This window comes from Melospiza georgiana, chromosome 16 (genome assembly GCF_028018845.1).
Source record: "Melospiza georgiana isolate bMelGeo1 chromosome 16, bMelGeo1.pri, whole genome shotgun sequence".
Classification (NCBI taxonomy): domain Eukaryota; kingdom Metazoa; phylum Chordata; class Aves; order Passeriformes; family Passerellidae; genus Melospiza; species Melospiza georgiana.
Genome location: NC_080445.1, coordinates 13506326 through 13624126, shown reverse-complemented (window position 1 = coordinate 13624126; position 117801 = coordinate 13506326). Strand labels below are relative to the sequence as shown.

The 117801-nt window shown below is 50.3% G+C and overlaps 7 protein-coding genes across 11 annotated transcripts; 1 reads left to right on the top strand and 6 right to left on the bottom strand.

Moving 5' to 3' along the window:
- Positions 1-11784: 11784 nt before the first annotated feature.
- Positions 11785-17652, bottom strand: MRPL28 (mitochondrial ribosomal protein L28). The gene is made up of 5 exons (XM_058035498.1): positions 17331-17652; positions 17091-17243; positions 14199-14333; positions 12700-12786; positions 11785-12163 (listed from the first exon to the last, which is right to left on the bottom strand). Exons 1-5 carry the CDS (start codon positions 17616-17618, stop codon positions 12080-12082), a joined length of 747 nt encoding a protein of 248 aa, XP_057891481.1. The 5' UTR covers positions 17619-17652; the 3' UTR covers positions 11785-12079.
- Positions 17653-18380: 728 nt separating this feature from the next.
- Positions 18381-36266, bottom strand: PGAP6 (post-GPI attachment to proteins 6). Its single transcript, XM_058035386.1, has 14 exons — positions 36176-36266; positions 32048-32225; positions 30401-30608; positions 30189-30322; positions 29564-29829; positions 27676-27998; positions 26909-27002; positions 26205-26328; positions 25426-25562; positions 23458-23636; positions 22093-22239; positions 21589-21705; positions 18838-20797; positions 18381-18777 (listed from the first exon to the last, which is right to left on the bottom strand). The coding sequence occupies exons 1-13, from the start codon at positions 36264-36266 to the stop codon at positions 20501-20503; spliced, it is 2295 nt and encodes a 764-aa protein (XP_057891369.1). The 3' UTR covers positions 18381-18777; positions 18838-20500.
- An 8111-nt stretch (positions 36267-44377) lies between these two features.
- LOC131090516 (hemoglobin subunit alpha-A) lies at positions 44378-45175 on the bottom strand. The gene is made up of 3 exons (XM_058035944.1): positions 45045-45175; positions 44705-44909; positions 44378-44603 (listed from the first exon to the last, which is right to left on the bottom strand). Exons 1-3 carry the CDS (start codon positions 45137-45139, stop codon positions 44475-44477), a joined length of 429 nt encoding a protein of 142 aa, XP_057891927.1. The 5' UTR covers positions 45140-45175; the 3' UTR covers positions 44378-44474.
- Positions 45176-47383: 2208 nt separating this feature from the next.
- Positions 47384-48336, bottom strand: LOC131090115 (hemoglobin subunit alpha-D). Its single transcript, XM_058035254.1, has 3 exons — positions 48216-48336; positions 47898-48102; positions 47384-47563 (listed from the first exon to the last, which is right to left on the bottom strand). The coding sequence occupies exons 1-3, from the start codon at positions 48305-48307 to the stop codon at positions 47435-47437; spliced, it is 426 nt and encodes a 141-aa protein (XP_057891237.1). The 5' UTR covers positions 48308-48336; the 3' UTR covers positions 47384-47434.
- A 2676-nt stretch (positions 48337-51012) lies between these two features.
- LOC131090085 (hemoglobin subunit pi) lies at positions 51013-52939 on the bottom strand. Its single transcript, XM_058035202.1, has 3 exons — positions 52845-52939; positions 51711-51915; positions 51013-51141 (listed from the first exon to the last, which is right to left on the bottom strand). Exons 1-3 carry the CDS (start codon positions 52937-52939, stop codon positions 51013-51015), a joined length of 429 nt encoding a protein of 142 aa, XP_057891185.1.
- Positions 52940-59380: 6441 nt separating this feature from the next.
- NPRL3 (NPR3 like, GATOR1 complex subunit) lies at positions 59381-101757 on the top strand. 3 transcript variants are annotated; one of them, XM_058035893.1, is made up of 13 exons: positions 59381-59445; positions 60941-61010; positions 69232-69361; positions 72506-72580; positions 74606-74759; positions 76055-76136; positions 82296-82433; positions 83838-83994; positions 85856-85962; positions 87130-87259; positions 94773-94962; positions 96165-96357; positions 101100-101757. In XM_058035893.1, exons 3-13 carry the CDS (start codon positions 69278-69280, stop codon positions 101263-101265), a joined length of 1476 nt encoding a protein of 491 aa, XP_057891876.1. In that variant the 5' UTR covers positions 59381-59445; positions 60941-61010; positions 69232-69277; the 3' UTR covers positions 101266-101757. The 3 variants fall into 3 exon arrangements, with proteins under 3 accessions (XP_057891876.1, XP_057891875.1, XP_057891877.1); XM_058035892.1 differs by having other exon boundaries at positions 59397-59527; XM_058035894.1 differs by lacking the exons at positions 59381-59445; positions 60941-61010 and adding an exon at positions 66157-66250.
- A 1995-nt stretch (positions 101758-103752) lies between these two features.
- On the bottom strand, positions 103753-117135 carry MPG (N-methylpurine DNA glycosylase). Of its 3 annotated transcripts, none has more exons than XM_058035910.1 (5): positions 117056-117135; positions 113076-113222; positions 112263-112488; positions 109036-109240; positions 103753-104269 (listed from the first exon to the last, which is right to left on the bottom strand). In XM_058035910.1, exons 3-5 carry the CDS (start codon positions 112482-112484, stop codon positions 103875-103877), a joined length of 822 nt encoding a protein of 273 aa, XP_057891893.1. In that variant the 5' UTR covers positions 112485-112488; positions 113076-113222; positions 117056-117135; the 3' UTR covers positions 103753-103874. The 3 variants fall into 3 exon arrangements, with proteins under 3 accessions (XP_057891893.1, XP_057891895.1, XP_057891894.1); XM_058035912.1 differs by lacking the exon at positions 117056-117135 and adding an exon at positions 116618-116724 and having other exon boundaries at positions 113076-113225; XM_058035911.1 differs by lacking the exon at positions 117056-117135 and adding an exon at positions 116618-116724.
- Positions 117136-117801: the final 666 nt, after the last annotated feature.

The following is a 117801-nucleotide window of genomic DNA, read 5'->3' as shown; positions in this document are numbered from 1 at the left end:
GATCAGAGCAGCTGTCTGGGTTGGGCAGCGAGGCTCAGTGAGCCCCCACTGCACTTCAGCCTTCTACAGAGCCTCTGCTTCAGGATGGACCCACATCCCTGACTCCTGTCCCTTGGACCCCTTGGTGGATCTCAGGATGGGCTGTCCAGGGCTGGTGACTCACAGCTTTCTCAGCTTAATCACTGCTTGTGCATCCATTCCCTGCAGGAGCTTCTGGCACTGGCCATTTTAACCCTGCTGGAGGAGATCTGGAGGATTCCCAGTGTCTGTGAGTGCAGTAAGAGCAGAGCAGTTTGACCTGGAGCTCGCAGTAACAGCCAAATCCCTGTGAGGCTGTTTCCTCCCTGGGTCACTTGTGTCAGTGCCTTGTAAGCACTGTCCCAGTGGATGAATGCCTGTGCCCACCTCAGAGAGCATCTGGGGGTGCAGGGAGCCCCCCACCCTCTGGAGAGGGACTGCTGTCCCTTGTCATGAGGACAAAACCCTGGGCAAGGGTTTTGAAATGAGTCCTTTTGGTTTCTGAATTGCTGTTTCCTTTCCGTGTTCTTACTGAAGATCCTCATGGCTACACCTGAGCCACAGGCCTTGGGTGGCACTGAGCTGCCCACAGCAGCAATAAGGACATTTTGGACTCAGTGGCACCCTGGGAGGGCCATGGGCTCCTGAGTGAGGTCACACCCACATGAGACCCCAGTTCCTCGCTGTGCAGAGTTCCCTGCTGGCTCAGCCCCATCCCATGGCCACCAGTGCCTGTCCAGCCAGGCAGCTCAGAGCTGTTTTCAACCACTGTGGACCAGGAGGGGACCCTCACCCAGAGCTGCCCCAGGGGGTTCCATTGCTCAGCACAGGCCATGCCCAGTGCCTGGAGGGGCGGGTGGCCGGGGTGCCCTGCTCACCTCCAGCACCCGCAGCTGCCACCTCAGCCCCTCTCAGCTCATTCCCACCAGCTCCCCCCTCCTCCTGCCCCAACACCCCCATCAGCCGGGCTGTGGTCCCCACTCGTGTCCCACCTGCCCTTTGTGGCTGGTTTTGTTTCCTTTCCAGGTTCCTCGGCTGTGGTCTCTGCTGTGTCGTGTTGGGAAGTCAAGGTGAGTCCAGGTGTGATCTCCAGTTCTTCACGCTGGCTCTTCACGGCATGGACACTCCTATTCCCGCATCAGTTGCATCCCATGTCCTTAGAGGAAGGTGATTCCCCCATCCCAGGGCAACAGCACCATCCCAGGGTAAATGCCAGGCCATGGCTGATTTAAGGGGAGCCACCCCAGCTGCCAGCTCCCCATGGGAACCACCACCCCAAAACCAGGCCCGGAACCAACCTGGCCTTGCAGCCCTCTGTGCCACCGCTGCCTGGGGAAGGCACTGAGGGGCGAGGGTCCCGCTGAGGTCCTGGCAGGATCCCGGTGAGGTTTCAGGGCTGGCCGGAGCTGGGAACATCCCTGCCCTCTTTGTGCTCCCCTGGTAAGCAGCGCAGCGCAAATATCAGCCGCGTTCTTTGAAATGAAAATAAAACTGATGAAAGTCGGGCAAATCCTCCTGCTGGCCCCTGCTGCTGGCCCGAGCAGTGGCTCTTTCTGCCGCCGAGCCGGCTCCCGCAGTTATCAATACATTATGTATGCCGGTGTCCGTTGGCCAGAGCCTTTTGTTGATGCTGAATATGTCCTGGCCAACAAAAGTGGACTGGATTAGCCACAGTGGATTAAAAGATTTTCTTCTTGGAGTTTACCTAATAATATAACAATTGACATTGAAGGTCTCTTTGAACCCTACACGACTCTCTTATTTTACCATCTGTGAGTTTGCTCTCGGTGCCGCTGATGGGGCTGCCGGTGGTGCCGGTGGTGGGAACGCCGCCCGCAGCCAAATTTATCACTGAGCAGAAGAAAGCAGCCCGTGTTTGAAGGGAAGCAGCGGGAAGGGAAAGTGGCACAACTTCTGTCCTCCTGCCTTTGTCCTCGGCCCTTCTGCTGGTGGCTCACCAGGCTGGTGATGCTGCGGTGTGAGGAGAGACGAGAGCCAAGGAGTGGGCTCCAGCGGTGGGGAAGCCACCCGCTCATCTGCAATTCGAGGTGTCTGGAGAGGTCCCGGACAGAATAAGCTCCTTTATTAACCATGAATTTTGGGAGAGTTGTCGAACTGTGAGCCAATGGAGTTCGCTCGTCTCGGTTCCAGCTGTTGGGATCTGGCCACTGTCCCTGGTCTCCATTGCAAGATGGGTCAGGCAGCAGCGGCAGCGACACCGGGAAACATGGAGGGCAGTGGCAGCAGGGGAGGAAGGCTCCCCCCAGCATCCTGCGGCGCCGCTGGCCCTCGCCCCCTCCTCCGGCACACCCTGGCGTCCCAGCCTCGGGCTTTGATCTCATCCGGGGGGGCTCCATTCACAAGTCTTTCATTGCAGCCTTTGGAAATATCCGTCCTCAGAAGTCGCCAGTAATGAGATGGGGAGACGATGAGCAATTTAGGCGCCGTTCTTTCTCGCTTGCGTTTTTTTTCTCCATATCCCCCCCCCTTTTTTTTTCCCTCCTTTTTTTCTTTTTTTTTTTTTTTTTTTTTGCAAAGACACTTCTGGAGCGGTGCCGACTTTGTATGGGATCACCGCACCACCCCAGACCTGCCGGGGGGGGCAGGAATATGGGGGCTCGTGCCTCTCAGCCGGGGGCCTTTGATGAAGCTGCTTTGCGAAATTTGATTTGAAAGGCCTACGATGGCAATTTGGGGAGAATGGTGGAGCCTTTCTCCACCCGCCTCTCTTTGTCTCCCACCCGAAGGGGGGTTCCATTGTGGGTGCCGGGGCGCGGGGGTCGGGGCGGCGGCGTGGGTGGGGTGGGGCGGCGCGGGGAGCGCGGCGCGGGAGAACAATGAGCGGGAGATGGGGAGAGTTGGATTCTCACCTGCCCGGGCGTTCGCAGTCCGCCATGACGGGAGCAGCCGCCCTGCCTGCCTCGCGCCGGCCGCAGCACTTTTTCTCCCCAGACTCTTGAACCTATTTCCCTTTCTTGGCAAGTGCGTGGCTGGAAGATGGGAATCTTTACTTTATATTGCAGCTTGGGCTTCCCAGCCTGATTGGCTGCAGCCAGGACCAAATGCTGGTCCTTCCATCCCATCGTCACTATGGCAACCGGCCCCGTTAGGCACCACCGATTTACTTATAATTGCTGGGTAAATAGTCAAGACAGGCCGCTTTCATCCCGCACCCAGAGATTGCTCTTCCTCATCTCCTTTTTTCCCTACTTTTTTTTTTCCCCTTGGAGGAGGAAGCCCTGAAGAGCAGCAACACTTAAGGAAACTCTTTGAAGGCTGTTGCAGGAAGCGGTGCCTCCCTTGGGCAGCCTTTCCCATCGCTCCTGCTGCACAATGCCTCGGTGCCAAGGCTTCCCTGAACCTTCATGGCTCATCACCGTCAACCCTCATCATCCTCCTCCTCAAGGAGCTCGCTGGCTGCAGACACACGACACCCTACCAGCCATTTCTTCTGTTTACCGTGTGGATTCCACACTGGTTCATCCCAAGAGCGAGGATGGGGCCAAACCATCCTCCATGACCTCTTCCCCCTTCCCCACTGCTGCCATTGTGATTCCTGCTCACAGCAGGGGTGTCTCCTGGCAGGGAACTGGCACTGCCTGCATCAGCCATCCCTTTTCCTGGCCTCGTGGTGCTGGCTGGAATGAGGAAGCGCTGCCTTTGGCCGTGCTCATTCCTGGATGCTTCCTGCTGAGCTGCTCCGAGCCAGGTCTGTGAGGCCCAGAGCCTCCCACTCCTCTGGAAGGTGTTAACCATGATGGACAGAGCACAGGGCTGGACACCAGTCCTGTGATGTGGGCATGGGCTCATGCTCATGGCTGAGTGGGTCCTGCAGGCAGGAATGGGCTCCTGGCTCCACCCTCATGGTCCAGGGAGGGATGTGGCAGCCAGAGAACAGCAAACAGCCCAGCCCAGCCCTGCCCTGCTGGCTGGAACACCAGCGTGGGACGTGCAATGTGCTTCTGTTCCCATGGCCATTTCTGGCACCAAACAGCAGTTCCAGGAAAGTGGAGGGAAAAGGGGTCTTAGGGAGAATTTAAAGGCTGAATAGATCTGGAGAAAATGGACAGTAAGGCAAGAGATGAAAACGTGGGCTTGAGGGAAAGGAAGCTGAGGTCATCTTCTCTTTTCCTCTTCAAATCAATCCAGAGAGTGGAATCCTTCAGGGCAGCTGCAGGAGGAGCACTGGGAGACTCTGCCCAAGCTCATTATTTTGTTGGGAGAACTGGGGGATTCCCACCCTGGGGAGCAGAGAGGAGACAAACGTGACCACAGATGTCAACACAAACCCAGCTGAGAAGAGAGCAGAAAGGAGCTGTGGAGAAGCACGTGTGTCAGGGCTTCTGAAGGAACTGGGAGAGAACAGCTGATCCTCAGCCAGATCCTACCTACCCGCTGCCAGAAAGGGTTGTCTGGAGCCTGGCAGATGTGATAATAAATTTATTTTTCCAACATCACAGGGAAAGCCTGGAAAGGCCAGGTCACTGACCCCCACAGCAGTACCAATGAGTTGGCAGAAACCCTCCTGGAAATGGGGTTTGTGGGCACCAGGATAAACACCCTCCATCTGGGAAACTGGGGGGATTGCAAAGGGCAGCCTGTCCCTGGAGCAGCAGCAGTGAATGATGGCCACAGTAAAGCTCCCATGCAAAGGGCTGGGGACAATGTGGTCACCAAAGGCTTCCAGAGAACTGGAGAAGGGGCTGGCTGATGCCTGGAGCAGCTGCTGCTGACAGTGCTGGTCCCAGTGCTGGGCAGAGAGCCCACCTGGGGCCAGGGCAAGCAAAGGGTGGGCTCTCCCTGCCCACACTCATCAGCAGCCGGCTCAGGGTGGCCGGGAAGGCTCAGCTCAAACATTGCAGCCGAGCACTGCATGCCCGAGCACTGCGCTGTTGCTGCGCTGCATCCACACTGTGTGTGGCCCCAGGGCAGCGAGTGGGGCCCCACCAAGGACGGTGTCACAGCCCCAGCCGTGCTCTGGGCCAGGGATGGCTGCTCCGGGCCCTGCTGGCCACGGGGGGCAGGTTTGGGGCTCGGCGATGGGACTCGACACAGCTCGGGGGCCGTTCCCGGTCCTGCCTGGGGCTGCTCTCCCGCTCGTGCTTTCCCTGTCTGCTAGGGGCAGCGTCTCTCTGAAGCGCTCCGGGTTTATCCGGGCGGGGGTCGCTCCCTGTGCCCTGAGCACGAGTTGGGACTCCCGGGTAGCTGCAGGTGCCCAGCGGGGGCAGCTCCCAGCGGCGCTCGGGCCGTGGCGCCGAGCCCGCGCTGCCCTGCGAGCATCCTCCGAGCATCCTCCGAGCATCCTCCGAGCATCCTCCGAGCATCCTCCGGCCGCTCCCGTTCCCATGGCAACTCCCGGCTCGCACTCGGAGCCGCGGTTTTGGCCACGGCCATCACGGCTGCAGCCACTGCCGGCTCCCTTTAGCAGGGTCCTCTCGCCCTCCAGCTTCTCCTGCCCCGGGCCCTGCTGCTCCCCCCGCAGAGGAGCCACTGCCCTGCTCCCCACTGCACAGGGGCTCCACAAGCCCCTCCTGTTGGGGAAGCTGGAACAGGAAAGCCTAATAAATATGATTGTCTGGCAAAAGATTTTGAGAATATGGAAGCTATAAGTGAGATTGAAATGAAAGCAAGCTTTGAGATACCTCAGTTACTGAACAACTGGAAAACAATGGTGTGGCTGGCTGAAGGTGATCCCCTTTTGATGGAACAACACCCTCTGCTTGCAGACAGGCCCAAGGGTCAGAGCAGACCCTACAGCTTGGCAGAAGGGGCCCAAAGAGGAGTTTATAGGGCTTAAAATGTAAGACAGTATGGTGATGTAATGATTCTTATAGGCTGTATGGAAATGCTATAGGGTTTGTATATTGTACTAGATTGGTTAGTGAGAAATACAATATTCAGCACAGAAGAAGATTTATTGTATTGGTACGGGAACCTCGCTCTCTTACCCTTTTACTCTCTCACCCTCTCACCCTCTCACCCTCTCTGCCCCTCTCTTCTCTCAGCCTGCTCTGAGCTGTGTTTGGCAGCTCCCAGCAGGGCCCTGCCCCCAGGCCCTTTGCAATAAACCCCAAGTTCCTGACCTGGCTGCAGAGATCTCTTGTCTGTGTCCATCCCCACCGTGCTACCCCCCGATGCTCCTACACCTTCAACTAAGTATCTTTTCCAGAGCCCTACAAAGACCTTAATTCACCTTGCTCTTCAGCATATCATGCAGAAAACAGGGGAAAAAAAAACCCCAATAAAAGGTGACACAGCATTCAAAGTAGAGAAGGGAGCTCAGCAGGACAAGTGGGTCTGGGTATGAGTGATTTTCACAGTACTTTCAACTCTGCACATGCCAGGACCGAGGAGATTTCAACTCTGCACACCCTCTGCATCCAAGATTTCCCTCCATTTTTGGTGCTGGCACACAGGTTCCACACTTTAAAACACTGCTGGAGAACTGCTGTGAAAAGAAAGAATCACAGCTAATGACTTCTGGAGGAAAAGCCTTGCAGCAAGGCTTGAAGCTCAATAGAATGAGAGGATAAAGTGTGAGAAAGAGGAGAAAATCCCATGAATGGCAAAGTCCTGCACTGGGAGCAGAGTATGACAAGGCTCCATTCCCAGAGGTGGAGCAAGGCAGCTTAAAGTTAGGAGTAAAGACTTTCCACCCCTTGAAACCTTCCAAACCCATACATGACTTTTAGGGGGAAGGATTTAACAAGCTCAGGTCCTCCAGGAGCCTCAAAAGTCAAGGGACAGAATTGTAAGGAATAAAATGAGCAGCCATAGACAGTTATGGGGGCAGAGTCACCTCACATCCAGCTGGGCAGGTGAGACTCACCTGGGGAAGTCCACCAAAGACATGCAGGAGGGGGCTGACAAGGAATCTAAAGGGCTGTCAAGGAAATTAAAACACCTTGGAATGTCTGAGCAATCTCCATGGGAATAAATACCTGGCTGAAGCACAAAAATCCCAGCCCCATCCATGCCTGGAGCACTGGCAGAGAAATCCCCTTCCCACTGCTCCCTTTTCCCTATCATGTCCCATCCTGTTTGCTCCCTCCCCCTCGTCCCACCTCTGCCTGGGGGACACATCCCTGGGGGCACCAGGGCACAAGGACCTGCTCAGGGCAGCCCCATCCCTGGGTTCCCAGAGGCCCTGTGAGCAGAGCCCACCTCAGAAATGCCATTTTCTGTGTCTGAGTGCTCTGGCTGGCCTGAGCCAGCACCATTTCCATGTTACCATGGCAATGGCTGCCTGCAAATGTGTGCAAGGGATGCTCAGAGCAGCAGAGTCCAGCCAGGGAAAGGCCCCTGTGGCCAGCCTGGAGCTGCCATGGCCACCCCCCTCAGCTCCTCCTCCTGCAGCCAAGGAGCCCAAACTGAGCCCATGGGGTGAGGCAGGGGAGGGGAATGGAGGGAGCTGCCCCTGTTCTGTGTGCCCAGTGTGCCCACTCCAGCTCAGCCCACAGCTGCAGGAGAGATGGTGGCAGGAACATGGCAGGGAGCTTTTGGCAATTCATTTGCATGTGGAGATTTTATTAGCTTTTTGTTTCTTTGTTTGTTTGTATTTTTATTGGTTTTTTTTCTTTCTTATGACTCCTTACTGTAACAACTGAGCCCCCATGCCCCTGTCCCCCTCTCTGCTCAGGCTCAATCAGACCCTGCCTGGCTGCAGGCTGGTGTCAGCCCAGGGAGAGTCCTCCCACCACCAGGCCACCGCCCTGCCCTGACACACTGGCCATGCCTTGTCCCCTGGCCAGGACAAACAGCGTGTCAGGAGCCAGCAGGGCTGGAAAAGGCAGTGGTCCCTCCTGGAGAGCCACCAGGACCTTGTGCTGGCCACAGGCAGCAGCAGCAGCCGAGGCTGGCAGCCCCAGGGATGCTCACACTGAGCCAGGCTGGTTCTGCTCTGCTTCCCTGGGCTCCAGGTGATCCAGCACGTGGCCAGTGACTCCGTGCTGCCATCCCTGGCTCCTGGAGGGGATGGTTTGGCACTCCAGGCAGTTCCTTGGGAGGTTGGGAGAAGACAGAGCACAGCACGTGGCAGCAGGAGGAGCTCAGGCAGGAGGGTGCCTGTCCATAGCCCAGAGGAGGGAGGGAGCAGCTACTGGATTGCCTCCCCTCCAGCCAGCGCCTGGAGCTGCTCTTCCTCACACTCATCCTCTCCTCTCGGGCTGCGCTGCAGGGAGGAGCTGCAGCACAGAACAGTGAGCTTGGGAGGACCTCTGGAGGTCTCAGCCCAGGCTCCTGCTCTGAGCAGGGCTCCAGGGCCTCACCCTGTCCTGAAAACCTCCACCTCTCCAGAGCCTGTCCCAGGACTGCACCACCCTCCTGTGGAAGATTTTTCTCAAGTCCAGCCAGTGTGTCTCACTACCCATGGGCTCCTGTTCTTCCCCCTGCAATGAGAGCCAGGTTGGTTCATCAAGATGGAGCCAAGTCCAGCTCCATCTTGATGCCCAAAATCCAGAATGGTTTGTCACTCACGTGGTAAAAATCCACCAGGATATTTGCTGCCATTTCCTGATCCCCAGAGCAAATTCCAGGGAGAGAGCAAAGCTGTGGGGGGTAAGCACAGCCCGTACTTCCACCTCCAACAGCCTGAGCATCCCAGACCAGCTGTCTGGAAGGAATTGAGTCCTGTGGATCTGAAAACAAACACTGCAGTGATACTTGAAAGGGTTTGCTGGAATTGTCCAAGCCAGTTTCTAAATCTCATGTCTCCTTGATTAATGCCATAGGATGGGGGATGATTTCAGGCTACATTTTGACCTCTGCTGATACCAAGTTTGGGCTGATTCACACCCCTTTGCAACAGTGATTCCAAACCAAGAGCCTCCAAGCCAGGAGGGAAAGGCAGGCTCAGCTCTGAGACCAGCAGGAAAGGACATGCTGCTTGTGCTGTTGCTCCCAAATATCCCTTTTGTTTGAATACAAAGGGGTTTGTTGGGAATTTACAAGGAAAATCTGTTTAATTCATGAAGGTAAACAGGTAAGAAAATGTTTGTTGATAAGCAGAGCCTTAATCTCAAGCTGGTTTTTGGATCAGTGACTGCGACTTGCTGGGAATAACAAGTGAGACAGGAAAAATCCAAACATTGCTTCAAGATACCAGCAAACACCAGAATTCAGAACCACAAAGTCCCAAAGAACAGGATTAGTCCAGCCATCCCACCCAAGACCTTTCCTGCTTGGATGCTTTTTCCCACTTAACCTTTTTCTCTGCTTTATTACTTTGCAGTGTTGGGTTTGGGGGTGATTGTTCCTTCACAACTGGAACATGGTGGGCCCAAATTTCATATTTCAAGGAGCAGTTTCATATTTGTGGCTTGCTGGGACTATTAAAGAGAGTGGCATGTTTTTAATACCTGAGGAGTAAATTAAACAGATGGATTGATGTCCCACTTCCCAGTGCTGGTGGCTGACACAGCACACGTGCCTCTCCCAGCCTCTCATCCATCATCCTTTCCCTGCTGTCTAGATGAGATCATTTTTCACCGCTCCCCTTTCCAAGCACTGCTATTCCAGCCTGATCCAAGGTGACCCTGGCAGGGCTCTCAGGCAGTGTGCTGGGGCTGTCACATCCTTGCCAGCCTGGTGCTGGATCCTCCCCATGCTCCACGTGCCTGTGCCTGGCTCTGGGCCAGCAGCAGAGCCTGGTGCCCTTTGCAGAAGGCTGAGGCAGTGCTGGGCTCTGAGCAGGGCTGGGCAGCCAGGCCCTTTTCCTGTCCAGGGCTGGATTTTGAATTTCAAGCTGACAGCACCCTATTGCACCCTGGGTTTGTGGCATCTGTGGATTCCTGGGAACTGGAAAACCACCAGCTCCTCTAATCCCCCTGTCAGGGCAGCAAAGGAACCATTATCTGCCAGACTGAGCCCACCCAAACAGGGAAAACCAACCCTCAAGCAGCACCAAACTCTCCACTGCAAAATCAGGACAGGACTAACACCGAGCCCTGAGCTGTTCCTCCACCTCCTCAAGGCCACCTGGCTGGGGGGTTTGTAGCCCAAACTGCCCCAAATGCTGCACAGGGGACATGCCCCACCTTGAGACATCTGCTGCTGTGCCCAGCAGCCCTGTGTGCTCCAACGCTGCTTCCCCTGAGGCTGCAGCTTCCCTCAGGGCAGCAGAGTAATCCATGAGTACATCTCTGGGCCTCATCCAACATGGGTGCAAGGAAAGGAGCAAGGGGAAGGTTTCTTCACAAAGGCAGGATGACAGAAAATCAGAATTCACCACATTCCAAATAGACTCCCCCAGAGAACCTCCTGCAGCTCCAGCTGTGCTCATGCAGTGCCCCCCTTGAACCTCACCCCCAGCAGGACAGGAGCTCTCCCCAAAAGCTCCTGCTGCCCCTGGTCACCCACCCAGCTCTCCTGAGGCAGCAGATCCTGCAGGTGCCCAGTGAGAGCTCTGCAGCTCAGTCAGGGTGCAGCCCTGGGAGGGCACACAAGCTCCACAGAGCCAGAACCTGCCACCCCTGGGACAGAGCAGCAGCTCCTCAGCGCCCAGGAGCTCTGGGGCACCCGGGCACGTTCCAGAGCAGGGCCAGGACAGAGCCATGGGCTGGAGTTTTGCTGGGAGCTGCATTAAAATGCATGAGCTGAGCTGGCCCTAATGATGAGCAGAGCTGTCAAACAAGGAGCTTGTCCCAGCTAATTATCTCTAACGAGGGCAGAGTGTCAGGGTCCCCAAGGAGCTGGGCAGCAGCTTCCCACTCAGCTCAGTTGCAGCAGAGAGAGAAGATAACCAAATGTCATTGTGCTGGCCTAGCTGCACTGTCATTAATTAGGCAAATATGACCTTCTGTGCCAGTTTGCTCTTGAGAACCTGGACTTGCTGGGGATGGAACACACAGGCAGGCTGGAGACATCCCAGCTCCTGCCACCCAGCCTGTTCCCCCTGTGCCCCTGCAAAAACAGCATAGCCCTGCCTGGCAGCCCCAGCCAGCCCTGCCAGCCTGTGCCAGGCTCCTCTGCAGGCTCAAATACCCCTTATGGGGACTCCAGCCCCTTCTCTGTCCTGGTTTTCATGAAATGTTGTTGTTCAGATCCCATTCAAGTCCAGCACCTCCTCACCCAAGCCCCAGCACTGCCCTGTGAGGCTCTGTGCTCACCCAGTGGCTGCTTCTGCACCACCCCCAAGCCGTGCAGGCACTGCCAATCCCCACTGCCCTGGGGTCCTGCTCCATTCCAGCACAGAGGGCAGAGCCACACTCTGCTCTACAAGCCCAGTTTCTCTCTTATCAGTCCTTATCACAAACCAAGGCAGTGCACTTGCACTGATGTGCCAGACAGGGGGAAGGCAAAGTCTCTTCCACAGAAATGAGGCACACAAGGTTCAGCCTGCAGGCTCTGTGCTTGCCCCTCACCTCAGAGCTGAGGGGAAAAGGGCAGAGGCTGATTTTAATCCACCCAGAAACTCACTGCACCACCACAAAGCTTCCAGACAGCACCAGGGACTCCCAGTGCTGCTCATCAGTCTGTCATTATGGCAAGTGCTTTGCAGTCCCTTGTTGCCAGACAGCAGCAAAGACTTCAACACCCACTTCAACCACATCTTTACAAAATAAGATTTAAAAGTCACCAACTTGCAACAGAAACAGGGCTGTAACCCAGGGGTTAGTGAGCTGTGCTGGGGAGCTCAGCAAAGGGGTTCGAGGTCACACTTTTGGGGCACAACCACCTCAGGAGGATGAAGCTGGGGATTGATCTAAGTTACATTGTGTCTCACGGCCCCTGCTACAACACACGAATAAAACAAGTATCAGAGAGAAGTTTACTGATACCAAAATTTGTATTTTGTATCACAGGTGGGCTCTCAACAGCAGCCAACTGGTTGTACAGGCACGAGATTCACACTGAGTCAGTCTGACAAGAACTCTCAGAGCCACAGCACAGAAACTCTTTCCTCAGCCCAGAGGAGCAGGTCCTCACTGAATTTAGGCTCTCATGGCACTTCAGCAACGTGGTTTTCATGTGGCCCCTTCCCCAGTAGCCTGGATGAGGCAGCAGAGCCCCTGAACCCACTGCTTTCTCTGCAGCAGAGTTTTGCTGCCAAGGTTTCTTCCTTCTACTGCTTCTGCACTGCCTGCTGCTGCTCCCTCAGCTGGCTGACGAGCTCCTCAGCATACACCTTGAAGAGGGGAACAGGGTCCTGCAACAAAGCAGAGAATAAATCATGTGAAAGGAGTGAACCTGAGCAGCAGCAGGGGGAAGTGCAACGGGGAGCCCAGGAGTGCTGGCAGCTAAAACCAGAGGAAGATGTGACTGGGCTTTATTCAGGGGCTGCACAAGGCAATCTGCTGTGCCACAGCATCAGCTCAGCTCTGCAGCCCTCCCTCAGAGAGGGCAGGCACTGTGTGGGACACTCAGGAGCTTCCCCAGTTCTGAGAGCAGATGAGGAGCATCACTAGCTCCCAAGGATATCTCTCCCTTCCCTTCCCTTCCCTTCCCTTCCCTTCCCTTCCCTTCCCTTCCCTTCCCTTCCCTTCCCTTCCCTTCCCTTCCCTTCCCTTCCCTTCCCTTCCCTTCCCTTCCCTTCCCTTCCCTTCCCTTCCCTTCCCTTCCCTTCCCTTCCCTTCCCTTCCCTTCCCTTCCCTCTCACACTGCCATCAGTGTCTCCTGGAGCCCATGGAGAAGCTGCACTGCAGCCGCAACACCTCAGTGCTGAGCACTGCCTCAGGAAATCACCTTTTTTTCCAGGAGCCTCTGTTTTTCTATGGCTTCTTCCAAACTCAAGCCAACCCATTCAGCTTCTTCCTCTGGGATCACAAATTCCTGTGATAAAAGGAGAAGGTAGCACAGTCTTTGCAGGTGAGCAATATACAAATCCTCTCTCTGCCCACTGTTGGAACCCTGGCTGCTGAGAATTTCAGACTTTCTGTACTCACAGGCACTGACCCCCAAGAGAATACTGCATTTGACCTGAGGCCGTGGAGAAAACTTCCAAAATTTAATGACAGAACCAAAATTATAAGTGTGTAGTTTAAATAGAAGTGTATAATATCACATAGTACAAAACTTAGAGTTTAAAGTTTTAGATTATAGTAATATACATAAAACAAGATAGAAGTTTTAGAACATAAGTTAGTCCTTCTCCTTCATAGGTTTAGGTGGTATTGTATAATATATATATTATATTTTATAAACAATGTTATTATAAATACTATTATAATTATTATTATTATAATTATTAAGTGTTTTTTTATCAGTTTTTGTTACATTATATTGTAAATGCTTTAAAGTAAATTATTTAAAATTACTCTTTGTGGGTATTATAATGTATTTTTCATAGTTTTATTTTGCTAAAGAATTTAGAAATTTAGTATATTTTTATTTGTAAGGCTATCTTTTGAAACTTGTTTTTAGTTCTATTTCTCTTAACAATGTTTCTTATTCTATGGTATTTTTAAGCTCATGTCTCTTTATCTTGTCACCATGATATTTTCTGAAAAATCCCTTCACCAGGATTTCTTCTCCTGGGAAGATGAGAAGCCTCAGCCTCTCCATGTTTTGCTCCTCTGGAATGTGGTCTGGAGATTGTTTATCCAAACATGAGAATTGTTTTTAATTAACGACCAATCACAGCCAGCTGTGTCGGGCTCTGAGGAGTCTGTCACTCGGTTTTTTTATTAGTTCTTGTTAAATCTTCTGACGTATTCTTTCTCTTTCTTTAGTATAGTTTTAGTATATAGCATTCTATATATTATTATACTTATATATTATTATTCTATATATTATTCTATATTATATCTATTCTATTAGTATAATATAATATGATATAATATAGTATAATATGATATGATATGATATGATATGATATAATATAATATAATATAATATAATATAATATAATATAATATAATATAATATAATATAATATAATATAATATAATATAATATAATATAATATAATATAATATAATATAATATAATATAATATAATATAATATAATATGATATATCAGCCTTCTGAGAACATGGAGTCAAATTCTCATCTCTCACCTCGTCCTGGGGACCTCACACCACCACACTTATCTTAAGGTCTATATATAGATATATATTATGTGAGCTTTGTGTTAGGCCTTGAGAATTTTTAAAAATTTATTTTTTACAGATTTATTTTTGGATTTCCCCCTGTCTCTTGAGCAGAAGCACGTGAGGAATGGCTGGCCAGGAGCTGAGCCCACCTTGTACTTGTCGTAGACGGCCTCTCTGCGGGCTGGGTCGTCGGGGTGCAGCGCGGGGTCGCGCCGGGCCAGGCGCAGCAGCATCGTCCTCTTCAGGTCCATGCCCAGCTTGGAGCACATGTCAGCCCTGGGGGTCTGCAAAGGTGTTACACAGGTGTCTGACCCTCTGCCTGGGGGGAATCCCTCTTGGAACAGTTTGGTGTGAGGAAAGAGAGATCCACAGGAACTTCTTTGGTCTTCGGCTTGTTGCTTATTGTTATCTCATCTAAAGCTTTGGCACACTGTCTGTACCAGACTCAGCACACAGGTACATCTTATAACCACTGCAAAGTGGTTATAAGATGTACAGCTTCAAGGTCTTTTAAAGCTGTTTCATCTAATTAACTCTTAAAACATACGTTAGTTTTACTTTTCTACTAATAACTCATCTCTCGTCTCGTTGCATTGTGGTTTTCCTCCTCACTGTGAAAAATGTGGATTTTATGATTGGCTTTTTGCAAATATTAAAATTAATATTATATGTGTTGTGTTAGAAAGTAATGCTGTAATAATTTCCTTAAGTAATGTGTTAAATCTAGTTTTAGGTTATAACAATGTTAAAATAGAAACTGTGCTATGTAAGATACTTTTTTAAAAGAAAGGACTCGCAGTGAGATAGCAGCCACAGGACGCCTGAATCTTTCAGAGAAAGAGAATTTATTGCTCTCTTATCAGAAGAAATGAACTCCTTCCTGCCTTGCTCAGCCCTGAAGACACTGTCAGGATTCAGAGGAAGAAGCTGACACTGACCAGACAGAATCCTGTGTTTGAATGGAATTTATGCATCATGTATGAGGTGTATGAATATGCAACAGGCTGTTGTTTTTAAGGGTTAATCCTCTGTTAATGTGTGTCCTTTTCCAGGCTTCTTTTGCTTCTTTTCTGCCCAGAAAAAGGTACCTAGCCTGTCTATAACTCTAGCCTGTCTATTACTGTTTTTATTGTCTCATATTGTCCTAATCCAAATTGTCCAAATTTTTATTACTTTAATTATATTATTACTTTTACAACCATTTTATTACTATTAATCTTTTAAAATTTTAAAAACAAGTGATTGGCGTTTTTCACACTCACATAATTATTTTTGTGCTACTAACACTGTGGAACACGGAGTAGATGAAGAAGAAGAAGACAGAGACAATGCCCAAGATCTTCCATTTTGCTTTGGTCTACATCTATACTAAAAATGTCAAAACCTGAATTTCTCACTCAGTGACAAACCACACTACTGTCTATTGTTTATTTCACACTTTGGCAGACTCCACTCTATCTCAAAGCCTTGCAAGCCCTCTCTCTCCATGGGCAAAGGTTAAAGGCAGTGTTTCTCTGGGGGTCAGAACCCCTCAGAGCAGACAGAGAAATATTCCCTGTTGTGGAAACCCAGGGCACTGAGAATATTTCCCTGTCTGCTCTGGGGTGCCCTGACCCCCAGGGGAGCACTGACTTTGAGCCTCATTCATGGAGAAAGTTTCCTAAACTCCAGAACAGAACAGAACAGAATCCACTAAGGTGTGAAGTAGATTATAGAGAGTAGTGTAGGTGTATTATTTAGGTGGGAAATTGAGGTTTTGGGATTTTTAGTATGTTGTGGATGGAAGCAAGATGGAGGGCACAGGGTGTCATCCTGGGCTTCTTCTTCATGCTTCTTCTTCCTTCTTCTCCATGGGTTTGGGTGGCATTTTGTAATTGGGTGGAAAAGTCCTCATTGCAGCTCTTTGGGATCAGTTCTTGGGTTAAAAGGGAAATAATCTAGGTGTCAGCTCTTGATTTGATAATCTAGCTTGAAAAGACCTTGTCACAAGAGATTGTTGGCCATTTTTGTGGTGCTTCTCCAGTGCACTGAGCCTGGTGTGGACAGTGTGCAAAACTCTAGATAAGATAGATAAAATAACTCTAGATAAGATAACAAGAAACAAGAACCTGAAGACCAAAAAAATCCAGTGTGTTTCTTTTCTGACACAACACTGCTCCAAGAGGGTCTCCCAAAACAGGGGAGCCCCCAGCCAGAGTCCCAGAAGTTGGGAAATAGGCAACAAGAACCCCAACACGCTGTGCCCTGAGCTCCCACAGGGTTAGGGAGCAGCCAGGGGGCACAGCCGTGCCCAGCACAGGCTCTCAGGGTCAGGGAGCAGCTGCCAGGGGGCACAGCAGTGCCCAGCACACTGCCAGCTCACCCACAGCCAGCACAGGCTCTCAGGACACACGTGGGGAAAGATCTGTTGGATTTGTTCTGAAAATCTGATCACAGCTCTGAGTTTCTGTATCAAGGGCTGCAGTCAAGAGGGAATTAAAGGCTGGGAGCATTAGAGCTGTGCTAAAGCATTGACAGCAGCAGTTGTTCAGCCTGGAGGAGAGAACACTGAGGGCAGAGCTCAGGGGGGGCTGCAGCTCCTCCTGAGGGGCAGCTCTGATCTCTGGGACACGGAATGGCTGGAGCTGGGCAGGGCAGGGCCAGGCTGGATTTTGGGAAAGGTTCTTCCCCCAGAGGGTGCTGGCACTGCCCAGGCTCCCCAGGGAATGGGCACAGCCCCGGGGCTGCCACAGCTCCAGGAGAGCTTGGACAGTGCTCAGGCACAGGGTGGGAGTGCTGGGGTCTGTGCAGGGCCAGGGGTGGGACTGGATGATCCCTGGGGGTCTATTCCAAGCTGGGACTGTCTGTGCCCGATTCCAGGACTTGGTGCCTGCCAGCTGAGGCTGAGGGCACTGCGGGCACAGCCCGGGAGGATGCAGAAATCGGTACCTTGAGGATATAGAAATTGGTACCGCGAGGATGTACAGTCGGTACCCTGAGGATATAGAAATCGGTACCTCGAGGATGTACAGTCGGTACCTTGAGGATACAGAAATCGGTACCTTGAGGATGTAGAAGTCGAAGCCGAAGGCGGCGTCGATGAGGTCGAGCGTGCGCATGGTGACGGTGATGGTCAGCGTGGCGTCCAGGATCTCGCTGTAGAACTGCCGCTTGAACAGCTGCGGCTTCCACGTCTTGGGCAGCCTGGTGGAGAGCTGGGCACGGCGCGGCCGTCAGGGGCTGTCCCGGGGGAGCCCCGGTGGCACCGGCCCGGCCCGGCCCGGGAAGGGCGCAGCGCTCACCTTGTCGTCGCGCGCGTAGCGGAAGCCGCGCACCCATCCCTCGCCGCCCCAGAGCCCCTCGTTGGCGGCGGGCGGGAAGTACACGGGCACCGGCACGTCCTGCACGCGCTCGCGCTGCCCGGTGCGCGGGTTCCGCCGGTAGCGCAGCCCGTGCGGCTCCCAGTGCACCGGCGTGGGCGGCGTGTCGTCCTGCAGCGAGGCCAGGTAGTGCTGCGGCAGGCGGGCGCAGATGCCCTCCCGCATCCGCATGGCGGCCCAGAGCCGCGGCGGGAAGCGGTGCAGCGGCATCGCCCCGGCCCCGCAACCCTGGGCCTGCGTGCCCGGCCGCGCCGCCGATTCCGCTTCCGCCGCTCCTTGGCCGGGGCCGACGGAGCGCGACGGCGGCCGGGAGGGGCCGCGCCGCGCCCGCGTTTCGCCCCGGCCAGCGCTGAGGGCCGTCCCGGCTCCTCCCGGCGGGGCCCGAACAGGGACGGAACCGCTGGAATTCCATCCCAATGGAGTCGGGGGCACGGCTGGAGCCGCGCCAGGGCAGGGTTAGGTTGGATATCAGGGAAAGGTTCTTCCCCCAGAGGTGCTGGCACTGCCCAGGCTCCCCAGGGAATGGGCACAGCCCCGAGGCTGCCACAGCTCCAGGAGAGCTTGGACAGTGCCCAGGCACAGGGTGGGGGTGTTGGGGGGTCTGTGCAGGGCTGGGGGCTGCCCTGGGTGATCCTTTAGGGTTCCTTCCCACTCAGGATATCCCGTTATCCCGTGAGGAAGAACCCACGGAGGGAGCAGAGCCCTGGAGCAGCCGAGCAGGGCAGCCCTGGGCCAGCCCACAGCCCTCCTGGACACGGCCTGGGGGCTCCAGGTGACCCTGCCTGGGCAAGGGGTTGCAGGAGATGCACCCCTTCTTCTTCTTCTTCCACCCCTTCTTCTTCTTCTTCCACCCCTTCTTCTTCTTCTTCCACCCCTTCTTCTTCTTCTTCCACCTCTTCTTCTTCTTCCACCCCTTCTTCTTCTTCCAGCCCTGTGGTCGTGTGATTGCAGCCACCACCATCTGCCCGCAAATACCGTCACCTTTATTAAATTATAAAACTGTAAGCTTTAAAATTTACTGTATAAAATAATCACAGGTATTAACAGCAAAGGAAAAAAATAACATTTTTTTCTTTTTTTTTTTTTTTTCCCAGATGCAGGAATTTGCTCAGATTTTACCCAAAATAATTAACCCTCCCTCCTGCAGGCACCAAGGCCAGGTCAGCAGGGAGGGGGCAAAGCAAAAATGGATGATACACAAAATAAAAATAAAATAAACAATCATGTCAGCGAGATTTCTTGCCTCAAAGCTTCTCCTGCTTCCAGCACAGAAATCCCTGAAGGGAAAGGCCCGATGAGGAATTATTGCTTTCTATGATAACCGGCAATACCTGGCCATGTCAGTGGCATCAGGTCACACTGGTGGCACCTGGGTCACACTGGTGGCATCCAGGTCACATTGGCAGCAGTCAAGTCACACTGGTGGCACCTGGGCAGCACCTGAGTCACACCAACAGCACCTGGGTCACACTGGCAGTACCCAGGCCAGTCTGGTGGCACCGAGGTCCCACTGGTGGCCCCCAGGTCCCACTGGTGGCCTGGCATGGACGGCACGGCTGTGAAGGAGCAGTGATCCCCTGCCACAGTGCTGGGGCCTCAGCACCGCTGTGCAAACCCAGACAGGGGACAAAAAAAGTGCCTAAAAGTGGTAAAAGTTGGAGGAAGCCCTGAGGGCCCCGTGTCCCCCTTCCCAGCGTGCTGCCCTGCATGGCAGCAGCACAAGGACAGGCAGGGGACATGGGTGGCGGGGGAATGACATTGCTGGGTGTGGACAAGTGTCCCTCACTTGTCCTGAGCCTGCTTAAAAAGGGGGACTTAGCAGAGGAAGGGGAGGCAGAGGGATAAAGTGCACAGCTGAGCTGGGTGCTCTTCAAAGCAGAGAAAGAACCCCGAGGAGGCAAATCCTTCATTAACAGCTCTCTCCTCCCCAAAGCCACCTGAGGAGGGGCTCCAGCAGCACACACCAGGCTGACACAGCTGCAAGGATGGAGTTGAGCCCTTATCTGTAGAAGAAGGGTGGGCAAAGACAGCTTCCCTGGTTGCCAAGTTCTGCCCTTGCTTTCTGCATGCCCTGGAGTAAGGCTAAGGTGAGACACGCTGCAAAGGAGACCATGGCCACCCAGGGAGCCCCTGGTGATGCTCCTGGCTGGGCTGGGGCTGCTGAGGCCTCAGAGCCTGCAGCACACCCAGGCTCTGGGGCTCAGCAGGCTGGAGGAGCAGCTCAGGCACCACCCCAAACCACCTGTGCTGCCCCAGAGAGGCCCTGCCCACGCCAAACCTCCCAAAAAAGGAACACAGTGAATCCCTGAACACCATCAGCCTGGCTCCTTCCAGAGCTGAAGTTAAACTCAGACTAAACCCTGCACTGCTGTGGGTGTCACATGCTGCTGCTGCTGTCTCCTGCATGTCCCCACGTGGGGTTTTTCACATTCCTGACAGGTCTGATCCTGAATCCAGGGCCCAAGTCCCAGCCTCATCCTTCCCCCACAGAATCAGGACCAGGTAAGAGCAGCAGCACCTGTTTGAGAGGGAGAGAGGCCCCAGACCCCCAGGGAGATGGCAGCCAAGGGCCCAGCACGTGCTGGGATCAGCTCCCTCTCTCCCTCCCCATCAGCACCAAGGGCCCTCGGCAGCATTTGCTCCCCAGAGCAGAAGAAACTTCTGTTCTTCTCTTGGGTTCAAGTGCTGGCTGCAGGATGGCAGGGGTGTCCCCCATCCTCTGCCAGGACTGGGTGCAGAGAAGAGCCCAGCAGCCAAAGCCTTGGCTCCAGCTCAGTGTGGGCTAAGCCCAAGCCTCGTGGATGCAGCAGCAGGGGAAGAAGGGTTGGCCATCTCCCCCAGGGCTATGGGGAGGTGGGGGACAAGCTATTCCTTGATCTGGAACCACAAAGAGCCAGCCCCACCCCAGCAGAAAAGCAGAGGTGGCCTCAAACTTGCCTCCACAAGACCAGCCCAGACCATCTTCACCTTTAACCCCAGTCCACGCTGCGCCCTCCTGCCCAGGGGATGAGCCCATGAGAGGAGTGACAACGTGCCAGGGGCAGGAGCAGCCTCCCCATCCCTGCAGCCAGGCCAGGCCAGGCCAGGCCAGGTCAGGTCACAGCATAGAGCTCCTCACGGTCGTTCTGGCAGATCTGATAGCGACACGTGAGCTTCTGGGGCCAGGCCCAGGGCTTCTTATGCTTGTCCCGAGGAGGGAGCAGGAAAGCCACGCTGCAGGCCACCAGCACGTGCCAGATGCTGTGGGTGTAGTAGTAGTTCTCATTGGTTTCCATGAAGGCGTACACGGAGATGGCAATGAAAGCCAAGGTGATCCCTGGGAGGAGGTAGAAAACCCAGCGCTTCCACGACGAGGGGTAGCAGTGCCTGCGCTTTGCTCCGTGGTGAACCTGGGGGGTCAGAATACAATCTGGGGGTTCAGCAGCCCAGCAGAGGTGGGGAAGGGGGGGAAACAGACCCCAGAGCATCTGCCAGCCTCCCAGGGTGTGGTGTTATATTTTATTTTTATGATATGCTCTCTCTCACCCCTGGAAAATGTAGGGTTTATTCCAAGCCTTGAAATACCATATATCTGCAATCCCATTGGCCCAAATCTTATTCTGCACCTGCTTTGAATCTCCCTGTTAGGCTGTGGGGGCCCTTTTCTCCCTAGGCTCTTCCTCTCTCCCCTTCTCCCTCAGGAACCATGCTGCTCCCAGGGGTGGGACCCCAATAAACCCTCACCTAATCAGTGCCCTCAGAAGCTGTGTGGAGTCTCCTTGCCTGCCTGCTGCTACCAGTGAACACACAGCTTGGGGGCCCCCAGGGACCCCCCCTGAATGAACTGCTACACCAGGGTGCTTGTTATCCCTGAGGAATTTGCCCCCCCTGCTGCCTGGGCCCATCTCTCTCTGAAAAAGCCCCCCAAGAACCCACCAGAGCCCAGCACAGCTCCTGCCCAGGGCCAAGCCACAGCCAGTGTTTTGGGACAGCACTGCAGCTCCAGGTGTGAGACCCAGAACCAGGGGTTTCTCAGCTACTGCAGGGCTGGAGGGTGAATCCCTTGCTCTGCTCCCTCCACCTGGGTGTTTCAGGGTTCCAAGCCATGCCTCGATGGGCTGGAGCCTTGGGTCTGCTCCACCACCACCATTCCCCGCGGGGAGCAAAGGGCAGCAGGTCCTGCCTGGCTGCCCTCACTTACCCAGGCTGTAACCATGATGAGGAGGGCGAAGAGGCAGGGACCCATCATGTTCCACACCCCTCTGCGGTCCAGCTGCAGGGACATGGCAATTAACAGGGTCCCCAGGACGAAAAGGACCTGGAAAAGAGACACCACCACTACTGGCAGGAGCTCCTCTGTTGAGAGAGCACAGCCAGCTGTGCCAGAGGCAAGGAGAACCTCTTCTTCTGGCTTCCAAGCTCTGCATCCACACAAGAGTCAGGAAAAACACCTTCAAGAAGGAGAAACCACAGAAGCCACAAACCTTTACCCCAAATCTCAGGGGAAACTTTCAGGCCCAGCCCCTGCAAGCACGCAGGCTCACAAGCCAAAGTGCTGGGACAAAACAAGCCGGGGTGGCAGTGGGTGACAAACAGGCTTCGTCACCCAGCTGTGTCATTAAAAACAGAGGTGAGAGGGCTCCGTGTGGTCACTTGTGGCTTGGCTGGGGTCTGGCAGGGCCGTGTGGGGACGCCTGGCACTCACGTATTTCAGGATCTTCTTGAGGCGGGCCATGCAGAGGATGGTGACCCAGATGGACACCACGGAGCCCAGGAAGTCGCAGTACTGCAGGGTGTCATAGTCCATGATGCACAGCACGGCCACGCCCGGCTGGTCGCACGCGTGGTAGAACTGCGCCCAAAGGGGACAAAAGCAAAGGTGAGCACGGAGCCAGCAGCACCACAGGGTCTCTGGGAAGGGGAGGCAGGAGAGGGCTCAGCCCACAGGCAGGATCCCTCCTGCAGTGGCTCCTGGAAGCTCCACCAAACCACTGTGGCATTGGGGAAAGAGGGTGAGAGCAGGCACCCTGCAGCTCTGACAGGCAGGACACAGAGCTGGGGCAGGGCCAGAGGGGGGATGTCACAGACATCTTTTATGAAAAATCCTTTCCTTAGGATTTTTTCTCCTGAGAAGCTGTGAGGCCTCAGGAACAAAATGTAAACAATGATTATCTGCTGCTGTGGAATGCAACAGGTGGATCTTTGATTGGTCTCATGTGGTTGTTCCTAATTAACACCAATCACAGTCAGCTGGCTTGGACTCTCTGTCTGAGACACAAGCTTTTGTTATCATTCTTTCTTTTTCTATTCTTAGCCAGCCTTCTGATTAAATCCTTTCTTCTATTCTTTTAGTATAGTTTTAATGTAATATATATCATAAAATAATAAATCAAGCCTTCTGAAACATGGAGTCAGATCCTCATCTCTCCCCTCATCCTCAGACCCCTGTGAACACTGTCACAGAGGGACAGCTGACAAGGGGACTGAAGCACCTCCTCTGAGAAGACAGGCTGAGAGAACTGGGGCTGTTCAGCCTGGAGAGGAGAAGGTTGCATGGAGAACTCACAGCATCTGAAGGGGGCTACAGGGAAGCTGGAGAGGGATTCTTCTCAGGAACTGGAGTGATGGGACAAGGACTAAAAAAATTGAAAGAGGGGAAATTTAGGTTGGATTTAGGGAGAAATTTTTTATTGTGAGCATGGTGAGACACTGAAAAAGGTTTCCCAGGGAGGTTTTTGATGCTCCTGGAAGTATTCAAAGCCAGATTGAATAAGGCCATGGATAACCAAGTCTAGTGGGAGTGTCCCTGTCCATGGAACCAGGTGATTTTTAAGGTCCATTCCAACCCCTTAATATTCTTGGATACTACAAGAATATTAAGGGTTGGAATGGACTTTAACATTAACATTTAACATTCTTAGATACTGCAATGTGCCCATGGAGGTGCTTGTCCAATGATCCCAGGACCTCTCCGTGGAGCTCAGGGATGGGCTGCTCCACCAAGGACTCCATTCTGGCACAGCATTCCCAGAGCTCAGGGGGAGGTGAGGGGACTCAGGGCAGTCCCTACCGTGGAGAAGAACATGGTGTAGGTGTAGACAGAGGCCTCCACCAGGTAGAAGCGATAGACAGCGACCGCAATGGCGGGCAGGAACATGAGGTTGCTCAGGGTGAGCAGCAGCGTGGCCAGGTTCTGTGTGCCCACGGTCTGGGCCTTGCTGTCGTCTGTGCAGCTCCAGCCGCCCCAGCCTGCGGACAGAGAGGCTGCTGTGGATCTCCAAGGCCCTGCCTTGTCCTCCCACAGCAACCAGCACGAGCTGGGGTGCCTGAGAAGCAGCAATCCCACACCCAGACATCCGTGAGCCACTTCTGCATCAGCCTCTCGTGCTCCTGCTCTCAGGGTGTCTCATTACTCTGCTGTGGGGAGCTGGGGAAGCCCAGCAGAGCCCTGTGGCCGCCCTGAGGACATTCCCCAGGTGGTCCCCATGTAGCAGAGGCCATCCTACATCCACACTGGTGCTTTCCATCCCTGCAGTAACTCAACACACGTGCTGCTTGCTGGTGGAGCATCAAGCACTCAAGGTTCAGATGCTTCATGTGATGGTATAAGTTGGGTGCAAGATCCCTGAGGAAGCCACTGGGCTCCTCTCCTACCAGCTGTCATAGCAGGGCAGACCCAAAGCCAGGTCAAGGTGCTCTGGACCTTCCCCAGCTGATTTTTGAAGATCTCCAAGGATGGAGACCTGGAACCTGTGCAAAAACAAACAGCTCTGAAGGGGAGAAAAATGTGTCTTCTTCAATTTAGGTGACAATTTCCTGCTGCAGCCAATGTCTGTGGCCTCTTGCCCTTTCCCTGTGCTCACCCTGCTGGCTCCAGGGTCCCTGTAACCTCTGGGCAGCACAAAGTGTGACTGGTCCCACTGCAGCTCCTCTTCCACTGGCTGAACAAACTCACTGCCTCAGCCCATGGTGACATCCAGGGCTGCACAGGAGTGAAAATTTCCTAAAGGACAGTGCCTGACACAACACAAAACTCTCACCCCTGACTGGATATCAAGGACCGAACTGAGGCAATCTCTAAGAACACAAATCTGCCTCTTCTTTTTTAAAATTATTAAAATTATTTTAATTAAATATTGGATGTCCATGCTCTCCTTTTGAAGAAAGGAGGTCAGCCACAGGGCAGCTGGGGTATGTGCAGGCACTCCATGGTCAAGAAGCAGAGTTAACAGTGGCATCCATCCCATTCCAGAGTGATTGGAAGCCACAGCAGCAGCTCTGCCCCGAGTGCTGGCTCTGGGCCAGGCAGAGCCCAGGGAACCTACTCTCTCTGCTTTATTTCTGGGTCACCAATGTGCAGATGGGGCACTTTGCTCGGGGTGATTCAGCAGAAAGCTGTCCTCAGCCTGATCCTCCAGTTCCCTTAGGGCGCTCTGTGCTTCCCAGAACCTGGCAGCCCTCGGGGAGATCGGGATGCTGCTCTCCATCTCCCTGCTCACCCATCAGCAGCACTGCAGCAGGGAGGTCCTGGCTCAGGCCCAGAGCAGCAGGGAACCACATTCTGCCTTGTCCTTCTGCTGAGAACAGGTGCACAGACCCACCCAAGCACAGCAGAGCTCTCCTTCCCTCCACCACAGACTTCCCAGGCCATTAAGATAATGAGGAGCTGACACAGATATTCCTCCTCCAGGGGCACCTCTGAGTCTCGGGCTCTTGGCAGGAGACACAGGGACTGCATCTCATCACATCTCGTACCAGGAGCCCACACAGCAAACCCTGACGGGCACAGGCACTGGCACAGGCATTTCAGACATCCTGATCTCTCTGGAGATGCTCACCAGCACTGCTCCAAGCCCTGGGGAGCTCCAAGCTGTCCTCATCCCATTCCCCATCACCCCTGGGCCAGACCCTTCCTTCCCCGGGCACCGTGACACTGCCACCCAGAGCAGACCCCAGGCTCCCCCGCCCCAACCCCAGGCCCTGAGCTGTGCTGTGCCCGCGGGGAGGGTGGCAGAGCTTCCCAGGAGCGGGCACTCACCGGCCTTGCAGCTGCAGCCGGCGTAGAGGAAGCCGTGCCTGCGCAGGAGGCTGCACTGCCCGTAGGGGCCGCAGTCGTTGAAGCAGGGGGTGAGGTAGGCGAACACCGACACTCTGCCTTCAGCACCGGCACAGCCCCTGCAAGGACAGCACGGCCCCTTGCTGCCACAGCCCTGGGGACAGCCCCCTCCCTGCTCCCCACGGCCAGGCCGTGCTCCTGCCTGCAGCTCCCTGGTATTCCGGGATCTGCTCCATCCCTGAGAGAGCCAGGAGCAGAGCCTGCCCCTCGCCCCCTGGGCTGCCAAATGATGTCCGGGGGGGTGGCAGCTGTCCCCAGACCCCATGGCAGTGCCCATGACTGTCCTCAGGACCAGTGTCACCAGTGCTGTTTAGCATGGTGCGCTTGGCATGGTTTCCTTACACAGGAAACCAGCCCCTTACACAGGAGACCGGCAGGAAGGCAAACTGCAGGAATTCTGCGCCTTAGGGACCTCCCAGGAGGGCAACAGCAGCGATTATTTCCCAATTTATCACCTCTGAATGCACCTGGGGAAGGAGAAGCTCCCCTAGGCAGGCTCTGCCATCTGCAGTCCGTGTGAGCTGTGCCAGCTCAGCATCAAACGAGCTGCAGGGTGCTCACAAGGGAGCAGGGCCACCAACTCCCTGCCCTCTGCAGCCACAGGGCAATGCCAGCAGCTGAGAGGAGCCCACAGCCCGGTCAGGGGGTCAGGTTTGCTCACACAAGGGCAGTGGGAGGTATGAGGTGACATCCAGACTCACCCCTGTGCCCTGGGGCAGAGGAGCTGCAGGGACAGGAACCAGTCATCGGTCTGTGGGTACAGGACAATCAGCGTGGCTTCTGCAGAGGACGTGCTCACACTCAGAGGGTAGCCCTGGGAGAAAGCTGAGAAAAGGAGGGTGCTGTGATGTGCCAGGGCTTGGGGAGAAGGGCCCACAGCAATCCCAGGCTGACTGACCACACAGGAGCCAGCTGCCTCGTGTGGCTCTTTGCTCCCATGCTCAGGAGGCACCAGGGGCATGGAGAGCACTCCTGCTCTCAAGACTCTTTTTCTTGAGATCTCAGTTTTTTATCTCATCTCATCCCAGTTCCTGGAACATATCTGGGCAGCACAGGGCACCTGGGACAGCCTGTTGTCTTGGCTGGTCCTCCATGCACAGCTTAGCTTCTTTGCACACCAGCAATACCTTCACCATCCCCAAACCTCCTGCCAACAAGGCTGGAAGAGCCCCAGCTGGTAACCAGACCCTCTTTTGGTGGAGGCTATCTCATGGTGCCAATTCTACCACCTGCACCCCAGCACCCTGGGAATGTGCCAGCACAAAGACCCCATGAGGATTTGTGCAAAAATTGGATTCTTTGGGACACACCATGCAGTCCTGAGTCAGTTAACAGCCTGCCAGGTCGAAAAGCAGAGCCTGGGATGACACAGCTGAGCTGGTGGCAGTGCCAGCATGTCTCCTACCTGTGCTGCAGTTCTGTGTGGCGTTGAGGGACAGCACTGGAGAAGCAGCACTCACACAGGCTGCCACGGTGGCATTGGCCAGGCTCACAGATGTCTGCAAACAGAACAGTGCCCACGTCAGAGTGCCCCAGTGCCATCCCCCTGCAGCATCCCTTTCCCACAGTGCCCAGGGACAATAAATCCTTCAGGCCAAGTCACCCATCAATCCAGAAGGTTTCTGTTTCACTGGACCTTGTGCTGCCACTGTGTTGTGTCATGGCTGAGAGGCCAGAGACCCTCGTGGGGACCCTGCCCCAAAGCTGGGACACCCACTCATCATTTCAGCACCAGCACAGGGGAGACACAAGTCAGAGTCTGCAGAACACCAGGGCTGAGCCCTGGGCCAGCCCTCAAGAAATTTAATGGAATTTCAGGGGCCTGATTTTGGTGGTGGTGGTGTGGTGTCACTGAAGGAGCCTGGGGATCAGTGACTTGGACAGGAACATGCCTGGGTTCCCCTGCCCAGCCTCCTTTCCTGGTGGCAAGGTGCCAGGCTCCCATGGAGAGGATGGCACTGCAGCTGCTTTCCATTTTGTCTCCTCTGCATCACTGCCACCACACACCAGAGGCTGTGCCATTGGAATCGGAGCTGGCAGGTGGGACACGCTGCCAGCAGCTAAAAAAGGCTGGGAGTACTTTGTAACAACAACAAGAGAAACAGTCCCACCGTGCCTACAAGCCCTGGAGCCCTGCCAAGGGGACACAATGCCCTTTGTCCCCCCGCTCACCTTGTTGAGCAGCAGACTGACCACGAGGGATCCCCCGCTGTCCATGCCCGTGTTGAGGTTGAGCAGGAGCAGGGTGGGGGCCAGGGAGCTCACGGGCACGCTGGGGCCGTTCAGCAGCCGGTAGCGCACGGACACCACGTCCAGGTCCTCCCTGACCACGGGCTGGCTCTGCAGGCACGAGCTGCTGCGCTGCCCCGACGCGTTCTGGGGAGCCCCTGCTGCAGCCACGGCAGAGCTGCCTGCTGCTCCCGGCCTGGCACCAGCCTGGCTCTGGTTCAGGCTGATGAAGTTAAGGAAGGAGCTGCTGCTTCCTGGTCTGCAAGCTAGAGAGAAAAAGGAGGGGGATCAGCACAGCCAGGTCTAGCACCTCACCCAGCAGATCCAGTGCTCCAAGGGGCAGCACAAACCACGGGTTTTCAGGTGGCTCATGCCCTGCACAAACTGCAGGTTTCAGGAGGTTCATGCCCTACACAAGCTGCAGATTTCAGGTGGCTCATGCCCTGCACAAACTGCAGGTTTCAGGTGGCTCATGCCCTTCACAAACTGCAGGTTTCAGGTGGTTCATGCCCTGCACAAGCTGCAGATTTCAGGTGGTTCATGCCCTGCACAAACTGCGGATTTCAGGTGGTTCATGCCCTGCACAAGCTGCAGATTTCAGGTTGTTCATGCCCTGCACAAACCAGACGGTTTCAGAAGGTTCATACCCTGCACAAACTGCAGATTTCAGGAGGTTCATGCCCTACACAAGCTGCAGATTTCAGGTGATTCATGCCCTGCACAAACTGCAGATTTCAAGAGGTTCATGCCCTGCACAAACTGCGGATTTCAGGAGGTTCATGCCCTGCACAAACTGCAGGTTTCAGGAGGTTCATGCCCTGCATGAACTGTCCCTGAGGTGCCTGAACCTGTCCCTGAGGTGCCATCTTTGCAGGAGGAGCACCCACAAGCTGGGACACTGCAGTGGTACAGTGGGTGGAAGCACTCTGGAGCTGCAGGGAAAGGGGAACAGAAGAAGGGATAACAGAGCACCATGAAGGCGCCCAGGGAGTGCTCACTCACCACAGCAGAGCTCAGCACTCAGCTGTCCCACAGGCTGCACAAAACTCTCTCCCAGCTCCCCATTTGTGAGCAAACAAAGCTGAGCAGGAGGAAGAAGCCAGCCCAGTGGAGCTATGGGCACACTGTGGCAGATGGAGCTGCATGGGACACTTGGAGTTCCACTGCTGGAGACTGTCCATTGCTCCCACAGACTCCAGTGCTACCCTCTGATAACACCTCTGCTGCCAGTGCCAGGTCTTCCAGCACACAGGATGAGGCTCTGCTTTGAAGAGGAGGTGGCAGAAGCCCCAGCAGAAGAAAACTTCAAAAATGTACCTAATTGGTGAGCTTCCAGCAGTCAAACAGGGATTATGGTCATGTAATAGCTGCAAACGTGCCTATGACAGCCACAAGGACCTTGTGACCACCTGAGCCACATGGTGTCACTGGAAATGGTGACACCCCCTTACAACAGCTCCAGATACTTCCCCAAGTCAACCCCAAGGTGGTTTCCTGCCTGCAGCCTGCTCTTGGCCAATTTGCAGTCAATACAGCCTTAGTCTGGTGTACCACAGAAAAATATTTTCCCCACCAAATTTTAAGCCAGCCACTGCTTTCCAAACAACCTTTAGGACAATAACACTGAACTTTTCAGGTGTTTCCAAACAGGCAGCTCTAGCAAATGCCTCTCTGGGGTGAACACCAGAGTTTTCAATTTTATCCCCAAAGCAAAAACTATGCTGTCCAAGAGGAGGCAACGAGCATGATGGGGAGCATTGGCCACCACAGCCAGGCACCCGAACACCCAAGGGGGACACAGCACTTATGCCTAAAGAACATGGAATCCCACCTGTGAAAGTAGCCAGCATCTCCACCGACACGCTGGCGTTGGCAGTGCCCAGACTCTCCACCATGATCTGCAGCCACTTCTCCCAGGGGGGCGACTCCAGGGCCAGGCTGCAGTTGGTGCTCCCCGTGCAGGTGAGGCTCCTCTGGAAGGACTGGGGCAGGGTGATGGAGCCCAGCAGCACCCTCACAGTGCAGGCTCTCTGCTCGCTGGTGACGCAGCTGCTCAGCTGGAACCGCATCGCCGCCGCGTGCTTGGGAACGAAGACCCTGCAGGGGAGGGAGCAGCAGTTTGCAGGGCTTGCACTCAACACAAGCCAGGTCCCCAGGGCTTTGTGACAACAGCTAGACTGCCCTGCTTGGTGCTGTGAAAATCCTTCCCAAGGCAAACATCTGGAAGAACTAAAACTCCTGCAGTAGAATCTGTGACCACCTGGGAGGAGCTGGAGAAAGGTGCTCGTGTGCTCCCCGTGCAGACCCTAGCACTGCTGCAGGGAGCTCAGCAACAGGCTCACAGACCCCCCCAGCTCCAGCCCCACGTGGGAACAACTCTGCCTTCCCCTCAGCAGCTCGTGTGGGGAATCCCACCCTGCCATGCCCTCAGTTGCCCACCCGCTGCTCCCACTCACTTGACATGCAGTGGCTTAGCAGGCGAGACAACGGTGTGAGGCATGGGCACACCAGGCTCCAGGACAGGCATATCAGTGAGTCTGAGCACAAACATATCTGCCTGGAACATATAGGGGCATGGAGTGGAGAAGCCCTGCAGGAGGGGAGAGCACAGGGGTCAGCTGTGGTTGTGATGAGACACGAGGGGCAGGGCACTGGGCAGGAGCCTCACCTTGACCTCGATCCTGCCCGCGGCCTGGGGCAGGTGGGCGGCGATGAACCAGTCCCCAGCAGCAGGGGTGGTGACATTGACAAAGGTGGTGTTCTGCACAGCACTGCTCAGGGTGATGCTGATGTTGTAGGAGGGACGGACGGTGGCGTTGGCAGGGAAGCGGGTGCCCAAAGGGTTAATGACGGGAGGGGCTCCGTGCCTAAAGTGCCTGAGAGAGAAACGGGGCAAGATCAACTGGCCTGGGACTGGAAAGGGTGCAGGCTGGAAAACCCCACATTTTCAAGTGGAGTCATCATTTTCATCTGGGGAGGATTGGCTGCTATTAGCTTATCTGGGATTTATTTAGAGATTGGTTTAACTTGGCAGCTTATTAAGATTTACACGGTTCCGTCAAGCCTGGGAGCAAATTTCCAACACTTGCTAAGGCTAAGCCCCACCTACAGAATTCTGCTTTAAAACCATCAGCAAATTCCCCATATAGGGAAAATCATCTACAAAGAACTTTAATTTTCTTGCTAAGATCTGCATCTTGCCATTTCCTCTTTTAAGGAAGGCAAACACAGACTAAAAACACACTTTCCAAGGAAGGCCCCTATTACAGACTTCAGTTCAGCAGCACTTCTGCTTTCTAGATAAGCCCAGCATTTGAAGTAGCAGGAACACACACGGCTGAGGAACGTGGGAGATATTTACCCAGTCAATTTGGCATTTAATTTGATTGCTTTTGGACTGCACTGCAACAGGTCCAGCAAGCAGACATGACAGGTGATATGTTATTACTCCTTGGAGCTTATCTGGGTTAGCCATCGTTTCTTGGATTATTGTTTAGCTGCTGCCTTGTCCCTCACGTCCCCAGGCTGCTGGAAACCTTTCTGGGCAGCAGAAAGCAGGCAGATCATCTGTGCCAGGCTGCTCAGGAGCAACTAAGAGTGCCAGTCTCCCCAGGACAGACCAGGGAGGCACAAGCCAAGCAGCTCCAGTCACTCCCAGATCTCTGTGCAATGGGTGCCACAGACCCGTGTGACTCCATGGGCACAGCTTGCTGAGGAAGCTCGGTGTCCTCCAAAGATAAAGCTCAAAATCTGCCAAGTTTTGGACCTCAAATCTTTCAACAAGTCAAGCACTGTTTTAAAAGCAGCATTTCTCTCACTGACATTGAGTTTGCAATCTCCTCATGCTCCTGTATCACACGACACCACATTCCTCTCCTATCTCTGCTCCACGCTCGGCCGCGCCCCTCACAAAGGGCCCCCAAATCTCCTCAGTGCTTCTGCACTGGGCAGTTTGCCCATCTCCAGCCACTCTGGGTCTGCTCAAGTCCCTTGTAGCCCTGCCACATTGTTTGGCACCATGTGCAGGGTCTGCCAGGCCAGGAACAGCTCTGAGCAGCACACCTGCCTCATTGTGCAGCTCTCTAATGTCCTAAGGGCTCTCTTGGACAGCACAGCTGACAGGCAGCCCCAGAGCCACTGGCAACATGAACACCACACTCCTACAGGTTTAAACACAGACTCACTGCTGCTGCATGAAGAAACCACACAAGGAACTGCCCAGCCTCCACAACCAGCCCCACCACGAGTGACCAGGACGAAGGGACAAAGAAGCCCACAGGACAAGCCCTGGCACAGGGACACAGGACATACATACACAGTGATCTCCATGCTGGTGCACTCAGGGCCCTTTCCCCGGGATGCCTGCAGGAGCCAGCGCAGCAGCACGGTGTCCTCGGGCACGTGGAAGTGGAAGAGCTTGGCGTTGCCATACCAGCTGTAGAAGGAGAGCTTCTGTGCACTCTGAGAGAAGTACTCGGACACATACAGGGAGTCTGCGAGGGAGAGAGCACAGCAGCTGGTGGGGGAGCTGCTGGGGGCAGCCTGCAGGGCTTTACCCACCCACAGAAGCTCACAGGAGGTTTAATGTTTCTTGGAACAGTGCACTCTGTGTCCCTGATTTCTCATTCCAGTCCCATTAGATACGTGGTGATCCGTGCACCTCCAGCCAGAACCACCCACGTGCCTACTATGAAACCATCACCCTGAACCAGAGAGCACTAACAGATGCCTAAACTTCACTCTGAGAAACGTGCCCTGAAGATAAGAGATCACCAGAGACACCAAGGGGGAGGAATAGGTCAGGAGGAAAGGCTGATGGCAGGAGGAAAGGTGATGGAACAGGCAGCAGGAGCCCTGGGCACAGCACAGAGCAGATGGGTGCAGGCAGCACGGGGTGCCCTCTGCCCCAGCAGCAGCTCATGGTGCCAAGAGCTGTGCCCTTGTCTCCTGCTGGCACATGGGCAGAGAGTGAAAGGATGGGGGATGATTTTAAACTAAAGGAGGGGAGATTTAGATTGGATGATAGGAGGGAATTCTTCCCTGTGAGGGTGAGGAGGCACAGGTTGCCCAGAAAAGCTGTGGCTGCCCCATCCATGGAAGTGTCCAAGGCCAGGTTGGATGGAGCTCAGAGCAGCCTGGTCTGGTGGAAGGTGTGTCCCTGCCCATGTAAATGTCCCTTCCACCCCAAAGGATTCTGTGGTTATCCATTAACCCGGCTCAGGACACAAGGTGCTGCCTTCCTGTGACACACAACACCATGCAAATCCATGTGCTGCAAGTGTAACTCTTTCAGACATACCTTCTAAAGCCTGGTGATTTTCCTAGCTAGAGGAAAGGCTGCTGGGACAGTGAGAGCAGCCCCAGGGCAGGATGAAAGGGGACAACAAGAGGACAACAGCTACTCAGCCCAAGTGCCACCAGGATGAACCAGATCCTCCATCCCTCTGCCCAGCCACACACCTACAGATCACCCCCAGAGAAATCCACATTACCAAACCAGCCAGACTGCAGCTCAGGGCTGGGAAAGAAGCATCACATCAGCTGAGAAAGGCATAAACTGCACAGAGACAGCGGGGCCAAGGCCATCCAAAACCAAGGTTTGTAACACTCAGCAAGAGGGCAGAAGGTTATGTCTTCATGTGTCTGTGGAGATGATGGAGCATCTTCTTGATGCTTCTTTCCTACTTTGGAATCCCCAGAGTGGGGAGAAGCTGTGGCACCTTTCAGAGGCAGATTCCACATTTATATCATAGAATAGCAGTGAGGGTGAGTTAACTTGGCCTTCCCTCAGAGCTGCACAGGGTCGTGCTACAAACACAGAGCTGTGTTATACACAACTGTAGAAGAAAGACAGCAAAGAAAGAGGAAAACAATCCTTGGGCAGGAGCAGATCCTTGGGACGCAGTTCCTGCCGGGAGGAATCCAATCCCAGCAGGAATTACAATTCATTCATGCCCCAAAGGAGGACGCTGCACCCACGGCGGGGCCGGGAGACAGGAACGGTAATCATGGCTTAAACTCCTTGGCAACTTCCCAAGGCAGAGCCTGCGGGCATCCTGCGAGCCCGGCAGGGAAAGGAGGAGACAGGAAAGCCAGAAATTCCAGCCACACGAGGCAGCGGGAGGATCTGCTCCGGGAGGAAGAGCGTGGCTCTGACCTTGCCGCAGGGGCTGCCCCGGGGGACAGAGCTGGCAGCACCTCCATGCACAGAGCCAGGAAAGGCCACAGGGAAAAGTGAGCCTTGAGCAGGGCAGCCAAGAGAGCACAGCCCCTGGGCAGAGCTGGGGTCACACTGCTCTCCAGCCAGCAAGGAGCAGACACCACAAAAGGGGCTTTTCAAACCAAATCTGCCTGGCTGAAACGCCAGCACAGTGCGTGGGTACTGTGGACAAGAGCTGGCTGTGATCCCTGCGAGCCCAGGGACATTTCCCTCACTGGGGCTATGGAAAGGAGCAGGCTTTCATCAGTGTGTCTGTACCCTCAGCACACTCCACACACTCTTGGCACTCTTGTTTCTGGCAGCCCATGGGGACATTTGGGCACAGGGGGAAGGAAGGCAGGGGCACAAAGTGTGATTAGAGCTGGGAGAGCCTCAATCCTTCTCCACACAAAAGGTTGTCCCATCAGACAACCTCCTACCTGCCCCAAGCCCACCAGCTGTCAGCCACGGCCACCACCCATCCTGCACGTCCTCACCAAGCCAAAGCTGCCTTTGTGTGGGTTTGGGGGAGGACAGGGCAGGCCAACTGCAAAATTAAAACCTCCAGCAATCAGCAGTGCTCTTTATTAAGGACTGGTCGATTACGTGGAGCGAGCTCAGGAGCATTACCAGGTCAGAGCAGGCAGCCCTGCCCTGCCCACGCACTGCCTGTCACCAGGTGAGCACCAGCTGGGGCTGTGGGCAAAGTCCACTGACAAACAGCTGCTTGTGGTGACAAGGGCTGAGCCCCTGCTCACAGCCTGTGCTGGGCACCCGGAGCCTGGTATGTGCCTTCCTCCACCCAGGGTGACAAGGAAATACCACAGATAAGCGGGACATCAGCACAGGAAAGCCTGAAAGACAGGTCTCTGCAGCCCAGTGTGTGCTCTGGCAGCCCAGTGTGTGCTCTGGCAGCCCATTTGCATCAAGAGAGAGTTCTCTGGCATATGCTGTGCTCCCTTTGTGTCCATCCCTGTCTATTCAGTCTGCTGGATGCCAGCGTGGCAACACCTGGAAAGTCCCACTTGACAGTTCCATGATGTGAAACAAGCTTTAAACTGAGCGAGAGACCCTTCCAGTGGATGCTGTTTTCCATCCTCTTCCATACAGATCTCACATAAGCAGATTTCAAAGGTATTGTGCAAAAACCAGAGGTGTTTTAAGACAAGGAACAGAACGTGGTAGAATCCCCAATGCACAGAGGAGACACATTATTTCAATTTCAGAGTAAAGAGTCACCTGCCACAGCTTGCGTTTGTTTGTCTAAAGATGATCTCATGGTAGTTTTAGGACATAATGCCTTGGCTGTGGGTTTCACAGGCGTCCCATCAAAGGGATGGAGCCCTCATTTCAAAGCAGACACCGTCTACAGCTACAGAGTTGATGAGCCTGACTCCAGAAAGACTGGGCTACGTTGCAGGATGCTTTCCCATTTACAATGTAACAGCAATCCCGTTCCTTTATCCCGGCTCTAAAATCCACCTGCAAACGTTGCAGAGCAAGAACCCCCTCGCTCCCCGGGGAAGCAGATGATCTCTGCCAGCTCCCAGCCGAATCCCCACGGAGCTTTTCCCTACAGAGCCATTCCCACAGGCGGCGGGACGGCGCCGGGACAGAGCCGGCCCCACACCTGAGGCGCAGGGAGCTCTCCAGGCTGGAACCCAGCGAGCAGGATGCCAGAGCAGGGTGGGCCTGGGGCACGGGGCCACGTCCCCGCGGCTGCCGGAGCCTCACGCTCTGCGGACCGTGAGGAAGCGATAAGCACCATCACAGGACAGCCGCGGGCACAGCGAGCCCACCTCCGAGCAGGTGAACAACCTCAGCTCCCCGAACATCTCCGCCCCACAGCAGCTCAATCCCCGCGTTACCCCCAGACCCACCGCTGTCCCCAAAGCCCCGCTCCCATCCATCCGTCCGCATGCACTGCAAGTAAAGTAACCTGAAAACAAGGCAACCCCAAGGAGAACAAGCGCTGCGAACACAGCAGAGCCCCCTGCGAGTGGCCTGACCTGCCGCTGCTCCGCAGGGCCGGCACAGGCGCTGCTCCCCGGGGATGCTCCGGAGCCCCCGGCTCCCTTGGGAGAGCACGAACCGCCCCAAAGCCACCGCACATCCCCCCCGGCAGCAGCTGCGACACCCGGGGCAGCTCCCGGGGCTCCCCGCGACATCACCCTCCGCTGTCCCAGCGCCGCTCTGCCCCCCGAGACCCCGCGGATCGCCGCTCTCCGCCCCGCCGGGACTCACCGGGGCCGGCGCGGCCGGCGGGCAGCGCCAGGAGCTGCAGCAGCAGCAGCGGCAGCAGCGGCGGCAGGGGCGGCCCGGCTGCCCCGGCCATGGCCGCCCGCCCGCCCGCCGCTGCCCCGGCCCCGCCGCCCCCCCCGCAGCGCCGCCGCCGCCGCCGCCGCTTCCGCCGCCCGCCCCGGCCCGCCCCGGGCCCGCCCCCCGCCGCACCGGAGCGACGGAGCGGGGCTGGGCTGGGCTGAGCTGGGCTGAGCTGGGCTGGGCTGCCCGCGGGGCCGCCGCTGCTGCCGGGGCCGGCCGCCCCGCTCCGCACCGCCCCGCACCGCCCCGGGCCCGCCCCGCACCGCCCCGCACCGCCCCGCACCGCCCCGCACCGCTCCGCACCGCCCCGCACCGCCCCGCACCGCCCCGCACCGCTCCGCACCGCCCCGCACCGCCCCGCACAGCCCTGCCCCGCACCGCTCCGCACCGCCCCGCTCCGTTCCATCCTGCGAGCCCCGGGATGCGCCCGGCCGGTCGCAGCGTCCCGGGCACGGCGCCGGTGCGGCTCCCGGCTGTGCTGCTCAGCGCCGGGAAGGCCGGGGAAGGCGGTAGGTGGGCACTTGGAGATCAGTCGGAGCTGGAATCACAAACATGCACATGGCTCGGTCATAACCGGACAGCCCCCACCGTGCCCCCGCTCAGACGGGAATCACGGAGGAGGCTCAGCCCTGCAGCTGATGGGTGATTTAATGTTCGTTCCGGCAAAGTCCATTGCCTTCTCTGCTCTCACGGATCTGCCATGTTCACAGGACTCATGGGAGATGTGGCTTTCATAGGCACGATCAAGCCATTCTCTGATTTTCCAGCTGATTTCAAAAGAGACAAGGATTTTCCTTTACCTGTGTTTTCCTTGGGATACCTCTGATGTATTCCCAGCAGAAATAATGCAGCCTGGGACAGTCTCTGAGTCCTTGCTCAGGCAAAAATCCCACCACTCCCTTACGAGTCAAGTCCTCCTTAGCTGAGGACTTCAGACCTGATTCCAGTCAACCACAAGCTCCCTGGAGGTGGAGTTTCTACTTCTGGACCTCAAAGTCTTTGCTGCTTGCCATCACAAGACTTTACTCTTTGTAATAAATTCTTGGGATGTGGGCAGGAAGTCCCCTGGGGAAGTGCCTGTCATTTTCCAGGAGCTCTGACATCACCAAAATCCCAGTCAGAGCAGGCTGTGTGCTCAAAGCTGGCAATGTCCTCTCCTGATTTAGTAGAAGACTTCTCTGAAGTCAGCCCACAAGCTGAGCACATACAGCTCAAGGGATGGGAAAAGACGATTCTGCTAATTTCCAGCTTCAATTTGCTCACTGCTTGTTCATTTCCCCTTGCCCCTGTGTGACACTATCCTTAAATTTTCAGATCTCTCCTTCTAACTGGAAAACAAATAAACCCTTCTGTCCCCATTCTACATTAATTTAGCCTTCAACTCCACTTTTAAAGATATCAGCTCATCTCCAATCAACCCTTATGAATTACTTTCTTGAAATGCCATTTCTAGTTATTTTCCTCTTAAAAGAGAAAAAAAAAAAAGTCAAAGACCTGAGCATAAATTAAGCTTATCTAACACAATGCAGAGCCAGATCCAGAATGTGTTACAATATCCATTTTTTTTCACAGCTTGGGTCCCTTGGAGTTGCTTGTTCCCAAGAGAAACATTCCAGTGTTGCCTGTAACTGTGTGGATGGATGCTGGGATGGATGCCACCTCCAGAGTGACAGCTGCTCCAAACACATGGGGACATGCAAATGTTGTCATTGGCTCAGGGACTGTCTGGGCTGCTCCTTTTCCCTTTGCAGCCTTGCAGCCTCAAAGGGGTGAGTTTGGGCCAGGGAGGGTCTCCTCTGGCTGCAGGGCTGGAGCTGAAGCTGGAGCTGGAGAAGCCGAAGCTTCCTCCACCTGCCCACTCAGTGCATCACAAAGACCTGCAGCCAGGCAGGAGGTACAGCTGCAGTGGCATCTGCCCCATCCTGTGTGGCACCAGGATTCAGAAAATCACTCAGGGAGTTCTGTCAGTGCTGTAGCCTCAGGGACCGTGGCTGTGCTGGGGCCAGGGCCTCTGTCTGAGTCAGTGACACTCTGGAAGTGGTGTCGGTGTCCCTGTGATGGTCAGGGCTCTCCACTTCTGCTTCCTGCTCTGTGGTCCATGAGTCCTGAACACAGAGCCCTTCACATCAGGAACTCAGACAAAAGAGGAAGGCTCTGTTCTGGAGAGTGTGTTTCCTACAGTGTTTCAAACAGGCCTGTGGAGAAGTCTGGATTAGATACTGGAAGTATCCCTCTTTGAGGCAACAACCTGGGAAAATAAATAATGGTGGCCTGTGCAAATTGGATTTATGGAGCTTTAACAGTGCTGACCATGAATTTTGATAAATACATTTCTACTATTAATAAAGGCACTGAGCTGCTCAGCTATTGAGGGATGTCTAAAAGCTTTCTGGATGAGCAGCTGCAATGCACATTTTGCTGTATTGCTTTCCATAAATCCATAGCTGGGATCCTCCTGGCCATGTGCAAAGGTCTCTGGAGAGCACAGAGCTGGCACAGTCTGCTCCCCTCTCTCTGTTTGATCCTAGTGCAAGGAATAAAAAATGTGTCACTGACTGGAAAACTCTGTTTTAAGTATTTTCAGCTAGATCTTCATTGAATTGTGTCCACCCAACAGCTTGACTTGAAGTCACTGTGACAGGGGAAGGAAGAGAATAATGAGGAATGTACCCCAGGATTAGGGACCAAAACTCTGCTGTTGGAGTTGCACAGTTTCAGCTTTAGACAGAAAAGTCAAATGATGCTCCATCACTGCAGGAGGCTGCTGAAAGGATATTTGATGTACTCTGTGGAACTTTGCTATGTGCAGCTCTCAGCGTTACTCACAAAAGGAAAAACAGAAGGTCAATCCTTTCAGTGCAGATAAAGAGGGTGACCTGGATAGGGAAATGTGATCTAAAACAGGGGAGGCTGAACTTAAACTGGCTATTACAGCTCAGGAAAAAGATGCTGGAGTCCTCACTGATGGTTTGCCAAAATTGTAGCCTTGATGTGCAGATTAAAAAAAAAATACAGTGGTGTCATCAGGAAGGGCTTGGGCTTGCAAAATAGCAAAGAGAACATCTCCTGCCTGTTGTGTAACAGCTTGGTGCACCCACATCTGTGCAGGTCTGGCCTCTGATCATGGAATCCTATAATCATGGCATAATTTGGGTTGGAATGGACTTTTAAAGGTTGCCTAGTTCATCCCCTCTGCCATGGACAGGGATGGCTTGCACTAGGTCCCGTTGCTCAGAGCCCCATCCAACCCTGGTATTGAAAGTTTCCAGGGATGGAGCATCCCAACCTCCCTGAGTAACCTGTGCCAATGTTGTACCACCTCCAATGTGAAAACTTCCTCTTTACATCTAATGTAAACCAAACCTCTTTGTTTGAAACCATCACCTCTTGTGCTATGGCAACAGGACATCTTAGGATGTGAGAACATTGTGGATTTACAGCCCTAAGCAGGACAATTGAGATCAAGGGGATGGGGTAGCTGCAATACAAAGGGGTTTGGGGAGGCTGGGATTTTTCTCTGGAGAGCAAAACATGCCAGCCCTACAAAATCATAAAGAGAACGTGGACCTGGTGCTTGATGAGAGTTAGAGGCCATTGATCAGTCTGGCAGATTGATTTAAAATGGATAAAAAGGACTTTATTTGGAGCAGGTGGGAGAATGAATTTCTGGAACTCACTGCCACAGGAGGCTGTGGAAACAAATAGGATCAGCAGGTTTATAAAAGGTAGAGCAGATTCATGAGCAGCGGCAGGCCAACAGGCAGATGCTGAAGGTAAGAGGCAGGAATGTAGCCTCTGGAATTGCTATTACTGCTTGTGTGGGAGCTGGAGGAACACAACCAAAGCTGGGCCCTCCCCAGATGGCATCTCCTGCTGCTGAAAAATGCAGAAAAACAACACAAGGAGAGAGGAAGCACTGATGTCACCAGCAGAGCACTGCCTGCATCTCAGCTCCAAGCAAAATCAGATCTCCCAGGTGGTCGCTGTGTGGTAGGAAGACAGAGCAACCAGCAGGAAGAAAGATTTTGCATTTCTATTCAATTTCCATCTCTGTAGTGAAAATCTAATCAATGCTTATTTTCTGTCTTCCACCACTTTTCCTTTTACCACTGGCAAAACAGCCAGTGGAGGAGGTGGGAGGATTCCAGAAAGTTTGAATTAAAGTATATTTCAATCATTCCTTATTTTCAAACTGCTTGCCTGAGGAAAAAAAATCCCCTCTACCTCAAAAACTGATGGAAGCCACCTCCAAACATTCGATATCTCTGGGAAAAGACGGAGGGGGAAATGGGGTCACAGGGACAAGACCTTAGTGTCTCTTATTGTTAGCAGGGTAAATAAAAGGAGGAAACCAAGGAACTACAAACCAGTTGGGTTCGAGTAAAAAAAAACATCAACAACAAAACAAACAGTGGGACTTTTAATCAAAGAAAGAGATGAGTAATAGTCATGGCCTTTGCCAAGAATGAATCCTTTCAGATGAGTCTGTTTTCCTTCCGTGACAGATTCCAGTTCTTTGTTTACCATTATTATTTACTGTTCTGTCATCAATAACTTGTTTTGTAGTGGAGAACATCCTTATTAAGTTCTCAGATGTTCCTGAGCTGGAGAGGCTGCCAGCACTGGCATAAAATTCAAAAGGATTCAGACAAATCAGGGAAGAAAAATCTTTTTTCAGCAGGAAAAATCTGACATTTAGGAAAGACTGGCTGTCCAAACACACAGCAAAGAAGCAGAAGACCTATTGGCTGCACCACTCATGGGTTACACTATTGCCATATTGAATTCCAATATGGGATGCATAAAGAACAGTCTGTAAAACACAGTCTGTAAATAATAAGAACAGTCTGTAAAACACATGATGTTTTCCCTCCTCATTCCAGCAAGAGGATCTCTCAACTGGTCTCCTAAGATCAGCTTCCAGCGAGGAATTAATTCTCTATCTTCCCACTGCTTGTTTTCTAGATTCCCCTTGCCACTGGGAAGATAGAAAATTCATGGGAAATTCCCGTTAAACTCCCCATGGATGCTTGGCCTCCTCCAGGAGTGTGTGTTTCTGTGTCCCTCTCCAGGACACACTCCTTAGGGACACGACTATAGCCAACATAATAAGATTAGAATCCAACTATCTGGACAATGCTGTTTGCAGCCCCTCAAGAGCCTGGTGGAAGTCCTGTGGTGGGGTAAGTCATTACCATCAAGCTCATTTCCTGATGTTGTTGACTCCTCTTTCAATAAGAATGAGCTCTGAGATGCCACTTGCCTTGGTGTCACCGCAGAACAGAGCACTGGGGGTATCTGAACCTTGGGTGCTTTGTCCATCAAGAATAAATGAGAGCTGAGGAAGGCCTGCAGAAAGTGGAGACATCAAACCAGACATGACCTGGAGATACTTATCCTCTTTCTTCTGCTGAAGCTGCCTGGTGTGGTTCAGCTTCCTGAGCGCTGCCATGCCTGGATCTGAGGGCTTTGTGCCCAAATCCTCCTCCTCAGCATCACCTGGGGCTGTTTCTGTGGCCATGCAGGAGTTGCCTCCAACTCTCTCCTCAGCCGTGGAGCTGCAGCAATGCCAGCTGCAAAACCAGCCTGGGCCAGCACCAGGTAATATTTCACCTGCTGTGCTCCAGAGCTTGGCTGCTGTGTGGCTGATGGGCAGGGATGCAGCTCAGGGAGTGTCAGGACCCAGGACATCCCTCTGGCTGTCCTGAGCAGCCCAGACCCCTGCCAGGGGGCTCAGAGACCCTGGCACAGAGCCCAAAATGCCCCTGTGGGTTTGATTATGACCCGTGGAGCAAATTACCAACCTTGTGTGAAGATCTGCAGGCCACAACAGTTCAAGTAGAACATTAGTGAAGTTATCATGGGGTGGAAAAGTAGATTTTAGGGTTTTTGGTGTGGAGGTTCAGGAGGCAAGATGGAGGGATTGCGGCATGTCCAGCCTTTCTCCTTCTTCTTCTTGGCCTCCATCTTCTGCTGTGATGTTGGCACTTACAGGTTGGTTTAGAGTAGAAGCTCACAGTCTAAAATAGGTGACAGGTATTGGAAAGTAATTGTAAATATTGTATATGTAGTTTTTAGTATAAACACATAATACCACCCCGGGGCAGGCAGAGTGCCTCTGGCTGTCGTGCTGAGTGGACCTCGGCTGGACAGGAGAAAATTTTTTATAGGTAAGATACAATAAACAACTCTGAGACTGAGAAATGAAGAGCTCTGACTCCTTCTTCAAGCACTGGGCTGGGAAAAGAGACTTTGGAACTTTTCTCGGGGTCACTCTGAGCAGCGAGAGACCCCGACAAGGGAGTGCCAAGCTGTGGTCAGTGTGTCTGTCCCACGGGGCTGGCTGTGTCACACAGCCACGGCCACCAAGGGATGCCCAGTGAGGGGACCCCAGTGCTCTGAGCCAGAGCAGGGGGCTCGGGGCTGGCACTCTCAGCAGGGCTGATGGGGAGGGGTCCTGCACCCCCTTCAAGCTGGCACCAGTGTCCCCAAAGCCCTGGGGCTGGCTGAAAGCCCTGCTGCTCCCAGCCCTGCTGCTCCCAGCCCTCTGCCCGGCCCCGATAAAGCACCACGGCTGGAGGTCCCCATCTTGTGGCAGCAGGGACAAACGGCTGGGACAACACGAGCCCGGCGGTTCTCTGGCCAGGCAGAGCCCTGGCAAAGTGCTGCAGAGGCAGGACACTGCCACTGCCACCCAACGTGTCCTGCCTGAGGGCACAGCACGGCTCGGGAGCAGTCAGAAGCTGAAGCAAGCTGGGAACAGCTCTCACCCCTCACATACACATTGTCCCCACACTGCTCTTACACCTTCTCTCCTGTACCCACCATGCTGGGGACCATGAGGACCCTCAGTGGCTGGGTTTGGAGGAGTCCAAGTCCGTGCTGGATTTGATGCTGGCCCTTCCCAATGCTTTCCACAGCAGTTCACACCTCCTTGCACACCTGCGTGCCCTGAGTTCCCACCATATCCTGGTTCTCCATGAGATCCCCAGGACGTTGTGCCTACAGCTCTGCCTGGGTGATGTTCCTGGCTGGAAGGGTGGAACCTGCTCCAACACCTGCTCCATAAAGGTGGATCAGATTGGCCAGTGATGCCCTGACTGGCTTTCTCCTCCCTTCCTCACTGTGCCCAGGAACAGAGGGTGTGTGGGCTCATGACATCTGTGGTGCTTTGCAGAAGGGACTCTGAAGGGCCTCCTCCTGTCTTTGGAGTTTCTCCTGTCTCTGTGCATTCACTGACAGCCTCTGGAGGCCATGGGATTATGGAAGAGGCCATCCTTGCCAGTGCCAAGGATCAGAGGAGCCTGTGGCAACCTTTCCTGGCTTTGTGAGCCACCCTGGGGCTTCCTGGATCCTTCCCCTCCTCACTGAGGACCTCCCAGCCCTTACTCAGCACCTGGCAGCTTGTAGCCTCCTGGGACTATCTGCTGCCCAGTCTCCCACCACACCCACAGCTGGAGGAGAGCCCACACGTTCCTTTATCAGCCCCCACCACGGCCACCCTGCTGCGGGGTGTGATAAGGGCTGGGGGGTGCAGACAGCAGCACAACCCCTGGGCTCCTTTTTGTGGGGCCCTGACACCTCCCCACACTGCTGGATCTGGACTGAGCCCCATCTGCTCCCCTTGCAGCTCCCCAGGGCCCCTCCACAGTGTCACCCAGCAATGGGCTATTTGGAGGAGGCAGAAGAAGACCCAGTGTGCTGGGTGTGCAAGGAAAGATGTCCTGGCATAGGGAGCTCCTCCGGCTATTCCCACTCTGCTACCAGGCAGAGGGTCACTGGTGCCAGGAGCCCCTGTACTCCTGTGTAGATCTTCAGGAGGAGATGTCCTCTAGCTCTGTCCTGAACAAGGGTGCACGGGGCTGGTGGTGCAAGAGGGGATCCCAGTGTGGAATTCTGGTGGGACCCCCAGATCCATGAGTCTCTCCTCTGCACTGGTGCCCAGAAATGCTCTGTTTCCTACCATGGCAGCAAGGCAGTGTCTTGCCCAAATTCTTCCTCCTCTCAGAGCCCTTTTCCTCCGTGCACCCACCTGATGGGGAGACCTCCAGTCCAGAGCCCCAGAGCACATCCCACCCGCTCCCTTCCCGCGGGCAGAGCACACAGAGCAGGACACCGGGGCTGCAGCACAAATGCAAGAGATTTTATTTCAGAACATTTGACTGCTGGCTGTCGGAGGGCTGGTGGGGTGTTGGCTCCAGCTCTGGCCACAGCACACGCCTTAACGGTACTTGGCAGTCAGCACGGTGCCCACGGCACACAGGAACTTGTCCAGGGAAGCGTGCACCTCTGGGGTCAGCAGACCGGGGTTGCGGGTGGCCACTGTCACCAGGAAGCACTGGCCCAGCAGCTGGAAGGGAAAACGGTGTGGTGAACAAGGGAAGGAGGGAAGGGAGTAGCCAGGAGGTGCAGGAGGGAAGCTGGGCTGGTCACCCCTCCCCAGAGACTCACTTTGAAGTTGACAGGGTCCACACGGAGTTTTTGGGCGTGGAGGTCGCTGAGCTTGGAGAGGGCACCAGCGAGGTCATCGATGTGGTTGACAGCTTCCACCAGGGCGCCCGCCACCTTCTTGCCGTGGCCCTTGACCTGGGCAGAGCCCTTTCCTAGGTCGAAGTGGGGGAAGTAGGTCTTGGTGGCGGGGTAGGTGGCGAACATCCTGCAGAACAGAGGGGTTCAGAGACAGCTGAGACAGGGACAGGGTGGCAAAGGATGGGGACAAGAGGGGGCGGATGCGAGGGAGTCGGGGCTGGAGACGAGAGACAGAGGGTCACACAGGGGACACCCACGATACCTCTCCAGGGCATCGGCGCCATATTCGTCGGCCTGGCCGCCGATTTTGGCGAAAACGCCCTTGACGTTGGTCTTGTCTGCGGCGGACAGCACCATGGTGTCACCTCCGAGTCGGCAGCGCCAGCACGGGTGTCCCCGCTGCCCGCCGCCGCCCTTATATGCGGTGCTGGGGCTCCGCCCGGCCCGGGGCTGCTGGAGCCCGGCCAGGAGGGGCCGCCCTGCCCTGCCCTGCCCCGCCCCGCTCTGCCGGGCACCGGCACCGGCACTGGCACCAGCCCCGACTGGCACCGGCACCGGCCCCGCACTGGCACTGGCACCGGCACCGGCGGGCGGCTCTGCCTCGGGGCGCCGGCTCGGGGTTAAGGTCAGGGCTTGTCCCGGAGCGGGTGGGTGGTCTCTGCCCCGCGGACACATTTAGAGTTAGGCTTGGAGTTAGGACGCGGTTGGAGTGCCCGGGCTGCCATGGGTTGTGGTTAGGGTCTGCACTGGCACCGGCGGAGGAGCCCGTGTGTGTCCCTTGGCATGGGACTGGCACAGCCTGGATGTGTTCTGGCCAGATGTTGGCACAGCAGCGTGGGGGAGTCTGTGCCCCACACCCCCACACAGCCCCGTGTGCACCTGCATGCACAGCCAGACCATCCACCAGCCTGCACACACACCCTGAGCTGCCCCAGGACACACAGAGCACCATGGGCACCTGCATGCACAGCCTGACCATCCACCAGCCTGCACACACACCCCGAGCTGCCCCAGGACACACACTGCCCCTCCACGCACTGCCAGCTGCCACCTGCACGTCCTTGTGCTGTCCCTGCTCAGCCCTCTGCCATCCAACACATCCAACACAACCAGCACGGCTGCCCCACTGCACTCCCTGCTCTGGTTCCCCAGCACACCCCACACCCCACAGTGTGTGTCCTCTGCAGCCCCTGCTCCCTGAGCCACTGTCAGGCCAGCAGAGCCCGGAGCTGCCCTGCCCCAGCCCCCTGTCCTGCCCTGTGTGTGCTGGCCCTGCTGCTCTGGAGCCATGGGATCAGCACTGGGCACTGCTGCAAGAGCTTTGGGAAGATACCAGGGATCACTGATGTCTGTGGTGAGCCCTGTGTGCTCCCATGATGAGGAATGTAACAAGGGCAAGGAAGATGAGGGCGGTGAGGAAGGCGGTGAGGGGGCTCGCAGAGCTCGCAGTGGGTTCGGCAGGTGGCGCAGACCAGCAGTGACAGCTCACACCCGTGTTTCCTTTGCGGCTGAGGTTCTTATCATTTGTGTTTGGGGGAGATTAGCTCGGTCTGGCACTGCTTCAGAGTGGGGAGGGAGGGCAGGGGGGGCTGATTTTCTGGGAAACAGCAGCAGCAGCAGCAGGGCAGTGTCTGCTGCATGTGTGTGCGTGGGGAGAGCTGCCAAGGCAGCAGAGCCCTTCAGACCGGTGGCACAAAAACAAACGGGTGCAAATGCCCATGAGCCCACTGGGATGTGGACTGGGATGTGTTTGGAGTGCTGCGGGTTCACCTGCAGGTGCTGCTGTGCTCAGGGACTGCCAGGCCTGTTTGTGAGCAGGCAGGGTCCCTGCATGCCCCCACCTGCCCACACCTGGATGCTCAGGCACCTCTCTCCTGCAGGATCTTATCTCTTCCTTCTGGTGTCACAGCACAGAGCAAACCCAGGGCTAATTTAGCATCTCGTAGCCCTCCACCAGTGATCACTGATTCTTTTAAAATTCAGGCTCCAAAATCCTGAAACCAGTGTTCCTATACTGGACTGCAGCTTTGCCCATCCCACTCCTACCCTGCCCAGGTCCCAGGGGACGAGCAGACACCTGAGGCAGGTGTGGAGGTTCTTCCCTGGCACTTGACTGGGATTTGTGGTTCAGGAGCTTGAGTCCCAGAACACTCTTTGTGCTTAATGGTCTGCGGTGGACTTTTTTCACTCCATGAATTCTCAGATTGCTTCTGGAGCTCATGCAAGCACTTAGCTCCTATAGCACTCCTAATAAAGCCTTAAAAAGCCATCTTGATAGATGGAAACAGGCAGGATTTATCCTACACCCCCCAGCAATCCTTCAGGGGAATGCAAGGATCACATTTGTCTCGGTGCAGGCTTTGCTCTGCTCCCTGGAGAATTGCAGGCACAGCTTCACTCCCTGGGTGCTGCCATCAGCTGCATCCCGTGCTGGGGAGGGCTGGAAGCCAGTAGGGCCCTGGGGACACCCAGGGAGCCCAGGGCTGGTGCTGCCCTTCCCGTACCTTATCCATCACACCCACAGCCCCATTCCCTCCATCCAGCCCAACCCAGTCCAGCCCAGCCCAGCCCCCGGCCCCGGCACAAACGGAGGCGTTGCTGCAGCAAAAGAATCTTTTTTTTTATTGATGGTACACAGGCACGGCTGACAGCTTATCTGTACTTCTCAGCCAGCACGCTGGCCACGGCCGACATGAACTTGTCGACGGCAGAGTGCACCTCGGGGCTGTAGTCCTTACCCAGGCGGGTAGCCAGCGCCACCTGCAAGCACTGCGACAGGAACTGCAAGGAAAAACAGGGCTTAGCACCAATGTCCCCATCCCTGTCCCACACCCGTGTACCCCATCCCCTGCTGTCCACCCTCCCGCATCCCCTGTCTTCCATCCCCCGGCTCACATCCCGATCCCTGTGCCCCATTCCCTGTCCCTCAGTCCCCATTCCGCATCCCCTGCTCCCTGTCCCCCCATTCTGATCCCTGTCCCCATTCCCCACTCCCCATTCCCCATTCCCCATTCCCCATTCCCCATTCCCCTGCTCCCTGTCCCCCCATTCTGATCCCTGTCCCCATTCCATATTCCCCATTCCCCATTCCCCATCTCCCATTCCCCCTGCCTGCCTTGAAGTTGACGGGGTCCACACGCAGGTTGTAGGCGTGCAGGTTGCTGAGCTCAGACAGAGCCTGGCTCAGGTTGTCTATGTTCTTGATGGCAGTGCTCAGGGCAGCCACCACCTTCTTGCCATGGCCACGGACCTGGTCAGAGCCCGGGGACAGGTCGAAGTGGGGGAAGTAGGTCTTGGTCGGGGGGTAGGAGCAGAACATCCTGGCAGAGTGGGACAGTCAGTGGTGCTGATCCCAGCTGGCCCCACCACTCCGGCCCCTCCGTGGGGCTCCCACCCTCTTGTCCCCTGTCCCATGGGGTCCCCAGGTCTGTACCTCGTCAGGGCCTCGGCTCCGATTTCCTCCTCGGCGCCGCCCAGCTTGCCCCACATCTGCTGGATCAGCTTCTTGTCCTCGGCGGTCAGCATGGTGGCGGCTGCAGGAGTGGCCAGGGATTGGTGGCAGCAGCACTGCAGGGACGCCTTTTATAGCTGCTGGCACCTCCACCCAGCCTTATCTTATCACACTGAGGGGCGGGGGGATGGCCGGGCCCTGGGAGCGGCTGCAGCACTGCCTGGGGGGCCCCAGATGCCTCAGGGGGGCCCGACCCTAAGGAGGCCCCTGGGGGCCCCAGCGGCCTGTCCTGCCCCACTGCGCCAGCCCAACACCACAATGGGGCAGGGGGCAGCACCTTACCAGGCTGCCTTGTGGACAGCAGCAGCCCCAGGCGTGTCCCAGGGGTGCCACAGCCTTGTCCACCCTGGCTGGCATGTCCTCAAACCTGTTAGTGTGATCCATTATTCTCCATGGATGGGCCGGGGTCCTCCTTGGCTCTGTGGGTGTTGGGGTAGGTCCCACAAGTGTCCCATGTCCCCTCCAGACTTTGGCACATCCAGCCCCTCTCTGCCCCAAGAGCCCCATGGTCTCTGAGTAAGGGCCATGGACAGGCCTTCCCAGAGAATCCAGGTAGGAAACAGCCTTCTCTTTGGGTTCACAGTCTTCCCAAAGTCCATCCTGTGATGCTTGTCATTCTTGGACTCCTTCCCACCCCAATGTGTGCTCCTGCCTCTTCCCATAAATGCTGGGAAATCCCTCAGACCCCATGGTGTCTGGTCATACACTAACAGAATGTTAGAATAATCAAATTATTCATGTTGGAAAAGGTGTCTAGGATCCTTGAGCCCAACCATTCCCCAAGGCCAGCACTAAACCAGGTCCCCAGGAGCCACATCTACACATCTGCTAAATCCCTCCAGGGACAGGGACTCCACCACTGCCCTGGACAGTCTGTGCCAGTGCCTGACAAGGCTTCCAGTGGAGAAATTTTTCCTAATATCCAAGCTAAGCCTCTCCTGGCACAACCTGAGGCCATTTCCTCTGACTCTCACACCCTTCTGTCAGCCTCTGCAGGAAGGAGTTGGTGCAAACACAGGGTAAGGGACACACCAGATGCTGACCTGGCACATAAGTCATGGATTTAAACCTCCAGGTTACCTGACACCAGTGGATACAGAATGCTTTAAAAGCTGCTGTGGTGACATTTAGATGTTTGGAGCCATTTGATGGCCTGAGAGCTTCCACATCATGTCACCCTGGTTTTTTTCTAAGCCTTCTGATGTTGACATTCTTGTAGTGAACTTTCTCACACACTTTCTGTAAATAACTCATTCTTTTGCATTCCTTTATGCAAGAGGAGAGAGTTGATGGACTGTTGGTTCGTCCAGTGTCATTGGAGAGGTGGCACTGTCACCCTCCAATCTGCTGTCACTTTTGTAGAACTATAAATATTGGAGTCAGAAAATGAACTTCCCTTTTTTCCTTCACCTTGAGAACGGTGGTGAGCTTGTGTTCTTTCATGTCCTATAGTGACAACATCACATTTCTCCCCCATGCCCAAACACAGTCCCTAAATCCCAGGGATGAGATGAGGACTGCCACGTGCAGTGCTGGCTCAGGGTGGCCATCAGAGCAGGCTGAAGGCTTTGCCCCCACTGTTTCATGCCACAAGTCTCTGAGGCAGGAGCTGACGTGGTCCTGTGCTTCAGGTTTTTGGCCAGACTGCCCCAGTAAAAGGCTGATGTTCCAGATTTTGTGTGAGCAGCATTTGCACAGCATCAAGACTGTCCCTGCTTCTCACTCTGCCCCCACCCAGGGAATAGATTTTGAGGTGCTGGGAGAGGACACAGCCAGGCAGATAGGCCCAACTAATCAAAGAGTTATTTCATACCATATAACACCATGCTCAGCAATCAAAGGGAAAAGAAGGGGTCTGAGGGAGTTTTAGGGGGGTTATTTATGGTTTTTGCTCATGAACTGGCTGGACATCAGCCTACCTGTGGGATGTGGTGAGTGCCTTTGTATCCCCTGTTTTGTTTTATTCCCTGTGCTTCCACTTAGTCTTCACTTACTAAACAATTATTTCTGTGTGTTTATTTGATCTTGACCCCCAATTTTTATTGCTTTTATCTTCCTTTGCCCTTCACCTCCTCCCATTGAGGTGAGTGGGCAGCTGGGGTGCAGTGGCTGCACAGTGGGGTTATCCCACAGAAGAAACACATCAGATACCACACCCCTACTCCATGGAGAGAGGCACAAGGAGAGGACAATGCCCTGCATTGCAATGCAGGTTTGTTCCAACAGGCTGGGATGGGTTTTGGATGGGTCCTAGCAGGGTAAAAGACTTTGCTGGTCAGACTGTGATGGATATACCTTGGTGAGCAGCTGCAGTCAGAGGGCTTCAGCCCATTGTGGGCTTATGCTCAATGTTATGTTGCTCCCACTGAATGTTTATGTTATGTTATGTTTGTTATATGTTACGTTATCCCCACTGAATTGGCACATGAATGTTCATTAGTATATGAATTAGTACATGAGTTTATAAAGTTTAATATTCCCCCTCCATATTTTGTATACATTTCAGAACACCCCTGCCTGAACAGTCAGGTGTGGGCACAACATACTGAGAAGAAAGCACAGAGACCATAGCTCACATTTGAATTGTTTATTGGGTTTTGCAGGTGACTGAGCCCCTGCAGCAGGGATTTAAAGAGCTGCCCAGGAAAGGGTGATATCCCAGAGCCTGGCAGCAGGGCTGGGCTGTGGATGGGCCTCCCTCACCCTCTGTTGAGGTGATTTATCTGTACTTCTCCGTCAGAACAGAGGAAATACTGGCCAGGAACTTGTCCCACGCAGCATGAACTTCTGGGGTGAAGTCACTGGGGTAGTGGGCAGCCACGGAGCACAGGATACAGTGGGAAAGCAGCTGTAAGGGAAAGCAGCATGAAATCCATCACAGTGAGTGCCAGGTATCAGTGTAGGGGTCTGCAATGGACCTTGGGCCCAGTGTGCCTGGGGATGACAGCTACACGTCCCAGCCAGGCAGTGCTGCTGCCTGAGATGGCAGTGAAGAAGCACAGTTGTCTTTTTTATAGGGCAAAAGGCACTGCTTGATCCCCCTCCCTCTCCCATGTGCCCTTTCCTTCCTCAAGTGCAACAAAGTGGGACTGCTTATAATTTATCAAAACTTTGTTCGAGACAGGTGATGTAGCTTGATGTGTGAAGCAGATTCATGAATTACAGCAAAACCAGAAGATTTGAGTCTGCCTAACACAAACCACAGGAGCTCCCTCAGGAGTTCTTTCCCTGCACTGGGCCAGAACTTCTATTAAAAGACTCAATCTCAGGTTAAAAATCATATGAGAAACCAGCACAGTCAGGGATCAAGCTGCCCTTAGCCCACATGACCTGTGGTCTGTAATTTTGTGATGGCAGGACCACCTTTGTGATGGCAGGGCCACCTTTCCACCCCTGAAAGCCTCTGTGCTCACCCACCTTGAAGTTCACGGGGTCCACCCTGAGGATGTAAGCGTGCAGCTCGCTGAGCTTGGCCAAAGCCTTGCGGATGTCATCGATGTTCTTCACGGCCTCCCCGATGGCACTCATCACCTTGGAGCCATGGCCACGGAGCTGAGCTGAGCCCTGGCTCAGATCAAAGTGAGGGAAGTAGGTTTTTGTCGGGGGGTAGCTGAAGAAAAGCCTGGAGGAGAACATGAGGAACAGGGTCAGCAGAAAAATGGTAAGAGGTGGTAAAACCTCAGAACAAGTGCAGTGTGAACCTTCTGCAGCACACGCAGATGAGACAGCAGGTTTATCTGTATGTACTAGAGAAGAATTAAGTGTTAAAACTTGTTAAAAACTTAATGTAGTTATATGTTTGGTTTTGTTTGGTTTTGTTTTAATAAATAAAAGTCGCAGCTTGTCACCAAATTTCCTGTATTATATTATAACGAAGTTTCCAGGACCTTCAAACAAAAATGACAAAACAAGAATTTATATGAATGGTACTCAGAATCCCGAAAGGAGGATCACAGTACTTTATACTGAGCTGTAAAGAGCATTTCAATCACTTTGAATAACATAAAAATGTCTGATAATTTCCAGACCCTTTTATGCCATCCTGTTTAATTGGTATGGACTTTGAATTACTGTGCCATGCTTCATGCAGGGGGTCCAGCTGTCTTGTTTCCTAACAGTTTGTTACCTAACAACTGGAACAATGAAAACTGAGTGAATTTAGTGGACAGCTATTCTCTTAATGCATAAAAACTGTAAGAGAAAGTGCATCACTTGTACAATAAACCACTTCAAGTTTATCCCCTAACAGGGATAATGGTGTTTAGGACACCGAGTATGAATGGCTTTGAAATCCTCACCAGTGCTTCTGGCTATGAATTCTTCTGTATGGCTATAAAGAAAAAATAAACCTATTAAATTGTTAAAAAATAATGGTTTACTGCTAGATTGTGAAGCATTTAATAGCACAGATATAACTCCTGAAGATTACACATCAAACAGCACAACTCTTCATCAAGTCTCCCTGGTCCCAGCGTGCTCTCACTCTCCCAGGTTCTACATGAGATGCATCCCAACAGCAAAGCCCTCTTTGGGGGCCTGCTGGGGCCTTACCTCTCCAGTGACTCTGCCCCAATGGCATCAGCCTGGGTGGCCACCTTGGCCCAGATGGTGACCACGGCGGCTTTCTCAGCTTGGGTCAGCGTCATTGTGCAGGAGCTGCTGGCTCTGTCCCCTTGCAGTGACTGCTCAGAGCAGGTTTGGAGTCCCCCCCTGGCAGCCCTGGTTATAAAGGGGAAGGGGGAGAGGGCCTTGGTGGCTGTCCACACTCATTGGTCACTCCAGAGGCCCACTGTGGACTGGGGGACACTTATCTCCCGAGAAGGAATGGCTACACTGGCAAGGGTCAGCACGCTGTCCTCCTTGCCTGCTGGCCTTATCAGCTTCTTGCTTCTTACCCTAGAGGCTGTGTGGTCCAAAGAAATTGTCTGGACACGTATTGATACACGAGCAGAGAGATAATGCTGCAAAATTCCATTGATGAAGTTTTAGGAGACATGTCTAAGCTGAGGAGCGTGTGGGCTCCAGCACACTGAGGAGCCTGGAGAGAAATCTGCATTTCCCCCCTTGGGTCACAGATGTGAACACAAGACTCTGGGCCTTGCTGACCCAGCCACTTCCAGCATATGTGCAATATTTCACATAAAATGCTTTGTAGGTAGTGGTAGGGACAGGCTAGGAGATCTGTAGTGCAGCTCAGAGGAGAAATGAAATCCTGAATTTTAAGAGTAAGTGCAGATTTTGCCATTCGCTTCAGGACTTTGCCAGCCTCTTGCCAAGAATTAGGGACTCACTTTACAATTGCTGCCTGTGGTAACACTGGTAGTAAGGACTTTGGGTACAGGAATAGAGAGTTTGTGAAATTGAGTATCATGCTGGGAAAAAGTGTGTGTGTGAGAAAGCTCAATCAGATTTCTTTTTTTTATAATCCTCAAACTGCACATCTTTGATTTCTAATGGTGCGATCTTACTGTTAGTTGTTCCCTCACTATAGGACACGGAATACTATGACGTGGACATGCTGCTCTTTTCAAGGTAAAAGAGAGTTTTTAAATTTTTAACTCTAATATTTATAGATTTCTAAAAGTGACAGTGGATTGGAGGGTGGGTGTTTATCCAATGACACTGGATAAACAGTTTATCAAATTTCTTCTTTTCTATAAAAGAATGCAAAACAATAAGTTATTTACATAAAGTGTGTGAGAAAGTTTGTTACATATAAGAATGTAAACATCAGAAAGCTTAGAAAAATCTTAAAAAATCAGGGTGACAGTGCCATGCACTGTAGAATAGTCCTCAGCACTCCAGTTAGTGCTGGCTGTGCCGTGCTGTGTGCTGGACATGCACAAGAGCTGCTGGTACCATCAGGGCACAGGTCCTGGCTGGGTGAAGGACCAAACAAGCAAAACAAAGTACCAGCACAGGTCTGTAATCACAGATAAGTGGGCAAAGTGTCAAAGAAATACCCTACTGGACATGGTTGCTGCAGAACCTCTGGGAGTAAATATCCTGCCAGCACATAAAGCAGAGGTAAATCTCTTTGCCACGCTGATAAACGACAGCAGCCTCAGACATCAGACACCACTGAGAGCTGGCAGCTGTGCAAAGAGCACTGCCTGGTGCAGAGGAGTCAGATAATGCTCTCTGCCCAAGCAGCCCTGCAGCCTTGTGTGGAGAAGGTTGGTGTGTCTCAGGCAGAGATGTGTCTGCATTTGACAGCAGCACTACCCCCTGCCACAGAGGGTGTTCCCAGCCATGCCAAAGGGAAAGCCCTTCCGGGAAATAATGATCTCTGGGTGGTGCATGGGCTGGGGCATGCCCAGCCTATGGTTACCTGTACCAGAGCACAGGTGTGTCACACAGGAGCGTGCCCTGGAGCCCCTCAGGAGCCACAGGGAGCTGTGCTGTGCTGCTGGAAAGGTGCTGGGTTTGAGGTGGCACCCCTGTGTGTGTGTGTATGGCAGGGATCTCTTCTGTGCTGTCACATAGGCAGAGGTCTCTCCTCTCTGGGTAGACTCCATAGCCTGAGGAGTTGATCCATACTCTACAGACACCACTTTCCTGGGCTGTGCCTCTGCCACTGCATCCTGTGCTGAGGTGGGAATGAGCCAGTGCTAGGGTCAGAACCAGGGATGGGGTCAGACAGTAACTTCTGTATCCTCTGGTGTCCCCACTTTGCTGGGGAAGTGGCACTTGCATAAGGACTCTGACCCGCTTCTCTGCATGCCATCTGTCACACAAATTAGAATAAACCTTGGGCTTTCCCAAAAGGCAGGCACAAAGCACTTGGGGCCTCTGAGCCTGCAAGCCTGGCTGGGTTTGGGAATCTTGAATTATCATCCCCTCCATGGAGGCCAACAACTCCTCTGGGATTTAATTCAGATTGTGTTCAGTGCCACAGCTCCTCCTCAGCTCTCCTGACCACGGGCTGGGTAATTCACTCACTTTAAGAGGGGATATGAAAGCAGACTCATCTGAGACACAAGGAGGACAATTGTTTTACCACAGGGAATATTATCAGAGGGCTCTTTGTATACCTTCCCTTTGACAGTGCCATACACATCCCCTGAAAACCCAGAGCTCACTCTGGCTACACAGGTGCAGTGCAGTCTCCAGTTCAAAGTGCCACTGGCAGCACAGGCAGAGCCAAAGCAAAGACAACATTCAGTTTATATGACTTAAATGGATGGCAGTACCAAGAGAGGCTGTATTCAGCATCCCTTGCTACACACATTTCCAAAACCTGCAGTTTTCCCATAGAAAATTTACTTTGAAAATATAGATGCTGTTGTGAAATATCCATTTACATAATGTTTTTGTCTCCTCCCCAAAGTGCTGCCTCTTATGTGTCGTGTTCATGGCAGTGCTCCAAGCTCTCCTCAGTGAGAGTGCTTTTAATCAGGGGTTACTCAACCAAGCTGTGACCCAGATAAACACAGGGATAAGGCACAGACCATGAGGATTCCTTCCTATTCTGTGTAACCTGGGCATTGCTTCTCTGTGACTGCAGGATTAAGGTTTGTGTGCACACAGAGTGATGTCTGCACAGGAGGATTCATCATCACTGAAATCATTATGGAATTTCTATTATTTTTCTGAGACTTACTCCTGCACTATCTCAAATGCCAGAGCAGCCAAAATGTGACAGTGGTTTGCTAGAAGGAGCTCATTGCTCACTCAGGATCAGGGCTGTGCTGGGGATTGCTGTGGGAACAAGCCTGGTGGGAGAAGTCTGCTCCTCAACACAACGTGACATGGAAAATGACCTGGCTTTGCATGGACCTCTCAGCCAAATTCCTCATTCCAGTGCTCCAGCTACCCATGAGGTAGAGGGACAAGAGAGTCCTGGCCTCAGGAATACAAAGAGCTGGACACGATGATTGCTGCTGTTCCTCTGCCACAGGGCCAGTAGAAAAGACATTTCTTCTGGGAACATGGGGAAAGCTCATGGGATTCCCTCATGGAGAAACCCCACCAAACCTGCCTTCTTCTCCTGCTGCTGCTTCTCATGATGATCCACAGCTCCACTGCAGAATGTCAGCCTTTGGGCTGGTCATGAATCTTTGTCAGAAAATCACCAAAGGGGATTTAAAAAAAAAAAAAAATTATTGTAGGTCCTTTTTAATCCAAAATCTGTTCCAAAAGTCGGCTACCAGAATTTCTCATTTTAAACAGCAGAAGCAAGCAAGAGACCTGTTAGCTAATTGTAAAAGTGGGATTCTAATTTCCAACAGCCCTGATTGTAAATCCAGTTGAGTGGCACTATTGTGAGATCAGGGATAACTTTCCCCATGGGCCTGTATTATCCACAGGAATTGCCTTCCCCTCAAGGAGAATGCTGTGGATAAGGGGGGGGACATATATCTGCTCTAACTCTGAAATATTTGAGGCATATATATTTTGAAAGTCTGGAAAGTGGAGTCTAAATCCTGGCTTTACTCTTTAATTTCCTACCACGGCTTGAAGAACTTGCAATCATTGCTTTAAATGACAAGGCTAACTACAATTAAATGTCCAAGAGCTGGGAATGACAGATAGGCCTATAATTTATTATTTGAGAAAGTGAAATTATATTTTGAAGGAGGCACAGTGAAATTTTAAGATGACAGCCCAGTGCTGGTGTACAAGGAGTGCTCTGCTGTGATAACACGACTGGTCTTTAATCACCCCAGGACAACTCTCTCCCCTCAGCATTGCCTTCTCTTGCTCAATTGTTATCACTGGCCTTGTGCAGAATGGCCCTGCAGATTATACCCTGCTGGGGCTGCTCATCTTCAGCCACCCACCTCTGTCCTGTGTCCCTGGGGGGACTGCAGAGCAAAACCCAGAGTGGGGATAGCTCAGAGTGTCCAAGCATCTAAGTAATGCAATGAAATACAGAAGAATTTGCATAAAACCCCAGGGCATCTTCAAATATAATTGCTGATAACTTCTGATCTTGCTTAAACACACACAAAAAAAATATGAAGGCACCAAGACTGCTGCCAGGGGAGTAATGTCACCCTTCCTAATGCAGAGGCAGGAGTAAAAGCACAGGGACCATGAGGCAGGGTGTGTCAGAGCTGTGAACATGATCAACAAGCCCAAGGCAGCCTTTCCACGAGCATGGGGAGCCCACAGGTGTGACTTCCACAGCTGCCCCCCTGCAGGCACCCTGGTGTCACAGAATCATTAGGGCTGGAAAAGCCCTCTGCAATCATTCATCTGCAATATTGGCATGCTGGATTTGGCAGCTCTGATGGAAGCAATCTACTGCCAGATGGTGGAAGAATGGAGAGGGACTGGAAGGGAAGACAGAGGGATTCTCCACCTGCAAATCCACCCTCAGTGGCACCCAGGCCACATTCAGCTCCTGCATCCCATCTTTTGTCCATGGCAAACCCAGGAGAGGTCATCAGTTCCTCTACCATTAGGGGAAAAAGCATCCATGGCCTCATTCCAACCCACAAAAAATTTGCTCTGTTCTCACAATTAATTTACCCTTCTGTTCATTGTGCAGCACATGTGTAATTAGCTTCAGAAAGGCAGAAATGTTATTTCAAAAAACTGTTTGAAATGTCCCAAAGAGGCATTGCAGCAGGTTTTACCCAGTGTTCCTTTATTTCCATTCCCACTCTAATTACCAATGAGGCTCCTTATTTAATACTGTTTTATAGAGCTCTTCTTTTCTTCCCTGTTGCTACTAGAAAATTGCTGATGTGGAAAAAAAAAGAGGGAAAGAGTAATGAGAAGAGTCATGGCAGACTGACCACATTTTGAGAAATCCCTATTCACAAACACACTACAAGGTGTTAGGTTAAACTAGCACTGTCAAGCCCACCACTAAACCATGTCCCAAAGTGCCACATCCACACGTTTTTTGAAGACTTCCAGGGGTTGTAATTCCACCACTGCCCTGGGCAGTTCCACTCTTCCATGAGGATGATAACCTGGGTGGATGTGGATGTAAGGGAGATGATGAGCCCTCAGTGCTCTTTGTTACCAGCTCTCAGGAAAGTTCTGGAGTTCACTGAACTGTCTGAAAGCCCACAAATGACCCAAAGTGGCCAAATAACAGCATTGGGTGGTCCAGGATCCAGCAGCCCCTGTGGAGGGATCCAGGGCTGGGGCCACCATGCCCTGTCTGGGTACGGGGCTGAACTGGGGGTGCTGGGCCATGTTGGGGCCTCTGGGCCATGCTGGGGGTGCTGGGCCATGCTGGGGCCGCTGGGCTGAGCTGGGAGGTGCTGGCTGCAGGCATGTGAAGCACTGGAATAAACTGGGAGTGTGTGGAGCAGGGAATAGTGTCCATGGGACACTGGGGTGACTGAGAGAAAGTAAGCATCAGGTGATGGTCAGAACTGGGGGGACTGGGCTATACTGGGAACAGGGCTGTGTGTGAGGCGCTGGTCTGAACTGGGGGCACTGGGCTGTACTGGGAACAGGGCTGTGTGTGAGGTGCTGGTCATAACTGGGGATGTGGCTGTGGGTATGAACGCAAGGAGGTGCTGGTATGAACTGGGAGCACTGGGAAGGAGCTGTGGGGGCATGAGATGCTGGACAGAACTGGGAGCACTGGGTTATACTGGGAACAGGAACAGGGCTGTGTGTGAGGTGCTGGTCTGAACTGGGAGCACTGGGCTGTACTGGGGATGGGGCTGTGTGTGAGGTGCCGGTCTGAACTGGGAGCACTGGGCTGTACTGGGGGTGGGGCTGTGTGTGAGGTGCTGGTCTGAACTGGGGGCACTGGGCTGTACTGGGGGTGGGGCTGTGTGTGAGGTGCCGGTCTGAACTGGGGGCACTGGGCTGTACTGGGGATGGGGCTGTGTGTGAGGTGCTGGTCTGAACTGGGGGCACTGGGCTGTACTGGGAATGAGCCGTTGGGCCATGAAATGCTGGTCAGAACTGGGGGCACTGGGCTGCACTGGGCACAGGCCGTGGGGCGCAGGACCCGAGCAGAGGCGGCCCCGGTACAGCGGTACAGCCGCCCCCGGGCAGCGCCGCCCCGGGCAGAGCCGCCCCCGGCAGAGCCGTCCCGGCCGCGCCGTCCCGCCGGTGCCCGTAGCGGCGGCCGCACCGTGTGCCAGCGGAAGCGGAAGGCGCAGCGGCCGGGCCCTTCCTGCGGGAAGGCCGAGCCGGCATGGGCGAGAGCACCAGCCCCATCAGCGTGATCCTGGTGAGCTCGGGCAGCCGCGGCAACAAGCTGCTGTTCCGCTTCCCGTTCCAGCGCGGCGCCGAGCACCCCGCCGCGCAGGACAGTAAGTGCCGCCGCCGGGAGCTGCGGCTGCCCCCGCCCGCAGCAGCCTCTGCCGGGGCCTCGCATCCTCCCCTGGGGGACCGGTACCCCACACGGACCCCTCATACCGCCCGTGGCGCCCGGAACCCGCCTTCACATCCTTCACATTGTCCATGGGGACCTGGCACCCCTCACCTGGCACTCTGCACCCGTCACATTGTTTGTGTGTACCTGTCATCCCCCCCACACACCCCTCACACTGTCTGTGTGTACCTGTCATCCCCCCCTCACACCCTGGGTACCTGTCATCCCCCACACACCCCTCACACTGTCTGTGTTTCTGTCATCCCCCACACACCCCTCACACTGTCTGTGTGTACCTGCCATCCCCCCCTCACACTCTCTGGGTACCTGTCATCCCCCCCAGACACCTTCCTCACACCCTCTGTGGGTACCTGGCTCCCCTCACTCCCCCTGTCCATGAGGACCTGCCACCCCTCACAGCTCCCCATGGGACTCTGCACTTCTCAGCCCTTGCCCTGCAGTGCCCTCACTGCCCCCAGGTGCCCTGGGACCCTCTCATCCATCAACAGAACCACATTAGTGCCAGGTGTCACTGTCTGCCTGGTACTTTACCTTCTGCCCCTGGGCCAGGTGAATCCTGTGGGGTTTGGGAGCTGCAGGGGAAGGAGGAGGCAGGATGAAAAGGAAGGCCCTGATTTAGAAGAAGTGATTCAGTGAACACTACAAGCTTTAATCAATAATGGTTAGGAATTAAAAAATTTTAGTCTGTAGTCTTGTGCTGGAGGAGTTTTAATTTCTCCTGGAAAAGAGGAGCATGGAATTATTCAGGTGCCAGCACTGCTTGCACCTCTGAGGCACGTGATTTGGGACAGTGCCTGTGGCTGGACTGGGACCAGTGTCAGAGCAGGGCCTAAAGGTGCTGTGGGGTGATGGAGCTGTGTGATTTGGGTGGTGTGCTGGTGGCTGGGTGTCAGGAGAAGTTTAACTCCTCTGCTTAGGTTGTCAGTCAGTTTATGAAGAGAGATTCATCTCTAATTCCCTTTCCACTTTTATAGGTGAAATATGAAAAGTTGTTTATTTTGCTGACTGTTTCCCTGCCACCCCTCCTCCTGCTTTTTGTTGATAAAGGGTTTCCCTTCCTATGACTTTGGGAGCATTGTAATTGTCCCAAAACCTGAGCAATAAGGAGGGAAATGGCATTGGTCAGACTTTTACTTTTCACTCTTGCACTACAAGCTGTTACCTGCGTCAGTTTCTGTGTATGTTTCACTTTCTCCTCTTCATCCCCTGAATGATAAAAATTTTCCCTTTTTTTTTTAATGTTCTTTTGAGTGAGAATAGAAGGACATACATACACACACACGTTAAGCAGATTTTTCCTGGGTAAATTTATCTTTATTCTTTGCTTCAGACAAACCAAGGAGTCGATATGCTGTGAATGGCTCTGGTGACACCACAGAAGATCAAGATGGGGACTCCAGGTAGGAGGGAAAACATTTCTTCTGCCTAAGAGGTTGAAATGGAGGGGAGAGACAGCCTCCTGCTCTCTTGCCTCCTAGTTCCTAGGAACATTCTCTTGGACTCTGTAGAAGACAACCTGGCAAAAAATGCTTTAATATCAAGTTATGAGCACCTTAGTGCTTAGTAAAGAGGACTGTCTCAGCAGGGAATGCTGCTGAATCTCTTGTTTCCTGGGCAAGATCAGCTATTCTTGCTTGTTAGAAGGGCAATATTGCCCTTTCAAAACTAGGGGTATTAATCCTCTGGCAAAATCCCACTTTCCTTTACCTGCCTACTCCTAACTGGATATATTTTTGAGTTGCCTCAACTTCTTCCCTAGCTCATGTAATGTTCTATTGGAATTGCTGTGCACTAATGAATAACTAATTTTGTTTCTCCAGACAGAGCTGCTGTTGTGTCAGTGGAGTGACACAGTGGCTCAAAAGGAAACTGACACTTGAAAAGAGTTTTTAAAGTACAGGAAATCAGAGGGTAACAAATGCACTGAAAATAGGCAGTGTGGTGCTCAGCATGTGTGTATTTATGGATGGACCCTCTAATTAGTTTTGCTGAACATTTGAAATCTGCTGCATAGTTCTAAATTTATCACTACTAGATAGGAGAGAAATCTGGGAGAGAAAAAGTCTTTTTGTCTGTTGGCCCATAGTTCACTTGCAGATCTTTTTTCTGATATGTGTTTTAATTTCCAGTATTAATAAAAAAGAGGTATTTGCTGCTCTTCTCTTTTATAAGGGTACTAAAGAAGTAATCATCACTTTGTAACTGTAAGATTGTTGTTAACTTTATGGCCGAGAATGGTTTAGCTGAAATTAAAGTCACCCACATGACTGTAAACATCCATCAGTTAATTTCATTTTCCAGGACTGGGATCTTATGAAAACACATTTTGCTTGAGATAATTTGTATCTCCTGCCATTCTGATGCCTTTGAAACCTTCAAACACAACCTTTGCCCGTGTGTCCAGTGAGTGCAGCATGGACAGGGCACAGCTGCAGAGGGAGCAAACCATATGTATGTTGGGGAACTGGTGACTGGCTTTTCAGGCTGGGCTGTGGGCAGCAGGAGAGCTCAGTGTTCAAACCCCTGGCTCTAGAGGTTCCCTAGGCAGATTAAGAAGGTGTTGGAATGATACCAACTTCTGTCTGACCCTGATTCTTGTTGCCTCTGCTGTTTTGGCAGGTTGGACAAAGCCCTTAATGTGTGGCTGTGTTTATTGTATGTTGCCTGTGTTGCTGAGTTGGTGTGAGACAATGTGTGGTTACTGCAGTGATGTAGGAAAAGCTTTTATCATTTCAGATGATGGTCAGGTGAGAAAACTGCTGGTGTTTCCTGAAGCAGATTTTTAAATTGAATGTGCTGGCATGTAACCTACACTAAACAAATATTTTAGATTGTTTCATTGTAGTGATGTCCAGAACACTGAAAGTTTACACATGAAAGTTTATGCTTAATCTCCTGGTCAGGTACTTGTTACTAGTAAAAGATTTTTTTCAGGTCTGTCTGTATCTCCCATGCATATGAAAAGGGAAATAGAAGAGCAGCAGCATTTCTGTTGCTCTGAAAGTTTATTTCCACACTGCTAGTTCTGCTTATATGGCTAGGCATCTGCTTTCTGAAGTTCAAAATCCCTTTCAAAATTGTGTTTGTTTCCAGTTTGATTACTGAAAGCTTTTTCCCAGCAGCAGTGTAATCATCACTCTTAAGTCCCCCGCATCCCAACAGCTGATGTAGCAGTTAAATGTGTCCTCTTCAGTGGTACCTGATAGCAGGAGAACATGCTCATGCTCTTTATATACTGAGTGCTGGTAATTTAAATTAGACAAGAGGAGTTTTGTTGGCAAAGTTTGTGTTTTTCACTGACTGATGAGGTGGGAAAAATATGCAAGTTTTAAGTACACAGATGCTTCTTCCCGCAGAAGACAAAAAGGCATCTTCAAAACTGTGCAGTGGATTGCTCCAACTTGGATTTGTATCAGGCAGTTTTAGGAGTAACAGAGGTTGGTGCCTTGGGACAGAAGAGATTCCAAGGGGAGAGTGAAGGCAGAAAAGTGCAGATCCCCTGGAGGGAGGGAGATGCACCTGCTTTGTAAGCTGGGAAAGGAAAGGAGTTTAACCTTCATATGCCATAGAACCAATATCATAATTGATTTTTTCCTCACCAACATTATGAATTTTTGCTTCAGTTTGTGTGTTTCCATTGAAGATCAGGTTGTGGGGACCAGGAATGGAGCAACTGGTTTTGTGAGAGCCATTCCTTCAGTGGCAGCTCCATCCCTGTAAGATCCTTCTGCAGTGCAGAGTTCCCTTCCTGGACACTCAGTGCACATGGAGAGAGTTCATCATCATGAAGTCCAGTCTGTTTTCTGATGATTTTCTGTCTGAAATTGTCCACAATAAAAGTAATTTGTGAAGTGTTTTTTGTATTATTTTTGGAAGACTTCATTGAGGAAGAGTTGGAAGAAGGTTGTTTTCAATCCCTGCATGACAGGAGCTCCCATGGGTGGTTTTGGTGGCACACAGTGAGGCTGTGGAGTGGGCAGACTGCTAGCTTGAGTTGGTGGTGTATGGCAAGTTTGATAATGTTGTAGGGTTGGGCTTTTCCCACTGCATGCTCAGTACAAAGGTTATTTCAGATTTATCTTGTAGTTGCAATAGTTCCTAAGAGGCTTGGAGTCATCCTTTTTTATATTGGATGCCTGTCTTTAATTTATTAGTAATCTAGTACCAATTGTGTCCTAGGTAAGATTTACTGTTGCCTTTTCCCCATAGCTATTGGAACCCAGATCAATTACTTTGGAACTGACCTTTCTTAATGCTCTCAGGAGGGACAAAATCAGATCAGTTTAGGTGCCTTAATTCCATTTCCATGTAGCATATTTGTACAGATAATTGGATTTCTTTTAGCCTCCAGGCTCAATTTCCTGGTCATTGTTATGCTTTTTGGTTTTTTTTATAGACAATGGCAGCTTATTCATGATAATCCTTCCCCAGGTTCCTGGGGTGTGTTTGCTTTTATTCATTTCTGCTCAATGGGGCTGTGTTTGGGTCTTCAGAGTACACATTTTATTTCCTGCTGAAAGCAAGTTGAGCAGCAAAAGTGTTTGAGGTGTGTTGATGGTGGCCAGGCAACAAAAAGGTATTCAGAAGGCTGTCACTGTCAAAACAAATTGCTTGTCAAGTGTCTCTCTTTGTTGGCTTCTTCTCAGCCTTTCATCATTTGCACTTTTCAAAAACATCCTTCAGTTTCTGAGTGTTTTACCAGGAATACACCCCCTCCCAATGTTTATGGAGATGCCTGCCAGTCTTCTTTCTTTCCCCTGAAAAAAGATGAGGCAATTACTCCTTTAAAGCCATAAAATAATGCTATGTTAAATTGGTTTGAAATAGTTTTTTTGGTATTTTTTCTGTAGGTGGTATAGCCAGCAAGCAAATATTCTAATGAGGAGGCACATATAGTAACATATGTTACAGCAGACTTTGCATTTTTAGTAGCAGAGCTCACTAACTGAAGGACTTTTAGCAAATTTAGCAAATGCTTCTGTTATAAAAACCCCTAAGTTCCTGACAAACAAGGGTTTGAATGTCCCTTTCTAACAAACAGTAGTTCTCCTGTGATAACATTTGTTTCCTCTGTCCCTCTTTCACTGGACTCCAGTGTTGTTCCTTGTATTTGTTCTGAAAGGCTTCCTTTCTGTCAGCCTGTGCTTTTCCATTCATGCACCCATTCCTTGAGACACCCTTCCTGTAATGTCACCCCATTGTGTAGTTTGTCACTTGGGCTCTCTAGGTTCTCTTTTCATCATCACTGGCAGAAATTTGTGTTTTGTATTAAGTAATTGTTGGAGGTTTTCAGTTTGCCTCCCTTTTCTCCTGTGGGTTAGTAGAAAGCTTTTATCAGATTAATTTTTCAGTACATTTATGAAGTTGTTTTATGAAACAAGTCCTTTTTAATCTTAATTGGGGGAAAAGTGGCAGTTGGATGTTAAAATGGAAACAGGTGTTTCTGATGTAAAAGTGAGTACAGGTGCTAACTCAGTCCTGCTCTGTACACCTGTTGTAAAGAAGGGTTTGGGATTCTTTGCCTTGAAAGCTTTTTCAATCTCCTTTTCCTAAGCTGTGCTTATTGCCTGGGGCACAGAGAGGGGCAGGGAAGGATTTTTCAGTGTGCTGTGAGTCTGGCCTGCCTTGTGCCTGCTGTGTGCATCCCTGCAGGAGCAGTGGTGCCTGTGTGTGCCCTTCACAGAATCCTGCACCAACAAACACTTGGCATCCTCTTTTCCTAAGTCTTGTGGGTATGGAAGCTCCAGAATCAACTGGGAAGAGCTGGGGGTTGTTTGGGGCTGCATGGGAGCTTCTTTGCTGAAAATGATAGCAGTAGTCTAGCAAAGAAACTGAGGTTTAGAATCTGCTCCAAATCAGGCTGCAACCTCTGCTGTTTCTCTTAAGGTAAGCATGAATTAAAAAGTGTCCTGGAAATCAGCTCCATAAATGCAGTGTACTGTGGGAAAACACATGGCAGCAGCCACTGCTAGTGCAAGGACTAAATTACCTCAGCCTGTTTTCTCCATGTTGTCAAACAGCCTGCAATGTATCCCTGGAATTCACCTTCCATTAACTTCAGACTCTCCTCAACAGTTACATTTCCTTTACAGGAGTTTAACCCTTAATAGTTCATCCTTGTTTTTAATATGATCTCTTTTTTTTTTTCTCTTTTGTATTTTGTGTACTTGCCTCGTTTATTTTCTTTTGTTATGTTTTGTTTTGTGTTTATGGCCATGTTCCCATTTCAGAGACCAATGTCCTCTAACTGATGAGCAATTGGTTTCAGGGTAAGACCAAACATTCTAAACAATCACCTTTGTCTAGAATGGCTTTCTTTTCTCACCATCCTTTTAATTGTGCTTGTGTTTCTGGTTTCTGTTTTACACTGAATGATGAGAAAATCATATGCTAAATCACAGTGTCTGTAGGAAATGTATTGCTAAAGGTTTGTGCCAGGATAATTACCAAGGTCCTACTAACATTTCTGTGCTTCCTGTAGGGAATCCAGAATGGGTGTGGCACTGTCCCCTCTGTGAATTGGGAAAAGCTGGGAGGCTCTGGGAGTGCACCAAGTATAACCTTGGCATTGTAGTTATTCCAGCAAGGAGCCCTGAATCAAATTGTTTTCTGAGGAGAAGTGGCTTGAAAGTGCAGCTCAGTGAGTAATCTGTTTAATCCCAGGGTAATGATGGAGAGCTCTTTAGGGGATCCAGGTTTGAGCAGCTGTGCTGGTTGCTTGCTCTTGGTGCCCCACTCAATGGGATGGTTACACACAGAGAGGGAAAAGTGCTTAACTCAGGGCCCCAGAAGGAAAAAAAAAAAAAACATCTCTAGTCCCTGCTTAACATAAACCTCACCTATATACTCAGATCCTGTTCTGAACTACTTCAAAGAAAAATTCTTAATAAAAGCCTTGCTTTGAATTCCTGTGGCATATAAAAAGTTATGATCCATTCTTGGGGGACAAAAATGAATTCATGTTTGAATCTCCCCCCCTTCTTTTCAATGTGCTGTTGCTATGTTGTGCTCTGGAGAGGAGTGGTAGAATATTTTGGAGAAATCAAAGCTTTTGTTTATTGTATATTCTTTCTGCCTGCTGAATTCCTTAGTACAGAAGAGGTTTGCTTCCCCCCGGAATTCACAATGCTCAGACCAATCTCTTAAAAGGAGAAGGGTTACTGCCCTACTGTAAAACCTGGTCTGCTTCTAACAAACTCTTGGGCTCTAAGAAGTCAGTGTTTTTAGGTCATCTTAACATACCCCAAAAATGGGAAAATGTGTGTTGAAATATTTAAAATGTCATTTTCTAAGATGAGGTGACTAATTGAAGTAATGGGAATAACACATCTGCTGTTCCTCGATTTCCCTATTGTCCTGAGGTCTAAGAAATGTCAAAATTATGTAGAGCACTGGGGGTTAAAAAAGCCCAGACAGCAAAACTATAAATCCAGGCTGTCAGAGGAGGAGAATGGGGCTGGAGTGCAGGTGACTCTTGGGAGAGCCTGTGGTGATAGGAGGTGCACCTGTGTCAGGATTCTGTCCCTGAACATCTCCTCTGGCTGCAATTCAGTACTCTCCCAGACACAGAAGACCCTGCTAGTAAAAAGATCCTGAGGACTTTCCAAAATCAGCCTTTTAATCTCTTCCTCCCCAAAGAGCCACATACCAGACAGGGCTGTTGGTGTCAAGAGCTCCCCTGGGAAACTGCTGAATTCCCACCTTTAGCACCACGTTTATCTGTTAAAGGATCTGTAATTCCTTGTGGAAGTTCCCAGAATGATCAGTTTATCAGCTCCCAGGTGTCCTTTGCCAAGGCTGGAGGAGGGAAGGGTAACTCATTTCTTAGCAGGAAGCCGACATTTTCCAGTTTGCCCTCCTTCTCCCCTCACCCCCCAAAACATATGCTCCTTTTGGATCCACTGCTGTTCCCATCTTCCTGGCTCCATGATGAGCCTCTTAACGAGCTGCTGAGCAGGGCAGAAAGAGGAGGAGAAGCAGCTCACTGCTGTCATGGTGACTTTTTTCCTATTTTGAATGTGATCTCCAGGGACTGTCAGTCCAGGTCCCGTTCCAGCACTTTGCCCTTTCCTCCCAGATTCCCAAGCTGTGCAGCCCCGTGGCTGAGGAGCATGGGCTCAGTAGCCCCAGGGGTCTCTGGCTAGTCTGTGCTTGCCCTTAGCTTGGAGCTGGGAGCAGAGCAGCCAGGGATTTGGAAGTCTGTACACAGCTGCTCCTTCCATAAACCAAACATAAGCAGAGTGCTGTGGTCAGAGTGACCTGTTTGTACAAGCACCAGGGGCTTTTTCAGTTTGGGCCTGTGTGGTCCTTCATCTCCAGTATTTGTAAATAAAAGGAATTCCCCCTGTGTCCTTGAGTGCATTTGTCTTAATTTCTGTAGTGCACCATGACTCAGAGGGAAGCAGGACTAAGCTACATTAATTGCTTCTCTGGGCATGGAGGGCTCACTTGTGGCCAAGAGATAAGGTGAGCACAGCACACACCCATGCCTGCCCTCCTCTCTGAGTGATACTGGGTTATCTGGGCTACCTGCCTGCTCTAGGGGGATGGTCTGGCAGGGGCACACATCCCTGGGTGTAAATACACTAAATGCAATAAACATTTTCATTCTTAAAAACCAGCTCTCGTCAGAAAGTGGTTTGAAATTCATTTGGTCAAGTAGGAGCTTCTATAAAACAGATGAGGAGAGAACTTGTCAATAACAAGGCTTGCACTGCTCCTGTTTTAGAGCAACAAGTTTACTCTAGCAGCTGAGTTCTCTTCCCTGTGGGTTTGGGTTTCACTGTCCCAGGGAACACCTTGAGGAAAACAAGTGTTGGTAGAGACCACACCAATGCTGTGAGGCCATCAGAGAGAGCAGTTGTGGAATTCCTCCCTTGTCACACAGGATTTTAGCTGGTTTTGACCCCTTGTGGGTTCTTGCCCTCCTGTCTCAGAGCTGCTGCCTTGCCCTCACCAGTCCAGAGCAATTCAGGATAACCCCATGGCTGGGCATTGGGAAGGGCCTGGCCTGTCATGAGTGTGATTTATCAAATGAGAAAGCCCAGGTGAGGCCAGGCAGCTCTTGGGAGGTGCCAGCGGTCTGCTGAGCACAGGTTGAGATCTGTTAAATGAGGAGCTTGGAATGATGAGCTTTGGGAAAGGAAGGACAAGCATTGGCTGTGTTTCTTTTAATTGAATCAGCTTTCTTGCCTTCCCCTCTGCCATACTGGGTGGCTTAAAGATCTCTGTTGTGCTTGAGTGACAGGCTGTGTCAACATGTAATTGCTTAGTAAGTTCATTAACCTGCAGCTAAATCCAGGCAATGGCTAACTCCAGCTCTTTTTATATTTAAGCAAACTGCATCTAATCTTTTCAATGTATTTTGCTGAGCATGTAATTAAATGAGCATGACCCTGCAGTCTTTGTTGTGAACGCTTCCTGTTTTATAATTGTGATGATCTGAGGGATGTAATTTAGGGGTCCTTAATTTTACATAATTGGTCGTACTCCGGGTACAGCAATCTATTCACAATTTACAACGCCTTAAAAACTTTGGAGTTAAATATATCTGTACTTGGAGGAATATTTTGGGGGTGTGCTCTTTGAAAACTGTAATAACTTCTGTTTCTGCTCTTCAAGGTTTTCAGATGTCATCCTGGCAACAATTTTGGCTACCAAGTCAGATATGTGTGGCAAAAAGTTTGAATTGAAGATTGATAATGTTCGCTTTGTTGGCCATCCCACCTTGCTCCAGCATGCCCTTGGGCAGGTAGGTATGAGATCCCCTCTGGGACCTGCCTTCCTCACAAACTGCCTGGCTTTAGTGAGGAAACCTGCAATTCAGGATGCCCATGTTGGCTTTTGATCCTGGTTTTACTCCCTGATGCTCCAAGCTGTCTTTTACTTATTCTGGGTCAGTGGAGTGAGTGGCAAACTGAGGGAGCTGTCAGTGATCACAGAAACTCTTCTGGTTACTGTAGGGAAGCAGTGTGAGTAAAGAGAAGTAAAACTGGGCACTCCAACTCCAAAAGCTGTTTCTCACTATTTTAGTTACTGCAAGTTAGCTTTTAGCACCTCTAATTAGTGTGGCAGTTAAAAAAACACCACCAAAACCCTTCACAAATGCTAAAAGCTGCGTCAGCCTTGTTTGGCTTTTAACTTTTCCTGAGGCTGAAGATAATCCACAAGACTTAGATGGAATATGTAGGATGTTGAAAGAGATCTAGAATTTTCTTGTGGACCAAGTCAGGCTGCTGTTTGCATGGAGACCTTCCTCCATGGCCTGTTTTAGGTCCTTAGAATGAGAGCAGTTTGCTATCTGGACTGTAAAAGGCCCTGCTTAAATCCAGGAAAGAATTCACCCTCTTCTGTGTTCCTGATATTCCCTGTCCTGTTCCTTCCTCCTGCTCAACTGTAGGAATGAACTAGGTTTTGGTAATTTCTGAATCCAGTGCTGATCCCTGTCACTGAACTTCTTTGGTCTCATTTTTCATCAAATTTGCTAAGTCATTCCTTTTTTTTTAGGGAAAAAGCCTGCTTGCCAATTCTGTCCTGCTTTCTAGCTATAATTAGAGGTGGAAACTGCTTGTTGGTAACTGCTGCATGATATTTAGAGGACCAGACTGCTTTAATCCCAGTGAGGAGCTGCCCTAAAGCATCAAAAGATGCTACTTTGGGAACTCAGTTGTGAGTCTGCAGGAAATGTCATGGAGAAGCACCAAGACTCAGTCCTGAAAAGTTAAACTGTCTTGGAAGACAGGATTCAAGTGTGCCCAAGCTGTGCAAATCCATCAGCAGCCCCAGACAAGGCAGAGTGGGGAACCAGGCCCAGGGTCTGTATTGGGACCCCAGCCATGAGCAGAAGGGGACAGGACAAGGGTGGGATGTACTAAACCAGGAGACAGGCACAGATCCAAGGTCCATCCTGGACACAGGCACAGCTCCAGGCCCTGGGCTGAGCTTAAATGGGGCTCCCAGTCATGGATTCTTGGGAGAAATTGTGTGGGAACAGGTCCTGGCCTGGGCCATTTTGGTGCCCTCAAGGCTCTGACAGCAGTGGCCTGTTCTCCCTCAGATCATTTTTCTTTCTTTTATTAATCTCATCTGAAAGGTTCAGCCTCCTAAATGTGCTCTAAACAAGGTTAAAAATTTGTATTTGCATTTTTTCACCACTTACTATTGTACATTCTTTCCAATCAGTTTAATCCTAATTGCATGAAATGTCACTTCATTTCAGTTTGTCTAAATAAAATTGCATCTGGGCAAGTAAATAAAGTTATAAGGAGCTGTTAGCACTTTTTTGTTACTTCTGAAGGAACTTTTTGGGTGTGTCTTATCACCCTGGGAGGTGCCCCAGAACTTTCTAGAGTCCAGAATCTTCTTGCTGTGGCAGCCATCTCTGCTGGTTTGTGTCAGTGTAAATCTGGGACCCTCCTGCAGTTAGGAGGAAGCCAGATGGAGCTGCTTTTCCATGGAGCTCAGGCAGTGTCTGGAGTAACCCAGCAGCCTCTGCTTTGAGTTTCCTCAGAGTCCATACTGCAGCAAATTAATCCACAGGACAGCTCAGCAAATTTTTACTCCAATGAGATTCAGGAGTTACAAGAGCACAAGCATTTAATCCTGTGTGCCAGATTGCTTTTTATGTAGCAATGTTCTGAATTCTTCAAATTCCTTCAGCATTTTCTTTCCCAGCTCAGTCTTCTTTTTTTCTGGACATGAGTTGATATAAAATCTAGCCTGCATCCAACTGATGTTAGTGGTGGTACTTTCTCTGATTTTAAGGAAGGAGCAGGATCAGTCCTTACACTTGGAAATTCATAGGATGTTGTGGAACCTGTAACTCCAGAACAGATAAACTGCCTTTACCACTCTCCCATCACCGCCTTTCTGACAGAATGTAATTTTCACTTTAGGACAAAAAAAAAAAAAACCCAAATATGTATCACCTCCTAGTTTTCTAAATGTAGAGACTCCTGAGTGAGAGCAGTCAGATTTTGGAGTTCAGTCCTGAGCAGTTCACTGCTGGTGCTGGGAACCTGTGGGGAGGGCAGATGCTGCTGTGCTTGCCCTGGCTCAGGTGCTGCACTTGCTTTGGGTAGACACCAACTTTTGTTTGGCCTGGCAGGTTCCAGCTGTTTGCTCTGGGCATGGGGTGGCTGTTGAGCAGGGAGCTGCAGGGGAGGTGGGAATGTCCCCTGCATTTTGTGCTCCATCTTGTGGTGACACGTGCTCCCTTTGGAGCTGGTCTGGCTGTGCAAATTCCACTTGCTTGTCTCAGCTCCAGCTGTTTCTTCTCACTGGAAAGTTTGAATCTGCCTCAGGAATGGAGCTCTCTGCTACACAGAGAATAGAGAGGCTGAAAAATGTGTTTGAAATCCTGCAGGAAGGGAAAAATCAAACCTTTTATTTTAGTTCTGCTGTTCTAGAGCATATTTTGTGTGATAAAAGCAGCAGCTTGTAACAGGATGAAATTTGAATGGGGATTTTAGGAAAGGAAGGAATAGGTGTAGCCTGAGATCTGTGGAATTCTGTTGACAGTACATCTGACAGTTGTGCTAAAGCATTTAAACCTAAGGTCTCTAATGATGCTAAATGTAATAACAGAGACACTAAGCAAGAGTGCTGCCTTAACTGACACTCATTGCCATGCTTGTGACTAAAAGGCTTTGGTTTGAGTCTTCACAGCTGCTCAGCAAAGGCAGTGTTGTAGAGTAACTGTGTGACCCTCCAATTAAAAACAAAAGCATAGTTCTATATTTTGCCAGTCATATTTGATGTTATATATTGATTTGCCTACTCTCTCTTCTGAGCTTGTTATTTAACTATGTTTTTAAAATTTTTTTAAATGACTTTCCCTTTGTTACTCTCTCCAGCTGACACTAGCCAATGGGATTTTCTAAAAAATATTTTTCAGGTATCCAAAACTGACCCCTCACCAAAGAGAGAGATGCCCACCATGATTCTGTTCAACGTGGTGTTTGCACTAAGGGTAAGGGCTGTCTCCATTCCATCTGACAGTGGGATGTGCTTGCATGCATGAGACAATGCAGTAGGCTCACACTCCAGGCTTGTTTTGTGATTAATGGCCAGTGTTTGAAAGCTGCCTCCTCTCAGCAGTGAGGTCACTGTAAAGGGAGAGTGCCAGGGAGCAGCAGCTGAGCAGCTAAATGAGAAGAAGGTACAAGTGAAGAATAATGAGGTTTCAATGCTCAGCAAAAACCTAGAACAAATACATAGTTTCTGCCTGGAATTTTTTTCAGGCATCCTCTATTAACTAGATGCTGTTGTTAAGGGATCCTGGCTTGGCTAATTAGGTGTATAAAGCCCTAGAAATTTCATTATGTTCAAGCATGACTTGATTGCTGAGCTCTGGCTTTCTTTTCCCAGTCCACAGGTTGTTTAAAAATAAATAGTCATCTTTGTGGAAATGGTTGGTTTGTGCTCAACTGGATGTAATGTCATAATTTTTAAACCTCCAGCTCCCTGCTTGTGAAAGGAATTTTTTTCTTTTAGCACTAGTACTTTTCTTACTACTGGCTTTGCAGTGGTGACATAGAGCTGGCCCCAGCCTGCATGGCTTGTCATTGGATGAGGAGCAAGGTTTCACACAGGACAAGTGCCTGAATCAAGCCAGAAATTGTTTACAGAGCTCTGCTGGGAATCCAATGTTCCTCTGCTTTAGGACACTGCTGGGTCAGGGAGTGCTGAATTTGCAATGGAGGAGTTGATTTTAGATTTCCCATGTTAAGAGATGTTGTTTTGGTGATTTGTTAAAGCCCTGTGCTTTGCTTGCAGGGAAGTGTGTGTAGATGCACCTGCAAAAACACACATTGATGATGCACACTGAGCCATGTGGCAGCAGAAGCATTGAAACCAATGCTCCTTCATTCACTTCATTCACACTGAAGACTAGCCCACATTTTTCTGGAATCTAATTTCTAGTGCTTCTAGGAAAACTTGCTTTCTTTGCCCTTCAGCCATGAGATGATACTGATGTAATTGTGTGTGTGATGCAGCACAAAATCCATTTGCCAAATGAGACACTCTTAGTTCACAGGGGCAGTCAGGTTTCTGGAAATTGTTGGGCAAGAAGCAAGTGGAAATTTTTTCCTGGGATGGAGCAGTGCAGTGCAGGAGCTGGGTGGAGGCCCTCAGAGATAAAGATGAGTGTCCATCTGCAGTGGGCAGACAGAGCAGGCAAAGGCCCAAGTGTGATAATCAGCACTGATCCTGCTGTGTTTGAGCTTCAGGGCTACCAACGTGGCGTGACTCAGCAAGAACAGCAGAGTCAAAAAACTGATGAGTCACAGTTTGCTGCTTTCTGTGCCAAGTGGTCACTTGCCAGAACTTTAAATTCCTTTAAATGTCTTAACAAACATGAAGCAGCTGCTGACTCATGCTGGAGCTAGTGAATTCCCCCTCACCCCCCTTGGCAGCTGTACTGATGTGATAGATTTTTCCAGCACTTTCTTTCTGGGACTTGCATAAATGCAGTGTTAGCAATAAGCTATATTTGTGAATTTTTTGGGAGCACAGATCCAAATTAATACAGATTTGGGATAAAAATATTGGTCATGAGCTGGTAATTGTTACCTAGTTAGTTCCTTGTCAGTATAGAGGACAAACACCAGTGTGGCAACATGAAGTTAGTGGGACATGTTAAAGGTGCTGTGCTGCCAGTGAGTTTCACCTGAACATTGGGATATTCTGCCTTTTCAAAAAGCTTGACACTGTCTTGTCTCACTGTGTGAAGTTGAGATCTTTGCTCTCTGCTGGTAGAAGGTTAACAACTGGAAAAGCAACCCAGACAGAGCTATCCCTGTCCATGTGTGGTGTTCCTTTCACGCACTTAACGAGCTTAAAAATCCAAATTACTTTTGGACCCCTCCGAGCTTCTGCTTGGTCGCGGGTAGAGAAAATTCTGTTCATTTCTGGTTGAGAGGCTGATTTTGGTGTCAGTGGGAACCATTTGGCTGTGGTTGCCTGGCTCAGAGGCTGCTGGTGCTCCCCTCAGGCCAACGCGGACCCGTCGGTGATCAGCTGCCTGCACAACCTGTCGCGCAGGATCGCCATCGTCCTGCAGCACGAGGAGCGCCGCTGCCAGTACCTGACCCGCGAGGCCAAGCTCATCCTGGCCATCCAGGACGAGGTGTCTGCCATGGCAGAGAGTGAGTGCCTTCAGCAGCTGGGGCTCTCAACTGGGACACTCTTCCTGAGAGGTGCTGGTTGTGCCTTCTTGCTTCTCTCGTGCCTGGGATCGCTGTGAGCAAGTTTTGGTGCTCTGTAGCACTGTGAGCAAGTTTTGGTGCTCTGTAGCACTGTGAACAAGTTTTGGTGCTCTGTAGCATTCTTACAGCTTTTCCCTTCATTTTGCCTCAGCCAAGTTCACTATCCCTATGCAGAGATAGTGAACTTGGCTGAGGCTGATTTTTAGAGGTTTGTGGTGGTGTTCACAGGGGTCCCAGGATGAGGGAAGAGACAAGAATGACTCTGTGTTTTGACTCTATGTTTCAGAAGGCTTGAATTATTATTTTATGTTATATATTATATTAAAACTATACTAAAAGAATAGAAGAAAGGATTTCATCAGAAGGCTGGCTAAGAATAGAAAAAGAAGGAATGATAACAAAGGGTTGTGACTGACCAAGACAGTCTGAACAGCTGGACTGTGATTGGCCATTAATTGGAAACAACCACATGAGACCAATCACAGATGAACCTGTTGCATTCCACAGCAGCAGATAATCATTGTTTACATTTTGTTCCTGAGGCCTCTCAGCCTCTCAGGAGAAAAAATCCTAAGGAAAGGATTTTTCAGAAAACATGTCTGTGACAGAGGTGAAGTAATTTCTTTGCTTTCTTTGCTAGTTAAGTTCAGCACAATCCCTGGAGACTGCACTGAGCCATCATGTTTGTCTCTCCCTGTCAGGCTGACATGAAAGAGCTCCTGTGTGGCCTCCTTCACCCAACCTAGAGCAAGTTTTGCATGCTTTAGTGCTGTCTGCTGAGTCACCAGACTGGTTATGTGGAAGCTTCACTCTTATGTGCTGTTACCTGGCTAGCAAACAGTTACAAAGCATTTTTCTAGACTGTACTTGGAAAATGCTCTGTAACTGTAATGCTTATAACAGTGTGGACTATTTAAGGTGAACTCTGACAGTGATGCATTATCTTGATGCAAGCATTAAAAATTAAAGCTAACATCTAGAAAAACAAAGCATTTAAAGTCATCATTTGTCCAATTTGGTTACATGTGCTTAACTGAGTTGAGGTTTAGCAAAAGTTGGCATTAATTCACTATTATCATTTTAATGTGTAACTTGAGTTATTGTAAAAGATTTGAAAGGTAATTGTAGATAAAATGCTAAAAATTCTGTCACTAATGTTGATACCCCGTGGGGGAAGAGGAAACTCTTTGGTTTGAAGTCAGTTATTTACTTTCTTGTTTTGAATCTTTCCATAGCCACAGAAGGGCCCCAGTCACCTTTTCATCACATCCTACCCAAGTGCAAACTGGCCAGAGATCTCAAAGAGACATATGACAGGTAAGTTGGATTTTAGCCCTTCAGTCTTGGCTCATGGTATGCTGTTTCTCATTGAAATCTCCTGGCTTTGTTCCTAAGGATATTATCCACTTCCTCATGCTGTTAATCATTGGGATTTGGGTTTTAAACCAGGCAGAGCAATGTGAAGCCTGGAAGTCAGGAGAAATGTTTGCAGAACTGCTATCCTAATCATTACCTTGGTCTGTCTTTGTTGTCTTGTTCTTAAAAGCTGATGATGCCTGTCACAGCTTTAAGAATTATTATTTTCTTCCTTAGCACAGGGCCACCTATTGACGAGTGAAGTGTAGAACTGACAAGTGCCATAACAGGGGTGTCACAGCACTGGGGAAATGCTCTAAACCTGCAGCTAAGGGGAAAGTGCTGCAGGAGCACTGATGGCAAGTCAGGTACTGCCCTGGCCCCATTTGTGCATGTCTGGACAGTGAATTTGGATGAGATGCTGAGGCTTCCAGCAGAATGGAAAGTGTAACATGCTGTTTCTTGACTGGGTTAGAAGTTCTGGCAGAGGTTTCAAAGCAGTGTGGGGCTGTTGTTGAACTTCAGCAGGAGCCTGTGCTGTCAGTGCTGCCTCCTAGGGCCCAGAGGCTCCTGCAGCCAGGATTGTGCCTGGGGAGGGGCCTGGACAGAGGGACACAGAACCACAGAACCTCTGTGTGTGGGTGGGGAGATGCTGTGCCCCTGGCTTGGGGTGTTTGTCAGGGATTCAGGGATTCAGGCTGGAGTTCCTCAGGGAACCCTTTGTCCTCCCTGGGTTGTGGCTTCTCATGTACAGAGGGGATCAGAGCCCTGTAGGGTAAAGCACTGGGAGCCTAAATAATATAATAGAGCATCAGAAAACTTCTGCTAAGCTGCTCTTTGTGTTCCAGAGCTGTGAATTTCATCTTGCTTGAAGAAATGTTGTATGTGGTTCCATACACCTTGCACAAAACCTAAGTACTAAAGTTTGAGTACTAAACTTTTAAGGAAGGCAGTTTTTATGCAGCCTGTAATTCTAATATTCCAGTTATATTTTTCTGTTCCTTTAGGGCTATGTATTTATGACTGGGCAAAACCCTAATCACGTTTCCAAATATTTTAGGGACACAGTGACATCTTGTGGCATTTAGCTGTGACTGTAGGAACACAGAGCTCATGTGAGCCTTCCCAGAGATAAGGAGGAATAGACAGACGATGGAGAAATGCACTTTGGTGCTGCCCCCAGCTGTAAAACAAGGCAGTTTCTCCCTCATTTAGGCACTGTGAGTGGGGAAGAAGTGGTGCAAGTTGGATTTTGACACTTTTGTATGGCACTGTCAAAAGCAAATGCGAGACCTTATTGGTGTTGGTTAAAATCTGAAGTGCCTGTGTGCTTGATTGGAAAGCTGTACTTGAAAAGGAGCTGACAGTGTTGTTGGGTGATAAGGAAATGTTCTGCAGGGCTTTTCTATTAATACTTCATATGAGAGCATAGGAAATATGCTTGTTATACCTGCAGTCAGATCAGCTAGAGGAGCTGCAGCACCTTACCAGGCAGGCATAGATTTAAAATTACTTTTTAGTAAGGTAGAAAAAGGGTTCTAGAAATACAGTTTTCTCCAGGATGAATTAATTATTCCTGTGTGGCAGCAGCTCTGGAGTGAAGTCTGTGTGGTCTTCTGTGAAGTGAGGGTTAGTCATAAGTGACATGGGGTTACAAAAAAACCCAGATAGACAAGAATGCATAAAATAAATCTTGTCTGTAAGATAGGCACCAATCCTGCTCACAGTTGTAAAACTCCTGCTGTAATGAATATTTTATCCAGTTTGGACACCACATTTCAAGAGGGATTTAGGCCACCTAGAGAGTGTGGAGGAGTGTGAATGACCTCAGAGGGAAGATGGAAAGATTGGCTCTGTTGCTTTTAAAGGAGAAGGGAGTGCTGGGAAGGGTGAACCTTGGGATGCATGCAGTGACAAAGTGCTGTTCTAAATTTACAGAGGCTTCTGGCGTAGCCTTTGGCTGTGGGAGAGCAGCCAGTGGAGTGGAGAGAGCACTTTGAATTGCAGATGGAGCCCAGCTCTCTGTTTGAGATTTGCTCCAGCCAGCATTCCCAAGTGCCTGCTGATTTCTGCAATTCCAGCCCAATTGCCAGGGTTGTTCCAGAGGTGCTGTCGAGCCCTTGGCTTCCTGTAGATGGTGCTGAGGTATTTCAGGCAAGACCCAGCATGTTCCCTGAGCAAGCTGGTTTGTGCAAAACCACAAGCAGAGGAATATTGCTGTTGTTCAGAGTGTTCTTTGGTTTTGAATGAGGTGCCTGTGTTCCATAAGGCAGGATCAGTACCCAGGACATCTTGACAAGCAATGGAGTGGTGTTACACTGACAGCTCAGAGCCTTTCAGCTTCTACTTCCTGGGACATTTTGTCTCTAATGGAGAGAACTAGAATGTTTCTTTTTGATTAATTCAGAAAATTGAGAGTCTTCATTCATCTTGTCCTCAAACTGAAGCATTGTGTGGAACAGAAAGCAATGGTTTTTAGGCTCAAGAAAGTTTTCAGGACTTCAGTGCTGAAAAACTTACTGATGTTACAATATGTGTCTCTTTTGAGGAGCTTTCACAAAGTTTTATCTGCAACTGTAGATAATATGTGAGCTTGATAGTTACTAACTGCCTGTCTGGTTCTAGCAAATTTCTCTTAGCTTTGCATTGGAATAAGTATGGAGAGGTTCTTGGGGAGGTTTGGATTGTGTGTTTCTTCTTTTTAATACAGAAAGTGCCTTTATAAATTTTTAGAGGTTTTTGGGGAGGTTTGGATTGTTTGTTTCTTCTTTTTAATACAGAAAGTGCCTTTATAAATTTTTAGAGGTTTTTGGGGAGGTTTGGATTGTTTGTTTCTTCTTTTTAGTACAGAAAGTGCCTTTATAAATTTTTAGCCTGATGGGACTCAACTGTGTGGTAGATCTTGCCCATCTCAGCTCAGGGAATGTTTCTGTGAGACTTAATGTTATTTCTGTGGCTGTGCTGTAAAATAGAATCCAACTACAGGTATTTATCAAAGGACAGCCCTTTGTCCTTTATAAGGAAATGTGAAATCATTTCAAAGCTCTGAGTAGTCTCAACCTCTAGGAAAAACAAACTCCAAAGCTACAACCTCACCTCCACCACACTCAAAAACATGGGGCTAATTCCTGATATAAACAGGATAGATGTGATATGAGGTGTGTGTATGTAAAAATTCATAACTCTTTATAAATGTGAAGTGGGATTTCTTTGTTTTGTGAATAGTTATGGAAGAAGCTGCAGTTCTGGGAGATGCTGGCAAACTTTCATGTTCTCATTTTGGGGAGTAGCTCACGGCTCAGGACACAGCAGAATAGAGCAAAAGAGAGTGATAGTCCCTAAAATATTCCCCAGCTTCCTGCAGCTCTGGGGGGGTTTCTGTACATTCAGCAGCTTCCAGCTGATCTCACTTCCCAGAATTAACCCACAGTCCTGTGAGCCAGAGTAAATATTGAACAGCCACAGCATCCTCTGATAAGGAGCTCCATGTTTTAGCTACTTTTTGTATTTCTTTCTATTTCTTCTGAACTTTGCTCCTTCTTGTAGCATGAGATGTCTCATGGGCCTTATGATGGAGAGACATTAAACAGCTTTTTCCTGTTTGCCTCTCCCTGTCTCAGTTTTAAACTCTGTTATCTGATCATCCTGATCCTTGGCCATGTATCCCTCGGATCATTCATCAGGTATTACCAACCAGAGATTAAAAAAAAAAAAAAAGTGTTGAAACAAAGTTTTTGTGGAATAAAATATCTTGGAGGGTTTAATATCCTATTGCCTGAATGTTTGTGTCCATACTGGGAACATTATTTAACTCTGCTTCTGGCCAAGGGCAGTTGCAAGTGTTGCTGCTGGAGGGTGCAGCTTGTTTCTTGTCAAATTACAGACAATTATTTTCCATCTAAGGAGGGGCAGGTGAAGGAGAAATTGTGTTCATAAAGCTTATAATGAAGGATGGAAATTGTACAGCTGAATGCAAATACAGAAGAATAAAATTAAGATCCAGATCAGAACTGAAAATCTGTTTTTCTTGTTGTCTTTAATTCTAGGCTCTTGTTGTGTAGTGCACTGCAGACAAAATTATGCTGTGGAGAGTGTAATTATGTAATTAAACCTTTTGCCTTAGTGCACTTGGACCAAACAAAGGAACCAACTGGATCTTTGTCTGAATGTTAAACTCTGCAGGGGAAATGTCCCTGCAAGTGTTGCATGCTTTCTGTATCTCTGCTGTTTTTACAACCCCAGGAGCTTTCAGGTGGTCTCTGAACTCGCTGGTCCCATTCCTTTTTGCCATGATTCCCCTGGTGGGGATTTGGCCTGGGAGCTGGGGTGGGTAACCACAGCTTCAGCCCTTTTCCCTGATGGATTTTGAGGGAATCCAGCTTTACCTGCCCGTTGTTTGTGGTGGGATAAGCAGTGTTACTGGAGCTGCAGCATTTAATGAACATAACCAGAGGTATTTGTGCTTTGGATGTTCCTTCAGGTCTGGGAGCCCCTGAGCAGATCAGAGCTGCTGGGGCCAGAGGAACACTGGATTCACCCTCTCAGTGCCTTTTAAAAAGAGGAAAACACACAGTATCTGCTCAATTTGCAGCTTGAAAAATCAGCATTTTCCAGAGTTCCATGCAAGATTTGAGAACAAAACATTTTGAGAAGTGTTGTCAGAAGGAGATGCTCCCCCTGAGCCTGATCCTGTGTGGGGAGGGAGGGGATGCTGTTTGCTCCCTCACCACTCTGCTGTGGTTTGCTGAGTAGTTACACCAGCAGCCAAAGCTACCCAGTGTTTTTGTTTAAAGCTGAAATGTCTCCTCTCTCCAAACCCTCTACACAGCCAGATGAGTTTGAAAAAGAGCATGTTAGTTTGTGACCTGCAGTTGAATGCTGGTTATAAATGGTTAAATCACCACATAAAGACTTCTCCAGAAGTGTATTTGCTCCTGGCCTGTTCCTGACATGTTTTTTAATCTGTTTTGTGTAGAGGGAGAAATTCATGGCAGTTATTGACACAAAAGTCAAATTGCAAGTCTCAACACACTTTGAATTTAAAATTCAGACTGGAGTGCAAACTTTGAAATTTGATTTTAAGCCAAAAAGCTTTCTTTGGGAAGAAGGTTTAAAATTGAAGGGCATTGACAAATTCAGTTTTCAGATTGATAAGTTTATGTGTTCCTAACTCATGGAAAGGTGGGGTGGGCCTTGCTGCTTCCTCCCAGCACAGCTGTTCCAGGCCAGCATCCCCTGCCTGTGGAATGGGAATATTGGGAGGGTTTGCAGGGTTGGTGCTGCCTTAGCTCCTTATGGTACATTCCCCATTTTAAGTAAATACAGTTCCCTCCTGAGGTGGATTCCACCTCTTGTCTAGATTTGCAGACCTCTGTAAAAGCACCTGAATGATGATCCTGGCTCTAATCTCCAGCTTTTCTGGTTTTTTTTTCAGTCAAAGAGGCTTATTGTTGCTTTCAGGCTGAGCACCAGGGTCTGACTTTACTTGTCTTTATTATTCCTGGGATATCCATTGCTTCTACTCCAGTCCTGTTGTCTGGAGTCTGCTGAAGGGCTTAGCTCAGTCCCTGTGGTTTCCTAGAGTGAAGAAACCACGTAACAGGCACATTTGTGATTTCATGTCACAAGCAGTAACAGGTTAGTAAGGAAACAAACAACCTAAGCAGAGCACAAGGAGGCTGTTATTGTGGAAATGTGCTGCTTAGAACAGCCCTTGCCAGTACAGACATCCTCTTTTCTTTTTGCTTGGAGGGAAGATGGAAATTGGAGGTGAAAACTGCCCAGTTCATCTTTGGCCTAGAGAATTTTCCTTTGCCCTGCAGTAGATCTTGAATAAACTACTTTAACTTGAGACACTGCTGCAATGTTAAGGGCAGACGGAGCAGAAGGTCAGTGGTGAAGTCTTTCAAATCTCCCTAAAATGCTGTAGGGGATGGTGCTCTGTGTGTCCAGCTGTGGGGTTCTTTGCAGGAGTCAGCTGATCCTCAGCCAGCCTGGGGACAGACAGGGTGCATTCAGTCTTTTCCTGATCTGATTTCTGTGCAGGGGTGACCCTGGAGCACAGTTTTCATTTGTGATTGAGGGTAAATGCTGTATGGATTGATTGCCTTCCTGTTTTAGTCTCTGCACCACAGGGGTGGTTCGTTTGCACATCAACAACTGGTTGGAAGTGAGTTTCTGCCTTCCTCACAAAATCCACTATGTTGCCACCAACTTCATACCCCCAGAAGCAATCGAGAGAAGTCTGAAATCCATCAGGTAAGAGCAAGCTCTGCCCCTCAGAGGGTGGCCAGTCCTTGCTCCTGTTCCGAGGGCGGTGCTGCACGTGTCTGAGGTGGCTCAGGCAGGGGCATGGTGTGACTGGGCTGTGGAGGAGGGGGACCCTGGGCTCAGACAGGACTCCCAGAATCTCACAGAATCACAGAATGATGAGGTTGGAAGAGACCTCTAAGATCATTGAGTCCAACCTATGCCCCAACACCTCACCTAGACTACAGCACCAAGTGCCATGTCCAGGCTTTTATTAAACACATCCAGAGATGGTGATTCTACCACCTCCCTGGGAAGAGCATTCCAGTACTTTATTATTCTTTTGGTGAAAATTTCTTCCTAAAATCCAACCTGTCCCTTCCCTGCTGTAGCTGGAGGCTGTGTCCTCTGGTTCTGTCAGAGACCAACCCCACCTGTGTGCAGCCTCCCTTCAGGAAGGTGCAGAGAGCAATGAGGTCAGCCTGAGCCTCCTCTTCTCCAGGCTGAACAGCCCCAGCTCCTTCAAACATTCCTCACAGGGTTTGTGTTCCCAGCCCCTCACCAGCCTTGCTGCTCCCTCTGGATGCACTCAAGCATCTCAACATCCTTCCCAAACTGAGGGGCCAGAGCTGGACACAGCACTGAGCACAGGGGCAGAATGAGCTCCCTGCTCCTGCTGGCCACACCATTCCTGATCCAGGCCAGGAGCCATTGGCCTTCTTGGCCACCAGGGCACACTGCTGGCTTATATTCAACCAGCTGTCAAGCAGCACCCCCAGGTCCCTTTCTGCCTGAGCACTGTCCAGCCACACTGTCCCCAGCTTGTCCCTGGAGCTGCTGCTGTGGCTCTGTGCTGCTGCTGGATTCATGGTGGTTGGGAGCCACAGCCTTGGTGCTCTCCCTAGGTGGTTGTACTGAGGGGATGCTGCAAGAGTGTCCTGCACTGTTTGCAGCCAGAAATTGTGTGTTCATTTTCATCTGTTGGCCCAGAAGTAATTCTGCTTTTGGAAAAAGAGAGCCCAGGTCCTGTGATACCTTATTTCCTGTGTTTGTTTACCTGCAAAAGTAATTAACTTCTGCTTTCTTCCTTCCTTCTGCTCCACTCTGTATTTCAGTATTGCAGATGAGCAGTTTTCAGACTTGTTCTCAATTGTGTGCCAATGCAGTGCAGTCTTTTTTCCTTTGTCACTGGGGTATCCAGTTACCATATAACCTCTGTCTCCTTTTCACAGGGAGCCTCTTATGCTGTAACATAAAAATAAGCTGATTTTGAACTCAGTTAGAGCAAAAGGATGATATTAGAAATTCTTTTTTTACCATTACATTGACCCCAGGTATCATGGTGTAGAAATAACAAAGCCTTCAGGAAAAGCTGCAGTTTACTGTATTCAAATGTATTCTATTTTTCTGCAGGCCTTACCATGCCTTATTACTTTTAAATGATGAGAAGTCATTGCTTAATGAGCTCCCGTTGGACTGCTCTCCTGCCCTGGTGAGAGTAATTAAAACTACCTCTGCTGTGAAGAATTTGCAGCAACTGGCTCAGGATGCTGACTTGGCATTGCTGCAGGTATGGGGAGCTGTCAGCAGCTGCTGAGAGCTTTTTAAATCACGAGGTGTTTTCTCCTGGGTGCCCCTGGGCCTGTGTGGGGCTGGAGCGGGGCAGCTCCTGGTGTGAGCAGAGAGCAGGGAGAAGGTGCCAGCCCTGGAGCCTGGGGAGAGGCTGGGGAAACAGAGGGCAGGGGTGCAGGGACAGTGCTGGGCAGCCCTGCAGCCACAGTCTTGGATGAGAGTCCCCATCCCTGAGATCTCTAGTCCCCATCCCAGGTGTCTCTGGTCCCCATCCTGGGGGTTTCTGGTCCCCATCCCAGGTGTACTCTGGTCCTCACCACTGCCCAGGACAAGTCCATTAAATCAGGCTGATGAAAAACTTCTCTTCAAATTGTGAGCACCTCATTGTGAGGGCAGCCTCCCACCACCTCTCTGGTCCAGCACCTGACCAGCATCAGAGTGAAACCTTTCCCCTTATGTAGAAGGAATTTCCCATTTTTCTCCTTGTGGATGTTGCCTCAGGAGCTGTCCCTGTGTCCCTCTGAGGAGAGTGGCTCTGTCTGCTCTGTGTCTGCTGTTTGGTAGTTAAACCAGAGCAGGTTGTACTCCTGGCTGACACCACAGGGGCCTGCTTGGTCCTGTCACAGTGATGTCTACATGCAAATGAAGCACCCAAAATGCAGGTGCAGGTTTACAGCTGCCATGGCCAAATACCCCTGGAGCTGCCAAGATCTTTTCTACCAAAGCTTGTGAATGCCTGTACAAACCTTCCCATCCATTTCCCTTAGTCCATTAGTGCACAGACTTGGCAGTCATGGGAACACGATTTAGTGTAGGCTTGGGCAAAGATCTTGAGCCATTCTCCCCAAGCCAGCAGCTCTTTCCAAATGCCCTTCCAGTAGTGAGAACCAGCTCTCAAATGTGAATTGCTGGAGGTGATGTGATGAGCCCTTGGGAAGCGAAGTGGAGGGGTGAGACTCTGGCTCTCACATGAGTTGTGAGGCCACTGAGAGACCCCTGTGGATGACTGTGATGATGTGGGATGATCCCAGAGAGGGAAGGGCTGCTCCATGCTCCTAGGGATCAATCCAGACCCAGGGGCACAGCCTGTGCTCTGTGTGACAGGGGAAGCACAGCTCATCATCACATGTTCTCCTGCTCATAGGGCAGTGCCTCCTCCTGTTCCAAGGGAAAGGTCCTGCTTTGTAACAAACCTCCAGGGCTGCCTGCAGTGGTCTGTGGTGTTACTTGGCTATGGGATGAACTCTGGAAATTCCCTACTGCTTCTGTAGTTTTGTTCTCCACAAAAAAGCACAGTTAAATGCATCTAATGATACAGGCTGGATTTTATGTCTTGTAGACACTATTTATGTGGCTTTTGCAGAGCCATTAGCAACCACTGACTTGTTTAACACATTAAAATACTTTATGTAGATCATTACTGAAATACCTCTGTGCAGTAAAAAGGCAGTGTTGGTTTCCTTTATGTTTCTATCATAGTAGAAGCTGATTCTTTTGTTTCATTTTTCATGTATAACACAATGCATTTTGTGCATAAAAAAATTAGTTTTTGGGGGCATGAAAAGAAACTTAACTTGTATTGATACAGTTTGGAGGAATTCCTTTGAGGCAGGAAATACTAAGTTGCTTAGAAATGTGAAGCGAATCTCTGGAAATTCATAACCTTGTCAAATGCTTTTTGATCTGCCACATGTTATATTAAACCATGAATTTATTCTGAAGGCAGGGTGAAAGGGTGGAACATTTTTCTTTCATTTCCACTCAAATGAGATGTTTTTTGTTGTTGTTGTATGCAACACTTGCTGAGAGTTTGTGTATTGATTTTGCTTCTCTAATTTTTCCCTGTTTTCTCAATACAGGTTTTCCAGCTTGCAGCACATCTTGTTTACTGGGGCAAAGCAATTATTATTTATCCTCTTTGTGAAAACAATGTCTACATGCTTTCTCCAAATGCCAGTGTCTGCCTGTAAGTAGAAGGAAAATGTGTTGGTGGCAGCACAGGGCTGAGGAGTGCAGATGCACTTTCCTTCCCTGGCTGGATACAGACTGGGATCTTTCTTCAAGGATTTGTTGAGACTGTGCAGAACACAAACCATTACATGAGCCTGGACTTGCACAGTCAGTGTGGGCAGGGAGGAGCAGCAGAGCAGATCAATATTCCTCTGTGGTGCTGAGGGCCCTGGAAGCAATATTTACCCTGTGGAGTGCTGTCAGTATTTTTAGTAGTCCTGCTCACTGAATGTCCAATATGGGAACATTTACAAACCAAAATACTTTATGATTAAAGTAAAGGAGTGGTTTATAGAGCTCTCTGACATGAATCAAAAGTAGCAGAAGTTGCCATTGTGTTGTTTCACGTGCTGCCATTCCATGCTGTGTGCCTTGTCACAGACACAAGGCACCATGGCCATTGGGAGAGAGGCAGAGACACTGCAAGGAAGATGTGGAGGCAGGGGAGGGTATTTTTGCTCTGCTGAAGATTGGCAGCCCTTCCTCTGTTGGATTTTGAGATGCTTTTAGACTCTGTGTTGGAACTCAGTTATAGGAAAATAGTTTTAAATCAAAACTTTGGTGATGGAAGTATAAAAATAGGGCTGGAAGGGACCTTGAGGTCATTCAGCAACAACTGTGCATGTGTCAAATATGGCAGTGCTGTTCCTGAAGACTTTGGACATGGAAATGCTAAGACAGACAGATTTCCTGATTTTTAACTTGTCTGTCCTTCACTTCAGTCATGTTTCTTAACCTGTCAGCATGGGGAGGGGGCACAGCCACATCTGCACTGCAGCTGGCACATTCAGAGGTTGTGTGTGTATCCTGCCCAGCCCTGCCCAAGCTCTGTGCCTTTCACCAGAGGCTGCACAGGTCTGGAATTTTATCCCTTTCATTTTTCTCCTCTGGAATGAAAATGCCTTGAATGAAAGGCTGGAGCTGGATGTAAGGCTGAGGTGAGAGTGCACGAGCTCCTGGCTGCCTTCTGCAGGACACAACATGCCATCAACTGTGCTTGGTGTTTTCTAGATCACAGGGAATGTTACACTGGGGAATTGGCACTTCTGCAATGTTTGATGGGATCCCAGCTTCCCTGAGCAGCACTGCAGAGCTGATCTGTGCCTTTGCCTCTCTGCTGCAGGTACTCTCCCCTGGCAGAGGCCTTCTCCTGTCAGTTCCGGGGTCACAACCTGCCCTCCATGCTGGCCAAGTTCTCCCTGCCCGTGTCCCTGGCTGAGTTCAAGAACCCACTGGCACCACCCGTGCAGGAGGTGAGCTGGGCACTGCCCTGGGCTCCTTGTTCTGCTGTTCATAGGGATGGTGCTGGGCACTGCCCTGGGCTCCTTGGGCACTGCTGGGCACTGCCCTGGGCTCCTTATTCTGCTGCCCACAGGGATGGTGCTGCTCCTGGAGCACTGCCCTGGGCTCCTTGGGCACTGCTGGGCACTGCTCCGGGCTCCTTATCCTGCTGCCCACAGGGATGCTGCTGCTGCTCCTGGAGCACTGGCTCAGGAACCTGCTGTTGCACATTTACAAGTTCCCAGTTACTCTATTTCCAGCCTTGTGATTTATTGTTTCATGTCCTCGTGCCAAAAAGTTGTGGGGATGTTCAAGGTGACAGGATTCTGGAAAAGCACACTCCTAAAAGAAGTATTAGAATGTTTCTTTTCATGGTGTGATGTAGTAGGGAAAACTGAAACTCCATTTGGTCTGTCCCAAGCTGTTACCAATTGGTGGGGCTGAATCAAGTTTGTGGATTCCTCACAATCACATTTGATTTTATTCTGTTCCATCTGCTCCAAGCTCACAATCTGTTTTTAAAAGCAATCTGTCTTGGTTTTGCTGTAAAAGTGGAATTGTTAAAAGGCTTTTGGAGGAAGTAGGCTCAGCATGGGGTCAGCAGAAGTCCATGTGTCACTGCATTAGCTCCTGAGAGTAAAGAACTGTGTTAATAAAATATGGATTTGGGATTTGTGAGCTGTTTTGCTTGTGCATCGATCATGGCTTGTGGCATTTCTGGGAACTGGTGGAACACAGGAAGGAGCTCAATAAAGTCAGGTCTCCTGGCTGACTGTGCTGTGTTCCCAGATGGAGGAGCCTGGACTGAGGCTGTGGCAAAGGAAGCACAGGCAGAGTTCTTTGGCTGCCTTCTCCTGGTGTTTGTTTCTGGCTTTCAGACCTGGTGCCTTGGTGGCTCCATGGCTTTGGCCCCTGCTCACATTTAGAGATTACCATCACCTGTGCACTCCAGCACAGCTGGGAGGGAAGAATTGGCTGTAATTGCAGGTTCACAGAGATGATGATCTGAGATAAAAATAAGTAATGATGTAGGTCTAATTCCAGTAGCATTTACTGGTCAGCTGCAACCTTGGGAGGCAGGGGAAGAGCAGGACTCCACTCTAGTTACAGACAAATAAGTATCCTGAAAATTGAAGCTGAAGTCATAGCATTAATTTTATTATAGCTGCAGTAGCTTCAGGAGACATTTTCAGTAATCCTTTTAAAATTAATTACTTGCCTTAATACTTCTCCTTCAATAGTTCTGGTTGTTCTCAGACATCCTACTTTTGTTTAAAATACATAAATAAGTGTCTGTCACTTACTGCTGCAGTTATGCCTTGAAACAAGGGTGCAATAAATGCTCACCAGAGCTGATGGAGTGCTCAAGTGTTTTATAGAGTCTGTTCCTTCCCCCTGCTGCTCACCTGTCTGTGGTGGGGTCCTAAGAATCACCAGCACAGCTTGCTTTCATCCTCCTTTCAGCCTTATTGGAAGGATGGAGGGTGATGCTGTGAAAAGTTTTGGCTTTTTGATAAAGCAAAGTGTGACAGTTCTTAGGGGAGTTTAGATTAGAGTGAGTTTTTATGTATTTTTGTATCAGTACATTTTCTTCTACTCTGATTTACCTTTGTAGGACTTCTTGTGTTATTTTTTAATTTTTCAGTCTTTTAAGAGACATGACTCCAATCCCTGCCCTGAAGTGGTCAGGCTCCAGTTGTAATTACAAAAGATCCAATCAATACAGCAATTTATCTAATGAAATGTGGGTGGTTTTTTGTTCCACTGTGCTGTGATGAAAGATGTTGTACTCTGAACTGTAAATATTGTCATAATGTATTCGCTTTGCCTTTGAAAAAAATAGCAAAGGTGGGACTTCTCTCTGTACTTTTGTTCTTTGTGTGCACAGGAGGGGATGTGAGGGTTTTAGCTCTAAAGATTTCCAGTGGTTTTCTGTTATCTGGTGCTTTTGATCAGGCTGAGGGCAGTGTTGGTGCCCCTGAGGGTCACTGTGCTGAGGGGCAGGGCTGTGGCAGGGCTGAATCTTCTGCAGAAGCTGCTGTGGCCTCGTGGCATCCATGGCATCCCTCCCATTTCATTCTTCTCTCAAGCATGGGATTGGCTCCCTGCTTTTGCCATGTGCTTCTGGATGGGTAAAGAATACAGGAGGCATTAATAAAGCCCTCCATAGGAAACAGGGGAGCTCTCAGAGCCCTTCCTGTTTTTATACAAAAATCTTGCTTGATTTGGAAGGGGACAAAGTTATTTTTGTTCAATGACCATTACATGAGTGGAATTCCTCACTCCCTTTGGGTAGATGAAAAAAAATGACACTCATTTTTCTACTTGGTGTGCTGTGATAATTTTTGGCTGGTAGGAGATGTGAACAACCTGAGCAAGGACAGGGCTGCCCTGGGAGTGCATGGCTGTGTGCTGCTGCTGCTGTCTGCCTGTCAGGTAGGTGGGAGGTGCCAGGTGAGAGGTGTGTGCCAGGCCTCCCAGTGCTCTCAGTGTGCCCTGTGCCACAGACTGAAAGTCTAGATTGTGTCATCTTGATCTCTGTTCTTGCCTGAGGTGAGGAGCAGTGTGTTGCAGTGGAACCCTGGTCAGTGTGTATCTGTTAGATGAGATTTTGGTGTCCTTTTGGCTCCCTGCTGCTTCCCTTTCTCTGTGTTTCCCTGTGCCAGCAGCAGGGTGAGGATGAGCCCCTGCCCCCAGCCCAGCTGACCTCAAGAGATCTCAGTGCTGTTGAGCTGAGACCCTGCTTTTCCTCCCCCTCCCAGGTGTGTGCACATGTGAGCCTTTCTCCCTTTCCTAGAGCTCTGGCCTCTGTTCATTTAACCTGTTCCAGCTGCAGAAGGGTTCTGCCAGGTGAGCAGGTGGAATTCACTTGGGGAGATGCACAGAGTGAGGGAGGAGATTTCTGCAGAGCTTGTGCAGCTGGGGGTGGTGAGGGAAGCAGAAGCTGTTCTCCCCATTTCACAGGGAGTTGTCCCCATTGTGACTTGTCCTGTCACCAGGACTTGCTGCAGTGCCTGCTTTGTCCTGGATGTCACCAGGGTGCAGCCACAGGGTGGGGAGATCTGTGAGCTCACACCAGAGGGAACTCACCTTCACTTTTGGTGTTTTTGCTGGAAGAGGAGCAGTTTGCATCTCCCCTACCCCGAGCCCAAAGAATCTGTCCTTGTTCTGCTGCCTCTGGCTGTTGCCTCATGTCCCTGTGCTCTCTTCCTGTGAGTGGCACAGCCGTGCTGTGAGTGCAGGGCACACTGGGCTGCAGCTCTGGGGCTGCTCACTGGGGTCTGCACCCCTTCCAAACCTCCTGGGAGAGCACAGGAGCACCTGGTGACCCAAAGCCTTCAGGTCAGCACTGTTCCCAGGCAGGGGGAGGCTTTACCTGCTGTTCAGGATAAGGATTTCTTTGTCCAGCATCAAATTTCTTTACCCAGCTACTGTGCATGAAGGTGCTTTGCAAACCAAGAGTTAGGGATGATGATTGTGGTTTCCCCTTCTCTGCACTGTAACCTCAGCCAATTTATCTGCCTCAGAAGCTGCAGCACCTCTGTGCCCTGCCTTGAACAAACACCAGGAGAGATCTTCTCACCTGTAAGCAGTGTTCCCAGGTGAATTAGGCATCCCATTTCCTTCCTGCACCTCCTTTATCATCATGCACATTGTCATTATCGTTGTGGTTCTTTAATTCTCCCTTGAGGGGATGTGGATAACTGCAGAAAAGAAACCCCAACAGATGGGAAAGCTAAGACAGCTGCTGCTGAACAAAATCTCTTTAACTTTTCACTTTTGTTTCAGTCTGGGAGTCAGGCACAGGGAGATGAGGCCTCTGCCTTGTGCTTGCTGGAAACATGTCAAGCTTTGTGCAGGGCTGATGGAAAATGAGGCAGGGAAATGTGTAGGGGATGGAGTGGGAGGGGAGCAGAGCTGCCTGCAGACCCTGAATGGGCAGCTGTGTCTTCAGGGAGCCCTGCTGCACATGGGGCTGCTCTGCTGCAAGACATCAGGGAGCTTTTGTTGGCAGAAGTAGGGAAATGGGATTAAGATGCATTTATATTCAGTTGGACTGGGTATAAAGTCAGGGGTTTAGCACAGTAAGTTCAAAGAAAATGTCATGCTAGGCCTGAATGGAGGGAATGGTTAAGCTGAGAATTCACAGCTGTTAACTAATGATTAAAATGGCAATATTAGACAGTAAATGTTTCATCCTACATCAGGAGGAGTTTGCAGAGTCTGTTTCCTGTAAATGAGGGAGAAGTTTTCATAGCTGATGTGTTTTCCATGAAGCAGCATGGTTTGAATGCTAAAGGAAGGCAATACATTTCAGCAAACATCCCTGCACCCCAGTGGCTTTGAAGGTGTCATCATGCTGAGCCAAGGCAGCCCTCAGCTCTCCAGTCAGACCTTGAAGAGGATTTGTATCAAATAACTGGATAATCCAGGCTGGAGAAAAGGGGCTTGTGTGCTTCAGTAGGCAAAGCAAGCTGTATTTGCACTGTCTCCTCACATGGTGAGAAACAAACTGGGATTGAGTTCTTCTAGGCTGCTGTTCTCCCTTCCCTTTCCTGAACCTGGTCCTGCTCCCAGTTATCCTTAACTTTTTAGGCCTGGGAAAGAAAACAGCCTTAAAAAATCCTTGCAGGAAATGTAACACATTTCTCAAGAGTTTTACAAATGGTCCCAGAGAATAAGGAATGCTGGATCTTGGGACTGAGCTTTCCTCTGGCCATCCTGAAGTGCCCAGCTGGGCTGATGTGCAGTGCTGTGTTTTTGGAAGCCAGTGCAGCCTCTCTGCTTGTGCCAGTGGGCACAGAGCAGGGCATTGTACCAGTGCCTTGCATGACAACAGCCTGGCACTGCTCTGGGAATGGCCCTGGGCTGCTCTGTGCCAGCAGGAACAAGCCAGATGTGGCTGCAGCAGACAGGACCCCCTCTGAGCAGGCTGGAAAGAGGCAGCACGGGCAGACAGGAAGCATGAAAGGAACATGGATAAAATTTAGATTGAATTGGTAGTTAAATTAAGCAACAGAAAATGTTTCACTTTATATTTCCATCACAGTCCTGGTGTTTCAGCCAAAAAAGGCTGGCTCTGGATTCCAGAGTCTGACTGGGATGAAGTACAGCCCTGCCTGGAAAGCTGCTCCCAGCCCCTGTGGCTTCAGCAAGGAGCCCAGCTCTAAGCAAGTGCCCTGAGAGCAGGCACAGGGAGAACCCTGCCCCTCTGGGGAAGAGCAGCATTTCAGCCAGCACAGCACAGGGAAACCTCTGCTCCTGCAGCCCTGGGTGAGCTCCATGGCAGCTTGGGAGCAGCAGATGGAGAATGGAGGGAAATGCAGGGCTGGTGTCCAGAAGCACAGGCAGCAGAATGTGTTAGCAAAGCCTCTGCTAGAGCTGATTTGGGAAACACTTCTGCCTTTGGTAAGAAATGGGTCTGACCCTGGAGGAAGTGGGAATGGTGTGAGGCACTTGCAGTGGTGGCACAGAGCTCATCACAGGGGCAGGGGCCAGTGCAGGATGCTGCAGCACTTGGGCTTTTTCTAGCACTGGGTTTTCAGAGGTACCAAATTCCTGCTGAAGTTTGGCTTGTACAGGAAAATGTCAGGGATCATCAGTCTCTGGTCTAGGGATGATCAAGTTTACTTCAGGATGGAAGAAGAGTTTCCTCTGGTTCTCAGGGTGGCCCCAGATCTGCAGCTCTCCCAGAGATGCACAAAGGTGTTTGGCAGGGGCTGTTTGCACAAGGTTGTGGCTGTAAAGCTGTAACACCTCTGCTGCCTGGTTCTGGTTCCACTGGGCCATAGCTGCTGGCTCAGGGTGGCTTTCTAGGTATTTCCATGAGGGTGTGGAGGTGATGGTGCATGTGCAGGATTAGACTCTCCATGCACATGGAGCTGCAACAAAAGCAATTAGCTATTTTTGTGATTCATGGAACCACCAGAGTGCCCAGGGGAGGCTGCTCTGGGTCAGGCCCTGCCCACTGCTCTGTAGGTCTGGTAGAGCCTGTCTTCCTGTCTCCTTGGATTTTTCCAGGCTTGTTTTGTGCTCTGAAACGTGCAGACCTCTTTCATTTGCTAATCAGACGTGCCAACAGGTTGGAAATTTAAGTAAAATAAATGAGCCATCTTTCCATCCAGGCCTGCATCTGGAAGGAAGGATTTCAGCAACATAATTGCTGGAGTAGACCTCACTCTTCCAGGCTGGCTTCAGATGTTAGCAAAGCATGATGTCTTTGGTGTCTTTTGCCAACCTTCCTCTTCTGTAGATTTTCTGTTAAACATGTAAAATGAATTATGGCTTTTCCAAAAAATACATGTTTGAAGGTGATTCCAGAGAAAAAGTTTTAAGATTAAAATCCACTGAGCCCCCAGAAGTGGTAATCTCTGAAAAGACAGGGTGTGGGTCTGTCTGCAAACAGAGAGGTGATTTGATAGCAGAGGAGGAACTGAGAATTACCAGATTTATGGAGAAAGGAAAATTATGTGGGCTGATGAACTTGGGTTTGGGGCTTTTATTGTGATTTGGCGAGTTACCCTGATGATTAATGCAGCAGGGGGAGCTTCCTTCTGAGCCTGAGCTCATGCTGCCTGTGTTTGTCTCACCAAAACAGTGCTGGTTGCTATGAAATCCCCAAGCAGCCTTGTCAATGATTGTGTTCTGAGCCCTTTGCTATGAGAACTGCCTGCAGTGATATGAAAAGGCTTTTCATGCAGAAATCAAGACACAATGATGCATTTTGAAGGCTCCTCCCAGATTTCTGAAAGCAGACCCTACAAACCCTTGTCCCTTGCTCTGCCCATGGTGCAGATCTCCAGCAGGTGTTGGGCAATGTTGAATGCATCTCATTGCTTTGGAGTCTCTGCCTGCCTGGAAACCCAGGTGCCTTTATTAGCACAGGGATGGTGACTGCATGGAGAGGGGACTCCTGGCAGCTCAGGCTGCTGTCCCCTGCCAGGGCTTGTGCTGCTGCTGCTGTTTCTGTATTGCCCAACCCTGTCAGGCTCTGATCTCCAGGGCTCTCCCATGGCTGATCAGCAGTTTCCCACTTGACAACAAAGGGCTCCTGGCCACATCCCCTGGTTGCTTCAGCTCTGCCCATCACCCTGCCCTCTCTCTGGCTCTCTAGAGGAGCCTGCCCTTCAATCTGACCGTGTGGGATTAACCCTTTAGTGATTTATTTTAGTGGCCCTTGTGTAGAACCAGATCTGGAGCTGAGGCAGGGGCAGGGCAGGTACCTTCAGGCTGTGCTGGTCAGTGCTGCATAAAGTGGATCATGAAAGGCTCCACTGCAGCCTCAGCACTCACAGAGGCTCTGGGTGTGAAGAAGTTTTGTGTCTGGTCACCTTTTTGTGACTGGAAAAGAGATAAAATAAACTCAGTGTGGGGCTAGCAGCATTTTCCACGTGCCTCCTTACTCACCAAGTGCACCCTCTGTGTGTTGTTTTCCTCCTGTATCTCATTTCCCAGGTGTTTAACCCCTCGTTTGTCCCCCTGCAGACCCAGCTGATCCAGATGGTGATCTGGATGCTGCAGCACCGGCTGCTGATCCAGCTGCACACCTACGTGTGCCTGATGGTGCCCCCGCAGGAGGAGGAGCTCCGAGCCCAGGACGAGGACATGCCCTTCACTGCCAGGGTGGGGGGACGGAGTCTGAGCACCCCCAACGCCCTCAGCTTTGGCTCCCCAAGTATGGGCACACTTTTCTTTGCTTTTCAGACTCCATCTCACTTCTCCAGTTTCCCTTAGTGCTGCTGAGGGCCACCAAGCCTTGGTAGTGAGAATCTCCACTTGCTAATTAGGTCCAGCCTTTCCTAAATTTAGAGCTGGGCACTGGTGAAAGTCCTAGGGGCTGTTGGGCTTCTTTTTAGAAAGAAGTAATGTGGATGCCATGAGGCAGAGAAACAGCAAGCGTTCCTCACGGCGGCTTGTGAGAAACGCCATTTCTCTCTCTCTGTCTCATGGCATCCACAAAGTAATGCTTTGTAATTTGCCAAATTCTCATCTGGTCCTGTAAAATATTTTTATGAGAGTTACTTCTCTGTTTTTAAAAGTAGCTTTGTCCTCTCTTGCTGCACTCAGAGTTACCCCCGGTGTTCCTCTGGCAGATTCGGATTCTCAGGACAGAGAATTTGTTCAAGCAGCATTGGTTTCTGTGGGCTGTAGAGCCATCAGAGCCACCTGAGGAGACACAGAGCTGGCTTTGTTCTCACACATGATTGATTTCTGTTTGTGTCCCCTGATTTCTTTAATCTCCCCAGTGCCATTCTTCAGGGTGATTCCAGGAAAGTATTCTTTCAAGAGGATGAGTCAGATATAATGCTGAAATCACCAAACTTTCCTGCTTGGGCTGTTCTGAGCAGCCTTCTCAGAACACCACTGGGCTTGGATATGGTGAGAGATGCTCTGTACAACTTTGAGCTTTACAGGAGTCATGAATTAGGGCAGAAATCTTGGAAAGTGAGTCAGATGAGTCTGTGATCTGCTTTTTCTGGCTCCCTCACAAGAGGATATTGCTTCTTGGCCTCTCTGCCTGCTCCCACCTTCTGTGCTGTTAGGCTTTTCATGTTACCACTTCATGGTATTCCAGCACAGCTGGCTGGGAATTCTCTTTTCAAATGTTTTTTATGGACTGTTTATGGTCTCCAGAAATACAGTTTTCCACACAAATTGATGACTCTGTTGAAACATTTGAATTTCCCATTGAGAAAATCGCTGTGTTGTCATATGACTAATTGCAGATTCATGGAGCACTTGGAGAGCCACTTTCTCTGCTCTCCAGAGAAGAGGGATTAGTTGGAAAGGCTGCACAAAACAGCCTGAATTGATAAACTTTGCATCCTTATGCTGAGGAATACAAAAATTTCATGTGTATGTGTGTCTCTCTGATAGCCAGCAGTGATGACATGACTCTGACAAGCCCTAGCATGGATAACTCCAGTGCTGAGCTGATCCCTGGTGGGGACTCACCCCTCAATAAGAGGATGACAGAGAATCTCCTGGCAAGCCTGTTGGAGCACGAGAGGGAAGCCATCCTGAACGTCCCAGCTGCCCAGAATCCAGAGGATCTCCGCATGTTTGCAAGGTGAGCAGGCCAGGATGCAACCACTGCTGCTTATCCTCCTGCTTTATGCAAGGATTGGTGTGGAGTCTGAGCAAATCCTGTTAGCCTGTTAGGGCATTTGGAGGAGAAATTCTTTTGGGTTTGCTCCTGTATTTCATCTGTAATACAAAGTAATATTGGTGGCACAAGAACACTTGGAGACAGAGAGTCCTGGGTGTGTGAGGGAGCATCAGGGAGTAGGGGTGGATTTCACTGTCCTGCCAGTTTTCCTTGTCCACACATGGCAGGCACAAAACTGCACAGCCTAAAACCCCATCTCAGCAGGCAAGGCAGAGACCCAGGGATATGATGCTGCCATTTTGTGTCCATTGGTATTTCCAAGCCAGCTCTCCTTAATTTTATGGTTTGTATACTCCATGGAAACATGAGACACAGGGCCAGCCTGAATACTTTTACAGAGTGTCCCAAGGTGTGTTTAGCAGTGATGAGAGCTCACTGCTTAGCTTAGCTAAGCTGAAGGCATTAGGATGTGTCATCAGTAGCACACATTTTGTTGTTAGACATTTGCACTCAACAGAACCAGGCTCTGTGTGGTTCTGCACGTGGTAAAAGCAGAATGACTTCCCAAGCAGCCATCTGGGAAGCAGGGATGGGGGGAAATACTTTTTCTTCCAAAGGATTTCAAAACTCAGTGGCATCACTGGAATGCAACTTCCATTGATTTTCATACTTGTGGAGCAGAAAGCCACCTGAGGCAAGGACTGCAGCTGTCTTCTATATTTTGGATTCAGTTGGTGATACCCTGAAAACCTGGTTCTTGCCCTAGGATGGATACAGGGAGGTAGCCCAGGGAAATTGTAATAGCAGGAAGATGTTTTCCTTGTCTGTGGCAGAGTACAGCTGAGGGACTTTGACAGAGCTCTCAAAACTTGTGGGTAGTTACTGCTCTCTGAATTATTCCTCTCCTTCATCTTCTGCAACTCTTAAGAGAATATGCTCTGACTGGGAGGCAACATTGGCCTCTTGAGAACTCTGAAGTGATTTTCTCTTTATTACCAGCTAAGTCATTACAAAACTGAGGAAGGAAAGTAACAACAAAATCATATTTAATATCTTAAGACAGAATTTGTGGGGGACTCCTTGGACCAGTTCAGTGGTGATGCAGATTCTTAAGTTATCCTAGTGAGAGGAAAGGATGTGGTGATTGCTCCCCTCTGATACCCTCAGCTGGGTAAAAGAGCCATTTGGAAGCTTGGGAATTGCAGATGCAATTTTGCATGTGCATTTTCTTTGTGAAACCAGCTGAGTGATGTTTGTTGTGCTTTTACTCCTGCCCCAGGTTCTGCAGATCCCCAGGCCTTACTAGGTCAGAATTTCCAGTCTACTACAGATTGAATTGACAAGTGCAGAGTGCTCTGAGGCAACAGTGAGGGACAAACAGATTAACCAATAAATAAACAATAAACAGATGGGTCCTGTGGGCAGATGCTGCAGTGCACATGTAGGGATGTTCATGCCAGAGCCTCTTGGTTACTGCTGGCTTTATACACCACAACTTGTAGGTGTATTTTCTCTGGTTTTGTGTCATAACCATCAGAGATGAGTGAGTAAATCTGTTGCTCTCAATGAAAGAGAAAAAGCCATGGTGAAGCTGCCTGAAGGAGCTGATCTCCCTCATTACCCTCATGCAGGTACTGCTCCAGCCCTGCCAGCAGCTCTGCTCTCACAGCTGCCTCCAGAGCAAAGTGCTGGAAATGCACAACTGGTGCCCCAAATATCCTGTGGGATTTGCCCTTCCCAGGGTGCTGTGTGTGCACACACAGGGATGGGCCATTTCCAGCACAGCAATAAAGCTCAGCCTGGCACATTCTCCTGTGCTGGTGCCTCTGAGTGCCTGTCCCTTGTCACACAGACAGCCCAGAGTGCTGGTGCTCGGCCAGGGCTGTGCACAGCCTGTGTTTGAAAACAGAAACCTTAAGGGGAAGTAAGGAATTACTAAAGCTTGGCTCCAGCATTGGCTGTATTAACCCTCCTGACATCGAATGGGAATTTAAATCCAAGTTCTTTTTGAGCTAGATCCCCAGTAATGTACACCAAGCCTTCCTCACTGCACATTAAGCAGTGCTTTTGAAGGCTGAGGGAGCTGGAGGCTTCACTCATGGCTTCTCTCCCAAGCCATGGGTGTGGAGCTGCTTTCAGGGTTTATTTGTCTTGCTCTGAGATTGGGAGGTGAGATCCTTCCCTCCCCTGACGAATGCTCATGGGCAGCACTGAGCTCTGGACACTTCTGCTCTGGTTTCAAGCAGTGCTGTGGCAGGGACATCTCCTTGGCCAAAAATAAGCTAATTCTATTTGAATTGCTAGTCTGAGAGAATTCTTTTAGTGTGTAGGAACACTCCAGTGCTGTTGGAGGGGCAGCTCTTGCAACTTGAGGAGGGGAAAACAGTGATGAGCAGTGGAAAGCAATAATCTTCCATCATTGCATCTGGATGTGCACATCTGTCACAGACACAGCTGTGCAGCTTCAGAGGGACTCAAACACAGTGCTAGTGCCCCAAGAAGTGCCATCTCATGCTGATTGTGTCCCATAAATGTTCCTTGCCCCAAAAGGTGAGGGCAGTGCCCACCATCTCTGGAGCTGTGAGCCCCAAGGACAGCCTTGTAGATTGTAGTTGGACTTTTGGTAAAACCTCCTCCCTAGGAGTGTGGTGCAGCCCAGGACAGATTGCCCAGGCATCTGGAGGGATCTCCATCTTGGAAGGGTTTGAAAAAGCTCCACAGCATTAGCAATAGTCCTCCTGGAGCAGGATATTGGGCTAGACTTTGGGGGTGTTTTCCAGCTGGCATTTTTGTGATATTCTTTAATATCCTCTCTAGCTTTTATTGGAGTGGAAAGTATTTAGTCTTGACCAGTTACAAATCCAGACTCTTTCTGAATATAAGATGGATTTATTTATTGGCAAACTGCTCAGTCTGTGCTGCTGTGGAAAGCCAGGTCCTACCATTTGCATGGGAGAGAGGGTGTGAGCACATGGGCACAGCAGCCTGGCATAGGGGGATCCCCAAAATCACTGTGAACTGTGAGGTGAGCTGTAAAATACAAATGTTTCTGTTCACACCAGTTCTGGCTTTGACACACCCAGCACTGACACTGTCCCTGTGAGTGACCATTTCTCAGTGCACACAGTTGCCACTGGCCCAGGGGGGTGGCCAGTGAGCCTCGTGTCAGCACCCAGTGGGAGACAGTGCAAAAGGCAGAGGCACAGCCCAGACACAGCAAAGACTGGAGCTTGTCTCTGTTTGCTGCTGCTGCAGGTACAGAGAGACAGCAGTGACCTTCTCCACACTGGTGCCAGCTTGAGAGCTGGCAGAGGAACAGCAGGAGGAGCTGGCAGGGAGCTGGGGCTGCCCAGCCTCAAGGATGTCAGTGAGGATCCTGCTCTGAGCCCACAGACAGCTCGTGGGGAGAGCAGGGATGTGGCAAGCTGGGAAGCAGAGAAACACCAGTAGCACTGGGCTAGAGGTGAAAGCTGTGCAGTGGGACATGTGATGGAGGGACACTTGTTGCACAGTGCCTCCTGTGAGCGTGCTGGGTGACAGGAGTGCCCAGCCTGAGCAGCAGCAGGAGCCAGGCAGGTGTTGGTCCTGCAGGGAAAGCAGGAGTTTTTCTCCATCCTCCAAAACAGGCCAGAGTGCTCCAGTGGATATTGGGAATATTTTGAGAGGTGTTCTTGCATGGGGGCTGTATGAATGGATTGGAAAACAGATCTTGTCATCTCCACTCATTTTACAGTCAGTTGGCATGAAGCTGCAGCTGGGTAATGGAACATGAGAGAGGCTGCTGGAGCACAGAGTGATGTGGGACACTCGTGCAGGCACAGCTGGACTCTGGGCCCTCACAGAGTGGGGAGTGTTTGAGTCACAGCACGGCCGTGACACTGGGGAGGGTGTTGAGACAAGAGGCTGAGCAGCAAACTCAGGCTTCATGTGGGGCTGCCTTGGTGTTATGGCTCAGAGGGAACTCTGGGGAGGGGTCCTCAGCCACTGGGCAGTTCTGCTCTTTGTCATGGACCTACTGTGACTGACTGTGCAGGGCCATGGTTTTCTGATGGCTGTAGCAAAGGGGTATCTCTGCTTTGTTTAACAAAGAGAATAGGGAATTTAATATTTTGAGCTAGGGCTTCAGGGGATTTGTAACTCCCACAGCTTCTCTGTGCTGCCTAGCACCAAAATTTCCATCTCCCTGTTGTGACTGCTCCACCCAACCCAAGCTGCCCAAACCCTGAGTGCAGGACCTGTAGTTACAAAGCCCCTTGGGCTGCTGTGAGGGAAAACAGCTCTTAAATCTAAAAGGCAGTACAGGTACCCAGGCCTCTGATGCTGTGACAAAGGGCAGTTGTAGGCCTAGCCAAGAAAGCACAGAATAAATCTGCCGTGTCCTGACTTCTCAAGGCTCATTGGCACTTGTGTTTGTTCACTTTCTGGAATTATAACTAAGTTGAAAATTGACAGTCTTGGGAAATGCCCCAGACTGGGAAACCTCTTGATCCAAGGAGAACCTTGGCAAAGCCCCACAGTGGGCAAGTCCCATCCTTTTCCAGGGGATTTCTGTGCTAGGCATGATTTAATTCCCTTTTCATGCAAATGAGGGACATAACCCAAACAACCTTGTGATTTGCATGCCACGGGGGAGGAGACCTTGCGGGTGCGGTGTGAGTTTGAGCTGCTTTGGCCCACGTGCTCCCTCGCTCTGCCCCCTGCAGGCTGCTGCACTACTTCCGCGGGCGGCACCACCTGGAGGAGATCATGTACAACGAGAACATGCGGCGCTCGCAGCTGCTGATGCTGTTCGACAAGTTCCGCAGCGTGCTGGTGGTCACCAGCCACGAGGACCCCGTCATCTCCGTCTTCCAGTCGCTCCTCAAGTGACTCTGCTGGCACAGCGGGAGGAGCCTGCCACGCTCTCCATGCTGAGAGCCTAAAGGACGCCTGAAATCTGCAGGAGGTGGTTTCAGTTCTGTCTAGCCATGTGACACACAGCAGGTTGTCCCTGTCTGTGCCTCGATGTCCCAGCTGCTCCCCCGGGGCTGCTGCAGGACAGCATGTGCTTGCTCAGCCTGGATCCCTGCCCTGCCACACTCACAGCCCTTCCCAGGCATCCTCAGAGTGGGACAGGAGGGTTCTGCTGTGGTGCTGCTGGCAGAACTTTGGGGGGACACTGGGAGTGCTTCCTGTGCCCTCCAGCATGGGACACTTGGCCATGAGAGCCTGTCCCCATGGCACAGCCTTGCTCCAGGGCACAGGGCAGCTGGCCTGGCTCCTAAGGAATGACCCTGGGCACACAGGAGTTGTTTGATCTCACAGCAGCAAGGACAGGTGGGAAGGCAAAGTATCACAAGTAAACATGAAATCATGAATGAATGACTCAGTCACTGTGTCACAGCTCATTCTTTCCTCACCCCAATATCCTTATTCCCAAGTATCTCTTGGAGCAGGGCTGTCACCAATGTCCTTATTCCCAAGTGTCTGCTGGAGCAGGGCTGTCACCAATGTCCTTATTCCCAAGTGTCTGCTGGAGCAGGGCTGTCACCAATGTCCTTATTCCCAAGTGTCTGTTGGAGCAGGGCTGTCACCAATATCCCTATTCCCAAGTATCTCTTGGAGCAGGGCTGTCACCAATATCCCTATTCCCAGGTGTCTGTTGGAGCAGGGCTGTCACCAATGTCCTTATTCCCAGGTGTCTGTTGGAGCAGGGCTGTCACCAATGTCCTTATTCCCAAGTATCTCTTGGAGCAGGGCTGTCACCAAGCAGCCTCAGTGTTCCTGGGTTTCCATGTTTCCCAGTTTGTGCCTGGGGCTGGGAGCTTGCTTGTTGAGCAGGACTGAAAGGTGCTGGCCAAGCTGACAGTTCAGGGACGTGTTCCACCCAGAGGCTGCTGCTGAGGGCACTCAGGCTTGTCCCCCAGGGCTTGTTTTGTCCCTCCAGTCCCTGTCCCACAAGGATGGCTGTGGCTGCAGACAGGGATCCTGGCCTGGGTTAAAGCTGCCCAGCAGGACAGTGAGATACAGAGCTGTGTTTCCTGCTCTGCTTTGGGACTGCTCCTCCAGCCATGGCAGGGCCAGAACAAGAGGCAAGAGCCCTGGGACATGCCAGGGCCTGGGGACAGCAGGAGCTTGTGCCAGCTCACCCCTGCCTGTGTGAGGCTGGAGCTTTGCCCAGAGCTGCAGGATCTCAGCAGCAGCTTCACCTGCCCACACCAACTGGGTGAAACTGGGAGCTTTAGCTGACTTACCTTCCAACAAAACTGGGAGCTTTAGCTGACTTACCTTCCAGCAGCCACTGGGGGAGCTTCTTTGGGGTCCCTTCAGTGAGTCTGGCCCTGCAGCTGCAACAGGGATGGTAGGGAAGAGCAAAAAACCCAATCTGATTTAAAAATCAGATCAACACCACTGCAGACCCTGTCTAAACCAGCCCCAGCACCTGAGCATCAAGGTGAGCTACTGCAGTCAGAAGAAAGGCTGCCCAGAAGGGGCTGAACCCAATTCTTTCATGGGACGGGGACAAGAGTATTTAAAAATAAACCTGAACTTTTTTTATTGTATGTGAACCTTAAGGTGGGGGTGGAGGTGGGGGTGTGTCCCTGTCACCCACCCAGAGTGGCTGCACTCCTGCACGTCCTGCCCTGAGTCCTGGAGGTTCTTCCTCTCTGTACCTCAAGCCAGGCTGCTGCACCAGTGCTTTCTCTGTGTGGGGCTTCACACAGTGAGAGGTTCTGAACTGGTTTCAAAAGCAGCTGGAAAATGAACAAAAACCCATTCTTGTTCTCCAAGCTGGACATTAGATAGGTAGAGGTTGGAAGGGGTCTCTGCTCAGAGGAAAGGTGTCAGCTCAGGGCACTCAGCTCAGGGCACTCAGGACCCTGTTTGTGGAGGTGTGAATGGCCCACAGCTTCTCTGGGCCCCTGTTCCAGTGTCTGACCACCCTCATGGGGAACATTTTTTCCACAGAGCTAATGAGAACTTCCTGTTTTCCAGCTGGTGGCCTGTTGCCTCTCATCCTGTCTGAGAGCAGCCTGGCTGTCTTCTCCATCCCCTCCCCTGAGGTAGCTGCAGACAGCAGTAAGTTCCTCCTTTACATCCTTCTCTCCCAGCTCCCATCCTTTCAGTCTGCTCTGCTGCCACCCAATTTCTAAACTATTTCCCTGCAGCAGCCAAGCCCTGTCCTCTGCTGGGGGCTGAAGTGATGGGAGCAGCCCAGAGCTGTGACCCTTCTCCTCTCACCCACCCCAATTAAGCCTGGGTCTGTTGACAAGGGAGAAAGTGGCCTTCAGTGTCCAAAGTGTCCAAAACCAGCCTCATTTTGGCTGGGAGGCCCATGCCAGTCTCCTGCAAATAAAGCTCCACCTTGCCCCATTCATTGTGACAAAATACATTTATTGTTAAAAAGCCCCCAAGGCCCTTTATGTGCCATGATGCAGCTTGAGGCCATTGTACAGAGCACAGCTCAAGTCCTGGTCCCTGGTCCCTTGCAAGACTTGTCAGCTGCCAGGGGAATGTCCCCTTGCTGCCATCTCTCTCTCTACTTTCTTGTCTACAACACTCACAAATCTGTTTCCCCGTAAATAAAACCTGAGTGGTTTCTGTGCCCACTCTCCCCTGTTGCCAATGCCAATCCTGGTGGTGGCCACCACGTCCTGCTCCCCCGGCGGGTCCTGTCCTGGCACCATCCAGATGGCATCATCCTGAGTCAGGTCCCTTTGGTCAAAGGCCTTGTCGATGCCAAAGGCCTGGCAGAGCTTGGAGGGCCCATTGCAGAGCTGCCAGTCCTTGAGCAGCCTGCTGGGGGCTTTCCTGGAGGCCGAGCGCAGCTCCCTCATGGCCTCCAGGCCCTGCAGGGGCTCCAGGGAGCGCAGCAGCACCGCGGCCCCTTCTCCTGTGCACAACAAGAGCTGGGTTAGTATGGAATGGTTTTTGGGAATGTCACCTTTCAGCCCACTGCCAGCAGCACTTCAGCTCTCAGCCTGATGGAAGAGGGAATGGCCTGGTGCTCCCAGCCATGGGCCTGTCCTTTGCTCCAAGGGCACTCCCTTCCTCCTCCAAGTGTCCTGTACTCTGTGCCCTTCACTCTGCAGGGCTGACTTGCTCTTCCCAGCTCCACCTGATGTTGCTAAGTCTGGCTGCTGCTCCAAGGCTTGCCAGAGGGCAAGAACTTTTTCTTATGTCAGCACAATGTTCAGGAATAAATATACATCTGGTTCAGTTTTGGCAGAGGTATCCAAAGCTCTGCTCCCAAACCCAGTGGATTTCTAATAAACTCTGATTACAAGAACTCCAGCTAACAAAGGGAAGGAGGAATGAGTGTGGATGCTGCCAGAGAAGGAGGCAGCACAAACAGAAACCTGGGAAGGAGCTGCAGGCACTGGGAGCAGTCACTGCTGAGGGAGCCAGGGCTGGTACCAATCCAAATCCCTCTGGAGATGTAAGAGCTGGGATGAGCACGGCCTTGGGTCACTGCACAGCTCCAGCAGTGTGATCTGAACACTGAACTCGTCTGACACAGAAGCTCTCACAGGGCAGGGACCTGGGGCAGGACAGGGCTGTGGGATGCACAGCCCTGGGAGCAGCCCTTAGCAGAGGAGACCTTTCTATGACAAAAACTGAACAAAACTGACAAGTTCTTTTCTCAAATGTGATTTGCCACCCTGTCAGAAGCCTTGGGTCCCCTGCCCTCCCAGCTGTTGCAGCCAGGTGACAGCAAAGCAAAGATGCAGCTCTGATAAGACATTCCCAGGATCTCCAGCCTAAGTGTGACAGAAACGTTTCCCTGGTGGCCTGTGCAGGGCCCAGGTCTCCTCCTGCCCCTGAATGAGTGAGGAGAGCACTGGCACAGGGCCTGGTGCAGCCCCACACAGCTCCCCCTGTGCTGGCCACCCACAGCTTTCCTCCCACCAGCATCTGCACAGTGCTGCTCCCCAGAGTCCCCTCTCCCCCTCCAGCCTCAAACATCTGGAGCCATGCTCATGCCTGGCAAAGGCTTTTTGTGTAGGCACTGGCACATCCCCAAGGACCTGTGATTTCCCAAAATAGAATCCCTCTCATTTTTTGTACAAATCCCACACTACATTACCCCTCTGGGCCCCCAGTGAGGTCCTGGTTCCTGGCTCTCTGAGGTGTGCCTGCTGCCCTGAACCATCTCAGAACCCCTGCTGCCCTGACTACAGCTGGGTGAAGTCAGCAGCCTGGATTCCAACAGCTGTCAGCAATCTGTTCCCAGGCACTCCCTTCTCCAAGGAGGGGGATTGATGCTAATCTGGCAGCCAAAAGCTGCTTCCCTGGCCTAACAGTGATTTAGAGCCCAAAGGTCATTTCAGATTTTTAAGAACATGTTCTATGTCCTAATTCTGCTTTTTATCAATGCACAAAGAAACATCCTTCCCATCATGTTGCTGCCTCCCTTGCCAGGAACAACTTGCAGGATTCTGAGCAATCTCTCATTACACTGCTTGCTTTCACCCATCTCAACTGCAACTGGAAACTGTGGTCACACTTGAATTGAACTGAGTCCTTGGGAGTTCACATGAAGAGATGAGCACGTGGAAATCTGCAGGTGCTCCCAGAGCAGCACAGCCCACCCAGGGGGTACTGGCAACTTCTGGCTCTGGCTGCTCTTTCTGCATTTCCAGCTGGAAGTTTCCAGGTTCTTTCTAGCTGTGTGCAACACACCCCACTCTGCCCAGAGAACAGCCTTGGGAAGAGGTGGAGACAGCAGGCAGGACATGAGTGCAGGGTTACCATGATGAGCCTTCTTCTCCTCATGCCTCTGGTTCCTCCCGAGCAAACCTCCACATTAGAAATTTAATTTCAATTCCCAAAAAGTGGCTGAGTCAACTCCAGAGTGCTTCAGCCTGGCTTCTTCCCCCTCCCAGCCTGCAGCAGTTCACTCTCAAGGGTCACCTGAGTTCAGCATCTGCCCAATGTGCACACAGCAGCAGCAGCAGGGCCAGCTGGGGATGCTGAGTATTCATCTCTCTCGTTAAGAGTCACTCCATACAATGAGCAGCATTCAGGGCTAAAGGCTGGGATCTAACAACACTGCAGAGGCCAATTCCCTCCCTGAGCAGCAGAATTAATAACATGACAGTGGAGTCCCACACCCCCACAGCTCCAGCTCCCAGGCTTGGAAACAGCTCTTGGCCACTGGAGAGAATTTTCTCCTCCATTCACCCACCCACCTCAGTGCTCCCCAATACTTCCTCCAAAACCCTAGTCTAGGAGCTGAAAGTCAGGGAGAAGTCCCTGCAGTGTGACCCTGGGCTGAGCATCACCAGGCTCTTGATTTTACAAGCTGTTCTTTCAGATCTGGCAGCAAAATACAGAGCTTGGCAAATTCCAGAGAAACAGCTCACAGCTAACTCAAAGAGAGGCACGACTGGCATTTATCCTCTTCCTGAGGCAAGGGAAGCCCCACATCTCTTGACTCTGGGGAAAGCTCCTAGCACTGAGATTATTGTGCAGCTCAGGATATACTGCAGGATTCCTGCACAGTAAAAGACTCTGGCTATATGTTTTCTATAAGCTCTTCTCCTCTACCACCCATGATTTCCCCAAATGTAGTGATGCCTGCTGTGGCTTCAGGCAGTTGTAGTATTTCACTGAGTGATGGGAGGATCTCTCACAGTAAAATTCCCCATGATGAAGCTTTATCTCAGTGTTGTGCATGAAGATTTCCCCTTCCTCACTGACAAAGAATACAGGATTCTCCCCCTTCATCTCATTATGGTTTTATGACCACAGGGCTGTGGGTGACACACTCTTCCCATCCCTGAATGATACTGGAGCCTGAACCTCAGCAGAAACCAATAAACAGGGAAGGTTTATTCCACCTGGAGTCAGAGGCTGTGAGGTTGTGTATCAAAACAAGTGATCCCTAAAGAGTCAGAGCTCCACTGCTTCAGAGGATATACTTGTCTCTTGGAGCTCTTTGCCTACAGAGTGTGCTATGAAGAAGGACCAAGCTATGCCACAAAAGATGTTTCTGGGTTTTTTGCCAGGGTTTCTTTGTGTTTTTTCACAGCCACAGTCAAACCAAAGTTTTGAAAACCCCATATCCAGAGAATGAAATGCTTTTGCTCTCTACCCAGGCGGCACCATGAAGATGACTCCCTCAATCCTTCCCTCAGACTAAACCACAGCACAATAAACAACTGGAGAAAAACATCTTGGGTGTGATTCCTCCCCAGATTCTCTCTTTCAACACTTCTGCACGTGGGCAAATGCACAGAAGGGGCAGCTCCAGTTTGTGTAGCTGCATCAGTGGTGCACAGCCATGGCACTGACTGCAGGGCTCTGACAGAGCTGGCAGTGACAGCTCTGCCTGGTGTCACTGCTGTGGGACAGGATGGGGAGGGAGTTTGTAACAAAAAATGCAATGAATTCCATCACCACAGGGAGCCCTTTAACTGCTCTGCTACAAATCTAAAAACAGGTATATAAGGAAAAATTTCCCCAAGTGTGTAAGATTTCAAAGAAATCTTTATAGAATTCAAAGGCGAAACATATATTGTTTTAAAAAGTATGACTCTTAATATTTTAATCACCAAGAATCCCATCCTGACAAATGAACCATGTGCTTTCATAATCTGAACAGATGTGGCAGAGCCACTGTAATGAAGTTCACATGTGTTCATCCAGCAGCCTCAGACCCTCAGTTGCACACTCAGGCTCTTCCCCCACACTTTAACGTGGCACTGTTTTTCTGCTTGGCTTGTGTCCAAAGGCCACAACCTGAGCATTCATGGTCACACTTACATTTGCTCTCCACTTAGGAATACACAAGCTTTTTGACCTTTTTCACTATTTTAAATGATAAAGAAGTAAATTGGGCTTGAGATTTTCCCTAACAGAGTGAGTAGTTACCTAGGAAATGCTGCCATTTAAAGGTGTCTAATTAAACAAGAGATTATTGCAAGGCAAAAACTGTCATTCTTACAGGACAGGAAAAAAAAGAAAGTTTTCAGTAATGCTTCTTAAGAGTCTTGAAATGTGAAGGACAGTTTCAGTAAATTACAGAATAATTTAATTAGAGCTTGATTATTTTTTCTTGAGAATAATAAAAGAAGATTGAAGATTCTGTAACAGTCTGGGTATTTTGATTTCAGTGGGTTTTTTTGGCTTTTAGATACAGCTGGACAGCTAAAATGCTTCTACTGACTCCTTGCTTAAGCTTAGGACATCTCAGACTTTTTGTTTTCCCCAACACTTCATTCAGCCTCTGAAGATAAAGGCAGGAGACAGAGGAGTTTCCTGCCATGGCAACAGACACCAAGATTAAGACTGTCATAAATGACTGAATTTTTCTCTACATCACCACTTTTGAGGAACAAGGTTCACTCAATCATATGACTGAGGCAGCAGTCATTGAAACTGAAAGCTCCACCCTATCCAGATTCTCCCTCATTTCTCAATCTTGGTGTGCCTGAACAGCTCCCACAGCTCCCAGCTGGGACAAATGGGGCAGCTGGAGATGGGCCCTGCCTGCTGTGCTGCCTGTCCCCAGTGGCAAAGCCCAGGTCCAAAGGGAGGATGGTGACAGCAAATCAGAGAGCCCACAGAGAGCTCACAAGTGACTTGCAGCACAACTGTAGCTTAAAATGTCAGCCCCATGCTGCTGGCATTCCACCTCTTTCAGCCTCAGCTTACCTTGGCTGGAAACATTGATGCAGAAATAAATCCCATAGATCTGGTACACGTACAGAGTTCCTGGTTTCATGAACATTGCTGCGTTCCGTTGTGTTTGCTTCCCACCTCTGGAGTGGGAAGCTTCATCTTCCCCACCCAGATAAGCTTCTGTTTCAACAATCCTGCCCCAGAGCTCTCTGCCATCAGGAAGTTTGCGAACTAAAATCTGCAAGAGAGGTCAGAGTGCATCAGTTACCAGCCCTCAGTACAAAATAACCACAGCAAGAGCTGTGGAAACAGAGAAGTTGGAAAGAAAGGACCTGATGGAACTAAACCCTCTCCAGTGAGCAGTCTGTAAGCTAACACCAACTTCTTCAGCTTCTCCCAGTACAAGGAGTTCCCACCTGTCCCTCACCCCACAAAAGCCTGGAGTGTCTAGATGAGGCAATATGAAACAGAACCAATTTATGATCCTACATATACTAAAGCCCATGGAGGTGCTTTTGTGGTTATTTTCTGTAACTCCAATCCATCAGATTTAAGGCAAAAATCACTGCTGATATCAACCTTGAAGCATCATGACTGTATAATCCTTAGATCAGAAGAAATATGACAGTGGCACAATTAAACAACTGCTATGATTAGACAGTTTCCCTCCCTAGAGATGGTTCAAACAAGTCCCAGTCCCAAATCACAGAGATAATCAGCTCTAGAGAGGGCATCAATGCTACTTCAGTATTTTGTGCACCACAGAGAAGGGCAGTGCAGGAGAGATGGGAATTGGCTTCAGGCAGACAACAACAGATCTTTGTTATTACAGTGTGTTCTTGCTGCTGGTACCTCCTTAAATAAAACAAAGCAGATGCAGGGGAAACAAAACATGACAGTCAAAAGATTCTCTTTAAAAATAAAACAACCACTAAACTTTGTACAAAGGAATTTGTGGTTTGACCTGATTTCTAAACTTTGTGCTTTACTTAACATGTATGAAATGCTGCAGCTCAGTCTCATTTGGGCACCCAATCAGTTTAATTATAATACTTGAATTATGCAGCTGTTCAAAAGTGACCTTCACAAAACAAAGCTTGATTCCTAACAGATGTTTGTGCTGGGTTGTTAATGCAGATATTGATCTGATCCATAATGGATGCTCCAGGAGTTGGTTTCCAAAGCTGCAGCTCCAGTATACCACAGTTTCCCTACAGCACTTGTCAAATTGTTGAAAATAGTATGTTTATTATTTTTTATGAAAAAAAAAAAACACTGGTGTTCAGCAAGTGCCTGGCAACACCCCAAAACCAGACCAATGTGGCCACATTTCTCCCTCAGTAGTGTTCCTCATGCAACACTATGGTTAGATTATGGGTTTAAAAGCATCCAGGCATTTCCCTGTCTTCAGACACACCAAGTATTCTGTTGAATAAAAAAGTTTAAAAATGGTGGTAATTCCCAACACCTCACAGTAAGCCATTTCATAAAGGTTATTTTTTCCATTGAGGATGTATCTTGATGTTATGGCAGTTCCCTCTGAAAGGCCATTCACTGCATGTACCTATTTTGTTTCCAAGAACTCAGGCATCATGAAGATAAGCAAGATTAATATACCAGGTGCCTCCAAAATTTGGTAGAATGAAAGTAATGAAGGAAACACAAAATTATCTTTATAAGAGAATAGGCTGGGTCATAGGAAACTGGGGGTTATACTTTAAAGAAAATGTAAACTTAAGATAGAAATCACATGGTTTGGAATACTAGGCCTAAATAGGAAAAATACAGAATTAAGACTCAAAAATCATCTGCCCAAAGTAACTGAATGCAGGAGGGTGATGGAGTCAATAAGACAACAAAAATGTATCAGTAATGGAGGATTTCAGGCATCCTCAGATAGAGCAGGACATGTGCAATGTCTCCTTAGACACCATCAAATGTTGTGCAGAGTGAGGAATCAGGAACCTCATGAGAAGACTCAGTTCTCAGATCTGGAGCAAAACACAAAGCCTTTTCCAAAGACTTATTCCTGAAAAACAACTCAGTATCATGACCATGAAGGATAAAGTTCAGTGTCTTTTCACAAGCATTAAAGATCCCAAAAATAATCCAGCAGAGTCCTGGCCAGCAGCACAAAAAAGAAACTATGTAAAGTGAGGGAGCTTGTTGGGAAGGACTTTAGAGGCAGCCAAAGGTTAAGGCTGAAAGGCAAGCCTCTAGCAGGATGTCTGCAAAGATAGCAACACATGTGGAGTATCACAAAGAGGTGAAGGCAGGCCAGAAAGAAACCCAGCAGGGCTAAAAGGCAGAGCAAAGGCGTCACTTACAAGCAAGATATCCTTAGAAAACAAAAAAAAGGCTGGATGCAGCAAAACAGGCCAAAACCAACAGTTTGTGGAACAAATTCCTGGAGTTATCTACAGCCATGAGAACCCAGAGAGTCTGCTCACCCTGCAGACAATAAAGGTATAAAAAAGACTCAGAGAAGATAAGAGCATAGCAGTGAAAATGAACACACATTTTGCAGTTGAGTTTAGCAGCTCCAGGACTGGAACTTTTTATAGGGAAAACACTGAGGGAACTCCCTCCTCTGGAAACAGCCAGAGAGTTTTCTGAAGGACTCACAAAGCAGAAGAGTCAATCTCCACCACTCTGATTTCCAAAGGCTTTCAGCAAGGTCCAAAACCTCCTCAAAGTTTATGCAATGGGCTAAGGGAGAAGTCCTTGCATGAACAGGTAATGACCTGGAAACTCAGAAACAAAAGATAGGAATAGAAATATTTGGAGTGAAAAGAGCTGAACTGTGGGGCCGTGCAATCCTTAGCATAACAAGACAGTAAAATGGAGGCAAAGAAGATGTTGCTGACTGCAGAGCATTGCTTTCCACTGGGCTAAGCAAGAAACAAAAACTAGGAAAGCAATTGCTGAAAGGAAGATAATGGGCCTGAAACAGCCTTCAAGCCACAAGCAGCAAAGCACATTTTAGTGAACAGAAAAAAGGAAGGAAAACTCCACCAAAAAAACCTCAATTAAAAATGTGACAGACTAAATCTGAAAAATTACTCCTCTGACTTCATCTAGAATAGATTCAGCTACTGGTCTTTAAATTCCACTGCACTTAGCAAGAGAAGGAATGAGAGCTGTATTCCTAAAATAGCCAAGCCTGGGAGTCAAATGGCAAAAAAAGAATTTCCTCCTTTCACGCTAAGTTATCAGCTAGCACATAATGCAGTGCAAGAATCTCAGTGCTCGTGCCTTACCTGTCCCAGAAAGGACTTGGCCAGACTAACACAGGGCTGGTTGAAAAAATCTTCTTGCAGCTGAGGAGAATTTTTCTTCTCTGTCACAAAATATTTGCTGCTTTTTGGAGAAGGATCTGCTCCAGGTGTAGTGTTCAGCTGCTCCACAGCATTGACCTGAGGGAAGCTGCTGGTGTTCTGAAGAGCACTTAATTGAGCCAACAGCTTTCTTTTTCTTGGCATAGTTCTAGAAAATGGATAAAAGTATCATTAGGATTATAAAGCTTATTTAAAAGCAACTCATTTCCACAAAGTTCTGTTTTTACACATCTCTGCACAACAATGAACCTGAAAGCTATGACTACATGGACAACCTATGCAAACTGCAGCAGCAGGTGACAGATTTAGCTGTGTTTGCACCAGGCTGGGCAAATATTGGGCTCCACTGATGAGCAAACAGAAACCAGCAGTTTGAGTAGTCATCTTTAAGGACTGCAGATAAAAGCAACTCTGCTCCACTAAGCACTGGAAATAAGTTTGCTGTTAGGTTAGAAAATCCAGAAAGTAACAGCAAAGTTGAACCATTACTTTGTACTTTTTACTTAAAGCTAAAAAAATCTTTTAAGCAGACAGAAAAACCAGAAAAAAAGCACTTCAAAAACTGTGCTGCCTCAGAAAGCCCACAGAAGCTGTGCATCAATCATTTTCAAAGGTAATGAAACTGGATCAGAATCTAAACCTCCACAGGAAATTCAGAGATGCCCTTTTCAGTCACAAACTTGATTATTGTGCTGTAGAAGTGTGTTAATATCTCCCCAAAATGATTCAACTTACCAGAAAGATTCAACCTACTGCTCCAGCCAACAGCATGGACCTGGGGCAGCTACATCACAACTGGGCAATTGTTCTGCTGGTCTGTCACCACTTCCATGTGAGCTCCACAGAGCTGGTGTTCCCCTTCCAGTGCTGCAGTCCTCACACCTGCTGAACAGGTACAAACATTTATTCACTGGATAAAGTGCTTTAAAACAGGCCAAGAGATTCTGGAGATCTGATACTAAGAGTTCACCATTAGATCAACTCCAGAATAATTTGCAGTTTTCTGCTGGGCCAGTAAAATTCCATCTCCCAGGTGGGCAGGGCTGGAGATGCTCTCAAGCCTTTGTTATTCAGTGGGGAATACACTTTTCCTACACTGAATACACAGAAAGCTGGAACCAACGTTTAAAATGCCCCATTGGCACTAAATTTGGGAAGTGTCAGCCTCAAAAAAGGACTTTTACAAGAGAATGCAAAGACACCAATTCTAAACTGGACCCCATGTAGATGTAAGGATCCAACATCAGAGAGATTTAGAAATGGAGATAGAATCCTATAGCTGAACCTGCAAACAAGTTCACCCATAACTGTTGGCACTCATTTTTCACCAGATCATCAGCATTTAAAAATATTACTACAAAAACTTTCAACATCAAAAGGAATCTTTATCTTGATGTGATGAAGATGATTCTCACAATGAAGTTCCACCAGCAACAGTTTATTTTCACTACAGTGAAATTCAGCATTGCTACAATCTGAATCACCAGTGCCAATTCCCCAGCAGTGTTATGTTTCACTTCAGAAGAATCCAGACACAAACATATAAAAATAGGTAGGAAAAAAAATCAAATCACATTGGCATGACTGGCAGAGAGGGAGGATGGTTTCATTTTTTTCTGAACATCTAATTCTTTATTGCAATAATTCAGTGCTGTCAGAGACTTGCCACAGCTGCATGCCAGGTACTCTGCTCTGAACTGAGGCTTTTAGCTGGCAAGAATTCTTAAAAACTTTGTCAGAACTCAGCAGCCTGCCTCAGACAGAACTGCCTGGTGGCCTGGGCAAGTGAGCCCTGTCCAGGAGAAAGAGCTGCAGGAAGAAGGGGCAGAGGAGAACACTTCAGCATTTCAGACTGACCCTCTGAAACACTCAAGGCAGTACTTCCCACTGAAGACAATACCTCCAGACTTCTCTGACAGCATTAACTGGAGCTTCCAGCTCATCAGCCACACATAAAGACCTGCTGCAAACATGGCTGCCTCGAGTGGAGCATTAACTCGTTTGGTAATTTGTGCTCTCATGGAATGTGACATCAGAAACAGGATCTGAGCTGCCTGGCACCTACTGCACTTCCAATTAAATCATTCCCAAAGCTGCAAGTGCTCTCACTGACATTCACAGCAGCAGCCTCAGGGCACTGTAACTTCACTGCTGGGGGCTGGTCCTTGACACATCCCAGCACCTTCAATAGAAACAGCAGCAGGAAATTGCAGCCAGGAGAAATGGGTCAGCACAGAAACAGGAGTGCAGAGTGAGGGGCTGCAACACCAGCTGGGAAACCCAGAAAAAACCCCACATTCCTAATGCTCTGTGCTTGCTCACAGCAAGATCTGAAACACAAAGCTCTGTGTCTCAAAGCCTATCTACACTGTCTGGAAAGGATGCTGCCTGTAAATACAAATCACAAGAAAAATCCCACTGTAGAAGGCAACACATACCCTGTGCATTTGGGAAGCAAGAGGCTCGACCTCTTCTGCAAATCCACACACAAATTCTGCAGCTCTTCATTTCTGTCTACATTTTCCTGCTTGTACAATAAACAAATCCTACTCCTGGGCCTCAAATAATGAGCCATGGGTTTAATCACTTTTTACTAATCCTGTTGTAACCAAATGAACTACAAGTTGTTAAACACATCTGGTAAAAAACATACAAAAAAAAAAGGGTATGGAAGTCAGAAAAAGATGATCAAGAGCAGAATCAGCACAAGTGCTGCTGGGCTAATCTCAGGCAAGTGGTTCAGAAGCCTGCAAGCCAGAGTTGGAGAGACACTGCAAATCTGTGCAAAACCCAGCTGAGCAGCAGATACACCCTGCACTCAAGGCACAACAAAGTCTACAGAGGATTCTTTAATCCTTCTAACAAGACTGCATTTGCAGGCATTTCCTTAGGTATTTAATGAGTTTTCATGAAAAGAAAAAAAAAATCCCATTTGCATTTGTACTTTTGGCTCTCAGGTTCAGATACCTGCACAACCTTCCTCGGGTACATCAATTTTTTCTGACAGAATAATGAAGAGAACATGAAACACTGCCAGTTCTGGAGAGACAATTCCTCACAGCAATTCCCAGTTGTACAGATTTGATGTGGGAACAGATGCAAGGATACCCCACCCTGGATCCTGCTCTCCAGCCCAGGTCAAGTGCAGGAGCCTGGGGAAGAACAGAATAAACATCCAGGGTCCCTCCCCACATCCTCCCTGTCTCTGGACTGGAACCTTCTGATCCAGGCACAATCCTCCCTGAACCTCTGCAGCGCCAGCCAAAGGCAGACTTGACCAAGAAAGAAAACTTCACAGAATCAGTCATTACTGCTCCAAAAACTGCCTCATTTTGTGTGGGGAATTTGCACTGCTCCCCACCCATATGAATCATTTTACACCTGCACTTCACCACCCTCAGCCCTCTTTGCCACCTTCAACAAGGCAAAGCCAGCTGGAAACACTGATTTTCCATGTCATCCATAAACCATCCCTGCAGCACCCCAACAGTGACCTCCAGGCACCAGGAGAGCTGCCCATTTCCTCACATCCTCTTTGCTATCTCTGCAACAACTGTGTGTTTATGACAGGGGAACTCCCTTATTATGTCCAGGTAAAGGGCTCCTGTTTAAACCTTCCTGAAATCTGACTACAGACTGTGAGCCAGACCTCAACATGCTTATTTAGACCTGTAGAAAATCCCAGCATTTTTTTAAGGCATGACTTATAAGCCACATTGATTTTCCCCTCTAGATACTTATGCAGCTCTCCAATATTCCTACTTTGCTACATTTGCTATTAATTCACTTGGTGGTGGTCAAACTTCCAGGTTTGCAGTCCTCGGATTTCCCCTTTAAAAATTAGTGACATGTTTGCTGCTGAAACCATCACTAGCAACACTGTCCTTGGGGGCTGCATCTGGTTTGGTAGTTTATTCCTGCCTGTTTCTGCCAGTTTAGCAACTTATTCCTGCCAGTTATTCCTGTCTTTTTTGTTCCATAACCTCTTAAACAGACATTTTAAGGCAGATCCTTCAGTGACTTCTCAGCATGAATGATGTCTCCCTGCCTTTCCTGTCTAGTCTACCCTATTAGTAACCAGAAATAAGATAATAATGTATAGTTTTCTGGAAAACAGTGTGAGAAGCAGGAAAAAAAAAAGAAAACCACACTGAAAAATGAGTGCAGGCATGAGCTAGTATAACCATAAATATAGTCAATGTCTCCACAGACAGATTCTGACAGCACGTGCAATCCTAATACTGCAAAAATAGGCCGAAAGGGATGCTTTTATTCACCTTACTAAGTGGTGGGGATCTTATTGCCTTTATCTCCTCGCAATTCAATTCCTCGCTCCTACTCCCTACCGGGCATCTTCAGCTTTTTGGGGATGAAACCTAACTCATCCTTTTGCAAAGAAAAAACAAGGCAACATCAACCAATGACGAAAAACAAGAATAACAACAAAACAAAGCCTTCTCAGCAGAATTACATTTTGGTTGAGGACATTCGTGATTTGGAGCGGAACCTGGGGCTGCAGCGGGGGGCGCGCCCGGCAGTGCTGGGCAAGGCCGCCCGGGCCCGTTCGGGCGCTGCCGGGGCCGCGGCCGAGTCCCGGGAACCCGAGCTCCCTCCTCCGCCCGCCCCGGCCATTCCCGGCGATTCGTGGCCATTCCCCGGCCATTCCCGGCGATTCGTGGCCATTCCCGGCCGTTCCCGGGCTCCCCCTCACGCACCTGCCGGGCCCGTTCCCGCCGCGGGCGGGGCGCGCGCAGCCCTTGCGGCGGCCCCACGGAAACCCCGCAGCTGCCGTGAGGGGCGGGCCGGGGCGGGGCAGAGGCGCGGCCGTGAGGGGGAAGAGCCCAGTCCGGTTCACGGGTTCTTCTTCCTCAGGGATGTCTCCTCGTGGGTGTTGCGTTCTGGAGCACAGACCCTCTGTAAAACTTTCGCTGGTTTCAGCATCCACTCCTCGGTTTTTCATGTTAATCGTTAATTCATCAATACAAAGGCTGAGAGAGTTGGGGGTGTTCGGACTGGATTAGAGAAGGCGTGTGGAGACCTCAGAGTTCTTCCAGTGGCTAAAGGGCCTTCAAGAGAGCTGCAGAGAGACTGGATAAGGGCCTGGAGTGACAGGAAAAGGGAGAATGGCTTCAATCTGACTGAGGGGATATTAGGAAGAAATCCTTTCCTTATGAGGGTGAAGAGGCCCTGTCAGGGTGCCCAGAAAAGCTGTGGCTGCCCCATCCCTGGAAGTGACACAAGGCCAGGTTGGACAGGACCTGGAATAAAGGAGAGTGTCCCTGCCCATTTTAGGAGGTGGAACTGAGTGTTCTTTAAGGTTTCTTCCAACCCAAATTATTTAGTGGTTCTACTCCAAAAAGGCATGAGCGTGCATTCCAATGAACATGCATGGTCACAAGCTGGCTTTACAGAGAGCTACATTAATTACTCCCTCAGTTCCCCAAATAACAAGTATCTGGCC

What these genes read in the sequence shown, in the direction of transcription:
- LOC131090516 (XM_058035944.1), bottom strand. Translation starts at nt 45,139, where the DNA reads ATGGTGCTGTCCGCCGCAGACAAGACCAACGTCAAGGGCGTTTTCGCC. An exon ending in GGCGCCGATGCCCTGGAGAG is followed by an intron (nt 44,910 to 45,044) that starts GTATCGTGGGTG and finishes TCTGTTCTGCAG; the next exon opens with GATGTTCGCCACCTACCCCG. An exon ending in TGGACCCTGTCAACTTCAAA is followed by an intron (nt 44,604 to 44,704) that starts GTGAGTCTCTGG and finishes TTTCCCTTCCAG; the next exon opens with CTGCTGGGCCAGTGCTTCCT.
- PGAP6 (XM_058035386.1), bottom strand. Translation starts at nt 36,266, where the DNA reads ATGGCCGGGGCAGCCGGGCCGCCCCTGCCGCCGCTGCTGCCGCTGCTG. An exon ending in CGGCTGCAGCTGCAAGGCCG is followed by an intron (nt 23,637 to 25,425) that starts GTGAGTGCCCGC and finishes CTCTGTCCGCAG; the next exon opens with GCTGGGGCGGCTGGAGCTGC. An exon ending in TCATCATGGTTACAGCCTGG is followed by an intron (nt 20,798 to 21,588) that starts GTAAGTGAGGGC and finishes CTGACCCCCCAG; the next exon opens with GTTCACCACGGAGCAAAGCG.
- MRPL28 (XM_058035498.1), bottom strand. Translation starts at nt 17,618, where the DNA reads ATGCCGCTGCACCGCTTCCCGCCGCGGCTCTGGGCCGCCATGCGGATG. An exon ending in GCTACGCGCGCGACGACAAG is followed by an intron (nt 17,244 to 17,330) that starts GTGAGCGCTGCG and finishes CGCCGTGCCCAG; the next exon opens with CTCTCCACCAGGCTGCCCAA. An exon ending in CCGTCTACGACAAGTACAAG is followed by an intron (nt 12,787 to 14,198) that starts GTGGGCTCAGCT and finishes CTTTTATCACAG; the next exon opens with GAATTTGTGATCCCAGAGGA.
- NPRL3 (XM_058035892.1), top strand. Translation starts at nt 59,410, where the DNA reads ATGGGCGAGAGCACCAGCCCCATCAGCGTGATCCTGGTGAGCTCGGGC. An exon ending in CTCAAAGAGACATATGACAG is followed by an intron (nt 76,137 to 82,295) that starts GTAAGTTGGATT and finishes TTCCTGTTTTAG; the next exon opens with TCTCTGCACCACAGGGGTGG. An exon ending in CCTCAGCTTTGGCTCCCCAA is followed by an intron (nt 94,963 to 96,164) that starts GTATGGGCACAC and finishes TCTCTCTGATAG; the next exon opens with CCAGCAGTGATGACATGACT.
- LOC131090085 (XM_058035202.1), bottom strand. Translation starts at nt 52,939, where the DNA reads ATGACGCTGACCCAAGCTGAGAAAGCCGCCGTGGTCACCATCTGGGCC. An exon ending in GGGGCAGAGTCACTGGAGAG is followed by an intron (nt 51,916 to 52,844) that starts GTAAGGCCCCAG and finishes GTTCTCCTCCAG; the next exon opens with GCTTTTCTTCAGCTACCCCC. An exon ending in TGGACCCCGTGAACTTCAAG is followed by an intron (nt 51,142 to 51,710) that starts GTGGGTGAGCAC and finishes TTTCCCTTACAG; the next exon opens with CTGCTTTCCCACTGTATCCT.
- MPG (XM_058035910.1), bottom strand. Translation starts at nt 112,484, where the DNA reads ATGCCAAGAAAAAGAAAGCTGTTGGCTCAATTAAGTGCTCTTCAGAAC. An exon ending in CCAAGTCCTTTCTGGGACAG is followed by an intron (nt 109,241 to 112,262) that starts GTAAGGCACGAG and finishes CCTCTCTTGCAG; the next exon opens with ATTTTAGTTCGCAAACTTCC. An exon ending in CATCAATGTTTCCAGCCAAG is followed by an intron (nt 104,270 to 109,035) that starts GTAAGCTGAGGC and finishes TGTTGTGCACAG; the next exon opens with GAGAAGGGGCCGCGGTGCTG.
- LOC131090115 (XM_058035254.1), bottom strand. Translation starts at nt 48,307, where the DNA reads ATGCTGACCGCCGAGGACAAGAAGCTGATCCAGCAGATGTGGGGCAAG. An exon ending in GGAGCCGAGGCCCTGACGAG is followed by an intron (nt 48,103 to 48,215) that starts GTACAGACCTGG and finishes CCACTCTGCCAG; the next exon opens with GATGTTCTGCTCCTACCCCC. An exon ending in TGGACCCCGTCAACTTCAAG is followed by an intron (nt 47,564 to 47,897) that starts GCAGGCAGGGGG and finishes TTTTCCTTGCAG; the next exon opens with TTCCTGTCGCAGTGCTTGCA.